The 108454-nt window shown below is 34.4% G+C and overlaps 3 protein-coding genes and 1 long non-coding RNA gene across 8 annotated transcripts; 2 read left to right on the forward strand and 2 right to left on the reverse strand.

Moving 5' to 3' along the window:
• The first annotated feature begins 18570 nt into the window (after positions 1–18570).
• On the forward strand, positions 18571–23610 carry LOC126832042 (uncharacterized). Its single transcript, XR_007684491.2, has 3 exons — positions 18571–19799; positions 22019–22216; positions 23472–23610. It is a non-coding gene; the product is annotated as an uncharacterized LOC126832042 (long non-coding RNA).
• A 13574-nt stretch (positions 23611–37184) lies between these two features.
• Positions 37185–83195, forward strand: LOC126832026 (formin-like protein). Of its 5 annotated transcripts, none has more exons than XM_050562709.2 (29): positions 37185–37466; positions 43867–43950; positions 48755–48841; positions 50496–50552; positions 61908–61984; positions 62506–62589; positions 63804–64011; positions 64547–64623; positions 65264–65357; positions 66110–66187; positions 66528–66638; positions 67230–67379; positions 67742–67843; positions 68196–68337; positions 69035–69175; positions 69875–69999; positions 70269–70419; positions 71297–71354; positions 71946–72015; positions 72562–72639; positions 72978–73064; positions 73415–73483; positions 73844–73924; positions 74254–74383; positions 75274–75449; positions 75685–75786; positions 76615–76713; positions 77337–77442; positions 78221–83195. In XM_050562709.2, exons 1-29 carry the CDS (start codon positions 37338–37340, stop codon positions 78322–78324), a joined length of 3057 nt encoding a protein of 1018 aa, XP_050418666.1. In that variant the 5' UTR covers positions 37185–37337; the 3' UTR covers positions 78325–83195. The 5 variants fall into 5 exon arrangements, with proteins under 5 accessions (XP_050418666.1, XP_050418667.1, XP_050418668.1 ...); XM_050562710.2 differs by lacking the exon at positions 50496–50552 and adding an exon at positions 52622–52654 and having other exon boundaries at positions 61905–61984; XM_050562711.2 differs by lacking the exon at positions 50496–50552 and adding an exon at positions 52622–52654.
• A 2316-nt stretch (positions 83196–85511) lies between these two features.
• On the reverse strand, positions 85512–87721 carry LOC126832028 (E3 ubiquitin-protein ligase TRIM33-like). The gene has a single exon (XM_050562716.2). The coding sequence runs from the start codon at positions 87614–87616 to the stop codon at positions 86126–86128; it is 1491 nt and encodes a 496-aa protein (XP_050418673.1). The 5' UTR covers positions 87617–87721; the 3' UTR covers positions 85512–86125.
• Positions 87722–90705: 2984 nt separating this feature from the next.
• On the reverse strand, positions 90706–104605 carry LOC126832027 (4-trimethylaminobutyraldehyde dehydrogenase A). Its single transcript, XM_050562715.1, has 10 exons — positions 104507–104605; positions 99731–99908; positions 99137–99282; positions 98386–98515; positions 97601–97845; positions 96763–96870; positions 96312–96431; positions 95441–95629; positions 94430–94659; positions 90706–91562 (listed from the first exon to the last, which is right to left on the reverse strand). The coding sequence occupies exons 2-10, from the start codon at positions 99894–99896 to the stop codon at positions 91355–91357; spliced, it is 1542 nt and encodes a 513-aa protein (XP_050418672.1). The 5' UTR covers positions 99897–99908; positions 104507–104605; the 3' UTR covers positions 90706–91354.
• Positions 104606–108454: the final 3849 nt, after the last annotated feature.

Consider the following 108454-nt stretch of genomic DNA (forward strand, 5'->3'; position numbering starts at 1 on the left):
TATTAGTGACGTTTTGGTTATAATTTTCATTTAGTTACTTATATTGTTAACTCCTGTGGATAAAACGGACACTAATCACATTTTCGTTTGCATACCTACGTGAATCCAGGGTCACATGCGTAACGTTTTTCACTTGCCGAACACTCATCACGGGTGACGACACACACGAATCGATGACGTTTTCGTACCGATGCGAAAGACCCCCAAAATGTTTCACTTACGTGGCAAGGAGTGGGTTTTCTCCGCCGCCCCCCCCCCCCGCCAACCGACTAAAGCCCCCTATGCGCAAGTGAATTATTGAAATAAACTTGAACTATATGTTTCTCCTGAAATAGCCCCCCCCCTCTCTCTCTCTCTCTTCTCTCTCTCTCTCTCTCTCTCTCTCTCTCTCTCTTACTTACTCCCCGAAATGTCACCAAAATAAATTTGAAAGCGTTCTTATAGTTTATTGGACATGGCAGTATTCTAGAAGTGGAGTCCGAACCTCTGATTTCCACCTCATGGATCCGTCCTTGACTAAATACTGCATGTATCTTTTTTTTTAATTTTTTTTTTCGTGTGTCGTTCTTAATTGTTCTATCCCTACTTGTGTTTGATCAAACAAATATGATGTTTATTTAGTCCTCCATATTTTGTTGTGTGTTTTTCTTCCGTGGCTTTTTAACAGTTGTACGAGTTAGATCTTAACTCTTGTGTCCACAGTTAAACAAATAGTATACCCTTTGTTACAAAATGGTCACAGCGGAAGATTCAATATTGATATTGTGCATAGCAAATTGTTTAGTACATGTACCGAACGTACGTGTCAACTTTTTTGTTCTATTGCGATACCAGGGGTAGGCGAGACGAGTTTTGTTGTTCAGGTCTATCTAAGGGCCCTTGTCCATAATCCCGGAGCAGTGGTGACCGGTATTAACAGCAGATTAACCTTTGCCACATTCACTATACGGTGGCTTAGTGGGTATGGCGTTAGCTAACTAACCAAGGAGTCCCGGATTCCATCCTCTGGATTTTCCAGCCTCCTCAGTGTTGGAGAGAAAAGCATTTAGTTGTTTGGATGGATCAAAACTTCCAGATCCATCCATCACATCACTGATAGCCCTACCTGTCTCCTTTTCAAATTTAAAGTTGGAGTACATTCTATTTCGAAATTGGAACACCAGGGAAAATTGTCTTAAAATTGTTAATAATACGATAAAGAGACCAAGTATTCAGACACATGTTCCCCATGTTGGCTTTCGCCTAATCAAATACGGTTATCGATTAGTGGAACGATGACAAGGAATCCGAGACAATCATACCAAACAAAACTAGGTCAATGTCTGGCATATAATACTGTTTAACGTCTCGGTGTGCTATGATGAACATTTTGCCCTGACAGCGACTTTTCTACCTACTCTTTACTGAATTCCAAATGTCAAGGTCATTTAGTCGAGTGGTGTAGTTTCGATTCCCAGCTTGTATGTGACAAGGAAAAGGATCACGTTCCAACCCCTTGGTCCTCTCTCTCTCTCTCTCTCCCTCTCTCTCTGGCTCCCTCTGGCTCCCTCTCTCTCTCTCTTCAGAAGTAAAGTACGGGAAAGATGGTTAGATTATAAAACTCAGACAAAATAAACGAAACGAAACCGTAATCTAATTTTGATTAAATTGGTATTCAAATTGTGTAAATTTGCACTCCTAGGATTTCTCAATAGAACTGTTTGAATAAAAATAACAACGACTGCACATTTTTTTATGAAGAAAACAATGTTAGGTTTACAATACACTCCGTGACTGAAGAGAGAGAGGTCAACGCCCACTCAACCCAAACTAGGCAATTTTGGTACTAACATTATAGTACAATTTTATTTTAATAATTCACTTGCAGTAGGGGTCTTTAGCAGTAGAAGTGACCGGAGGACCAGTTTTGCACGATATTTGGTTCATATTTCTTAACAGTTATATTTCTTGTGTGGATTTTGTATTTGACATAGAACAAACTGCAATAGTAGGTTTCTTGGTATCGTTGTGTTCATGGAATCATCCTCTACATCATATCCAAAGTTCTAGGCTAATTTGCATAAATTCAAAATGGCTGCCAAATATACCTTAGAGCCCCATAACTCCTTTAATGTTGAGTTTTCGCCTTATAAATGTATTACAAACAGATAGAAACATAAATCAATCCGATGCCGCCAAATTAATGACGTCATCACTATAACTAAAGACCGACTGGTTATGATGTATTATCGGTATGGTAGGGACAGTAACGTTTTCCCAACATATAAAGTTGGCATTATTTTTCACAATTTCAATTTCATAAAGAGTAAAAATATATAGATGTAGTCCTTTTCTTTACTTTCTAAATACATGTATAAAATGCTTCTATTATGCTGTTGGGAAAGGACGGTTCGTATTCTGTTTTGTATACCAACGATTGGTCGTTCGTTAGCAGCAGTAAACTTTAAAACGTGTATTCACTCGAATAAGGCCCAGTGGAAAGATTGCAAAATCATATTCTAAAACAGGAAGAAGCTTCGGCTCTCCAACGGTTTGTATGCGATGTCACTTCTGTGGAAGCAGACGTTAAAGCACCAGGTAGTAGTAGTAGTAGTAGTAGTAGTAGAACATGACAATCGGGTTCTACAGCGCGAGAAACTGTGAATGCAAAATCGCATCAAGGGAGAAAACTCTTTTTGAATTATTTTTATATCCTATATTTGAGTTTTGACAGACTTGAAAGTTTATATAATATTGAGTAAAACCTATAACATTATTCTTCAAAACAAAGAATTGTCATTTATTCAATCTCCTAAATAGTTAATATAATTAATTACATTACTATACCGGACACAGACGACAGCAGATTAATCGAAGCTGGCTCGGTGTGGTCCAAGAAAGTACACGGGGTTTTCCAGAATGGAAATCCCCTTTGAGTAGTGCAAGACAGAAAGCCTGGCATAAAATTCGAAATAAGGGTAGGCCGTAACACAATTGTCCGGACAAAACAAAACAGAAAGAATTATTGATTTCACATAATCCTCACCAAACAAAATTTAAGGAGGTCGGACTGATCACGCCATACTAAAAAATAACGGGCTTACGATAAAGAGTGCAGATTCATCAAGCCCAACACTGTTATAGGTATACATTCGACCAATACCCTTTTAAATTTCTATCATATTAACGGATTCCGAAAATAATATTTCATTCAGGGTTTAGAAAGCTGTGATAAATATTTAATAACTTTAATTGTATGAAGATGTATTTATGTATAAGATAGGAAGATGTCAATCAATTATTTCTGTTTATCCTGCTTATTTTTACATCTTAATTTAATATGATCATTAGATTATTGGTTAAATAATACGTAGTAATCACCAACAGTTACCCATTCTCCCGTTTCCCTCAAGCATCTAATTTAGCATTAATGGATTAGAAAATGATTTACAAAATATCACGTCCCATCTTATCGACCCCTTGGCGAAACGTTTAAATTTCATTTTTCAAATGTCAAATGTTGAGGCTTTTATTTATTTTATCATTTAATTGCGTGTTTGGCTTTCTTTTATTTTATTATTTTTTGCTGTTTTTAGTTTCATTGGGCCCTAACTGTACTTAAATTTGTTTTGATTCAACTTTAATTTGTTTTGATTCAATCAGAACTGATATTTAGGGTTGTTGTTTGGAAAAGCCAGCCCACGTGGAAGACGATTCTGTAATTATGAGCATCTGGCAATAAATCTAGGAATTGACTTAAATCAGTATCAAACTGTTGCCCTAATTTTAAACTTTGTTTTATAACAAATGCACACCTTCGATACCGTAATGACACGTTTCATCACGAAACAGAAATACACCACTTACTTGCTTGTGTTGTCAAAAGCATATTTAAGTTAAGAATTTACTCAACTTTCAATCACTGTTTATGACAATCTGGTTAAAACACAGATCCTATTTCGTTTCGTTTTTATAGTTCAAAATTTCGTTTTACTTGTCTTTACTACACTTGGATCTTGAAGAGTTGTTATTTAACTCGTCTTCTGAATGGTGTCAGGGATAAGCCAATGAAACGGTCTGTTACGGCGAGCTTTAGGCGTGTTTTTCACGGAACTGTAGGTAATCCACTAGTAACATCAATGCTGATTGGTTAATTAAATGTCTGACGTCATAGGGTCATAAGTCGGTCTTTTGAACCCTGACGTGACCTATCGCTATAACTTGTCTGATCTCCATGTAGTGTAGGCCATCGAAAGTATAAAAAAACGAAACGAAATATAGATCTGTATTTTAATCAGATTGTGTTTATGAGAAATATCCTTGACCCAGAAACAAAACAAAATTGCACTTAGTTTCTTATTGGTGTATGTGATACACTAAAACAACGAAAGTGTTACAACGATCTGTATGTTAGTTAAAATAAGGCGAACAATTTTGAGTAAATTCTTAACTGAAGTCTGAGACTGTTTTGTGAAACCCGGGCCAGATTTATTCGATGTTATAGTCTTAAAACGATTTCAAGACTACAAGATCGCATTAACGTGTAATCTACATGACCAGCGGTATCACAGAGAGATCTTGGACAGGGTTGCAGTGCCTCACTTTGACAATAATCCTCTTGTCAACATCAGAACCATTCAAATGTGTATGTACTCGAGAGAAACTTACTGCGTAAATAAATATATGCGAAAGTGAATTTTTTGACTATTCTTTCCTCCATATATGCCTGTGAAAGCTGTCAGTGCATCATCTAACAGAGCTAAGGCGCAAGAAAAGCATGAACCTCTAGCGTCACAAAAGGCAAGGTTTGGGAAATAGGCCATTACATTACATGGGATTTACCGTCCACTCGACACAAACTAGATCATTTCGGGACTAACATATGGTTTGTTTTTTTGGTTTTTTTATCTCTGGGAGGAAACCAGAGGACCCGGAGAAAACCCACGAGGTTGGACAGGTCACCCTACTCCTTGTCACGTACAAACGGGGATTCGAAACCACGCCAGTTGACTTAATGACAGACCTTATGATACAGCGCCCACGTGCTAACCACGCGGCTATCCAAACCCCCGTCTGCAAGAGAAGACGCAGCACTGTACTAAATTCCCTAAAATTAGAATCCTGCCGTATTTTAATATTTTCTTAAATTAGTATCTTGCCACATTTTAATAGATTCCTTAAACTTAAAACCCTACCATATTTTATTAGATTGCATAAAATCTAAATCCTATCGTATTTTATTAGATCCTCCAAAATAAAAATCCTTCCATATTTTACTAGATTCCATAAAATTAGAATCCGGCCGTATTTTATTAGATTCTTTAAATTTAGAAACTTACCATATTTAACTAGATTCCCTAAAATTAAAATCCTACTAGATTTCCTAAATTGGAATCCCACCATATTCTAATAGATTCTCTAAATTTAAAATCCTATTATAGATTCCATAAAATTAGAATCCGGCCGTATTTTACTAGATTCTTTAAATTTAGAAACTTACCATATTTAACTAGATTCCCTAAAATTAAAATCCTACTAGATGTTCTAAATTGGAATCCCACCATATTCTAATAGAATTCTCTAAACTTAAAATCCTATCATAGATTCCTTAAAATTAGAATCCGGCCGTATTTTATTAGATTCTTTAGATTTAGAAACTTACCATATTTAACTAGATTCCCTAAAAATTTTAAAATCCTACTAGATTTCCTAAATTTGAATCCCACCATATTCTAATAGATTCACTAAACTTAAAATCCTATCATAGATTCCTGAAAATTAGAATCCTGTCATTTTACTAGATTCCTTAAAATCAAAATCTTACCATATTATAATAAATTCCCTGAATTTAAAATTCTATCATATTTTACTAGATTCCCTAACATCAGAAACCTGCCATTTTACTAGATTCCCTAAAATTAAAATCCTACTAGATTTTCTAAAATTAGAATCCTGCCATGTTTTACTAGATTCCCTAAAATTAAAACCGTATTTTATTAGATTCTCCAAAATTAAAATTCTACCATACTTTAATAGATTCTATAAAATTAATAACCTAGCATATTTTACTAGATACACTACACTATTAGACTATGTAAAATTAAAGCACTATTTGATTTTTAAACTATCTAAAATCAAAATTTAAACATACTAGATTCCTTAAAATTCCCAAAATTAAAATACAATTGTATTTTCTAACGATATCAATGATTTGAGAAAACTAATCCTGCATTTTCCTACAGTTCCTGTTACATTTAATAGATACGGAACAAAACACTGGGTAAACCGACATTGCGTTTAATGGAATATAATGGTTATAGTTAGTGCACAAAGGTCACACTACGTATAATAAAACCAAAATAAATCTCAAAGAACACCACAAAAGTATGTATCGGATCTGGTGTGGGTGTGTGTGTGGGGGGGGGGTATGGTGTGGGTGTGTGTGTGTGGGTGGGTGTGGGTGAGTATGGATGGGGTCTTAAGACGTGTATTTGTGTATTTTCGTAAATCCTACAATTTATTATAAAATATTATCCCTTTAATCAGTGTTTTTATATTGCGATATGTTATTATCGTTATAACAGAAAATCAGAACTGTGTCTTTAAAATGTGTTTGCACTATAAAATGTCTGTACTCAAAGTTAATGTGACATCTATGTAACAATCAATCAATTATTTATTACTTTTTGGGGATAATATGAAAACAAAACTACACATCATCAGAGCTATAGGCATATAAGAAAACTTATTCTTTGAAGAGCATCTTCCATTTCAGTAAGTTAATTGTTTGTTTTTTTCCGATAACAGACAATCAATATCCTTTACATAAAAGAAGTTCAGATAGAAGAGCAATAAAGTTAGTAAATTTTTCAAAAACATCAAAGAATTGATTTTATATTCTCGAAATGAAGACGCTTTCTTTGACTCCAGTCGACCGTGTGAACTAATTGCATTTGACTTTCTATAGGTTATAATTGTTTGTTTAATGTGGAATGGTTTTCATTTTATTTGTAAATTTGTTAAAGAGGTTATTTTGGTAAAGAAGTGTAATTGTTATTACCTAGCAGTGAATAAATGATAACAATATCTTTTTGATGTTTCATGTTGTTAAAAGCACATTGAAAGGGGCCAGAATCACGACAAATGCAACTGCCTACAGCACCGCTTTCATTTAATTAACATCAGCAACATCAACATGGTATTGACGGCCGGCATTAGTAATACAAATATTAGTTTAATACCTTATTTCTCGTGATTTAATAAACATAATGTCGATGGAACTGGAATTAAAATTGATCTAATAATAATTAACTGAATATCGTTTGCTATGAGAATTAAATAAACTGAACATTATCAAGAAATAACGGTATGATTCACCCCACCCCCCCAAAAAAAAAACAAAAAACATCTTTTGTATGGAATATTAATCTTGACATCTCTGGTATAATGACTTCTTACATATGGGGTATAATAATGACTTCTTAATATAATTATGTTCGCTGTTATGTGTTTGAAAACAATACGAGCTAATATTGATACGACAGCGTATGTCCTAGAATTCTCCATTGCTAGATATTCCTAAACTGTATATACTTATTTGTCAAACCATCAACGGGAGAATGGTTGTGGTTGCAGTTTCCATATTAGGAGATTCCTTGTATTTTGAAAATCAAGTAATTAATATCTCTGACGTATTGATGTTTCTAGGGTGTAAAAGGGGGTGCGACCATGTTGAGGGTGATACATTATAATTAAGAGTTCCTAAAGCAACACAGTTTTCGTAAAATAATTTTAGTATTATAAAGGGACACAACGTAAAGTCCTTAGTGAAGTCCGTAATGAAGTACATATTGATCAAAACGTTAAGGATTTTAAGGGATGTGACTGGTTTTTTTGAAAATTGTTGGCATGCAATTTGTAAAAATGGATTTGCAGTAATCTAGTTATAAGATAATACACTTATAAGAGATTCGGTGGATTTAAGCTTGTAAGTACTATTTGTGTCTTTCCTCAACCTTCCGGTGATTTTAAAACAGTCATAGAGAAGTGACGGGGTCGTGCAATTCACTATTTGAACGTGTTTAGAATTATTTTAAGCAAAATATACCGACAAGATATATTTATACTGCATCTTCCCTTCAATGCGCAACACGGAATAAAATTGATGGATCTTTAAGGATTGAACATATTTCAACAGTCTTTTCGCCAGTGGCATTGGTGATTTTAATGTTGTATGAGATATTTTATATTCAAGTTATAAGTTCGTCAATTCCGAAGACTGGGTAGCCTATCTCGGCTCGGCACCATATTCTTTTAGTTACACAGAAAGCGACCGTAGTCATAGCATTTTTGCAAGTAAAAGGATAGGCATCTATAATATACAATATACTACAATAATATCCAACTACAATGTCAAACCGGGTACCAATTTAAACCGCGATAATGCCCCACCCCATCACTCCCTCCTATGGTGTTAATTAATTTTCAGGTAGTCTTGATATGTCAGTGTATTTGATCAGGTAGTGCATGAGGTAAGAAACAAATGTGGATGAGATAATGTTTTCCGGACCAGAACTATATGACAGGAAAGGGGATTGGTAACTGATTATTCTTATTACAATATTTACACTGGTTCCAGTCTATCACACATTCACATTAAATACAACATGACAAGATGTCGATAGATATCGTTAGATATTTTTTAAAAGTTTCATCTTTGGTCCAATGGCTGTTTTTATCTTTCAAAAAAGAAGACTTGCGTGTCGGGCTTTTTTATTTAGCGGGGGGGGGGGGTACATTACCTGTTCAATTTGAAGATTGATTTCATAATGACAGGTTTCTGTACGTATTGTGTAACTTCGACTTTAATTCCACCGTTACTAAAGTTCCGATGGGAATCAGTTTGTTCCAATGGGACTCGTGTTTCGATGTGATTAATGCATCTAATGTTTCGATGTGATTAATGCATCTAATGTTTCGATGTGATTAAAGCATTTAATGTTTCGATGTGTTGTTTCGTTGTCACATTTTTGTTGTTTTGTTGTGACAATGGTTTCACGCCGACGGTAAGTATGGGTTCGCCGTTTAGTTACTAATAAATGTTTGGCTGTTTGTATTGTTTTGCTGTGACTAGCCTTTGATTGTGATGAACTAATCCAATTAATTACCAGATGTATAAAACTAACCATTTTACAACTAGATCCCTTGTCTGCGATATCACCTCGATGGAAGTGGACGTTAAATAAAGCTATTTCACACAAACTAGATCCACTAACAACATTATATTCCTTCCAATGGAACGGCTCCATACTACAACATGCCTTTACCTTGGCCTACTTAGTCGGTGTTGTTATTTCAATACGTTCATTGTTATAGAAAGAAATTCATCTTCATTTTTGTCTGAAAAGACGTTTAATCTGTCAAGTTTACAAAAGCTAGTCATTGGATATCTACCCAGCACTTGTGAGGCTACATAGAAAGAATAATTGGTCATTTCCTCTAACCAGTATCTAGAAACCATTTCACGGGAAAATGGGTGATTCGAATAGCAGTGGGAATTAATAAGAACACTGTTTAGAGAGCTCTTTAAAAAAAAGAAAAAGAAAAAACGGGATAAATTGATGAGAATTTAAACCTATTAAGTTTGCTGATTTATTTTTTTTTTACTAGCCCCACCAAAATCTAGTTATAGATTTCTTATCATTATTCCAGTGTTTTGTTGAGTCAATTTTTATTTAAAGGGGTGCTGCCGAAGTTTGTTGTATTGCTAATGAGTTCAGAGACCAAGGAGCAATGAAAATAAAAATAAACCTGGTATCTCCTTACGGTATAAAACTGGTGGCAGAAGAATGAATAGGTACAAACTTGACTATAATTACGCATGCCACGTTTGAAAATAAATATTTCCTCGATAATTAATCGTGGGTCTAATGTACATTGTCAAAACGCTCTTTGGAATTGGCTTCGATCGGAATGATGGTGAACACCCTACAATTATCATGTTTCAACGTTGGGACACTGAAATTGTTTGGGTATTTCATTTCTGCCACTTTTGTGGGTACAGTTTATATTATTTTTTTTTTGTAACATCCATAATAACACAATAATCGTTTATTGTCAATATCATCAAATGCAAAATAAATAGCGCCATTAAATTTATGGTAAACATTGGTTAATATAAAGTTAATTTAAACTCGCTTTCTGTACGTCTCAAGGATGCAAACATGTTGTGCAAGGTGGTTAACTCCCATGACCCAATGTTACAAATGGAAGTGTTCTCCCTTGGACATCCTGTTATTTTGGTAGAGTTTACTTGAATTTCTATTAATGAGTTGATCAGTGAACAGGTTAAAAACAGGTAGTGACCCTTGTCAATCAGGTTACATTCTAAGTCGTACCACGAGCTTCTGATATTAATGTCCATTCTTCAAATTTCTTGAACACCTGATACCACTTCTTTTTTTATCTGAGAAGTCATATAACTAGGTATTAATCTTATACTTTTTGAATGACCAATGGTAGAGTTTATTTTTAATAGTTCCTGATACAGCTATGTAAATCATATAGCGAGGCTCATGTTGAAACCACCAGTAATAAAATCTTTGTTAGACATATTACAGCTTCGATAGATAATAAAGCGACAAATAGAACGTCATAAACATTTGCCTCAATGGTTTATTGCATGGTTAAACAATATAATCTACATTTTTTTTAATTAATAAAGGGAGACTATGGTTTGTTTGAGATGGCTTGATTGCTTACTTATGCATTAATTGGAACGTTCAATTATTAATTTCATTTAAAAAATCGATTGAAAGGTACAATGACAAGAAATCGATTGTTAATATTTCTAATATCAATAACCAACCCTTAGATTAAAAGATAATATATTGCGGTAACCTTTATTGCGTTTCTGATCGTTTATATGTTCCGGTGTATCACGGGGGTCTGATTCGGTTGAATTCTTAATAATGACTTCAAATACGACAGAGGAAAAGATACTTTCGTACAAATTTTAATTTTGAACACTGCTACGCTTTGCATACGTCACATTTGCATACGCGTCATTTTCGTCATTACTATTTAATAAAGATACAAGATTTATATCTTTAAAGTTAATTTCGCTTGGAATTAATAGATAATTTACGAGGGGTGTCCAAAAAGTTTCCGGTTTCGCCATGAACAAGTCGCTCAAACTCAACCAATCTGCTGATATTGCTAGAAGAGTATCTTAACATCTGCTTGGCATGCAAACATTAATTCCATGTGCTATAATATCCTACTATACAGCACCACCTTCGCAGTTCCCCTCAAAATGGACAATCCGATGATGCGCTGAATGAATTTACGCGGGGCGATCAGTACTGAAGTGAAGTGACGATCCAAGATAAAGTTGATACCGTTTTCGACACTATAATGCAGGAAAGGCGTAACTGGTATACGGTTAGCTACTGAACATGACATTAGCAAAACATCGGTGGAATGAATAGTCCTTGAAGTTGAACACGTGTGACACTACAGGATTACGTCGTTACTATCCCTCATCACAAACCTAAAAAAGCACTGTAACACTTGTCAATGAAGCGTCTCCAGAAAACGACCTGTGACACAATCATGTGTCTCGTTAGGACTTTCACACTGTGTATAAAACTTCAAGGAACAAATAACTATTTTTATATATGGAATACAAAGGTTATAAACTGCAGGAAACTACAATATCTATGATAGTAAATTATTAGTTTTACAGTCTCAATTTAAGGGCAAGGTAAAGTGACAAAAATTGTCACAACACCTGAAATGGGGGGACCTTTAGTGCCTTTATTTTGGTGTCTAAACGTGCTTGAGATGATACTGAACAATAAAAAATGGATGAAGATAAAAAATATAAAGACTTTGGAATTTGTAACTTTGGAAAATATGAAGCAAATATACCATTTAGTACTGCGCAGCTACACGGTAAACAACTCAACATGGGAAATCACAAAGTCTCACAGAGATACCTGAATATATACACTACAACCATCAAGACTTCAATTTTTTGAAAACTATCTTTGTTTTAGCACACCACGTCCAAATAATTAAACTTTTTTTTTTCAAATATCCTCCATTTTTTTCAAGGGACTACATTCAGACTTTTTGTATGGAGTACCATCATAAACATCATTTGGATTAAATGTTCCGGGTCTGAAACTGCTTTTGGTTTTCAACAATTTTTTTTATAATGAATACACATTGTTATCATTTGTATTACTTCTTAATTCATCCCTTAAAACTTCGTGCCAGGAAGCATAAAGATGCACTGACAATTAAACATTGAACATTTTTATTAAGTTTTACAGTATAATAATTGTTTAATCTTAGATTGTACACTAATAGTCCACTATTGAATGTGGAAACGTCCATCTGAATGATTGATTGGAAAATATGATGTTTCAAATGGTACTCCGTAGAAATGAATTTGCCCCACAAAAGTTATATCTAGGTAACAAATTCTATATCAGACCCTCAAAATGATTATTATTCTAACATAAATGAATAATAATCTATCCAAAATTTAGAAAAAAAGCCTTTTGCTAACATTTACCAACACTTGACAACGGCAGCCATGATAGCTTGGATTTGACAGTTCTGTTTTCATCAATTTACAGAACGGTCCATATGAATGATTTTGATATTAAAAGATGTGACAGTTCTTGCAAATGAAGCCTAGTAGTCTATAATATTAAGATTTACCACCTGATGTAAGGATAATTGTGATAGTATAAGTCAAAAAGTATTTATTGCATTTTTATTCACCTTTCTGTGTCGAATTACCACTCAAAGGAAGTGTTGCTCGCATCAATGAGTTCATGCATTACTTATTTTTTTAATATTATCAAATCCCGTAAATGACACCTCATTTGTATTTTGATATGAATTAATCGTATTCCGCAGTTGATATTAGCATAAGGTCAAGAACATACCAGATATTCGGACACGAAAGCTACAGTTAAGTGTGTTAATGAACTTAGTAAACTAGAAGGTAAATATGTTAAAACCTGTAACAACCTAACTTTTCTCATGCGGTGTAGGGACAGTGACATTGTGCCCAGTGGATTTCATCTTAAATCACCTGTGAACTCCAATGCTGCCAACAAAATACTACACAAAGCAAGTAAGCTCCTTGTTCGTGAACGCATTCAACATCATAGAAACACCAAACAACGACTATTTCCTCAAATTTACCAATTACACCAGAAGCTACAGAATCAACTCACTGGAAAAGTTTATGAGTCCCTTCACTCCATTATTAGCTCTACAAACCTTGCCAAACATGAGAAGACAAAAGAACGTCAACAAAAGAAATTTGGAAAACTGAATGAAAAAAACATGAACACCACCAAAAACCTGAAGAAGAACATACACTACCAAAATGACTTCCTAACCAAGACCATAGTGAACCTTAGTAGTAAACAACTTAGTGAAGACCAGATAAATATACTCTCCAAGGGTCTCAAGTTTGTACCGTCCATGCAGCCCAGAAACCATGACGACTTCATTGCTAATGTTGAGTCAGGCCTACGTCAACTTGCACCTGGAGGTAAAGTTGAATTTCTGCGCCATCAAATCGCCAATTTAATTATTAAATCAAAAACCAGCAAAAAACGGAACAACATTAATAAAGAACAACGAATAGCCATACAAGAACTTAAGAAAGACCGTTCCATAACCATAATTCCTGCTGACAAAGGGAAATCCACAGTGATCATGGATACCAAAGACTACCACTCCACCGTTAATAACCTGCTCCAAGATACTTCTACCTATAGACGAATAAGAAAAGACCCTACCACCAAACTAGAAAAACAACTAAACAGTAAACTTGAAGAATTGAGAGAACAAGAACAGATCACCAAAAACCAATTTTACCAATTCCGCTGCAATCACCCACAACCACCATACGCCCGTGCCACCATCAAGACCCATAAGAACCCTGTTAGAGCCAGATTACTTGTATGCTCAAGAGACTCCGTTTTCTACAATGTTGCTCAGCATCTCAGCAAACTACTCTCACCACTAGGCAAGGTTGCATCTTCTTTTATTCCAGATTCCACCATGTTTTGTGAAAAGATCAGAAATATAAAAGACCCAGGGAAAATTGTATCTTATGACGTGGTAGACTTATTCACCAATGTGCCCAGGGATAAAGCCATGGAAGCCCTAAGATCACAAATCAACAACCTAGAACAACCGTTGGGAACCAATTTGTCAACAGATAATATAGTTAGTTTAGTTAGCATGTGCATTAACTCCACCTACTTCACCTGGGGAGATGAAATTTTTGAACAGATCCATGGCCTACCAATGGGAAGCCCGTTATCTCCACTCATCTCAGAAATCTTTGTCACTAGATTTGAAGAACGTGCCCTCCAGTCAACTACGATAAACCCAACCTAGAACAACCGTTGGGAACCAATTTGTCAACAGATAATATAGTTAGTTTAGTTAGCATGTGCATTAACTCCACCTACTTCACCTGGGGAGATGAAATTTTTGAACAGATCCATGGCCTACCAATGGGAAGCCCGTTATCTCCACTCATCTCAGAAATCTTTGTCACTAGATTTGAAGAACGTGCCCTCCAGTCAACTACGATAAACCCAGTTTGTTATTTCCGCAAGGTTGATGATACTTTCGTTATACTAGAGAAAGAAGATGATCCAACAGCTCTCCTTGACCACCTCAACAACCAGCACCCGAGGATTAAATTTACCATGGAGACAGAAGTTGACCATTCACTCCCATTCCTAGACGTGCACGTCCATAGAGTAAACAACACCATAACAACCAACGTGTACCGGAAACCTACCCATACGGATCAATACATCAACTTCAACTCTACACATCCTACCAATGTTAAAAGATCTGTAGTTTCCTGTTTAACCCGAAGAGCCCGCAACATTTGTGATCCTGGTTACCTCCATGCAGAGCTTGACCATCTTCGACGCGCCTTCTGTACCCTAAACAGCTACCCGATTAAATTTGTCAACCATGTTATTGAATCCACCCTAAATCCCATCCACCAGAAAGATAAACCTGAAAAACCAGACATCAAAGTTATGTTGCCATTCTATGGGAAAATATCTTACCAAGTAAGCAGAATCCTGAAGAAAGTGAATATTGGAACAACATTCACCACCTCCACAACTTTAAAACAGATCCTAAATGCAAATGGGAAACAACTACCAACCAACCCAAGTCAACCAAAAGGAGTAGTATACAAAGTAGACTGCTTTTGCGGCAAGGCATACATAGGTGAAACGAAAAGACCACATGACAAACGTATATCAGAACATAAGTCTAGAGCCAAAACCAATGTATCCGCAATAGCAGAACATATAAGCAAGAACCAGGGTCACGAACCAGACTGGAAGAATGTCCAAACCCTAGCCATACATAAACACCAAAAGAAAAACAGGAAAATCATAGAAGCCATCCAAATCAAACGCCACAGCCCAGGGTTATATATACCAAAGGCCTATGATGAACTAATTAAGATGGAGAAATAATTGTCTATTGGCCCATAGTTTTCCTATTTGTTTCTTTTGGACATTTCTAGTTATTATATAACCTAATTTTAATCACATTGTTTTCTTCTTTTGTTGTTCTTTTTTGGCCATTTCTACATATTATAAAACCTAACTTCAATCATACTGCTCTCCCCCCCCCCCTCTCCCCCTTAATTAGCTTAGAGAAGTATAATACCTGTTATATAAACCATATTTTGTAATTAAGGGGTTATACTGTATACATCCATTATTATACATTACTTACTTATAGGGCTTCAAATTGTTTATTTTGTCTATATCAAATTTATGGCTTTGTTGCTCCCTGACTATTGTTAACTACTGATTATTGTTAACCCCTATCAATTAACTAATATTTAAGTTTTAATTATCCTTTGATCAATTTATACATTATTATAAATTTCTTATTAATAGGGCTTCAAATTGTGTTTATTTTGTCTATATCAAATATATGGCTTTGTTGCTCCCTGGTCACTGTTAACCCCCATCAATTAACTATATTTAAGTTTTAATTATCCTTTGATCAATTTAACTATTATCTTGTATTATAACAGCATTTATCTATGGCTTCTTTTTTGTTTTACTATAAATATCACCTTTTAGTTTAACTAAATATCATTTGTGCTTGATAACGATAAGGGAATACTTGTCGAAACGTCGTGCTATACTTATAAACCAGTGATTGTATTTCCATATAAACTGTGTTGTGTTTTTACCTACGAATCATTGTTTACATTTATACAACGGCAAAATGTGTTACTACTAAAGGGAATACGACATAATTGTATGTATGGTGATGTAAATGAAACCTTTGCATATCGATACAATGTTCCGCTAAGCGTTGTCAGTTTAACGATTATTCGCATCACTCGTCTAAAGATATGAAAGGTCATTTTCAAGATTGAAAAAGAAAATGGCGAAACCCAACCCCGTGGTAGCAAGGACGTGGAAATCTCACACTACAAGGAAATAGGAAAGCAACTCGAAAATCTAAGACTCCACTACTGTACTAAATAGATCAGAGTATAAATAGAGAGATAATAACTGTCCCAAAGTTTTATCGTTTTGTCTGTAGGTGTAACCGTGATTGGGCAAGAAAGTGATGAAACTGAAATTTTCGTTTACGTGATGTACGGATTAAAGGGGTGTTGACAGTGAAATAGTGTATTGTGAGTAATAGAGTTTATTTTGGACGTTTATATACAAGGGCCTCTTCAGTCTTGTTGGTGTTGAGACTATAATACTATGCAACAAGATGGTGTCACTTTACCTTGCCCTTAACAAGCCCAGAACTCAGACCTAACGGCTGAAACACTACATGCCGTTTCTATCCCAGCCCCTAAGCCGAGTCGACTAAACATCTGTCTAGGACCGCTCTACGGTGTCTCTCTACGAACTTCAAATGGTGTCTAAAGAAAATTAAACCCCGCTCTTTCTTGTAAGGAGGATAAGAGCGTGAGTCATAGACTGACCCCCGGGAAATTGGCCAGCCACATCCTTTATCTGACTAGTCAGCTGCCCAGAAGTTACTCTGGATTTAAACACAATCTTCTATAATGGGCACCAATAAGGAGGGGCGGATGACGGGTGTCTACTTTTCTAAAGCATGAGGTACCATATTTGGAGTACTAGGTAATGATGTCATTGCCCGATTTTAACCTACAAGGTATATCTAATCAGCCCCGTTCTCGTTGTCACTTTTACTAGTTAACGACTTAATACATTAAACAGAGCATCATTTAGAGAACTTAAATAACCTCTACAGTATATATAGTATTACACACGGTGCCAGCCAGTTAGGTTCCCAGAATGTTCACTAAGGAACAAAAACGTCAGAGCGTCATAATCAGTCAAAAGCTTCCCGAGACTATCGGAAAGATCCGTGTGCCTTCCTGGGTCATATAACTCAGGATTAAACCTGACCCATAGACCCATGATGCATATTACGCCGATGAATTATGCGGGTTGCGTGATCAAATCATAGACAAGCGTCTGGGTAAAAATCGCCGAAATGTCTGGCTGCTCCGGGGCAATGCTTCAGGGCCCTGTTTCACAAATTTTTAACTTAAGATAAAATCCAAATTTTAGTAGATACTTCAATTTTGATTGGCTTAGCACTAAAATCAATCTAATATTATCCAATCAAATTACTGAAATTTGAATTTTATCTTAGTAAAATTTTCGTGAAACAGGCCCCTGTTCACATAGCCCAAGTAGCAGAGAGCGGTCACGGGGCTGTGGCTTCAAGCAAATTCATCCAGATCTATCCGAATCTCACTTCTTCTTCCCGAACTTCAATTCATTCCCAAGGGCCGCAGATGTGGGGCGGATGATGATGTCATCACATGACAAACAACCCTTTTCTGAAATATACCGGATAATCGGTGAAGCAAGTGCATTGATACCAAGGGGAATTGTGTCGGAAAATAATTATAACAGGTTTGATATAGATTGCATATTACTGAGAGAGGGGCCAGAAACTTTTCGGATACCGCTCATATCTTAACCTTAATTTTTTATTTTAACTAAAAGTATAATAAAATTAATCAGTGAATATTAAACTCCCAATAAAAAAAATTGAAAAGGAAATCCTTGGATGTCAACCGCAAAGTCATGCCCACCGACCCATCCGTCCTTTAAAGTTTTGTATCTTTAAAGGGTGTTTAATCTTCCTTTAATTTAATAAGGGTTCCATTAATATTTCAATGAATAGTTCAGAAGAAATTACTCCATTACAGGTTTACAGATATCGTGCTGTGATAATACCGCTGTGGCGGATATTTTTCTGTTTCTGTAATTTTGAGTGGTGTTTAATTGCCGTAAACATTCTGATTTATGACAGATAATTGGATAAGTGACACGAATTTTCATTTTTTTTTTCTGATCCAGTGTATAAGCTATAATCGTTTGTGTTTTATCACAGAGAAATCAACATCGATCCTTGGAAACTACACATGCGTAGTTCAGACCTGTAAAATATAAAGCCCTGAAGCGCAGTCGCGGTTGCACGTTTTCTGAAACTAAAATCACCCAGGAGACAATTATTGGCTTAGATATCGGGCGAGGAGAGGCTCGATCACACGGAATGATACTATTTAAGTTAAAAATAATTGGCTGATCTGACAATGATACTTGTTTATGGTTGTTTGGCTGTTGAATGTAAGATAAATTTATCACCAAATAGATCGGAGATTTTGAAGCAATCTCAACTTAAGTTTACCCAGGAATATAGATTGATCGGAGTGTATGGTTTTAACCGGTATTTTACGAAAAGATCAACCACAAGATGCTAAACCTAGGATTAAAAAGATTTTAATAAACATAATATTGGTGGCATAAAGCAGTACAACAATTCAACGGATCGCTTTGGTTGCTCTGACGAAACAATATTTAATGATTACTGGGTTACATACTTTCAGTAGAACAGTAACCTTGATGGAACAATCCCAGGACGGTTTCAATTAGATTCTGTGGTCTGACATTTTAGGAAAAACTGTAAATTGAGGTTTTGATACATTGCTGTTGATTGAAGAGTACAACGTTCACATTTGAAAGAGGCTACCACGAAAAGAAAAGCTCTAATTAGGGTTTGTGTTCCGATAGTTTGTGAAAGATCATAAATTAAGGTTTAAGGGTGTTCTTCTTCATTGACTTGTGAATTGTTTAAAGAGAAATTATCAAGGATAGTTCCAAATTTTTAACCACTCAAAAGATTGTTGTCCGATATTTTGTCAAGGACGGTTAAAGTGGCTATTTTGTTCTTTATCAGAGTGTCTTGTTGATCTTTGAGAAATACATTCACGAATAGTTTGCATCCAGAATAAAATGTAACCACTTTTATGTTGACAAAAAAATCTGTGCATTAACCTGAATAGATGGTTATGAGGTGTTTAACATATTGATTATGAGGTGTTTAACATAAACCTAACGTTACTCTGATTACAATGCTGTCGCTGTATTTAATTGTAGCTGTTGCAGCTTCGCCGCTGGTGTCGTCTTCAGGCAATTACAGACAGGGAAGAGCATTGCGCAGGCATGTGTATGACGATAAGAACATAAACACCAATAACCTAGAGATAGCCGATAGCCCAAAAACCTTAACCGCCTGTCATCTACATTGTGTAGAAAATGAAAAATGCGTATCGTATTTTTATTTAAGTCATAATCAGACCTGTCGTCTGCACAGTATTGCATTTCAAAATACAACTCACGCTGTTGCTTTGGCTGGTTCGGCTTATTACCAGATTTACGAAGGTAAGAGCATGCAATTATTTATTTTCTGGAATTTTTTAAGTTAAATAATACGGTATGATTGCCACACATACCGCAAATAATTTATACAAATTCAGCAGTTTTTTTTAATAGTTTATTGTTATCAGAAACTGCATTTACCTTCATTATTCTAAAACTTCTTTCAAATTCTTCATTTTTCCTTATAAATTCTTTCAAATTCTATATTTTCCTCGAGAAATTGCTCCTTGAAATATGTCCCAATAACTTCTTTCAAATTCTATAATTTTCTCAAGATATTGCTCCTTGAAATGACAAATGAGTGTTTATATAAATATCCAACCTAAAGCCGTGGGTCGCCTTCTGCATGTTTCGTACAATATCTAATTTTTCAGGACCTATGAAAAGACTTATACTTGGCGCTGATTGCTTACATAGAGTAAAGACAAACGACAGCCCTTTAAATTAGTTAAAACGGCCTTAACTTTTAGTCAAACCAGCTATAGATTGATCATAGCGGCCAGAAAAATGACCAATAAAATAATTTTATTATTTAACCCTAATCCATTGATATCTTACACAAAGTTTGACCAAATTGTGGTCGATTTGGCCAAAATGAATTTTCGCCGTATTTGTTGTGTCCGTTTTAACCTTGTCCTGTTCATGGTGTCTGCAGAGCCCAGGAGATGCCGTGTGTCGCATTTGTTTTGGGTTTTTTTGGAGGGGGATGGATGGCCGAATGGTTAGCACGTGCGCGCTGTATCATAAGGCCTGTCATTAAGTCAACTGGGGTGGTTTCGAATCCTTGGTTGTACGTGACAAGGAGCAGGGCCGCCTGTCTAACCTCGTGGGTTTTCTCCGGGTCCTCCGGCTTCCTCCCACTGCTAAAGACCCTTACGAGCAAGCGAATTATTGAAATAAAATTAAACCATATTAAATATGTTAGTCCCGAAATGACCTTGTTTGTGTCGAGTGGACGGTAAACCCCATCTCTCTCTCTCTCTCTCTCGCAAAATTTTCAGTTTACCAAGCTTTGTAAATACTAAATGAAAGGAATGGAAGCATTTTTGTTATTGTATTCCTTTTAGAGATACGGGGGGTTGGAGGCTGAATGGTTAGCGTGCGCGCGCTGTATCATAAAGTCTGTCATTGAGTCGACTGGCGTGGTTTCGAATCCCCGGTTGTACGTGGCAAGGAGTAGGGTCGCCTGTCCAACCTCGTGGGTTTTCTCCGGGTCCTCCGGTTTCCTCCCACTGCTAAAGACCCCTACGCGCAAGCGAATTATGTAAATAAAATTAAACCATATGTTAGTCCTGAAATGACCTGGTTTGTGTCGAGTGGACGTTAAACCCCATTTCTCTCTCTCTCTCTCTCTCTCTCTCTCTCTCTCTCTCTTTTAGAGATACAATTTTCACATGCATCAGTTCGCAAGAAATTCACACTCCCTCAAATACCGATGAGTGTTATTATCATAGGGGCACGACTTGGATTCAACTTTCACAAAATATCATTTCACTGATATTGCTTTGCAATAGAAAAGCCAGCTACGTTAGTATGTTCCCTTGCTTGATGAAGTCCACATACATGAAGCATTACCATAATATTTTATCCATTATTTACATTTGCCGACTTTTGTTATCAATCGCACTAGACTTACTACGTTTTAGATTTCGGAAGCTAAAATTCGAACTTTTTTTGTTTTCTTTTCTTTTATTTCATATCTCTATTTTGAATTTAGATAAATAATTTCTATTTTGAATTTTGTAAATTAGTTTTGAATTTTGTAAATTCATTTTGAATTTTGTAAATTCATTTTGAATTTTGTAAATTCATTTTGAATTTTGTAAATTCATTTTGAATTTTGTAAATTCATTTTGAATTTTGTAAATTCATTTTGAATTTTGTAAATTCATTTTGAATTTTGTAAATTCATTTTGAATTTTGTAAATTAATCTAAATTAATCCTTAATTTACTTTTGTAAATTTCTCTAAATAAATCTTTAATTCTGTAAATCAATCGTTAATTTTGTAAATTAATCTTTAATTTTGTTTTATTAATCTTTAATTTTTGAAAATCCAAAATATGAAAATTGAAATTAATCTTTAAAATTGTTAAATCAAGTGTAAAATTGAAAATCAAAATAGAAGATCAAAACAAAAAGAAATAGTAAGTATTTGAGCATCCGTATATACGTGCTATTATCTGAAACCATTTATTTATTTAATTTGGTTCCACTATTTAGATTGGTGTTTACCGGATGATGGGCATATTTTGTACCGACCCCAAAGAGTCTGTTACAAGTTTTACACGAATCTAGAACATAATTACAACGATGCTATGGCATTTTGTCAAGGAAAATCAGAAGAACTGCTGACTGTACGAAATGCTGATAAACATGGCCAGATTACCGAATTCTTGAAAGATTATTTCAAAGGATACAGTAAGTATTGTTCTATTTATTTTATATCAATTATATATGATGACAACTACGGTTTTAAAACTAAATTTTCGAAGGGTCCTCGTTTAAGCCTTTGTGACGTCATAAAGTCTACCAAACTCTGTCAATGACATGATGTGTCTGAGCTTAACTACCGTCATGTTTTTTAAATCGGTCAAAGAATTCATTTTATATTATGTTTTGCATTAACTGTTTAAAATCGTATCCCTACAGTTCTGGTTCATGAACGCAATCTTTACTTTTGTGTGACGTTTGAACTCGGGCTTGTAGAAAGCTTAACAGAATTTGATTCTAGTAGCTCTTATCGCTATCTATTGCTTAAATACAGAAATAGGTCTACCATCTCCTTTAAACTTCCACCAAGTTCAGCTTTGAACGCAGCAGATTTAGGACTACACATGTATATGTCAATAATGCTTCTCTAATTTTAGAAAATAGAACCAGGGCCCTGTTTCTCGAACTCTTAACTAAAGATAAAATCCAAATTTTAGCAGATACTTCAAGTTTGATTGGTTAAGCATTAAAATCAATCTGATATTATCCAATCAAATTACTAAAATTTGGATTTAATCTTAGTTAAAATTTCGTGAAACAGGCACCTGGTCTGTGGCGTTGTTGTTTTGATTATTTTGAGGGAGTACTTAACATAAATATAATGTTTCCTACTACTTATAACACTATGTGATATATAACGAAGACAAATTTTTTGATTGCTTATCCTATTCACCACCAGCGTACTATCATAATAGTTCATTAATATTGTAATTCCAGATATCCATAACAAATAAAGCATTATACTTTAAAGTGTAGCACAATCAAAATCGTGTTCTGTATCTCAGCGCAAATGGTTTCGAACAGCACACAGGTTGGGCTACTCTAGATCCTTAGTGGGTATCATGACCTTCACCTCACTATGGCTGTATTGCACGGACATTCTGTGAAGAAATATGCATAAAAAGCATTTCGATTTGCATTTTGGTGTTCACTTTGAAAGTCCATAGTTGCTAATTGCGGCTACAGTATGGCGGAATGGTGTGGGGGGGGGGGGGGGGGTCTCTATTTTGAACGACCGCGTGATATAGTCCTGACATGCGCATGGTTGAATGGCGAGCTTGAGTAGCCTTTCTATAACTATACTATATGGGTAGGCCTAATTTTTTGTAATATAAATTTAGTTAATTTGTTTTTATTGGCCTTCTGTCTTGTTGCTATTTTAATACTTCTTTGTCTCTTTTAGGTGTACCTTGGTCTGAATTTTCTAAGTTTTTTATATCCGCCAACAATAACACTGGAACACTGCTCTGGCCCGATAACACGCCCGTCATCTATACTGATTTTGCCACTGGTGAACCCAGCAATGAAGCTGAAAACTGTATAACACTGTATCATTTATATTGGTTCAAATGGAATGACGCGCCTTGTGATTCTCTAAGCGACATTATCTGTGAGCATTACGAACCATGAGAAGCCCAACAACTTTAGATGGTAATAATGTTTTGTTTTTTGATGCTATACAATGTATTACAAAGCAATAATTTGAAAAAAAAATAAACGAAACGAAATTAAATTTTAATTTAAATTGAATCGGGATGGTTTGGTTATCTTGGGCTTTATTTATTATTAAACGTCGCTTTGCAGACTAATTCCTAATTGTTCTACAATTGCTTGACTTTATGGGGTTTTTTGGGGGGATTTTCTTTGCTCCGAAATAAGTCCTACATTAAATTGTTTTTACATTACAAATTTAATATCTCATGGTTTTTTTTATATCGAGTGATGGGTGTAATTACGGAAGCGTATAGGGGTCATGCAAAATTTTGTAGAAGACCTCGAGATCCTGCGATCCTGTGATACTTTCTCGAGATCTCAATTTAATTTTCTCGAAATCCCCTAATAAATTTCTCGAGAATCTCCCATCCTGCGTTAACGATCTCGAGAATTCGAGTTAATGTTCTCGGGATCTTGCCATCCTGTGTAAATTTTCTCGAGATCTCGGGTATTTTTATGTGTGCGCGTAGTTTTAACGTATTCTCAGCGCCCAACAACCTGTTGTTTCGGAGTTTACCCCCCCCCCCCCCGAACACACACACACTTTCCCGAAAACCTTAATAGCAGGATAGAGCCTACAGTTTTTAACGGTTTTGTTTCAAATTTTGTGTTTTAACAGATTTTCGATATTCAGTGTTCCGCGACAAGGATAACCCCTGTTAATTTTCAGCAATATAAGATTTCTGTCCCAGAGAGATAACAAGCACGCGAACACGATAGAGATTAGATTTCTTGATAAATGCTAGACCATTATACAATTTATTAATCAACCAAGTTTTCCTTTCGAATAATCTGCTGTTGATGCATAGATGCTGCGTGGGCGTATCTCCACACTTTGCGTGACTATCGTTAAAATTTCTTTTGAATCATTAGTGTCACAAGCAGAGGAACCCTATTTATTTTCGGCGAAACAATGAACCTTATTGATTTTCAGCGCTCCCTGAAGTTTTGTTATGGCGTTATTCCTATTTTCCGGTAAAACCTTGTGAACGCGTTAGAGCCCAGAGTTTTTCAAGATTTTTTATTTAAAAATCTGCTCCGAAGCATTTGTGCCACAAGACAATAAACTCTCTGTCTAGCTTTATTCTAAAACAAAATATGGTCCGAAAACCATGCAAAATATGACATTTTCAATTAAACGACCCTACACATTAAATTGAAATAATTTAACAAGCAAGTCTGTAATTCAAAGCTTTACACATTAAAGCTAACGTGGTAGGGTTTTGAATTTCATATTTGGTGTGAAGTATTGGGGCCATAAGACGAAGAACCCAATCGATTTTAATCATATGTCAAATTTAGTGTAAATCATGGGTACCCTATCGATTGTCCGTTTATTCTTTCATTAGTTAGCAGTTTTCCTTTGTAACAAATGTTAGAGTATTTTTTTTTATCAAATTTGGTGCGAAGTATTGGGACAATGGTTGCTTCACAACGTGGAGACACTATCATATAAGGTTTCATATTAACTCGGGATCTCGAGAAAATTTACATAGAATGTCAATATCTCGAGAAAATTTACATAGGATGTCAATATCTCAAGAAAATTAACTCGAATTCTCGAGAAAATTTACACAGGATGTCAATATCCCAGGAAAATTATCAGGGGATTTCGAGAACATTAAATTGAGATCTCGAGAAAATTACCAGGTGATCACGGGATTTCGAGAAAGTATCACAGGATCGCAGGATCTCGAGACCTTCTACACAATTTTGCATGACCCCTATACGCTTCCGTATGTAATAATATATGAAGTTATTTTAAGTTTAATTAAAATAATACCAACATTTCTTTTTAATTTTATTTTCGATTGTTTATTCTTTGCTCCGAAATAAGTCCTACATCAAATTGTTTTTACATTACAAATTTAATATCTCATGTGTGATGGGTGTAATAATATATACTCTTCAAAAAAGTAGGGGATATTGAAATGCAAATACCTATGCAGGTTGTGATATGATAAATAGTCATGGACATTTGACATGCTTTGAGCGTATGTTCACAGATGAAGAACTTATCGTCCCATCAGAACCACTGAGCTGCACATGCGACACGCAATAGCGCCATACACGTGGGAGGGGTTCATTGTCAAATTTGACACTTCAAAGAAGGGTTGATGAAAACTGCCGCGTGCTGGTTTATCCTATCCATGGTTGCTTTCCTTTCCTTTAGTGTGTTACGTTTAATTTGATCGGGAGACGTGTTCGTCGACGTCAACCGAAAACACTGCAAGAATCACCCCTGGTACTGCAAGATGAGTGGGTCAGATTGCAACAAATCGTGATTGGACGGTTGATTAGGAGCATGCCACGACGAATTGCTGAATATCTGAGGATTGGTGGAGCAATTACTCATTATTAGGACAAAAATCAAAAACGTCCATTTTCACTTATGACGGTGTATCTCTTTGCGAGTGAAATGGGGCCGTCAGATAAGCCGCCCATATGAACTGTTTATGTTTATGTGTAGGCAATTGGTCTGTTATTAACATACACTGGTTACCTCTAATAAAAACAGCAGTATTGTTTCTGAATATCCCCTACTTTTTTTGGAGAGTATATTAAGTTATTTTCAGTTTAATTAAAATGATTCCAACATTTCGTTTTAATTTTATTTTCGATTGTTTATTCTTCTTCCCAACCTCGTGGGTTTTCTCCTGGTCCTCCGGTTTCCTCCCACTGCTAAAGACCCCTACACGCAAGCGAATTATGGAAAAAAAATTGAACCATATGTTTGTCCCGAAATGACCTAATTTGTGTCGAGTGGACGTTAAAGTAGCTAAGTCCGTAACTCAATATCATCCAAAATCTTCGACATTGAAAACACGAATGAATTTTTTTGCAATTCAAATCAGCATTGGTGTTGTGATCTTACCTGGAAAAGATGGGCTTCTGATATCCAATATTTAAGACAAAATAAACATTTTACCATTGGTACACGAATCGTGTACCATAATGCGTTTCAGCGCCATTTGTAACAAGCAGGGCTGGGGTAATGGTAATGGGTAATGGTAATGGAATGCAATCATTACATTTTTTAAGTAATGGCCATGTAATGAGTAATGGAAGATTTCAAAAGTAATGAGTAATGGAAATGTAATTAATTACATTCCAAAAATCATGTAATGGTCAATTACATTTCAATTACTTTTCAATTACATTTTATGACATATATAAATATTTCCAATTAAAAATATGACAAGCCTCAAATTTTATAGCACCAAAGAAGTAATTAAGTGTATCTGACACAAATCCAATTCATTATAATTCTAAAAAAAAGATTTAAATCAGTTTTAAAAAATTATAAGAAAAATAAGAAGGCATTAAACATTTTCTTTATTACTTTTTATGTAGGAACCATTTTTAGACATGTAACCTAAGAAGTGGATTTCTGATAAGATGTATATTATAATCAAAGATTAGTACTAATTTGCAGCCAATCACTCAGTCAATCAATCAATCAATCAATCAATCAATCAATCAATCAATCAGTTAGATTAAAAACAAGTGACAAACCAAACAATGACCTTCAAGAATCTCATCATTTTATGGATACTTAAAACTAATATATATTTTGTTTTAGAGTCATGCAGAATAATTTACCATTTATTATACAATATATTATAGAAAAACTATTTGGACTGATTAAATTTTTTTAAAAATTACTTAAAAGAAAATACAGTTAATTAACTATAGTTTTGATTCATTTTTCAAGTCATACAGTGAAAATGTCAGTTTTTGTCACCACTGCCCGTCACTATAAAATTTGCCTTGATGTTATATTTGCTAGAAATAATAATTCATAAACAAATATCTATTAAGTGAATCAAGGATTATTTTGAGTTTGATTTTGTAGGTACTTCATGGCAGAAAAATAATGTTGTCTTTTTTATTTCTATGAAATTTTTTTTTATTTATATAGTCATAAAGTAATGGGTAATGGTAATTAATTACTTTCAATGTAATGAATAATGGTAATTAATTACATTGCTAAACATGAGAAAGTAATTGTAATGATTACATTTAAAAAGTAGTGGTAATGTAATTAATTACATTGGCAATGTAATGGCCCCAGCCCTGGTAACAAGGTGCTCAAAGAATGAGGCTAGACATATTCCACAAGTCATGTCAAACGGTGATTGACATTCTTATTTGGAAAGCATGCGCAATAAATAATATCGGTGTTGACTGGAATAACCAGACGCTAGAAACTGACTTGCGGTTGAGACTTCTGGCGTATTTCGCCGAACATAACTGATGACAATTCACAGTAAAACGGACACGATTGAATGTAAAACAGTTTATATAAATTCATATTACATTATTATATGTGTTGCGACTCATTTGTGCCAATTTCTAGGTCCAAAATATTAGCGATTTAGCTCCTTTAAACCCCATTTCTCTCTCTCTTATTCTTCTTCATCTTAAAGGACATTCTTGGGGAATTTAAAATAGACGGAAATGGGCCAAAGAAGCATATTAATGTATTATGGATGGATACAAACTGATTTACATTCAATTTAGTGTAATATCTAATCAATTACGGTCGGTGAAATACGTGGTCGCGATCGTCAAAAAGAACAATGTCACTGTATCCAATCAGGACTTCCACGCAGTGTACGTTTTTACTCAATGATGAATTAACTCACGTACACTGTATTATTATAAATATGTTTATATAATGTTATAATACCCATAATACAAAGTTTACATACAGGAACGTACATACACAGCTATGACATTAAATATAAGCTAAATATAAGTTCCCTATCCATTGACCTGTGTTTTGTGATTACGCTCTTCTTACTAAGTCTACATGATGATCTCCCTCAGAGTCTAAGCCGAGGCGGCTAAGAAGCCCGTATGATGTTTATCCCGGTCTCTAAGCTGGGGAGGCTGTGGGAACGTTCTTCTAAGAATACCAAATGATGTCTGAAGCAAATTTAATCGCGTTCTTTAATTAATATTTAGATACGTCATCTATTAGGATGGCCCGTTACCATATTAAGGTAAGTGTTTCATTCGGGCACGCATTTCCGTCAACCTTATTTTATTTAATTAGACTGATCTGTGCCCCAGATGACTGAACAACGGTAACCCACTTCCAGATATGGATGGTGGCAGAACTGTCAGTGAGATAGTCTAAAAGGTTGTAGAATAATGCAAGGTAGCTAATTAGCCTAAATCTACCCGTCACCCATTTGTTTAACAACTTGAATATATTAAGCAGAACACCTTTCATAGAACTAAAACAACCCCTATAGTATATATAGTATTACAGGTGTATTCCCGCGAAGGCGCCGTTACAGAGCGTGACCAAAATTAGTCCTTCCCACGAAGGCGCAGATATCGACTTGTCGGCTTTCGTATGAAGAGAGGCATGTTCTTAATAGGACCCAATAAACGGTGTTAAAGATTTTATGAATTTATATTCACTCTGAATTTTATTCACCAATTGGCAACTAGTGATGAATATCATCAAATCATCCAAGTAGTGTTCACGCTGGACTTATGGCATTCAATGGTCAACAAGCTAGTTGTTAAAGCGCATCCGAATGTTTTTGAAATGATCGAATTTTTACAACAAGAGCAAAATATTAATGAAATTAGAATTGCACGGTTTGCCGTGGGACAGGAACCACCAAGGAAGAGACATAAATATGCCCAAAGCCAGCTCCAGGAATTAAAAAGAAGACACGAAGAGGAATTAACTTTAGTCGAGTATTTAGACAGGGTATCTTATTTGGCAAAATTAAATTAATTTGTTTTTATTTCTTAAAGTCCTATGCCAAACATGTTAAAATGTTAGTTAATTAGTCATATTAGGGATTATGAAAGTGTAAATTCTTATCATAACAATTTATAACACCATTGTTACATTTTTAATCCAATTTAATCCCTAGGAGCTGGATTCCCACGAAGGCGTCGAAAACGACCTCCTTAATCCGTTCCGGTCAATAACTGCGCCTTCGTGGGAATAAACCGTATTACAACACGCCCCCGTGCACTCTTGCTTAATTAACGCCTACTATGTCACATGCAATAAATACTATACAATATCATTATGTCCATTGCAATTTCAAGTCCTAATTCTAAAATATCATAACTCTGATGTCACGCTACAATAATATAAACACACTGATTGACTGTCAAAAAATTAAATGTTTCTAACACTAAATGAATTCCATGTAATATTCAGAATTGTTTTAAATTTGGGGATCCGTTAACACTTCTTCAAATTCCCCACCAGAACGATTTGTTCTTGGAATTTCTCTGACTGGTTTTTCTTTGCTGTTCGTCAGGATAAAGTACATCCCATAACTGACCCGTCTCCTTGCTTAATTCAATTTCATTACCGTTAATTTAATATCTTTATTTTATTATTAATTGGATACATGTACTATTATATCTTAATACTTTTCGTACCCTTACGCTTATTTAAAATTAAAACTGTATTTCCTTCACCGTAAATACACATGTATTAATACTTAATTCTATTTACTTTTAACTAAATAAACTATTAACAGCAGATCACTTATTATATTCTGTTCCCTTAGTATAAATTAGCATTATTAATTTATTACTTTTCACCTACAGTCATTAAATAACGTATGAACCCTTAACATAACATAAAGTTCTTTACATATTAGTATTACCTATTAACAGTGAATAGCAAATAATCTGCAATGAATTAACTTGACCGTATCTGGTTATTGATAAGCGGGTGCCACAATGTCCCGAAATTGACACCATTTGGACACAAGATAGAGTAAATGTTCAAATTCGGCTCTGATCGTAAAAAACCTCGGGGCATTCGTGAGGGCATCTCAACCATCGTATGACCTCCCGTGAAGTTTCTCAGGTCCCGGCAGCAACTTTTTGACTGTTGGCAAACACTTGCGAAAGTTCATTTTCGTTTTGAATTCGTGTGTCCATTTTGTCCTTCATAAGGCCAGCATGAGGGCATCTTGTCAAATCGTGTCATTCTACTCGCGCTATAAACACACGATTAACATTAGGTCAATAATCTATAAGATAGAATTGGTATACCTTTCCAGCTCCATCCGTCAAAATTACACCCTTTAACATCGACTATACCATACCGTATGTTTCTACTTACACAGATACCACATCTTAATATTTTAAGGTTTTTGTAAATTCATTTCTTTTCTGAATTCAAACAAAACAGCATTTTCATTTAATTGTCTTGAAATAAATGAAATCAATATTCACTTCAAGACAAAATTGTATCATATGGAGCAGCGGAGTTACGATAACCGTCGAATGGACAAATTATTTGAATCGTGACAAACTATTGTTAAACGGAACTTACTTCACTTTGCAACTACACATAATCCATTATTTAAATGTTCTGCAATAGGAAGTACACTTGTGGACATTATATTAATCTTGCATAAATCTTTTATTCGTGTAGCGTCCTGCATGAATAAAGCGACTATGTATAAACGATTAAAATTTGTTGGATAATTTGGACTTTGAATTCGACAAATTTGATGGTGGATCGCTACATTGATCAATTACCTCTTTACCTAACCGAACCCCGTGGTTCAGACCAAATTGTATTATACCCATGGTTCTAATAATCAATATCCCTAACACAACCGTAAGTTATTATTATATTCCTTACTTCAACACATGTAACATATAACAACTAATAAGTTCTTGACTCTTTCGTTGACATTACGTGTGGTCATGCGTGTGGTTTACGTATACACTACGCATGGCATATCCGAGAATTCAAAATTGAGATCGGCAGCTAAACGCACATTCAGGGGCGGATTGGGGCCAAGAACCGGCCCGGGCTCCCGTGTCGGAACGGCCCCTTTTACTGACCGCCGAGCTCGGACGGGGCTTCCGGGGGCTCTCCCCCTGGAAAATTTTGAAAAATAAACCCCAAATATGCGATTTGGTGGCATATCTGATTATAATCTCTGTCAAATATTATATCTCATAAATCGATTAATTTAGGCCAAAACCCCCACCTGCAAGTAATTTACAACTATCAACCTGTGAAATTATCATATCGTCATATTATTATGCAGGATTCCGAATTCCGGCCCACACCCAGCACACCCGGCACACCCGGCACAGAAAGTCTATTATACCAGCCCATTCCAGACTCCAGTGATGGCGTGGCGGCCCGTTAAAGTCACCGGCCACATACAACATGATCATATAATCGCTCCATGGCCGGTCCAATACCCCCCACCCCATATAATGTTCAGCAGAAAAATGTTTTTTAGACGAATTGGAAAAAATTATTTTTTCATTTTTTTCCGACCAGCCCTTCTGGCGATCGCCCGATCGCCCAATCCGCCCCTGTGCACATTCAAATCCAAAAAGAGCAATGTGACACTGTCGTGTGTCACTGTATCCAAAATGAAAGCATGTCGTTTGCATCTGGTTACGCGTTTATCTTTTTGCCGCCTGTGGAACCTCCATTTGTAAAATTACTTATGCATTGACTTTTGGGATTTGTTTTGTCTTGTTCCAAAATTGGTGTTGGACACCATATGCAATCCGACGTCGGCAACTTATTTTAACATGTTCAATGTGTCTTAAATATCTTTAAGTATATTAAAGGGACAATAACACTCTTGCTGGCTTGACAGCTCCAGAAAATAAAAAATAGCCTTATTCTAAGTACTAGATGTGTTAGTGTCCTACCTGTTGTGTAAATTATCCATTAAATCCTATTTTACTTGTCCAGAGGGTTCAAAAATATTTTTAAATCCAAGTCACATTTGAAAAGCTTTACGTAAGGCTTTTCAAATCATTTAGTTGAATTTTTCCAATTTTTTAAAATTAGGTGTGTTAAGATGAAATTTGTATCATCAATTAATTGGAATATTGTAAAATAGTGCAATTTGTTGACCAGAATAAAGATTGGGACATATTATTCAGTTACAACAAGAGTGGTATTGAGCCTTTAAGGAGCCCTTATTTCCATGATAAAATAACATCACCAGTATGGATTGAAATGGACCCATATTAAATTCTAATTCGGGTCTTTAATATCGACGATTGAGTTATGGTTTAGCTCCTGTAATGTAGTAACCAACCGAATTAAGGGAACGAAAATGACATGTTATATAGTTTTAACAAATGGAAGACCAGACAGCTCTTTATTCAGTGTTCTTAATTCATGTCAATAATTTTTATTTCTCCATTTGTTGTAGTATTTCGACATTTCTATACCGGTACTAAAAATAACACTCTTATAATCAATATTTGTTTTACATTGTTTAATCAGATTTGTAAATTGTATCTTTGTTTATTGTAATGATTAAATTCTTTCAGAAAATCAAAAAAAATACATTTACATTTCATCCGAAAAACAAATCTCAAACAAACAATTTCCAAATACAAATTTTAAATACCAATCTTGCAAAACCAATGTCAAAAGACATTTCTCCAAATTTATCTAACCTGAACATCATAACGACATGGACTGTCAAACGGTTCTACCAACCTGTAGGCCTACTTACTAGACGGTTCTTTGATAATATCCATTCTTCCTTGTAATTTAAAAATTTATATAATAATTAGTGAACTTTTATATAGTTCTAATTTTAAACAATGTACTTATGATTTTGTAAATAATTTTGTAGGGGAGATGAATTATACTGAAATCCGTTTCAGATTGATAGAAAGACGTATATATCGACATTATTTTAATAAACGTTGCATTGATTATTTTATTAACCGCGCATGCTGTGTGTTTATTATTTTAATAAACTTTGCATTGGTTATTCTAATAATCGTACATGTGTAAATATTTTCTTTCGTGTTTTTAATAGGTTCATTTTAAATAAATGCATCAGCATATTATACTAAAATATTACAGATGGATAGAAAGACGTATATCGACATTATTTTAATAAACATTGCATTGGATAAAATCCACCTGAAGAAATATTGCCTACAGGTGGTTCCGTCTTTTTGTTTTAACTTATTCATTAAATGCTTACATATTAATATAAAAAGATATAGTAGTCAATTACAGAATCTGAGAATAAGCCGGGGGTTATACAAATTCATCTCCCCTAAGAAATTATTACAAAATTATAAAATGAAAAATGAAATGAAATGGGATTTAAGATCCTATTGTTCTGCTCTGACTGGGCTTATGAAGACGGACACACGCCTGTGTGCAGTGGGGGAAATTATGCCCGAACAGCGGTGCGACGACCAACTCTTACATCGAATTCCAGCTGCTAAATTATCTTTTACGTGCACGCCAATGTGTACACGGGGCCTCGGTTTTTCGTTCAATCATAACAACTATACGATAGTTGTCCCTTGCCAGGCTGATGAATTTCTTTGAAAATAACCTAAAAACACAAAAGAAAATATTTACACGGCGTTCGCGGTTAATAAAATAATCAATGCAGCGTTTATTAAAACAATGTCGGTATACGACTTTCTAAGAATCTGAAACGATTTTAGTATAATTCGTCTTCCCTAAGAAATTATTTACAAAATTATAAGTAAATTGTTTAAAATTAGAACTATATAAAGAGTGCAATAAGTATTAAACATTTGAGGTAAATTATTTCAATTTACTGGTTAGATCTGTTTACTACGGTCACGATATGTAAACAGGGCTAGCGCTAATCCGAACCCTAACCCTGGACCTAGGCCCAATGCTTACCCTAACCCTAACCTACAATCTCGCCAACAATCACGTGCCCTAACTTTATTTATACAGCGACCTTGACGAAAATTGAACTGGCCTTAACAAATAAATATAGCCCAATTTACTCGATGTGTGTGTATGTGTGTGTGTGTGTGTGGGGGGGGCTATATGTACGTCGAAAATTAAAATGGTACCCCAATCCCCCACAAAAAAAAAAATAAAAAAAAATAATAATAATTTGCCTTTGGCTCACGAACAATGGTGTATCAATTCTCAGAACAAGTCCACGAAATCTGTCACGTTCCAAACTATCGATCCATTTAGCGGATGTTGCATACGGGGCCAATCGATACCACCTTTAGTTATCATTTCTAGAAGCAGACTGGGGTATGACGGACAGATGGACGGACGAATCATTTTAATAGTCCCCTGCTTTTTCCGAATGGCCTGGGTGACAATAGCACGTGAACTTGGTGTTTTCACAATCGTGTAAACGTACCGCAGAAAATTTTTCCCGATCCCAAATTAAAAAAAAAGCAAAAATGAATTCGAAAGAATGGAATGTTGAAAATTGAGATTTTATAGTGCAGACATAGGGCATCAAATTTGGCTTTAACAAAGGTAGGATCAGTGCAACCCCTACAGTTCTGTGGGAGACGTGACGATACGCCAAGGTTGACACCAGAAGACAGAGAACGCGTCATTGCGGAAATTGAAGAGGACGTGGGTACCAGGCCGAGTCCGCGCTGCCGAGGCCTACGTTTCATTACAAAGAAAGGTAGTTTATGCCTCCGTTAGTTGCTGTTGATTTTCTTGTGTCCCTAAATCATTTACTAATGGTCCAATCTAAAATCGTACCACCAGAAATCTAAAATCGTGCCAACAGAAATCACAATTTCAGCTGAATTTGTATCTCGATCGCCAATATGCACAGTGATATCTGTGGTGCGTTTTCACTGCGCCTCAAAATATCCATAAAACCGGGTGACAGGCAGAAATAATATGAGAGAGAGAGAGAGAGAGAGAGATGGGGTAACGGCCACTCGACACAAACTAGGGCATTTCTGGAGAGAGATAGAGAGAAATGGGGTTTAACGTCCACTCGACACAAACTAGGTCATTTCGGGACGATTAACACATGGTTTTTTAATTTTATTTCAACAATTCGCTTGCGCGTAGGGGTCTTTAGCAGTGGGAGGAAACCGGAGGACCCGGAGAAAACCCACGAGGTTGGACAGGCGACCCTACTCCTTGTCACGTACAACCGGGGATTCGAAACCACGCCTGTCGACTCAATGACAGACTTTATGATACAGCGCGATCGCACGCTAACCATTCAGCCATCCAACCCCCCGGGCATTTCTGGACTAACATGGTTCAATTTTATTTCAATAATGTGCTTGCGCTTAGGGGACTTTAGCAGAGGGAGGAATCCGGAGAACCCGGAGAAAACGCTCGAGGTTGGACAGGCGACTCTACTCCTTGTCACGTACAACCGGGGATTTGAAACCACGCCAGCTGACTAAATGGAAGACCTAATGATACAATGCGCACGCGCTAACCATACGGCCACCCCCCCCCCCCCCCCCCGGAAATAATATGAAATGGTGGTTAACGTCTTACTTTTCTGCACCAACTTCGTGCTACGGCCTATTCTCATATCGAAGTCCCACTGTCAATGGTTCTTTTACGTGCACAGTAACGTGTAGGCCCTACACGGGACCTCGGTTTTCCGTCCCATCCGGGCGCTGCCCTGCATCACCGGTATCGATCCCGGCGTTGGCCGAAAACATATTCCTTGGGATTTCCTGTCGGGTCTTCCTTGTCAGTGGTGCAGGACGATGGGTCTCCGTCTGACACAGTAAAGGCGTCAGATCGTTCTAATGGGACGAAAAACCGACAATTCTTGTTATTGTTACCGTCTGACTGTTCGTATCAATATTTTGCAATGTCCACCCGAGGTGCGTTAAAAAAAACCCAACAAAACAAAACAAGGCCTATGATCACAGTTGGTGTGACAAACTCCATACTCGAAAAGCTAGATAGGCATACACACTTTAAAAATCAGAATGGCCCGGAATGAATTGTAGACTGTGACTCAGTGAGTAAGCCGCTGGCCTACTAACCAGGAGATTCATGGTTCGCTCCCAGTGTTAATCGAGACAGCTGCTCGTCTTTATTAACCCGGTTGGTACAGAAAAGTAGAATGTTAACCCCCATTTCATGTTTTTGTCAAAAACAGTTTATTATCTTCTGGCTAGCGAAATTAACTAAATATTTCATTTGACACCTATCTCACATCTTATAGTCTGTTGGTTCCACTGTAGTCTCGGTAGTACTACTGTGGCTAGTCGAATACGTTGAGCAGGGCAAGGAAGGGGAATTCAATGCCGGAGTCAGTGGGAATTTCCTTTGTTGTCGGTGTCAGTCACCACCGTTAAATCGCACCTTTTAACGTCACAAAAGTGTAGTTGTCTCCCTTATACCGTAGACAAAAAAAATATATGAATTCCATTGTATTTTAATTTCCCTCTTAAAAGTGGTGACTTATGAAATGTTCGTCCTTCTTAGGTGCTTTTCACAATCTGTTGATATGATAATTTAGAAAATTGTTACATTAGAAAAGTCCGAAATTTAGTTTACATCATATTCATAGTCAAAGCGTCTTAAATTCTTCTACTGTGCATTACGATAGTGAAACTCTCGCGAGAATGAACGATGAGTCACTCGCAGCGCACCCTACATGACAATTTCCGCCCTGTTATTGAAGTACTGAAATAATGAACTGTTATGGGTAGAAAACGTAAAAATCGCTTTCTTCCGAGCTGATAATGTGTGTATATCATTCATATATCGAAAAGGGATATAGTACTGTGACCTAACAAAGCGACACCAATGAAAAGAATGGGGAATTCCGAAAGCAGCCATGAATTGCATCGGCCAGAACAACGAAAGGCCTCGATGCCAATCAGATTACCGATGCCAGATACATCCGAATTGGAACGGCGCTTTACCAAAGTTTTGGTAAGATATGGTCAACATGATATAACTATCATTAATATATCATTGCCATTATTATTTGTGTTTTATATATATAAAAAAAATTCTTCAACACTGGACTCGAGCTGTGGAGCAATTCCACTGAGAGCACCGCAGATTGTAATTAATTGTAAAGCAAAAGTTGTAGACTACTTAGTACTTCTGTGTTACGGTAACCTATTTTAGTGTATTTACATGTTATAGTTAAGTATAACGGCAGATTTCACTGACAAGTGACAGTTGGTTACAAACTGAGAAGTGTAACTAGTTTTTAAAGTATAACAAAGTGATTGACAGATGTTGTAATTTGATACAAAACACACACTCTTCCACAGAAGCTGTTAATACATAGATGTATAATGTTTATAACTGTAACATGAAATTAGAAGACCATTTTATGATTTCCTTCACAGTTAAACCTTGATTTAGTTCTTTTTAGCTCGGCGGACATGCGATAATATCTAGGGTTCCTTTCTAGACCATCTATAACCTATAAATTACATGACATGTACAGTGTATGTACTATGTAGTAGTACCGTATACAGCATATGTTTAACAATAATTAAAAAAATTTGTGTAATTCATGACTCATGCTAGTTTTGCAATTTTTTTTTTTTTTGTGAATGAAAATGTGAAAAACAAAATTAGTTTCAGCATGGTGACGGCACAGATTTCTCATACCTTTTCAACAATTAATGTTTTTTTTCAATGTAAATTCTAATGTGACTGTAGTCATATACCTTGGAATTTCTACATTTATTGATTCAGTGACTATGAATGAAAATATGTTGATTGACCTATTTTACATGACATTGTTTGTAATAGCAGTTAGTGTTACGGTTGGCAGTGACACATGTGACACAAACTGATTAATAATTGAATACAAGATGACAGGTAGATGACTACATGTATATATGTAAACAATATTCACAGCCTGTCTCTTCATTATAAAACCCACCTTAAGAATGGCATTTCGAGATTTACATGTACATGTAATGCTACAATTAATTATACTGTAGATTTAAGAGTATTTTGATCATTTTCAGTTTGGTTTAAATGTTAGAAAAGTCCTATACCTGTAATAGTTGTCAATAAGAACAAATAGTATATAACATTTTATTTACCTACACCAATTAATTAGTTTATTAATATCCTTAATCATTGACCTGTCAAAATGTTTTAGTTTTGAAATTTCAAGAAATTTGTTGAATCTTTGTGAATCTCTTACATATACATGTATTTCCGGTTAACTATGTACTCTCAGCAACAAACAAACAGTGTAATACATGTACGTCGACTGCCATCTGGTATGTGAAATATAGACAATGTAACGTACATGTACATATATACATGTACCATTCTTTGGATGTACATATACATGTACATGTACATGTATGTACACCTTGTGATTGGATATTCTAGTGTAAGCCTTGACAGATACATGTGTTCAGCACTCGAGTAAACAAGACTGTTTTATGACATAATTGTTTATCGATCATTTATGAATAGTCTATGTTTACAAATTGAAAAAAAAATGAGAAACCTCCTGTTTTTATAACATACATGTACAGATTAATGATTATTTGCTAATCCCTATAGAAATTGATGAATTTTATAATTACAACATGCAAAAAATACCTGACTACAGATATTAAATATTATCAAACCATATGAATTGATGTCACATCTTCAGTCGGCTTAAAGCATTGTGTGTGTATTGAATATCTGAAATGACAATTTTCAGATCCAATTCCTAAGCAGTGGGATGAAAAGAAACACGATTTTACACAGCTTACTGTACATGTAATGTATTATTTGTGAGTACATGTAAATTACCTTTTAAGGTCAGTGAGTAAGCTGCACACACTTGACTGAACATTTATATGATACATTATAATATAAACCAACATTTTTGTCATTAAAATTCTATACATGCCTAATACTTTTTCTTAGCCAAGGGATAGTCAAAAATCTACTGAATGATGATGATGATGCCCAGTTTTTTTTTAAAATAACACGTAACCTCTCCCATCTGATGGTCTAGAGAGTTGATTATGGGCTTGTCATTTGAATAAATGTCTAAATACATACATACATAATTTATATAACATTTGAAGCCAGAAAATAGTCCTGCAATAATAGGCAGATTTATATGTTCATGTAGACATTGCATAATGCATCTTTAAACTTTAATTTCTTCTCCCTGGGTCCATTCCATCTGTACGACTATAACTCAACATACACTTTTGCCAAAGATCATTAAACCTATTTATGACATACTTGTAGGTCATAAATATTAATGTCATAAACTTTATATTGATTCTAGCGACTACAGACTCTGTTCTGAGTAGCTGCACACAAACGTTGCTTTATTAAGACATCATTGTACATGTACGTACAGGGAATGCACAAGATTGTCAAATTTGTATACATTTTGTACATGTGGACGTATGTGGCAATGTTTGTAAAAGTACAATGGCAGTGCTGAGGGGTCATAAATTGTTTATCATTGTCTATAAGCTTACTTAATGAAATATAGATGTCACTCTGGTTCGATCTCAGGTTCGATCCCAGCATTATGGAGGACCTGGCAAAGACAAGAATCAAGTCGTTTGGATTGTCCAAAAGACAGAGTTCAATTGCCAGGGTGGTAAAGATCTCCTGAAAGTTGGAAAAGGGTGTCGGTAGGCACTAGCGCCACTGTCCGATCAAAATATTCCCCATACATGCTACATGGAGTTTGTCCATCTTAGGCATGTTTTATACAGAAAAGTACATGTGTAAGATATTAAACAAGACATCATTTATTTATTCAGGTACATACATACTGTACAATTGTTTTGAATGAAGTGTAAATCCTCCATGATACAGCACGTTTGTGGCTAAAATACCAAGCATCTGTTGTTACATTTCAACACGGTTTTACTCCCAAGATAATCTCAAGTGGACTAAGCTGAGTAAGGCCAGTAAAAAACCAGTCTATTTTTGATAAAATGTTTGGTGGTTTAGCATTTATCAACCGATCTTATCCAGCTTGATCCCATGTCAAAACATATTAACCACTCAGACCAACTGCATTCTTTCTTTTAAAGTAGAAGTTGGCCTTAGGACAATATTTACCTTGTCTTTATTTATCAGTCATTTTATTAATTGACCAAAACATACATGTATTAATGATGTAATAAACATTTTCCTTGTTAAATTTAATAAGGTATTATCATTCTCAGACACACCATGAGAATAAATGTATGAACTTCAGATAGACATAAGTTAAGATTGATAGATTTTAATAATTGGGCCATTACATGTACATGTAGGACATGTCACATGTGCCGGGTATCTTTTTGGTACTGGTAATCTTCTTGATCTCAGCGCTACACTTTTACAGAAAAAAAAAACCCTTTGGATCTGTCAATTAGAGTATGATCGCCAAGTAACTAGGCATGCTTGTTCTTTGGACAATTGTGCATCGATTGACAGGCTATGATTTTTTAAATGATGTCACACTCTGTACATGTACGCAGTATGTTTGTACAGAACTCAGTTTTATTACTGATGTATTGGATGATAGTGTATATTTGGCTTTTATTCTGGAATAGTGGACCTTTGATACAAATTATGTATGTAATTAAGTAGTTTGAACTAATTAACTGATTAATTAACAAAGAAAGGAAAGAATTTAGGTTTAACGTTTATTGTACATTCTAGATTTAGTGTATTGGGAATTTTATGTTCATGTCAAAGTAGAAACTCACATTTCATGTGCAGTTTGCAGACATTTAATTCCAATATGTACAGGTATGCATTACCAGCAGGTTTCAAAATTACAAGTAGTCACTTAGTCTAGGTAATATGTTTTCACATGGATGAACAGAAATCCCCTGGTCCCATTCAATCACGAACATTTGTACATGTAGCATCAAACTGACAGCCTAATTATATTTCTTAAAAAAGTGTTATTATGTAAGCTTACCGGTACTTATTTTTTTCCTTATTAATTCCATTAACAGTGTAACAATCAAATACAATAGCAAAGTCTTTTTCTGACTTTGTATAGTTTTGAGTACAGGTGCTACATAAATTAAAAATGTCAGACAAATTATTTCTACTGTGGACTAATAAAAATATTACCTATTTAATCAAGTGGATTACATGTACATATACATTGCATGCCGACACATACATGTAGCTCTGAGCTCTGAAACATGTTGGGGTTTTTTAAACCTTGGATCAGTATATAAATCAGATATCGTACATTATACCTGATCACACTTTCATTGTTTCTCGGCTTTTCACCTGATAAGGTGCTCTCCAGATTGAAACCAGGTTCATTCTAAAAGTAGAATTAATTAATACTTAACATACATATGTAGTCAATTAGTTGTCAAGTATGCGTGGGATAGGACTCTTGAAGTTGATATAATTTCTGTAGTACCTGGGATATGCCATATGGTTCTGTATGATGATATTACTGTACAAACAAAAATATCATGAATTTTGTACTGTTATCCCAGTGTTTTATCAAACTGTATACATTGGAATCAAAGAACACATACAGTGTACATATACATTAATACATAAATGCTAATCAAAATTCATTAGGCAATTAGAGTTATAGATATTGATTCAATAAGTTGAATTAGTATACATGTATAATACATTGTATACCGGTATACATGTACATATTAATGAGTTTTGAGTGAGGTGGGTGAAGCTGAGGGTAGACAGGAAAGGCACTGTTGTTTTATTTTACAAAATTAAAACCAGTATCACTACTTTATGATAACATGAAATGTTATGAAATGGGGTTTAACGTTTGACGGGTGTGATAAAAGGCTGCCGGATTTATGTTTTAGTCATTTCTTAAAGATGCATTATGTAAGAGCTAAATCTGTCTATTGTAGATCTTTTTTTTTTGGCCTCAAATTTTAATGCATATAAATTATTAGTCATTTGTTCACATGACAAGCCCATGATTAATTCTCTGGATCATTGGATGATTGTGATTTTGAATGGATTGGAAACCCCATCATTTAATAAATTAGTTTGAAAATGGATAATCAAGACTTTGTTGATTATTGTAACAGTGGTACCAATGAAAATCAAGACTACATGTGTACACGTACATGTACACTATTCTTCAAACAGTCATAACTTCGCTCAGAATGAAGTAGTTTGACTGAAATTTTTGATATAGTCCTTTTTTGTGACAATGTATCTATTTTTAAACTATTATAAGGAGAACTGTCAAGTCTTTATCTAAATCAAACATATTGCATTGTTAAGTCAAGTTTCAAATCCCCAATAGCGAATACGAAAGAGTATGTGTAACAATCACATTAGATAATACTACATGTAGACGTCTAAAATGTTGTAAATTTCTTCCTTGTTTAACACCACACAAATATCAAATGACAGTTAAAAGTTAAATATAGAAAGTGCACATGTTGTTTTCAGCTGTTACAAGATGTGTAAAATGTATAGAGAACTGTTCAAGCTGTTTAAATCTCCACACACAAGAAGGGATTTTTAACACTAGCACAGATTTCCTTTGCTCTTAATTTCTTACTTGTACTTGACTTTTCTATCTTTGTGTCTTGAATCGAGCATCATCAAAGTACATGTGTACACTGAAAATTGAATGAAATGTAGTTTTGTGTCCTACATGTACATTTCCTCTTCGATCAAGCTAATGAAGATAGACATACACCATGCAGTGTGCTGGTAGGGAAATTTGGGCCTAGATACATATAATAACTGTCAAGGGTTCATGTATATGCATGCCAAAGTGTACACACAGGATCTTGGTTGTTCTTCCCATCCAAACAACTAGGTGCTGTTCCTTGCCAGATCCTCCATCACTGACAAGGGGAAACAATGCTGGAAAATCTTGGTGAAACTTTCTCGGCCAACACCAGGATTGAACCAGGACCTCCTTGTTAGTGGACCATCACCATACACACTGAGCCACTGTGGCTCCTATCAAAGTACAAACATATGTATACATGTATGGTCTGTAATAGTAAGTGCAAGAGAAGCACACTGCATGCATACAAAACCGATAAGACAAATCTACGGACAAGAAAAACTACACAAAAATTGCAAATTACGGACAATAATGCCTATGTACATCCTGTGTCGCAGTAGAATATTGTTCTGCGAGATACAATGTAAGAATTTAATAATACAAAACATTGTAGTGTAGCAAGGAATTCGAAACCACTCAGATGACAATCAGCTACTTTTAAACTTGATACCAAAATTTGTTTATCAGCTAAATGAAAGTTCCGATATATTTAGCGAGCCTTCTTTATCAATGATTGATGTAGTATTAATATAATGGAGCATGTTATAATAGTAAATGGGTATATGTTTGTTTTTATAGGCATCAATGGATCTACCACCAGATAAAGCAAGAGTACTTAAAAACTATGATGATGAAAAGAAATGGGATCTGATCTGTGACCAGGTAAGTAGCTGATAATATACATGTACAGATAGCCATTTGCTTTCTACTGAGTAAGTCAATGTATAAATTGATGTGAGATCTCTAGTAGTAGGCTATGATTTGGTTACATGTACTTACAGTAAAGCCGTAAGGTACACGTTTAGTATCAAACTATTAATTAATAGATAAGTATTGGGGTAGAGATATACTAGAGATAAGATATAATGGTAACTTGGATACAAAAAACTAGAAGACTGACTGACTAGTTGGTTGATGTTTAAGTCTGCTTCTACTGCAGTATTTGAAATTAGCATTAGTCACAGACCAAAAACTATTCTGTAGACTAACAGGAATCCCCTTATGATCAGCGCAACAAACTACATGTACTTCATTTAACGTTTTCTCAGATTACATAATATTGATTTACATGTACATGTATGCCGCACTATATGAAAATATTGCATAATTAGTGACCACCGGACTAATGAAAATATGGACTAGTTAGTGATCATTGAACTAAAGACAATACGGACTAATGTACTACATGTATAAATACAATCCCTCAATAGAATTGTATTGTCTAATTAGTGAAAAGAAATGAAATGGAGTTTAATGTCCTACTGTTCTGCTCCTAAACTGGGCTAATGAAGACCGGCATACGCCATACAGTGTGCTATGAGGGAAATTTTGCCCCGAACGACTAAACAGCTGTCCTTGTCAGGCCCTCCGTCCTGCATCACTGTCAAGGAGAAACCACGCCGGAAAATCTGGATGAACTTTATCGGGCAATGCAGGGATCGAACACCCAACCACCAGGCTAGCGAGCCAGCGTCTTACCCACTTAACCACCGTGATCCCTGTCTAATTAGTGTTCATTGCATACATGTAAATGAAAATATTTGCTAACAACTTAATGAAAATATCTCTTTAACAAGTGGCCACTGGATGAGTGTTAATGTACATGTACATGTAACTTTCTAAAACATTAGTTTCAGCCCTGCCATGGTATTGGTAGGCTATCTGGTTGTTCCATGTAAATTTATGCATCACAAACGCAGAGAGTTTGTGTTTTATTTTTTCTGTTCAACATGAAATAGTCACATCAAACTAATTTAACTAAAGTCACATTGATATAGCCAGGTTGTCAAATTTTTACTCTAAATATAGGTTTTTCTTTGGTTAAGTATTCAAATATTAGGTATGTGGCTTATACATGTACATGTAGCTGCACTTATTGTGTACATATTTTGATTCATGTTGATTATTACAACACATTTATTGATAAACGTACAGTATCGGTCAACAAGACCCAACATTCCCTGGAGGTACAAGCTCGGTAGCAACATTTCTACAGTCTACACTCGGGATAAGATTTCTATAAAAACAAAAAGTTTGATAACAAAGAAGTTTCTGTTTATCCTGTCTGAAATTCTTACTCCTGAAACATGTTTTTCATTGTTATCAAAAATTCATGGGTTTGTCTGAAAAATTGGGTTTGTCTGCATGATCAAATATATTGCTTCATGTATGGTCTAGGTTTGGGTTTCGAATTCAATTTGTAGGTCATATTTTGGTCTTGATTGACAACTTGAATAGAATAAGTGTGAGGTAAAAAAGGTTAATGTTGAAATTGTATTCCCATTCATGAAATGATATGCTATTGTTCTAGATCTAGAAAATTTAATGTATGCAATGCGTGAACTGAGACATTAACGCCCTCAGAGGTAAGATGTCAGTCACTTTATACCCTTCACATGTACATGTATGAGTGAAATTATGCCACATTCTGCACACAGAGATCCATCTACATGTACTTGATACTCCAAGAATAGATCTCTGCTCTAAATGGTCGCCATATCCAAACATTGGTATACTGTTTTGTAATGCAGTTCTACTCCATTTCACATCCATTATACACACAAAGATTTAATAAACTTTTTCAATTTTATAAAATGTAAGCAGAATAAATAGCCTACAACAAAATTCTTGAAGTATACTTAGTGTTTTCAACTAAAATCATTGATTTAGGACTTAAAATATCAGTCAACTAGCTTTGTGTCTTTTCTCAACTGTAGACTAGACAGGCAGCCTAAGTTTAGTATGATTATACCATAACAGTAGTGATTTTGTGTATTCTTCTTCAAATTACTACTGTCGATTGTTTTTGATGTACATGCCAATGTTTTCTTTTGAACACTAGGTCCTCTGTCCTGCACTAATGACAAGTAGAAACTAGGCTGGAAATTCCAGAATAACTTTGTCGGTCTGCACTAGGAATAATCACAGGACCACATGTACATGTACCTGTCCTACGTTTGTGTTTGACAAAAAGTAGGATCGATAATTACCCATACCTATTTAACGTAATGGGTTTTCTCCAGGCTCTCTTTTATCATGTGATTTATTGAAATAAAGATCATGTACCATATATTAATATTTTTAGCGTAATGCTAGTAGACCATAAAATATCTTGAGCTACACATGTACAGTACATCTATATTCGACACCAAGCGTATGTTACATGTAGTAACTTTTTGCTCCTTTATCAAATATACATGGATATGTACATGTGCGTGTAATATACATATAATTTTGTAGACATTGCATTAGTAAGGTTCTATTATTAACTTTGGCATTAATATTTAACGACAGGGTTGAAAAATCATGTACATCAAATAATTGTTGGCCTTCACCAATTTTCTGACTGAAATCAGTTGATAGAATTAAAAAAAATCTGAACTAAGAGGCTGGCTGTAAGTGTCTAGATGATATTATTATGAGGTCAGCTTGTTGAAAGGTCAAGCCACAAGTAAATTTAGAGGATTGATCTAAGCTAGCTTACCAACTAATAATAATCACAAAGTCTTTGAACTGAAACGAGAGAATGTAAAATATGCTATCAAAGTTATAATATTAAAGTAAACATTACTTAAGCTATGCGAAATGATTTATATTAGTGAAGTTTTTACGCCTCCCAGCTGCTTTACGTCCTTCATAATAAATTTATCCTTTGGTCTCTTTTAAGAAATGAGGTTTAACTTGATTCTGTGTAGTGTAGTGTATTACAGCACTGCTGTCTGTTAAAACGTTTTACATTGAACAGTCGTTCAAACATAAAACTTGACATTGTTATCTTGACTTGTTCACACTAGTCACTTATCTAACATTTATGATATTACACTAGTTGAGAAACTGGGCGGGGCTGCTTTTAACAGCATAAAGATTTCTTGTTAGTTTTAAGTTAAAGTCAACATTATGTCTAGAAGTAATTATATTAAATCCATGTACACTTTAAGACTTGTACTGCAGAGCTCATAAAATAATGCCAGTTGCCCAATGCATGATGTAGATAAAATTTTACAAGTTTGTAATAAGTTTTTTAATGTACGGTATACATGTATGACGATATCGAGATGTTGGCAGAGAAAAATTATCTGGATTTTCCGGCGTGGTTTCCCCTCATCAGTGGTGCAGGACAGAGGGTCTGGCAAGGAACAGTGTCCAATCATTTGGATTGGACAAAAAACCCAGATCCTGTTTACACCTTAGCATGCATGTAAAAGGAACCCTTGACAGTTGTAATTTGATATCAGATTATATTAGTGTTACATGTAATTTGATATCAGATTATATTAGTGTTACATGTAATTTGATATCAGATTATATTAGTGTTACATGTAATTTGATATCAGATTATATTAGTGTTACATGTATTTGGATAAAATTTCACTTGAAGCTCACTGCATTACATACATGAGTATGCCCATCTTCATTAGCCCTTATATGGAGCAGAAAAGTAGGATGTTAAACCTGTTTCGTTTTATCAAATCATTGAAATCAGCTACATATACATGTATATGTAGTATGTGTACAGGTATTAGTGATTATAATAAAATGCATTTATAGAATGCCTTGAAGCCAATACAATGTACTGTTCATTGGGACTTTTACATTTTGTTTAACATGCATGTGTAATCAATGAATAATGATGCATACTGCTGACATTGACAAAAACAGAAATAAGACATTTTTAGATTAACCTACATGTATTCTGAAAATGACTAGATTTCAATGATTCACTATTTCTAGAAATCTGAAAATACACGAAAAATGAACCAATGAATGATTTCTGAATTAAATGAAATATTAAAGGCACACTCTGATTAAAACACAGATCCTATTTCGTTTTGTTTTTTATAGTTCAAAATTTTGTTTTACTTGTCTTTATTACACTAGGATCTGGAAGAGTTGTTATATAACCGACATTCTGGATGATGGCATGAGGTGCAAGGAACTGTGGGTAAACCACTAGAAATGTCAACGCTGATCGATTAATCACTTTCTGACGTCATAAGGTCAAAAGACGCATGTATGAAACCTGACGCGATCTTCCACTAAAACCGGTCAGATCTTCTTGTAGTGTAGGCCATCGAAAATATAAAAAAAACGAAAAGAAATATAGATCTGTATTTTAATCAGATTGGCTATGCATTGAACTGGGCGAACCACTTAAAACGTTAACGCTGGTTGATTAATTACTGTATGACGTCATAGGGTCAAAAACCGCTCGTATGACTCAGACACAACCTTCCACTGTCTACAACTGGTCAGATCTTCATGTAGTGTACATGTAGGTCATCGAAAGTATAAAAAAAAAAACGAAACGAAATATAGATCTGTAGTTTAATCAGATTGGATCATGCTTGACAATGCCTGAATTTGTGCATGACATTGTCTGTTACAAGTGCCTTATTGCCAGGCCTGTTGACACAAGTTTCTTTATTAAATTGTTATTGACTTTCATAAGGTTTTATTTTTATTTCAGGAACGTGTGCATGCTAAGGATCCTCCTCATGTATATTTAGATAAATTACGGACATACCTTGATCCGAAGGCTACTAGAAGTTCTAGAGTAAGTATACCTGCTTAAATGCTCTGTTTTTATATATACATGTAATTATATACACCATAGGTCTTAAATGTAATATTTGTAATAGAGAATGCTGTAAAATATCAAAAAACCTGCATTATGATTCATGATCATAATTAATTACCTAAAATCCTTTCCAACTTTAGTTCTAAGAGGTTCCAAATCTGTTATTTTCTATCTTAAGGAATATAACTTAATGGTTCTACAAATGTAGTTTGATGGGTTTTATGTGCTCAACATTAGAACATAGCATTAATGCACATGTTTTGGTGAATGTAAAGTTTACATGTAATGCACAATCCAGTTACTGTTAATGGTTATAAAGCATTCGTCATCCCAGAAATACATGTAGAGTTAGGAAATACATAATCATTTTTAATTATAATTTTATGATTTCAAGACATTTTGGATAGATTTGGATATACATGTAATTGATTATTACCTTTCTTCCAATTAACAACAATTTAGAATAGGATTACATAGCAAAATTATATTATTCAAGTCTTGATAAATGCAGAATTTTTTTAAAACAAGAATGAAATTCAGTTAAAGTAAGAGATGTTATCAAAGTTTCAAATATCCATATTTACTAAAGACTTTGAAATAAGAATAACTTTAAAAATTAGAATCGGAATTTGGTAGTCATAATATTAATTTGATATACTGAGATTTGATATAGACTCCTCTAAATTTGAAGTCTCTGATCATCATTTTAGGGATGTTAATCTCTTGCACACTAGCGTTTTATTAACGTTGGACCTCTAAATAGTCTTAATAGATTCTAAAAGGAATACATGTACATATATCAGTCCAAATATTGTTCAATTCCATTTGGTGTTTACAAAGACATGATGAATTTAAAATTTGTCTACATTCATCATCTTCTGCAGATGATATAAAAACAAGTTATGTTCCAATAGCAAGCCAGGACCACCTAATATCTTTTATTAACCTCTTTTTAATTCGATGGAATCCAGGCTGAGGACATTGATATTTTTATTTTGTTTTCTTAATTAAAATGTTCAATAATCAATTTGAGTACATTTTAACATGGATATTATCCAAAAATGATGATCAGCACTTTGAATTTCAGAATTTGCGTTCGTTAAACAACATATGTTTTTATTATTCTGTTATTGCATGCATGAATCTGATCAAAAATGTATCTGCAATAAGAAGGATTAGCAAATTCAGTGGTTCTAGAACACTTAAAACACATTACATGTACATGTAGATGAAAGACAATTAAAAGTTATAACTTTTCATTTAGAGTTTAAAAGGCTGTTTCTTTAAAAAAAAATAACAACCAGTATTTATCTAGTTAATGGAGCAACTACTGGGAAGATGGTAATGAAACAGCTTAACATTGTAAGACCATGACATGTAACAGACATACTACGAATGATTCATTTGTTCTGATTGTAAAATTAAATTAGGTTAAAACAGGAAATGTAATCAAATATTTCAACACTAAATTAAAGTTTCTTGATATTTGATAAGCAACCTACTGTACATATGTAGGAAGTGATAAACGCCTCAATTCACAGAATTATTATTGGTCTAAATGAATTCTACAATGAAACTAACAGGAGCTGTCATTCAACAAGTTATTGACGGCTTTTCTTGTCCATTTCAGCAGATAATGTGTATGACATTACAAAATGTGGTAACATTTCCCCAATGCACCAACAGTGTATGTTAATAATTCAGATATATATATATATATGAGTCCATTGATTTTAAAGTTCCAACTCGCTTTCAACATATTAATCTCTCTATGAATAGATGTCACAATTGTTTAAGGTCCATTTAGTTAGTATGTGCATAAGTAAAGGCCACTGATCAAAGAGAATTGAAAGACCTGTTGTCTTTTTGAAAAATATCAAATATAATTTGCTCTCTTGATTATCATATCAATGAATTGTCGACTTTTCTTTGAAGTGCAACATATGTTTATGGCATACATGTAGGTTAAATTAAAGAAACTGAATGTATATTTACATTTACAAATATATTGGGTATATTTAGGTTATGTGATATGATATAAACAATTTTTTTCTTAATCTTTTGGGACCTACATAATTAAGTACATGCTTGGATGTACATGTAACAGTTCAAAAAATTTGCAGAAAAGAAAAAAAAAATTTAAAATTAAATAATTGTGACTCATTCAGCATGATCTTTGAGCATGATGGACAACTTAAGAAAAATACCCATTCTCTTTTGTTGAAGGAAAGACTCTAGATGTTCAGTGCTTTTAACTCCTTTCCATAAATATCTCATTTGAACCGTGAAATACAGTTGTACACATTGATTATGTGAATAATTAACTGCTTATTAAGTTTTTAGTTGCTTTGGAATGTTAAACCACTTGACTGTGATCTACTGTAGACAACACATGTTTCATTTTTAAATTGTCCTAAAGTATAATTTTAAATTGATTACTTAGGGCTTAAGGGGTGAAATTAGTTTAACAGACCAATGGTGGAAGTAAAAATGAATCCAGAATTGCTTGTTAATAATGTTAAAAAGCTGAAATGTAGGTTCAAAATTAATTCACCTAGAGTGATCAACAGTCTTTGTTAACGTGATAATAAAATACGTGTACGTCTTTAATATAAGTATCAATTTCGAAGTTTCAAGAATTTGTCTACAATCAACTTTTGACTTGTAGTTTAAAAGGCACACAATGTACAAATATCTTTCTTGATGCCATATATTTAAACTGCAAAACAAATATGTTTATGTAAGGGAAATGATATCGACTGTTGTTTGCTGGTAAACGTGTAAAAATTTGTTCATGTGGCGTCGCTTTGATAATAAAAAAAAAAGAGAAAAAATTGGCATCTGGCTTATCCAGAAAAAACACTGAAAGTGTACATATAAAGGGTGCAGACATTGCGTGCTATAAACTGGTGGAGAATAGTTAATGGAATACTTATTGCAGTCGTAAAAGATATTGTAACATGTCTAGGTGTGAAATCTGCTGTGCTAAAAAATACCTGTATACACAGATTGAATTGATGTTAAATTCACCTCATTTGAAATAAATAGAGTTGCCGTTTGCGGGTTAAGTGAAGATAAGTAGAGTAACATAAAAATTGCATGCCAGATCCTGCCAAAAAAGGGTGTGTGGCCAGCCAGTAGTAACTTGATGGATAGAAAAGGGTGTTATGCACCACAGCACCTCCTACCATCACAGCTCGATTTTCTATTTGCCCTGTGCATTAACCAAGTTCCGTGTAATGTAACAATAACACTTGACTTGTAACATATAACATCAAATTTTTTTACCTGGTAATTTACAATTTGTCTATTTCATAATTTTAAATAGAGAGGACCTCTTTGATTTGGGTGAAAATGTAAGTTTCAATAAATTCTTTTGATGTGGCTATCTTTCTTCGTTAAAGATTGTACACACAGGTTATTAACATGTTGAAATGTAACCATTCTTTATTCAACATTAGAAAGTATATATAGATGTTCATGTAAAAAAAATTAGAAAATATAACCAACACACCATCTTCCACTTGCTCTAACAAAATTAAAGTAGAGATTATTTTCCCATCATTTATCAACAGACCTTAACACATCCGAATACTCCATTTGAACAATTTAATTACATGTATCCTGAATCAAAGATGTCTTCTTCAACTGCCACATTGTTTTGGTTGCTTTGTGACGTTTAATTTTAATTTTGTTTTATTTTATATAAAATAATTTGAAAAAAGTTTAATTTTGTGTTTATTTTGGCTTCTCTAGCTCTTTGTTAATATACCTGTACCTACTGTGATTGTAAGTAACATGACACCTGTCAATCAATCTTAATTAATTAGTGATCAAATATATGACGTACATGTACAATGTACGCCTCTAGTCCATATATATATTCAGTATGTTATTCTCTATGAGTTATACTGGAACGTCACTATAGTGTGGTTCACGGTAAGACAGGGTTTAGTCTGAGACCACTCAAAGGATCCTCATTAGCATCAGTGGACCCCAAAACACCAGCATATAGTGAAGCTCCAGTGTACATGTTTTCATGTTAATTATTGTGCTTTGTTGTTCTAACAAACATGCTGTTGATTTGTTATATTTATTTATTAAGCTTATTAATATACAAATTATGCAAATCAGTTTGCTTCTTGTTCTGAAACTCTCTTGATATAAAATTTGCAGATATACATGTAGCAGGCCTGGAAATACATGTAATACAGAATGTCAGGCCTGTAAATAATACAAAATGTCAGGCACTAATGAACTAAACCTGACATTTTGTGTCGGATATGTATTAAAAATTTAGAAAAAAATGGCAGGCACTACAGGAAACATGTCCGACAAAGCCTGAATTTTTGCCTGACAATGTTTGTGACGGGCAATTTATTTCCATGCTTGATTTTGCATATATAGATAAGCTACATTTATCTTGAAATAGATGCTTTATCCTTTTCTTAATACAAATCAGCTTGTATTAAAGACGATATCTCTTGTAGGCTATCATATTCAAAGCTTTCTTTCTTTTCAAAACAAAATATGTACAAAATGTACTACGTGTACAATTTGTATAGAATTTTGTTGCCCAGAAAATATTTTGTGTTTGTGTGTTAATTAAAGAAAATTATAGCCTTCTATTTTAAACTTAAGTACATTGTATGTCGACGCATGTATATAAAAGAATTCTTTGTGATAGAAATCAGACTACGTTAAATGTTAGAGGAACAGAATATTATATTACATACATGTAGTATAGATTATGATTTTAAATAAATAGGTGTAAGATTACATCATCATAATTATAGTACTCCAGTTAGTCATACAGTAAGGTTTAACTTTAGTCTACTTCTATTACTGTTCCTGGTATCCACACATCTAAAATGACTGTTTGCACATTTGTACATGGTGCTTAATGCCAGCTTCCATCGTACCGTCTTCATAAGCCCAGTTTGAGCAGAACAGTAGGACAAACCTATTTAATTTCACGCTTCCATGGAGAGGATGTCACAGGTTATCATAATCTGGCTGGTTTCTTATTCTCTTCATTTATCCCACTCCAAGCTACATGAAGTCTGAAATATCGGACCCCTTGGGGCCTCTGATAGCTTTTTTGCCAGATGTTAGCCAGCAGGGGGTTAAAAACTGTAGGCCCTTTTTATTGGGAATGTTTGTGGATAACAGACAAAAAATTATACATACATGTACATGTATCTGTAAAAAAAATCTCAATCATTTAACATTATTACCACACTTGATTTGCTACTTGTATTATGTATGTTAACATTTACATGCTCAGTGACTGGTTTCATTAAACTAGTAAAACAATGCAGATATTGTTAAACAGCATTGAATCCTGTGATGTTATCCCTCGTGCTTTATAACCGTTAAAAATATAAATTCTAAAGATTATGCAGAAGAGTTGACTTCTCAGGTTTACATGTACATCATGAGAAGATTTACTTGAATCCCAAAATTGGGTATTTGGTGGCCGAATGGTTTAATGCGTGCATTTTAGATCATAAGGTCTGTCATTGAGTCAAGTGGTATGGTTTTGATTCCCCACTCGTACGTGACAAAGATTATGGTCGCCTTTCCAACCTCGTGGAATGACTCCAGCAGACTTGGAAACATGCTTACTGTCAAGGACAAACTGGAGGAATTCTGCAAAATATACATCTTGTTGCATTTTCAATGAAATATTCTTGTTCCTGAACCATAAAAATGTACAAGTTTTACTATTATCTTTATTGCAAATTTGAAGGAAAACACTGAATAGATATTTAACTGTTTAAGCTGCTAAGAGCTTTTCTTTGTTTAGATTTCTTTGCTGAGGTCTGGGAGTACTTTATTTTAGCTTAAATCTTGAGTTAAATATATACTCTTTTTATATTGAAGCTGTGCTGCAAAACTCTTTGCTTGTAATTCACATTTTTCTATAAATACAAACATAAAGACAACTACATGTATTCATACATCATTTTATGTATAAGGTAAGCCTCTTATTATAGAACAATAAACATGTCCCATTATATTAATTCATCACTCATCATGTCTATTATCAAAACATTACTTCATGTAATGCATGTCCTACAGCTTTTAAACTTTTCTTTAAAAACAAGAAACCATCTTTTATTACTGTACATTAGCCAACTACATGTATTAGCGTTTAAGGGCTATAGTATATATCCATAGGGCTGGTGGACAGTGCTAAGTTTCCCCTTGAGCATCATAGATACAAATCATTCATTAATTCTCACTGAAAGATGGGTTCCCAGAAAAGTATTTATCGGGTGGTTATTTCCAATAAAAGTATGGTAATTTTGGTATATACATGTATATGGAAAGAAGAGATATCCAATCTTACTAGAAAAATACTGGAATCCCCGAAGAACACTCATGGAGCATATACAGGACAAAAATGTAAGGGTTTCCCTAATCAGCAGCCCGACGATTAGGAATTTCTGCATGCGTAATGTCAAAGGTCTCATGCGAACATTGAGCGCTTGATGTACAAGTTGATAAACTTTATGAAGAGTTAGACATACAACACTTTCTGAGATAAAAATGACGGAAAAAGACACGGGTAGTGGATAATCCGAGAATTTAATTAGGATTCGATATTTGTAATAAATAGTAAGCGATAAAAGACAACATTGTCTTATGTATGAAATGAATTCTCCTCTGGCTTCCAAGAGAGGTAAGTCACGTGGCGCAAACATGACCTGGTTTGATCAAATTTTTATAGCAGGACATTCCTTTGCAATTACAATGTTTGAGAAAGATTTAAAGCAAAGTTATAACAAATTAATAAGTTTGAATATGTTTTTAGTCCATATATACCATTAAATCACCCAGTTTGTACACGGGAACCCATCTTTAAGCTGTTACATGTGTATAAACAATTTCATAATTTAAAAAAACCTCCTGTTTGTATCTTCAGAGAGCTTTTGACATCATAGTTATTGGCAAGATTATGATAAACTTTGGACTGAGAATAACCTCTGATCCACCTCATATTATCATATACTATACATGGATATAGTAGATTAGTACATCTTTATCTAGGCGTACATGTAGTTTGGTTCCAAAATCCTAGTAGATCAGCTGTGGTAAAACTGACATACATACATACATACATACATACATTTACTACAATCTACAGTACATACATTTGTACATATGTACATGTACTTGACCATTTAGGACAGCTTTAATGTTTATGTTAAATATTCATATTAATATGGTGTTGCCGTTGTCATGTCTGATTTCAGTGAGGGTCCAGTTTGATGGGATTCAACTCGCACCGAAAAGTGTACATTAGAAATAAAATGTACATACATGGCAATAAAAATTTAGTTCTTTTGCCAGAATTTTCTCTGATTATTACCGCCGCCCCCACCCCATCACCGCTAAACATCTATTTGGGTATATTTCAGGTGGATAAAGTCTCCTGGACCCTACACCTAATATAACCCCCTTGAACCTCTGCCTCGTACACCTATAAATATCCATCAAGTAGTATGTTGTTCTTACAACAACTGTGTAGTCTTTGACAGAGATATAACTTGATACTTTAAGATTCTCTAGATTTAAGGAGTCTCTATTTGTGTAAATTATTCAATTACCAACTGTTTATTTATACAACTGTTTTACCTCCGGCTAAAGGTTAAAACTTATTAACATATCTTTACAAATTAAAGATTCATGAACAAGAACTCATTATATGTACCAGTACAGGTATAAACATTTCTTAATAAATTAAAGATTCATTAACAACAGTTTGATAAATTAATTAGTCTACTTTTTTTTTTGTCCACTAATCTGACAATAGAATGTGAGAAAATGCTGGTGAGAATCTTAAAAACCATTTAAGTTTAGAGCATAAGGGCAATTTAGTTTGCAGTAAGCAAACTTGACAAATACAAAGTGGACTATCCTTTTATGGTAGCCTACTGACTTGTTACCATACTCTAATATAATTCCATTGATGATCAGTGGGGATTATCATTAATTGAATATCTACCTAACAGAAGGTATAACACAGAAATATATCTAAAGGGCGCCATGCCCCCCACCCCCATTTGGATTATAAAATAATTCTTTATTTTAAAACAGGTTCTTGTCCCAGATCACTGAAAATGGCATTTCCAGGCTTTTAGTTTTCATAATCTCTGGATCCGCCCTTGTATCTAGTAGTTTGTATGAGACAAAATACTGAGATCCTGTGTATAGCATTGACAGCACATTTAAGGTCCTGGAAATCGAATTAAAGCACATTTACAATGTAGACTGTAGCCCCATAGTGCACACAAATAGTGTATGCCCACCTTTAGTAGCCTAGTTGGTGCAAATCACTAGGATGTTAAACCGTGTTTTCTTTAATTGAATATTATATAAAGAACCTTTCCTTAGTTCAGTACATGTAGGTATGAGTAATAATGATCTAATATAATTAAACATACAAAAAAGGAAAAGATTAAACTATACATTTACAGTATTTGCCTAAATACATGTAAAGTGCTCATGCTTTCCAGAATGTCGCCATTCGCGAAAGTGTCTTGTTAAACTTTAAAGTGAGTGTCTTGTTAAAGTTTATTTCGTCAATTATTGTTCTCATCGGTTACACAGGTTATTCGGCTTAAATGAGATAACTCTGATGGCAACATGGATGGAGTAAAAAAATTTGCTGATTTTTTTTCTGATTGTTAAAGGATGCTCGCTCACTTATTTGATCAAATATGGTATTACGGGTATATTATTTCTATGTACACCAGTTACAGTGTTTTTCCGGGTGTGACAAGAAGCTATTCTTCCTGTACATGCTTAAAGGAAATGGAACAGACAACAAAAAGTAATACTCTACTTAGTCTACTATATTGGTTTGATTGTCAATTCCCACAGTTGATAAAATGCAATGGGTATGTCTCTTAACCACAAAAATGTCTAACAGTAACTTGGAAACCTTCCTTATTGCTCTTTGTGGTTTTAACAGAAACCTTCCTTATTTACAAAGGAACATACAAATGTGTAACAATAATGTATTATAAGAAGGGCTAATTTAGGGTAGACTTGTATTAACAGAGCTTTTCAATGTGTTTATTACAACTATTATAAATGTGAATGTCTAGATTTGTATTAATTTGAACCAGTACACTTACAATACAAATATATGTAATGTTTTATGACTTGCTATTAAACACAGGATACAATTCTTCAGAATACTATTACCGTTTATTACATTTCAACTGTTATTCTCAAGTTTTTATTACGCAATCGACTTCGCCATTTTCGTCTATTGATATTTAGACTAATGGCTAGGAGTTACATGTAGGAAAACTTTGTTTAAAATTTTTACGCCCACATTGGATTTAGGTCGTACAGTGTCATCATCCATCTTTGTCTGTTGCTGCATCCAACACTCAAGATAGTAAAGTGATCATCCAAATGTCTAGACTTGAAATTCATACACAGTATGAGATGACGTAGCCAACTTATTTTTAGCTAAATGCACAGTTATTGACCTTAAAAAGCTTGTGCTCTAGCTAAAAGTCTGGGATCTTAAGTGATTGACTTGAACGTGCTTATGTTCATAAGATGAAGAACCCTATTGATTTTCTATTAGTTCAGATATATACTTCTGAGGTTTTTACCTTTGGTCGTCCACCTACAACAACCCTAGGGATTGTTTGGACGAATTTTTCATTGTCTGGCAACCAGACTTATTCAAGGATGGCTATCTTTGATGGACTTCTGAAAAGAAAACTAGTACTAATTGTTTTTGTGAGAATTCAAGGTAAAAGATCTTTGATTGCAATGACATAGAAGGTTAATATCTGAGCTGGGTCCTTTTACACGACTAAAATTTAAAGTGTTAGTATGTTGGCATTTAGGTAGTGAAATGTACCGTAGTTTACTGCCTTACATGATGTGAAGGTACATGTATTTACGAAAGTATTTACAAAATCTCTTTATTCAGACAGACAGTAGCCTTAGTACACATAAGTTAAGTGTAATTGTTAGGTCATTCAGGAATTTTACACTCAGAGTGTAATTTCCATGCTATAAGCCTTTAAACAGCCTTAAAACACTCCATAAACACTAAACAAGATTATATCATGACATGTACTGCACAACAAAGACTGAAGACTTGAACATCATGTTACACAAGTAATTATTTTAGGTCTAACTCAACCCACAGGATGTGTATCATCTCTGTCAGTGACATTAACTTGATTAACATTTAAAATTACAATAACATAACACTAATATTATAACCTGCCATAACATGATATATGGTAGCAATAACGCATCCCTCTATAATGGAATCTGTAAGCTTAATATGCCTTTCAGACAGCAATAAACTAGTTCCAAACTTTCTAACCCTGGAGATTTAGCAATCACATGGAGAATATGAATTATGAGCGAAAGCAATGGCTTGAGGTTATAGTTAAATTATAAACTATAGGAATCCCCTGCAAACTACAATATTGTGAAAGTTTAATCTTTAACAGGAATATCTGTCCAGTATTTACAAAGTTATGATAACTTGAAATTTCATCAATCTATGCTACTCGAGAGTAACAAGCCGCTGCCATTTTCCATTGGTAGCGAAGAAACCAGATGGGCCTAGTTTAAATTCAACTGAATCCAAGCCGTGAGATTATGTAGCTTTGGTATTCTGATTTCGTTTTATGATAAATAATCAATCTGAGTAGGTACATATTTACCGTATATTAAGCTGTGAGAAATTTGATAATTTAGTCAAAACGCAAATTACACATTTAAAGTAGCTAAGTCTCTAACTCAATTTCATCCAAAATCTTTGACATTGAAAACACGATTTATTTGTCGGTTTAAATCAACATTGATGTTGTGATCTTACCGGGAAAAGATGGCCTTCTGATATCCAATATTTAAGACAAAATAAACATTTTACAATTGGTACACGAATCATGTACCATAATGCGTTTCAGCGCTATTTGTAATAAGGGACTCGAAAAACGAGGCTAGGCATATTCCACAAGTCATGTCAAACAGTGACGCTATATTCTTATCTGGAGAGCATGTCCAATAATCAGAAGCTAGGGATTGAAATTCAATTGAAAATACTGGCGTATTTCACCGAACCTAACTGATTAAAAATTACAGTAAAAACGGAAATGATTGAATGTAAATCAATTTATATACATTCATATTACATTATTGTATGCGTTGTGACCCATTTGTGTCAATTTCTAGGACACAAATATTTAAGTTTTATTTCTACTTGAAACTAGTAATTTCCTTAAAAGCTGAAGAAATGTGCATACACCAAGCTATAAGTACATGTACATGTACAGTCAGTAAATTTTAATCCGACTCGTTCAGAAAGCAAAGATAATCTGTTTTGGGAGACAACACCTCTGGCATACAGGTAGCAAAATATATATAATAGTTTAGCATCACCAGGTTTCTTACACTACATGTAGCTTAGCCTTTCGGATGTAAACGATGTATTAGGCATTAAAACTAGCTGATCTACATGCCTTTCTCTCCTGTTTATTTGAATTGGTGCAGCCCTTTGCTGCCCTTGGGGTCAAAAGATATGTATCAAAGGTTAGAAAGATAAATTTTCGTGATCAGATGGATTTGATGGGATGGACGGCATTTTACACTGGAATCAACTCTCACACTCTCTCTTACTTTTACTGTCTATTGAGCAGGCCTGGAAATATGGATTTCAGTTACAGTTGACAAAATGTCAGGCACTTAAATTTTGCGTCGTACAAGAAAATAGACAAATCTCTGCCAGACAAAATGACAGGAACCGGAGAAATAGTAACTGACAGAGTCTGGATTTGTGCCTGACTTTGTGACAGTTGACTTATTTCAAAGCTTTAAGATGGGGTTTATACTGCAGTCTATTTTTCATATTGAATCAGTGTAACTGTGTTGTTGGTTGGACTTGAATCATTCAAAATAACACATTTGATAAATCTCCTCATAGTGCTTTTAATAAATAATTTTAGATACTTTAATCCTAAGTGCTAGAAAAAAAAAATCTCCAAAGTGTGGATAAAATATGGCATGATCGATAATATGAATTTGTTGTAGATACGCATTTTGTGTTATTAACTTTAGATTTTTTTATCAACGTTTTATTTTTTAGTAATTTTATTTTAATTATGATTATATGAATGTATATGTAGTTGAATAATTTATTTGATTATTGCAAGGCATGGGTTAGATTCCATATAGCCATTTACAAAAATTGAACAGTTGATGCTGTAATGGAATTGAATTTTCTATCAATCATGTTTTAATGCATAATTTTTTTTATCATTTTATGTACTTTACAACATGAAATTGTGGTTGCAAGAAATTATTGCAAAATTGCTTTTAATTGGGTTTTATAGCGAAATTAGTCCCGCATAGACAGTCTTAGCTTGCCAAGATGTAAAAAATCAGAGCTTTCACTTGAAAATTTTGGCCAGCTGGTCAATTTTTGATATGTTTTCATTATTTCGGATTAGCAAGATGTTTTTTCCTAAGACAATCTTAAGCATTCTCTCAATTATAAATGTATAAAAACTATAAATTTAACTGTTTTTATTGAGTTTTACGGTTTAACTCAGCACTTAAAATTGAAATTTGAATTTAATTGCAAGTTCCACTGTATTTTATTGCCCCTCTCCTTTCATGAACAGCAATAAATTTATGCAGGCAATAATTTCATGTTTGGAAAGTGTACAGTGTCACAATATTTGTAAATGTAATCTTCCAGTATCTAATTTCAGTCTCATAGAATCGTAATTCATTTATCATACAACCATTTGCTGGTAATCGAATATCAAGCATTTATCATTATAATAAATACTACACAATATCAAGGATATATTTTATAAATTTAGACTGAGATATGGTATCTTTTTCCCTGATAAAAATGTCATTTAGATTTATATCATGTTTATTTATAATAAAAGTAAACAGAGTGATTTAAATATAGTTTTATGTACATGATGTATATATGTTGCAAACACTTGATAATTCTCTTTACAATTTCTTCAAGAAGCGCAAGATTTTGGGCGATTCAACCTCAACTCAAGTGCTGCGAGATCTGGAGATCTCATTACGAACCAATCATATTGAGTGAGTATTTCTCTAATTTTATTTTTGAACATTTGTTTTATTTTATTTTTATCAGGACTAAAATAGTGATTTTTTTGGTACTATAACAAAATGTCATGCAAAATAATATATTAGCTGTTACCTGAGAATCTGATATTTTGAAGTTGTACAAGACCTAACAATATCTATTAAACATTGAAAAAATACAAATTGACAGGCCTGACACAACTGGATTTGCCTGATACTGTCTAGGACTGGTGCCACTTATTGTTCTAAAATATAATTTGAACCCATCAGTCCTACAGATGAGATAAAACATCTTCTTTGACAGTACTCATAGAAATCATAATTGTAAGCATAAAAGAAGATTGGATAAAATAATGCTTCATACTATAGTGCATACATGTATAACTCAAATTTCTCTTCTTCCCAAATGCACATGACTAGAGAAAAAACATTTGGGTACTTGCAGATTCTTTGATAAATGTGTAAAAAGACTGTCTATTTTTTATAAATGAGTAAAAAGACTGTCTATTTTTCAGATGGGTTCGTGAATTTTTAAGTGAAGATAATCAGGGGTTGGATGTTTTAGTGGATTATTTGTCTTTTACACAAGTAGTTATGAGGTAAGTTTTAATTCATCAATCTAATCAAGGTGTATCATTGATCAATGATCATGCTTAATTTGATATGAGCCATGGTGTCCATGTGAATAGGACACTGGCTCATTAATCAGCAGGTCCTTGGTTTGATCCTGTGTGTTGGCCTGTTTTGCCTCCCTTGTCAGCAGTGCTGGATGGAGGGCCTGGCAAGGAACAATGTCTAGTTGTTTGGATGGGACAAAAAGATGAGATCCCATCTGACCCTGACAGTTGAAATTGAAATAAGAGTAGGCCATAGCACCACTGCCTGGTAAAAATATCCTTCATTGCACTCTGCATATCTTCAGTAGCCCGGTTGGTTCAGAAAATTCAAACATTGTCCCATTTCATTCATTTGTTTGAAAATTTCAAATGCCCTAACCGTTTCTCTTTTACCATACATGTATGATAAATCACTATCAGTCTAAACTATGAAAAGATCTTTTAATTCGATAGTTCACTGATGTTTACTTTATTATCACCTTAGGCTTGTCATCACTCATAATTAGATTGTGGTTACTCCCACAAATAGTTTATTAAATAAGTTATTAGCTTCCAAGTTTCTGTGGTTGTTAGGAAAGTAACCTCCCCTTGATTAGCTATCCCAATCCCCAGTTGACAACTAGCTTTCTTTTTTTTTTAGAAGTGGGAGCCATGGCGGCTCAGTGAGTAAGACATTGACTCACTAACTCGGAAGCCCTTTGTTCGACCCCATTTCGTTGGCCGAGAAAGTTCATCGTGATTTTCCGGCGTGGTTCCTCCTTGTCAATGGTGCAGAACCGAAGTCTGGCAAGGGACAACGTATAGTTGCTCCAATGAGACGAAACAGCGAGGTCCCGTGTCCATATTGTTTTGCATGTAAAATATCCCTTGGCAGTTGGAATTTGGTATAAGTGTAGGCCGTAGCACACTGCATGGCATATGCTCACCTTCATTAACCCAGTTGGAGTAGGACGTAAACACCCATTTAATTTTTGGAAAAGCAGACTCTTTTTTTTTTCTTTATTCAGCAGATAGTGTTTGTAATTTTTTTTTACTAATTTTTGAAGTCAAGATAAGATTTTGGGTACAAAATGATACTAATCTCTTCTTTTGATGAATTGCCGTACTTTTGAATGCTTGATCATGCCAAACCAGGCAAAGATATGTATTTTTCAATAATATACTTTAATTACATTTATTTTGTTGTTATTTTCCAGGAAAGAACAACTGTTAAACAAAGATAAAAGTGCTAGTTTGGACTCGGGGCTTACTATTAGTCCTAAGAGTCCAATTTCCCGTCTAAGACGTTCTAATACTTTAGGATCAGCCCGTGGGATTAAATACTCAAGTAAATTAAATATGGGTGAAGCCCGGGATGACGTCCATGTTTGCATAATGTGTCTACGAGCCATTATGAATCATCAGGTAAATCATTAATTTAGAAACCGTGGTTGCCATACATTATATTACTTGCATTTTAGTAGGGGAGGGTGGGTGGTCGAGTGATCTAACGGTGGGTGCACGTTAAATCTGTCATTCAGTGGTGTAGCTTCGATCCTAAGCTTGTACGTGACAATCGTAACTGACTTCAATGAATTACCTCTCCCCAATCTGATGAAAACTAGATGTCAGTTTACTATTACTGATGCACTATATTGCCATTTCAATGTTTCCTGAATGTCAGCATACATATCAGGAGGTAATACATTAGGTAAAAGATTGTTCAGAGTCACATAGTCAACCAATTTAAAATACTCTCAATGTTTTGTATTTAGCGATAAATTGTGCAAAAGTCTCGAGCAAAATTTCCTCATAGCACACAGTCAGTGCAGAAGGGTAGAACTTGAAACTCAATTTCATCTATTTCATTTCCCAGTCCCACCATTAACTGTTCAGGTTTAGTGCATGTACATTCTATGTGTATTTATTATGTAACATAATTTTCTATTCTGTATTTCAGTATGGCTTTAATCTTGTGATAGCTCACAAACATGCAATAAACTGTATAGCGTTAAGTTTAAACCATAGAAGTTTAAGGTATGTCAATTTGTCTTGGGTTGGTAGTTTGGGTGGCTGAATTGTGATAGATCATATGGTCTGTCATTGAGTCAAGTGGCATGGTTTCGATTGTAGAGTTGTCAACCTTTTGAGTTTTCTGCTGATCTTTCGGTTTCCTGCCACTTTTTAAGAAAATAAGCATTCACGATTTTAAAATTAAACCATCTTAGTTTCAAAATGACTTAGTTCGTGCTGACCCAATTTCTTTGTCATTCTTTCCATTATGGGTTGTGGAATGGTAGGTGGCCAGGTCTTTGAATCTTGTTCTTTTCATCTATATGCAGAGAGGAACGTCAATCGTCCATTCTCTTGTCACTCATGTCATTTGTTTGATTTGGTTAAGGAGATTGGTTGGTCAAATGGTCTTAAACATGCGCAGTAAATCAGAAGGTCAGTTATATCTGCAAATCAAGGGTTTGATCCCATATATGTGACAAATACTGGGGGATGTGGGGGGGAGGGGAGGACACAGTACTAAATTTAAAAATGGCACTTTGTTGTCAGTAATTTATTAAGACTGTTTTGTTTTTAATCTGAGTGTTAAAAAAACGACAAATGAATTTTATTTTTCCTGTTATAATGAATGTATTTAATAATAGAATATATTACAATATTACAGAACTAAAGCGTTAGTACTAGAGTTATTAGCAGCTGTATGTCTAGTTAGTGGTGGACATGAAATTATTCTCTCAGCTTTTGATAACTTTAAAGAGGTAGGGCATGTTTAAAATATATTTTAATTCTCAATTATAGTTTCCATTACATTAGTCCAGTCGCCAAACCCAATATTTCGAGTGAACCAGGAAATTGTATACAAAGTGTTTTTTTTATGATTGATTTTAGTAGCCTATGATGTCCTCTTTCAGAATCTGACGGGTGAATTAGTCTGTGCATGTAAAACAGACTAAAACCGTATAGCAAATAGTACACTTTTTTCCACTTTGGTGGCCATCCAGGACAGAGATCTTATTCTCAAAGTAGATAGTTCTCTGTGCGCAGAATGTTTCTATATATGATATGATTACCTGATAGTGTATTACACAAGTGATATACATGATATCTTCATGATTATTGATCATCCTGATGTGTACTTGGTCTCATCTCTTTCTTAACCCTGTGACATGACTGGACCATTGTTAAATGATCCACGTGTGTCACCACAAAGTGGGGATAATGGAGATAAGCCAAAAGGCGACACTTGTGATGTCTAGGCAACAATTGTCCAAGGAACCCAGTATTTATGCTACAAAACGTTCAAGGATTCTTCTATGGATTAAACGATTGATAAAATCAAACTCTGATCTTCTTATATCAAATATACAGTATCAATACTCATAAATAAAGTAAAATTCTATGTGATTCTCTGTATATCAGATCTGTTATCGTTTTAACTTAAAAAAATATTACAGCGTTTCTCACGGCACCAGTGGATGATGAATTGTTTCTATTTAAAATTGTTTTTTAGGTTTGTGGTGAAAGACATAGGTTTGAAACATTAATGGAATATTTTAGAAATTATGAAGAATTTCATATAGATTTTATGGTAAGTATATACTTTACATACCTTACTAAAATATTCCACTGATTAATCATTTCAAGGTTTATTGTCTTGGTGGATGCTCGATTGATTCCATTAATCCTATAAATAGTGACAATTGAGTAAACATGAGAATTCCACCAACTATATAATGAGCTATATCCTTCAATCATGTTGGCCAAGACATGTCTCTCGGTTCCATGCTAATCAATTGTCATTGTATCAATTTCTTCTTGCCGGGTGAAAAATTGAGCACAAACCCCAAAGAGAATTAAAGGGAAGTAACTATACTTATTCATTTTTATTTTACCTCAAACAAATACCTTATGTTTTTTCCTCTTTTCAGGTGGCCTGTATGCAGTTTGTTAATATTGTGGTCCATTCTGTTGAAAATATGAATTTCCGTGTTCATCTACAGTATGAGTTTACTCAGATAGGATTAGATGATTATTTAGAAGTAAGTTTATGGTGTAACTTGTTGAATTGAATAGATAAAGAGAGAGAATTCTTTATTACAGTGTGCGCTTTAAAAATTGAAGCTGATAATTCGATTCATAAAATATTCTGTCCACATGCACAGACATGAGAGATAAAGAACATGGGCCTCATTCATAACCCCCACTTTTATTTCGATTCCATTTCTAATGGGTTATTCAACCTTCACCACTGACTTGGGAATACCCAGAGGAACTTTGTCGGCCCAAACTTGGATTGAATATGTGACCTCCAGCTAGAGAGCATTTGCCTTACTCACTGATCCGCCAAGGTTCCTTCCAAGATTAGGAAGAACATGATAATCAAATGTTATATTGATTTTCCAATATTATTTTTAATTTTTGTTATTGAAACACTTATATTGTGCATCATTCATAGAAGTATTCAGATACATTATAACTTTACAATATACAATTATCCACATTTATAAGCTACATAAAAATTGTGTACATTAAGATAGACAATGATAAATAATATAAAGATAAAATATACTGGAAAATAAAGCCATTATAACCTGATCAAATTTATTAACCTGTTATTTTTTATTTTTCAGAAATTACGTCAAACAGAAAGTGATAGATTAGCGGTACAGGTACATGCATATCTAGATAATATGATAGATGTGGCAAACTTATTAGAAGATTCAGAAACAAAAACAGAAGCTTTAGAGAAAGTAGCTGAATTAGAAGATGAAATCTCTCATGTAAGTTTTTCTAACAATTGATGAAAATCATTAATGAATATTGGTTGTTTTCCTTTCAACTACCTTGTCCTGGGTTCTGATCCCTGCATGGACTATGGTTCTTCAGGATATTTCAAACCCAGTCTCTGCTTGACAGGTGTGACACATGCGAGGATGTCCATGAAATTGTGTCTAGTTGTTTGGATGGGATGGAAAACATGTCTTGTGTGCAAAGATCACTTCAAAGATGAGTAGGTTTCATCCATTGTATTTGACGCATGATCCCAGAAAAAGTTACCATGTGTTAGTCAATTGTAACATGAGGTCTTGTGTTGAAGAGACTTTTAATCCATTTCATAAACTTTCTTTGTTTTATAATTCAGATAAGTGAAAAGTTACAAGAAGTTGAAGAAGAAGCAATGACTAAAACAGTTGAATTAGAGAAACAATTATCAGAAGCTAATAGAGAATTGGAAGAATTACAGGTAGATTAAATATTACATGGTGTATCTATTAGGAGTTTAAAATGCCAAATGGAGAATATAGCTCAAGTCCTTTTGAATAAAATGTATGGCATATACTGCACATCTTATAGCAATTTTTAAAATTAGACAGTAGTTTGGATGAAGGATTCTATTGGCCTTACTGTGTTATAGATGGAAACAAACATTGCATACCAAAGATATCTTACAAGGCAATTTTCTCTATTTTGGAAGGATTTTTAAGCTCTGTATAGATAATTGCCTTGTAATAAGAGATATTTTGAATTTTATTTTAAAACAATTTAATGTAATTTTGATATTATTGTTAATAATCCATTCATACTTCTATTTTCAGCAATTAACTAGCCATCAAGAATCAGAAATGAATACTTTACGCAAAACTTTGAGTGAAAAGGATGAGGAGAATTTAAAACGTCAAAGTTTATTGGATTCTAAACTTGTTGAATTAGAACAGATTAGACAAGGTGTTATACCAGGTAAATATAATAAGTAGATATAGCACAGCTCAAACAGTAGAAACAACAAACAAATAGACCCGAGTATATGTTTAATATCAAACATCCTACTTTTATGCTCAATCCATGGCTAATAAAGATGGACATACACTATGCCCAAAACAGAGTCACTATAGATTTTCATTCCATCGGAACAGCTACAGCCTACTTTTATTTCGGATTTCAACTGTCAAGGGTTCGGTCATGTGTACCTCAATTTTTACAAAAGACCTTGGTTTTCTGTTCCCTCTGAATGAGAAGGCCGTCCTTCCTGCACCATTAACTAGGGGAAATCACATTAGAAAATCCTGAAGACCAAACCCAGGACTTCCAGATTAGCTAGCCACAGCTATCCTTGATATATCTTGTTTCTTGGAAAAGAATGTCTTAACTTATTATCTTCATTGAGTCAAGTGCCGGGGTTTCGTTCAGGGTTTTGGGTTTATTTCAGAAGCTAGCTAATAATTTGTCTTGCCCCCCCCCCTCCATTCTGCAACCTCACCAACAAATTGGCAGTTAAAGTATACATTCAAAAAAATTTTAAAAATCTCGGGCCACCACTTTAAGAACTGTTAAATATTTTTAGTTCTAGTCTGTGTTAACACTTCTGACAAATAAAAAATTGAATAATTGGTGATTTATATACTATCAACAAAGTAATGTTTTGTTCTGTTTACAGGTCCACCAGAGGGATCAACAGCACCCCCACCTCCACCACCTGTAATGGCTCCACCCCCTCCTCCCCCACCACCACCACCAGGTCCTTCATCTGCCCCACCTCCACCACCTCCACCAAATCCAGCCATTCCAAATATGTCAGGTAAGAAAAATTAAACATCTCGTTGCTATATTATTTGATCTGGGATAATTGTAGACGATACAATTGTCATGGATACACTGCTCTGAATAAAATCAGTTGTTAATTATTGTACCTTGAAGGCAAATCAATCCATATCTCAAAGTCAAAAATATGAACATTTTTATTGATGTTTATTATTATGTAAAAGACCTTGTGTCTGAGATATAAAGTTGGTGGTGTTAAATCACAAAGAACCAATATTCAGTTTAATTGGGCATATAATTAATTAGAATTGATCAGTTTAAATAATATTTTTAGCAAAATATAATTGAATATTGGAAGGTCCTAATCTCTATATTTTAAACTTTATTTTGGCATGCTTGGTCTTTGAAGAGTAATCATTTCTTACATCTGAATAATTGTAACAAATGACCAATATGGTTAAATCTTCTGACACAGAACCTAAAAATCAGAAAAAATAATCATTTACCTATGCTGTCTTGAGCCAGATAATCATCTGTGTATGCTAGCCTTGAGCCAGATGATCATCTGTATATGCTAGCCTTGAGCCAGATGATCATCTGTATATGCTAGCCTTGAGCCAGATGGTGTATTTATTAATATGTTGTCATCTAAGAGTTTCACTATGTACATATGAAATCATTCCTACTAATGACAGTATATTTTTTGAGATATTGATTTCAACATTTTATTTTTCAGCAATGACAATAAAACGTAAAATACAGACCAAATATCGATTACCAATATTAAACTGGACTCCATTAAAACCCCAACAAGTTAAAGGCACCATCTTCTCAGAACTAGATGATGAAAAATTATATTCTGTAAGTTCTACACCCACATTAAATTTATACACATTGTTTGTGTTTATCAGATTAAAGCCTGTTTTCCAAAGCTAAAACAGATTGACTACCAATAGGCTTGCATGTTTTTGTTTTTTTGGCGCTATGCTCCCACTACCTAAAAAAAAAAATGAAACAACTTCCATGAACTGCTTAGGCAACTAAATTGATGTATTTTTAGTTGACTGTAATATTTACTTAAAACCGAAGAACATGCATGTTTAATAAACTCTAATGTTTTCTCTTTTTAGGTAATTGATTTTCTGGAATTTGAAGAAATTTTCCGACTAGGACCTGCTGGACCAATGAGAACATCCGAAAATGGAACACCTAAATTACTCAAAAAGAACAGAGTACCTCAAACTATATCTTTATTAGAACCAAACAGATTACGTAATATTGGTTAGTACAAAAATCTTTTGACAACTCTATATCGGGCATTGGACCCTGAGTAAGTCATTGCACCAAAGGTTGAATTTAAAACTTGGAACTTCTTTTAAAACATTCATTGGATATTTCACTGTTCAATTATCTGGGGGGTGGGGGGAATATTATTTCACTGTTCAATTATCAGGGGGGGGGGGGGGTGATGAACGAACGGTTAGCATGTGTGCGCGCTGTTCATAAGCCGTGTCATTGAGTCAACTGGCGTGGTTTCGAATCCCCGGTTGTACGTGACAAACAGTAGGGTCGCCTGTCCAACCTCGTGGGTTTTCTCCGGGTCCTCCGGTTTCCTCCAACTGCTTAAGACCCCTATGTGCAAGCGAATTATTGAAATAAAATTAAACCATATGTTAGTCCCGAAATGACCTAGTCTGTGTCGAGTGGATGTTAAACCCCATTTCTCTCTCTCTCTCACTCAATTATCTGTATAGTGTTGTTATTGGTTCCTTACATGTCGTTGACTGAAATTTATTATGTTGCATTATGATTAAGAAAAAAAAAAATATCAAAGGTAAATAATCTCCATGACTTGGTTCAGTTGAATAAAAAAGAGGACCATCAAATAGTTTTTACCCAACGCTTATATATAGGTGATGCAAACTTGTTTATATCATAGGTCGGATATTGAGAAATTTTCAGTTATCATATCTTTGTAAATACTGCACGGAATTTAACCAGTTTTTGACTGATTTCCCTTTTAAAGATTTTTCTTTCACAATATTTCGTTTGCAAGGGATTCAAAATCTCGGAAATGGCAATCAGATGATGCAAATAATTTATGTTTCTAAAATTGCTCTATATACAAGTAAAACTATTAATAATGTTTGTTTTACAGCAATAACCAGAAGAAAAATGGATATGGGTAATGATGAAATTGTTAAAGCCATTCATGGGTAAATATTAATAAAGAATCAGAACTTTAAAAGATAGTGTGACATATTTAAAGCTGTTTTTAGTATAATCATTAACTTATCTGTGATATCACAGTGGTGGCAGGGAGTGCACAGTGTCTTAATTTGTGAGGTGCTGGCTTACTAAACAGAAGGTCCCGGGTTCAATCACGCTGTTGATTGATAAAGTTTGTGGGGATTTTCCATTGTGGTTTCCCCTTGTCAATGGTAAAGGACAGAGGGCCTGGCAAGGACAGTATTTAGTTGTTCGGATGGGATAAACCAACAAGGTCTCCTTGAAATTCAATATGAGAATTGGCTGTAGTGCCGTCCAAATTTCACTCATACAACACTGGTCTATGTCTGTCTTCATTCACCCAGTTGGTGAAGGAAATAGAAGGTTCATTTCATTTCACTGTGACGTTAACAACCAGCTATTTCTACATAATTTGGCTGCAACTATTTTATTAAGTATGATGTCATTTCTCTAAATAATCACAGGTTATGCTTTTCTTTCTGTCCTGAGTTGTTGTTATCCTGAGTTCTTATTAATGAAAGAGATAACTTTGAAAATTAATTTTGGTTTGGTTTCAGGTTAGATTTAAAGAGAATATCTCTAGATATGGTGGATATTTTATTAACTATTCTACCAAATGATCAAGAAGTAAGTTGCATTATTCACTGGAAGTGTATTTTGATAGGGGTGAATTGATTGTTTCGAATGTCCTATAGTTGGACAACTTTCACAGTGTCATTAATGTATTTTAGTGCATTTGAACACAACTTATTTATACACCACGCTTCATTGAGAATTGTCTTATTATAGAGCTATCATTATATGTCATTGTTTTTGAATAATTGATATCAAATCTACTAGATTACTTTGACACAATACTAGTTAAATTTATATTATATATATCTCAAAAATATTTATTCAATTTATAATAATATGACAAGCAAATATATCATGAGAATTACCTCTCTTGATGTAAAGTTCAGTAGCGGTCATCTGTTTGCAGATCATTTACTGGTGTGTGTATTTGTACCACTGGTATGTGTATTTGTACCACTGGTATGTGTATTTATACCACTGGTGTGTGTATTTGTACCACTGGTGCATGTGTGTATTTGTACCACTATATCAGCATGTTATGTCATGTTTCATTCAGTTTAGTTTCTTATCTTAATGTAATTGATATTTGTATTATAGATGAAAGCTTATCGTGAATATGAGAAAGCCAGGAAACAGATAGATTTATTATCTGATGAAGATAAGTTTATGTTACAGGTAAATACTACTGTTTATCACTGTATATATATATATATCTCTTTTACTTGTCTATATAATAAAATATACACAACCAATGAACACGAAATCAGTTATATCTCAACTACAGCTGTATTTGCTGACAAAATAAATTAACATATTAATTTTAATTAAATTTACTTCTTTACTCTTAAAGGAAATTGGTTTCAAATGCTCTGTAGTCAAGCATATCCTCGACGTATGCTGTAGAATAATTTGTCTTTCAACATGACATACAAATGCACAATAGAAGATTGACTCTTGTTGCTAACTTAAGAAAATATATGTAAAAATTTGTGTTTCTTTTTAATTTTTTTCAGTTAGCTAAAGTAGAGAGATTATCACAGAAACTAACTATAATGAGTTTTGTTGGTAATTTTTATGACAGTTTGCATCATTTACAACCAGTAAGTTCAGTCTTTCTAGATACAATCTTTATAGACATAAAAGTCCAGTCTTTCTAGATATAAGCCCTGTCTTACTAGATATAAAAGTTCAGTCTTACTACATTTAGATGTAAAAAAGGCATTATGGCTACTCTACATGCAATATTCTCTTTCCTAGCATTGCAAATATATGACTTGAATCAGTACACGAAATAAAGAGACCTAATACAAGCCATTTAACATAACAAGTCATTCGTGGTCTCTACAGAAATTCCAACACAAAACATTTAAGATTTACTAATTAATACCAGCTATGTTTTATTGTCTTGTCATGTGGTTAAAGAATGTTTTGATGTATTTGTGTATTTCAGCAAGTTAATGCCATCATCGCAGCTTCCATGTCTTTACGAAATTCACAGAAGTTACGGAAAATGATGGAGGTAATTGTTATTTATAATTCTTTCAATACCGGTATAATGTTCTTTTTGCTTTTAATTATTATATAATTGAAGTCAAGACATGATATATTATCTCCAAATTTTTGGTTCATAATTTAAACATTAAATTTACATTATTTCAATGGCATTGATGATAAGAACTAAACTTATTTGACCTTCATCTTTTATCATCTGTTTAAGTCTAGTAACATCATTTAAGGCACAGAAATTTTGATAGTTTTCCAAAAATGCAAATGGTGGACATTGACTTAAAATTTGTTCAGAAAAATAATAGTTTATTTCATCTTTATTTCTAAAACCATCAGTTCGAAATATTTATTAAATATTTAATTTACATTTCAGATTATTTTAGCGTTTGGTAATTATATGAATAGTTCTAAGAGAGGAGCTGCGTATGGTTTTAAATTACAGAGTTTAGATATGGTATGTATTTAGTCCACTGAGATTTAAAAATACATTCTCTCAACAATTGCTGTTTAAAAATACATTTGTCTTCTCAACAATCTATGTTTCATCATACATTTTCTCAACAATCTATATTCAAACAATACATTTTCTCAACAACAGAGGTTTACAAATATAATTTCTCAACAATGGAGCTCTGTTCAGAATAAATGGTTTATGTGGCATCCGTTAAGAATACTTATTGATTTGACTGCATAAATGTTGCCTGGTGTTTTGGCACTTTGTTGACCAATCTTAGAAATGGTCAAGCATTTACGAGCCGCCTAAAATATTATTTTATTTTTCAGTTGATAGATACTAAATCTGGTGATAAGAAAGTTACTTTGATGCATTTCCTTGTACAGACGATACAAGATAAATTCCCTGATGTTATTAATTTCGACAGTGAATTACGCTTTATTGATAAAGCTGCTCTTGGTAAGATATATAATCTTCTTCTGTTAAGGTGGAGTTAAAAATGTTTTGTTGTATACAAACACAACCTTAATGAGCCCCTAGAAAAATGCATCAGACAATGAATCACATGAGCTATTGTTGCTCTGTATTTCTTTTTTAAAAAGTTCTGATCATTGGCCTGTCCTCTAGTACGTCTGTGGATTTAGCCAAATGAATCCATGAGCAGAATGAATAAATGGAATGGGGTTTTATGTCCTGCTTTTCTGCACCCATCAAGTGACTCTATGATGTAAATACTCTCCCAGATGCTGCAGCAACAGCCTACACTTATTTCTGACTGTTAGTGGGTCTTTAACATGCAGCCAGTAATATAGGCAGGACCTTAGTTTTCCATCCCATCCAGACTACAGAACACTTTACCGTGCCAGACCCACAAGGGAATCATGCTGGAAAATTCAAAGGAACTTTCTCAGCCAACACTGGGATCGAGCTGATGACCTCCTAGTTTGTAGGCCAGAGCCATACTAACAAAGACATGCAACTATTAGTAGATGTTTATTATAGGAGGCTGGTTGGATGGTCGAATGGTAAGCATGTGCACACTGTATCATACTGACTACCATTGAGTCAACTGGCAGGGTTTCAATTTCTGGTTGTACGTGACAAGGAGTAGAGTCGCTTGTCGAACCTCATAGATTTTCTCTGGGTCCTCCGGTTTCCTCCCACTGCTAAAGACCCCTACGCGCAAGCGAATTATTGAAATAAAATTGAACCATGAGATGACCTAGTTTGTGTCAGTGGAGTTAAACCCTCCCTCTCTCTCTCTCTCTCTCTCTCTCTCTCTATTATAGGTCTGCACTGATATATGGGACTGTTCATTTTATATTCATTATGATGTGTGTTATTTTCAGTATCAATGGAGAATATTACAACTGATATACACGAGTTAGAGAAAGGTTTCACTTTAACCAAGAAAGAATTCCAGGCTCGTAAAGATTCAAGAGATGCTCCAACGCTACTCAAAGACTTTCTTGCCAACTCGGAAGAAAAATTCCATAAATTAGAAACCGATGTTAAAACAGCACAGGTAAGAGGAAATTCTGTTTATATCAGATAAGCAAGTTATTTTTTTCCAATGAATATGACAATTTTAAGCATTATCTCAAATTTTAAATATTTTTGAAAGTATTTTTACACAATTAAAAACTATAAATGAAACTATTATATAGTGAAATTACCTGAGAGACAGGTATGGGCCTTGATGCATCAAAGTGTTTTTAGATTTATTTAATATTTACCATGGTCATATCTTTTTACTTTAGGATGCATATAAAAGAGTTGTTGAATATTATGGAGAAAATTGTAGAACTATGTCACCTACCACTTTCTTCTCTCAGTTTGTTCGATTTGTAAATGGTTTTAAAGTAAGACCTTATACTATTTATCCAAATTTTTTTTTATTTATGATAATAAACCACTCTCTGTATGTGATTAGGATATTGGTCTTACAACCAGTTTATCCAGGTTTGAATCACATTCCTCTCATAATCATAAAAGTCTAAGCTTAGATATAACTAATTAGAATTAGAACTATTCCATTAAAAAATACTGTTGCATTGATGAGGAACAAACCACTTTAAAATGATTTTTAAAATAGAGATATCATGTCATTCTCTGATCTTCTGATCTTGGAGTATGAAAATTTCGAATAATGGTATGAGCACTGTTTCGTTATTTATATGAGATGGCAAAAAATATTGGATTCGTCTTGTGTCTTCATATGTGATAAAGTATTCTGTATTTTAAGATACTGCATAATATATTGATATCATACTTTGGTAAAATAAATGTCCTTGTGCTTCGTCAATATATTACTTAATATCTCACTCTAAACCACACAGTGGGGTTGGATGGCCGAATGGTTAGTATGTGCGCCCTGTATGATAAGGCCTGTCATTGAGTCATCTGGCGTGGTTTTGAATCCACGGTTGTACGTGACAAGGAGTAGGGTCGCCTGTCCAACCTCGTGGGTTTTCTCCCACTGCTAAAGACCCCTACGCGCAAGCGAATTATTAAAATAAAATTAAACCATATGTTAGTCCCGAAATGACCTACTTTGTGTTGAGTGAAGGTTAAACCCTCCCTCTCTCTCTCTCTCTCTCTCTCTCTCTCTCTAAACCACACATAAATTAGATAATGAAATTTTACCAAACTTTTTGAATACTAAATGCTGTATTTTGATATTATTGTAGCAAGCTGTTTTAGATAATGAGAGAAGGAAGAAATTAGAATTTGGTATTCCAGAAGCAATCAACAAGGTGAATAAACCAAAAGCGAAAAAGATAACACAGGTACGTCTTTATCATTATAAACTATAAACGGCAGATTAATATATAAAAAAACTGGACTCGGATTAATATAGAGACGTTATAACAGTCAGATTAATATACAGAAGTTATAACAGGTAGATTAATATACAGACGTTATAACAATCAGATTAATATACAGACTTTATAACAATCAGATTAATATACAGACGTTATAACAATCAGATTAATATTCAGAAGTTGTAACGGTCAGATTGATATACAAAAGTTATAACTGTCAGATTAAAAGCAAATCAGAATAATATACAGAAGTTATAACAGTCACATATACAGAAGTTATAACAGTCAGATTAATATACAGAAGCTATAACAGTCCGATTATAATAATCTATATCATTGATTAGTGCTGTATTACTTGAATGATATGATGATAATCTTTAAGTATTCATTGGTTATTTTAATTTATTATGGTAATAAAAACAACATAACAAATGCAAAAAAAACCCACAATAATCTAGCCATCAGTTGTATATGCAGGCAGTTGTCCTGCTTCTGTTTTTATACATAGTCTGAAATCTAGCACGATGTGATGCTCAGGAACGGTATTATAGCTTTTTATAATTTTGTTTTGTGACATATGTTTACAGGAGGCTATGGTATCAGAGTTAAAGAACAGAAATAGACAAATAAAAGAAAAGAAATTATTAAATAAAGATGAAGTGTATCATGGTGCTTTAGAAGACATTCTTTTAGGTAAGTACAGTTGTCTTTAATAGTGGGGGTTGGATGGCTGAATAGTTAGCGTGTGCGTGCTGTATCATTTGGTCTGTCATTGAGTCAACTGGGGTGGTTTCAATTCCCCAGTTGTGCGTGACAAGGAGTACGGTCACCTGTCCAACTTCGTTGGTTTTCTCCGGGTCTTCTGGTTTCCTCCCACTACTAAAGACCCCTATGCGCAAGCAAATTATTGAAATATAATTGAACCATATGTTAGTCCTTAAATGACGTAGTTTGTGTCGAGTGGACATTAAACCCTCTCTCTCTCTCTCTCTCTCTCTCTCTCTCTTTTTGTCTTTAATAGCAGAACTAGAAGATGTGAACCTGATGGGGAAGGTTTGACACAAGATACAATATAAACTTTATAATATATCAAACTTGTATACAAGAATTGAGATCATTAGTTCCATGCATTAATCTATCAATGTCCCACAATATGCAAATTCCTCAGTTTGTAGACCAAGTTGTAGATAATTACTATCCAACAGATCTTATACAAATTGAATCTTATGTGTCCAAATAGTTAAAAGCTTTGGGGGGAAACTAGTCTCACCAAATTGTATATAATACATACTGTCACATATCAAACTTTTCAAGCCTGAAAAAAGTTGTCTCTAATCTTACTTAAAGACTTTTGTAAAGATACAATTTTGCTGTTGAACTTTATAATAATTTACAATACCTAAAACAATTATTTGCTAGAAAAGTTACCATTTAGATAAATATTCTCAAATGAACATTTTGTGTATTACAGATTTAAAGAATGAACCTTACAGAAGAGCTGATGCTGTGAGACGGAGTCAGAGAAGAAGAGTAGAAAATTTAGTACAAGTTCCAACGCGTAGTGAAGCTTTTTAGTTCTAACTTGTAGACTTTTACAGATAAACCAACCAATTCAGTTTATTCATGATCAACACACGGGGGACGTAAACTATTATCGGTTCTCTTCATCAAGTCAGAGTTTATAGTACGAACTAGAAATATATCCATTGTGAAAGATAAACTGAAGTGCCAATATATCTTTGGAAAGTGTTTCAATTCTGGATATAAAAGTAAGAAGCTTGACTGGTGAACAGTTCTTATCAGACAATATTAGTTATAAGATGAACAGATAACCAGTGTAACAGTGCTATTTGCTCAGTAACAATGTGTCAGTTGTCTTTGCTTCATTAGAACAAAAATCAATATACCCCAATCAGAACTGAAGTGTAGCGACAAAAAAGTGCTATGCAAATGAAAAAAGAAATGTCTACCAATGATTATTACAAAAATGTTGGATGTTTTAATTGAATATTTGCGTGATCATGACATTTGGGAGCTTTATTCAGCACATAGAAAGCTTTGCAAACTTAACATTGTTTTCTAATCTAACAATATGTCCCCCGTTACATTTATGTACTACTATAATATTATTAGGATTGAAAAGGTTGGCCTAGTAAATTGTATGTGCTTTTGGTTTGTGTCTTCCATATATATCATATTCTATATTATTACTAATGTGAACATATTATAATATCATTAATTACACACATGAACTCATTATTAGCTTTTTAACAATTCATCAATTCATAATTTAATTTTATTTTTAAAATATTTTATATTATTGATAAGATTTTTTGTCGCAAAGAATATGCTCCATGTTTTAAAATAATTTTACTTGTATGTAAGACAGTTCTATGTACATGTACCAGAATTTATTTTATTTAACAAATTATTTTGTGGATTAAAAATAAAAATGGGGAAATATGAATATTAGGTAAACTAGGTAATTTTAATTTTTTTTTAAAAGAAATCTGAATTTTCTCTACATTTATTAATTTAGTTGCTCAACAATCTTCCTACTAGCACAATTGCTCAAAATTCAATGCATAATATTTAAAGTAGCGAATGTCATACGTTTATTTAATTTATTATTCTTTTAGTCCCAGTGAAATACATGTAACATTTCAATGATTCATCATTCTATGTTTTTAAGTAAATAAATGCATTCCTAGATTTTATTAGATACTGCTCACAAACTATTCATGGGGTTACCAAATTTTACAACCAATTATTATGTGGTCCAAATTTTAGTATGTCATACTTTTTGAAAACATTTTCTTCTTCATTTCAATTTAGATTTTAGTAGATGTATGTTAGAGATTGATAAGAAATTTTAATTTTATTAGTACATGCTCATGAAGTCTGAATGCTCAGCCTTTCTCAAGCACTGCTGTAGTGCTGCTCATTGCAGTGATTGAACCACTGTACATGTAAATGATGGGGGTACACATTGAACCATTGTAATTGATGGGATATTACCCGGTAATTACATGTAACTGTAACTCTGGAAATGATGAGGGGGTAAAAATTGCTGTCATCACCATGCTGTAAATTATCTGTTAGACATTGCACCACTGTAAATGATGCAGTACAGACATTTCAGTTATTGGACCACTCTACAAATTGCGCCACTTGATGAGGTAAAAATTGCTGTCATGGCACCACTGCAAATGATGTTTTAGACATTGCACCGTAGTAGAAGATGTGCTACACATATAGTGTCACTGTAAATGATGATTGCACGCTAGCTAGTAGTAGAATAGAACACATACCAAAAGCACATAGACCTGATTATAAAGATAGATTATTTAATTTGTAAATACTAGAAATAACTGTAGATATGTGTTATAGATAAGGTATTCTCTGTACATGTCTAGCTTTTAATATGCCTTATTCTTATTTTACTGAAATTCATATTTCAACAATCCAAAACATGTCCGTGGTTCATTTGTTCTTAAATCTAAATCATCATCTTGTACTTGCAGTGACGTGGGGCTTTATCTTGAAATTGTTTTTATGAAATTCTTCATTTATTTTTTTGATTCAGTTTAATTGAATTAAAATAGAAGTGGATTTCATGTTTTCAGTTTATTCAATATTTCCACAAATATAAGGTTTAAGCACAAAATTTGCTTTCCAGTCGATTTATGCATTTTTTTTTTATTTATTAATTTTAGATATGAATATGGCCTTAACCCTTAACATTTTTCAGAAAACTTAAAACGTGGGTTATATTTTTTTTTTCTAGAACGTGACAGCCTATTTCTTTCTTAATCGTCATTTTAAATTTGTAATTCGTTAAATTGACAGCATGAAATCTGCTGAAAATGTTTGGATTGACTGAAATAATTATACGAGATGTTAACTCACCGTCACTGGTATGGAGTATTTTTATTCGGTTGTACATTATTATATGTTAATGTACATAACATAAATATAAACCATGTCATATTGATGTGAACATGATATATCTTTTATTACTTATATCTCATCCGATCATCGCCTAATAAAGACATACATGTATAATCTCATTGTCTATTGTTGGAACTCTTTGTTAATATAGTATGCTAATGTTTCATCATTAAGATTTGTCAGCTGATATCGTCCATCTACATTTAAGAGAAAAAAGGTACAAAAAGAATTTGTAAATTATAATTATAAAAAGGGGGTCATCTTAAATCCCCAATAAAAGTAATGCAATCAGAAACGAGATCAGCTTAAATTGATCCTGGAATTAATGTGATCCAAAAGAAAGTCAACTTTAATTCTTATTGAAAGGAATTCAATGTACAATTCTTTTGAACAAAATTCATTTTTTAACTTGCATTACTTTCTTGTTCTACAGTAGATATTAAACCTAAGAAATCATTATAAATTATAATAAGACCATATTTAATATGGTAGGTGGGGTTTGAACTTGAACACAGCTTTTCTTTTAAAAAATAAATATTTTAAGGCCGAAAAAAACAAAAACAACATATCTTGGCAGTAATCAGAGATTTTTTAGCCAGTTTTCGGTCAATTTTTGTTAAAATTTGGGCAATTTTACACTTACAGCCCCGCTATGTTCTAGTACACCTATGTGATATATTCCTAGACGGAATACACAAAAATGAGTAACATTGTATTTTATATTAGTACCATGATTTGACCATTCTATATTATTCTCTAGTAAAAGTTATGGGCTGAGCAGTACATGTACCATTGTTGAACTGACAAAAAGTTCTTGAAATATTTCCCTATTAATTCTTAATATAATAAAAATCAGTTGAGATATTAACTTAGTTGGTCTGTTTCAAGTTTATCATCCGGGTATATAAAGATAGATTATATTTTTTAGGAAGAAATGTAATTAAAAAGTTATTTTATCACAGTTTTAATTGTAAATTTGATCAATTACTGTTTAATTAGTTTTACTTAATTAATCATTGGTGAATATATATTGAATGACACCTATATAAACATATTCTATCCTTTTATTTTGACAATTTGTTAAATAACTTATTTCTTATTGTTTTATTGTAATCATATGTTATTAAATTATCTATATGTATCTTTTTTTTTACGACAAATAAAACATCAATATTTCAATGATGTAATGTTTTAACTTTTGCATTTATTGCTCTACTTATTATTTTATTTTGAAAAAATCCATGCATATGGAGAACAAATATTAATGAATTTATATTTAATACAAAATTTCTTTTGTTACTTAAAGCAAAAGTGATATAAATTTTAACACAGATTTAAAAGATATATTCCAATGAATAATTAAGTTCTACAATAATTGTAGATGTAGTGTATTACTATTAATTTTTTTCTGTTAATTAGCGGTTGCTCATTTTAATAATTAAAAACTAATTACGCTATGCATCAAAATAATTCCGAACATTTTACAGATTATTTTATGGATTTCGGGGTTTTCTTGTTTTCAAATTTATATTTTTAAGGATCTTTGGGGACTATTTACAATTCTTTTCATGCTTTTTGCCAATCATTATAATGTTAGATTTTTTTTTTCCTTCTCTCCATATTTTGCTAGTCCTGGCCCCAAGATCATGAGATCAGGTCTGTGGAGGGCTCAAGGTAAATAAATAATTCAAAACAATAGAAAATTTTCCTTTTCAAATCTTTTGCCAACACAGTCCAATAAATGTGTGTATGCTGTTGTATATTTTAAGGCATAGGAGAGAGTTTTAAATTGGGAGTTTTATGATCTTGGGGACCCGATTATATTTTAAGCTATATTGTAGAAAGAAATAGAGTCAATTATTATTCATAGTTCATTTGTTTTTATCATTTTGTTTTTATTGTGTTAATTTGTGGTTTCTATTTAATAATATATGTATCATTTTTTTGGAATGACCTGTCTTTTGGTACTGTGTTATGTTTTATGTAAATAGAATTAGTCTTTAATTAAGAGACACTGGTTTATTTTTACTTTATATTATTTTGATTTATTTAACCAAATGTTGGTTTTAATAAGAATATGATGCATTTTGTCATAACAGAATGTTCAGTTTAAAAGTTCATGCCTTGATATTCACCAAATATGATCACTCACTTTTATTTGTAATTTACCAAGAAATAGACAAAAAAATTAAATTTACATTGTGTTAAATTATTTATACTATTTTAAAATTGTACAGATTAATTGCAAGACAATTGTTATCAAACCAACATTTTTTTTAAATTTACAAATGAATAATATAGGTATAAAACAAGCCATGTTCTTTAATAATGGTATATGATAGCAACTGTTTATTATTGTACAATGATTCTATACATATACCTGTACTGACCATCATCAACAACTTGTATAACCAAGCCAACCTATTTTTATTCTGTATTATGTACGTAATGTCAGTTGATGTTTTCATCACATCAACAATAAAATATAGGATTTATTTAGTTGTTGTATTTCTTAAAGATACATTATGTTAGATTTAGATAAAGAGCTAGCCATTTTTGCTATAATAGTTCGAAAATAGATAATGTAACAAGACGTGTGCAATAATTTCAACCACCGCCCTGTTTGTTCGAAGCTAAGTCTCGCTCCTCCATTTTTAGCTTCAATCAAAATATGGCTGAACTGTTCTAATCTATTTATTATCGGAGAAATCCGATGCAATCAAGAGTTGGTTATGGCCTGGATAAGTTAATTAATGTCTAATTAATAATTTAGAAAACATTTCAGACCTAAAGAAAGACATGCAATAGGCAGATTTAGCTCTTGCATAATGTATGTTTAATTTAGCCTCACTATATATTACTGTATCCCCTTCATGAATCGAATGGGGTTTTTTCTTAACCTGTAATACTGTCTTTACCTTTGAGTTTGTCATGAATGGATTTACATTTAACCCCATTTCATTTCATTTCCTCATGAATGAAAGTTTAAAACATTGCCTGAATTTTTGGGGGGGTCCCCCATTGAGGCTGAGCAGGGATAAGCAATTTAGTTTGCTGATACTTTGAACAAATATCTCCCATTCTACCTTGACTAAGTTTGATAATTAGCATTTTCTACCCAGGTTCAACAGAATGATAAGCAATTTGATGCTTTACAAAAAGATAATGAGCAAGTAATTAATGAATGCCATCTGTATATTTGGGAATTGAGGCAGGGGGACATCAGCTTCACTGAAAACTTGATTCTTCTGAAGAATATCGAATTATGGTACAGTAAAATGCCAAATGGAGTGAAACAGGAGAATTTCTTAGTTGACTTTCTTGACTATACTTTGTCTTTGCTCAATCCAATATTAAAACATAATATATAACAATTTTGGCTTTTTAAAATTAACACAAGATATGCCCATATTTTACAATAGATGGACAGAGAACAGGGAAAGTCAATAGGGTTCATTCTCTCCTAGTCCCAATGCCTCATATCAAATTAGATAAAACTGTACCCACTATCACTTTTACAAGGTTTTGATAAAGGGGGAAAACTTCCGAACGGAATGTGACAGATCGCTGAATATGTCCTCTCATGACAACAATGTTGCACACCAAATTTAAAAACTGTAGCCTTTATCACATTCATACGGTTTTCAGCAAAAAGGGACAACTCGGGTAAGGAAAGTTGATGAATGCTCAATATCAATACGGTTCATTCTCTCATGAACCCAATGCTTCACACAAAATTTGAAAAAAAAAGATGTTAAAAACTGAGGCCTATATCACATTCACAAAGCCTTGCGGGTATGGGGTCATAACTCTTGAACAACGGGTCGTGAAACGCTGATTATCTATGGGGTTTCGTTTCGTCCTCTCATGACCCCAATGCTTCGGACAAATTTGAAATAAATCTGTTTAAAAATTGAGACAAGCTTAAAACGTGATTTTCCATACAATCAGGGGGCATAATCCAGGAACTTCTTTAAGTAGCATTTAGTAACTGAACAGTAACACACTAACACTATTTATGGAATAACAATCACTGGTTTATTAACATGCAACGTTTCGACGATGATACTCTCGTCTTTATCAAGCAAATGATAACATATATGTAAAACATCAAGTATTTATATACAGTAAAAAAGAAGCCATAAACGTCGAAACGTTGCATGTTAATAAACCAGTGATTGTTATTCCATAAATAGTGTTAGTGTGATAATCCAGGAAGTTACGGTCCGATATGCGTGCTTAATATAAAAAGGAACCGAGGTCTTTGGGTCAAAGAGTTTAAGTTTCATCAAAATCGGATTATCGTTTTCATGTGGACGTATATTGTCATCGCCCCTGTCCGTCAGTCTGTTCGTCCACAATTTGTTTGTGGACACTCTACTGGTCACAATTTTTATCCGATTTTGACAAAATTTGAAATATACATGTAGGTTTATATCCCAAAGATCAGTTCCTTTATTTTCTGTACAATCAGGGGCCATAATACAGAAAAATACGACCCCATGTCAAAGGGAACCAAGAACTTTCTAATATAAACATATGTTTTAAGTTTCATCAAATTCAGACAAAAAATGGGGGGCCTTGAGGGATCCCAAGCTATAAACGCGATTTTGTGTACAGTGAGGGCAATAGTCCAGGAAGTTACGGCCCGATACATTTCAGGATATAAACACCTGATTAAGTTTCGTCAAAATTGGTTAAAATTGTGAGGAATGCCACTTAAGCGCTCACAAAACATGCCCCCCCCCCACCCTCAACCGCAACCTGGCACTGGTCAAAGCTAAAGTAAAACCATGCCTGTTTGTTGTTAGTACAACAAAAAAGTGACAATTAATTTATTTAACTATATCTTTTATTGTTGATATAATGACTTCCTGATATAATGTTACTACCAGGTTCAATATTTGGCATAATTATAATTATAGTATACTAGTGATAAAACCTCAGTGAAGAGTTTCGTGTCAGAAACCTGTTAAATATTTACTATCTAAAAACTACCAAAAATAATTGTAATTTGCCAAGTTTTTGTTTGCGGTGTTTAAGGTCCACTTCCACCGAGGGTGATATTGCAGTTGTCTTATTTCTATTATCTTCGCACACGCGCATGGGTCTTTCCTGCGTGTGTGGGTGGTGGACCAGTGTACAAGTAGTAAACTCACGAGGATGAGTAGGCGCCCCATCTCCAAGCCACACACACCAGGGAACGAAACCAAACAGAGATGACTGGCTAGCTAGGGCTCGAAGCACGACACCCTAGACCCCCCCCCCCCCCACACACACACACATCTCTTAGCTGTTTCTCTTAGTTGCTTTTCTTAACAAGTCACACACTGTTTCTCTTAAACTTGTATACACCCCAATTTGAATTACCGATACGATAATCAATCATTAGAAATGGTTTTATTTGGCTTGATTTATTGTAAAGTTATTGTTTATATTGTTTACGTGACAGTTTTCTTTCCATCTCGAATATTTTTAAGGTGACTTTCACCTCAAAGTTGTTGTTTTTGTCAATGAATCCATTCTGTTGATTAATAAATGTGTCCCATGTAATGAAAGATGGCCAACCATATCCTCGATTCAGTTCAGTGAAAGTATAAACTAGTTGTCCGGTTTCTGATCTATAATTATCTATGAAGTTGATCACTTCCATAACGTATTTAGCTGTACATGATTTAAAAGATTTATCCCTATATCCATCGTCGCAAACCTTTAGATAAACCCCCAATGTTTCACTTATACCTGGATTATCAGCAGAAGTTTTCCTTACCCCAACACACCATTGTAAATCTTGAAATGTTGTAACACAACTGTAGGACATCTTGTTCAGTTTTATTTGATTTAAGTTAAATGTTTCTGCGAAGTTAATTTCATGATGTATATTAACATCACCAAGATGTTCCTTAAGAATTATTTCTTCGATCTCAGTTTCCTCAAATGATGGAAACTGAACAGACGTATTCAATGTTCGTTTTTGACATTGTCCACATTCCAGTCGAACTTTTGGTAACGTATCTAAGACTTGAACAATGGACGAGTCTTTCAAAATATCATCAGAACATTTAACACCGGTCCTCAGATTTTCAGTTAGAGATTTCATACTTTTCATTAGTTGTGTAATTGTATCCGTTTGTTGGTCGCAGATTTTCTGTATTTCGTCCTTGTTGTTTTCACCAAATTGGCGAATTTTATCAGTAAGGTTAGTAACGTGAACATCGACATTTAAACGCGCTTGAATGGCTGCTTCTTTTACTTCTAGTAATTTACTTCCCAAAGACGTAGAATAGTTTTCAAGTTTGTTTATATGTGTTTCTATTTCTTCTTTTATTGTTTTCAATTCGTCCCTGATGTTTTGCTGGACGCCGTCCTCTTGTAGGTCTAAATATTTATGTCCATTGTGATTATTGACGAAACATTTCAGGCAGGTTGCTTTCAAACACTTCTTACAATAAATATCTACTTTCTTTTCTGTATGGTTTGGGCAGAAATCTTTAGAATGTACAGGCGCCTCTTTGTCTTCGTCAGGGTTATCTTCCTTTAGATCTGATCCAATTTCATCCAATGTAATTACAGTATGATCTTTACTGACACTTAACTTGTCATGCATTGATTTACACGAGTTACATAAATATTGTCGACAATCGCGACATCGAAATATTGATGGAGTACTGGGACAAATATCACATTGTGGAATGTTTGATGTAGAATGATCCGCAGTTTGTTGTTTGAACAAAAATTCCATCACTTTAGTATCCTGACGGCACAATGGACAGGGGAATATATCATCTTTGGATGTCTTCTGAATGTAATCTTCTAGACATGTGAGACAAAATGAGTGCCCACAGTCAATTATTATAGGTTGTTGAAAATCATTTAAACATAGACTACATACCTCTTTGTCCGTTACTTCAGCCATTTGGTTCTCACCCAGTGAATAATGGTTATTTAATTATTGGCAATTGAAATGTTTAAATCAAATCATGTAACGCCAACCACCACCGTAACAAATTTGTTTTCTGGTCAATCCGTTATACATATAAAATTAAGTACTTGTAACTACGGCACAACCAATTTAAAAGACACGTCTATTCAAGTACGTTTTCCTAGCGCGAATCGTGATAGCGGGAACCTATATATTTCTATCGTAACACTTCACTGCTTTTGCACGAATAAAATGAATAGTCAGAACATACCTTAACGCTGTTACTGGTGTAAAAATAAAATGGATATTTGAGTAACTTCCTTGTTGAATACATATGCCAATAATAATACATGTATATAATATAAAGAAGATTGCGTGCGAAATTGTATAGGTGTATGTATAACATCCTATATGGCTATGGAAGGGTATCGCTGCCAATATTAAATGCTCTGCGACGATGCTGTTTCCATTGATTATATGTAAAACGTATAATGTACAAAGTCCTAGTACTGATAATGATCAAGTCAAAATACCTTTAAGGCAAGAGTTAAATGTAAAACGTCATTAATGTTAAGTGTCAAATGACAAATGTTTTGTGGGAAAATGCTTTTTGTGGCGTGTCTACACTTTACATTTCTCTCATTACATTTTACATTTGCGTTCTGCGCATCTTATTTGTCCTTTACGCTTTCTACATAACATCTTTCGTACAGCATCAACTTTCATTATGGAAATGTAGGTTATCACGCGACTTATTTACATATACGGAAACCTGGCACACTATAAACCAGAACAAGGATATTCACGACACTATAACAGGAAATCAGCCTAGCACAATAAGAAATTTACTTATACCTTGACACTTTGGATGGTACTTTACCATGATAAGGGGGGGGGGGGCTGTGCAATGTCCAAATACGAAAATCCAGGTATTATGTTACATACTAGTGAAAAGCACGTTCATTTCTGTTTGTAAATATGTAAATAGTTTTTTTCTGGTACAATCGTATTTTCATATTTCAAATCCAATAAATATCACACTATTAAAGGGGTATTCAAGTAAAAATACTGGTCTAAATACGAAATTGCAGATAACATGATATATATCACTGATTGCGGTGGGGGTGTTTAAAATATCAAAATACGGGTATTAATACGAAATTCCAGTTATTGTGTTATAAATTACTGGAAAGTATGTTTCTTGGGCTCTTTGAATCTATCAAATGTAATGAGAGAAATGTAAAGTGTAGACATGTCAAAAAAAGCATTTTCCCACAAAACATTTGTCATTTGACACTTAACATTTGACGTTTTACATTTAACTCTTGCTTTAGATGTATTTTGACGTTATCATTATCGATATAAGGACTTTGTACTTTTTACATATAATCAATGGAAACGACATTGTAGCAGAGCATTTAATATTGGAAGCGATACCCTTACATATATGGCTGGTGTAATTTAATATTTATACGTTTAAATTTTATAATAAGCACAAGTCTTTTATAGAGGGTTTTTCACCGATGTCCTCTTATTAAGATTAATCTCGAGATAAATGATAGCTTTATACATAAAATGACCCCGTAATGCATAGGCGTACGGGCTCGATGAATGTTAGGGGGGGGGGGGGGACCTGAAATGCCCGAAATGGATTTCATTGATACAAAGCATTAATTATGATGTCATATATGTCTATATCATTATCTCGCGCATTCACTGCCCATTTTATCCCACCACCTGATGATAAAGGCTAAAGCACACGATAGTGACACTTGTCTCATAAAAAAGTGTCCCCCCCCCCCCGCCTCTCTGGATACGCCCCTGCTTAGGTGGCTGACTCTAATTCCCACACTGATCAATCGTTTACAGTCCACAGAGATGGGACCGTCGGGAGATATTTTTGAAAATGTAACTGTCGCAAACGCGTTTCCTGCTTTCCAGTCCGTGAAAACAGCAAGTTCAATGTGGTTCAGCGCAGTGGACGCTTACGGCTATCCCACAGATCCATTCACTTGTTTGTGATTTCTGCGTATTGTGTTATGTCCATAGATTTATTTTGTGTAAATTATGTGTGGTGCAGTCCCCCTACACTTACTATTAGGTGACCAACCTGAATCCCAAACAACCAATAAATTTTGAAAATTTATACTGTCGCAAATGCGTTTTGTGCTATTCTAGCCGTGAATTAATCTACATCAAAGTTCTAGGTTCTATTATGCAAAATGCTGAATGGAGAAGTGTAATGTGCAAAATAACTATTATACCGTATTTTGTATTATTGAAAAGTGTATTCTGTATTTTAACAGAGTGACATTGGTATTGTGGAGCAATGGAAATTGCAAATTCTAAAACTCAAGTGGTGGAAAAATTCTCCAAATCATTTTGTACACAACACCCTTCCATGGGGTAATGTCAGATCATGCTGAGACGTAAAAACGAACATTTGTGATTTGCCAAGTGTACCAGTGCTATGGAAGGTAATAAAAACTTTTAAAGATACTAATGAATAATGTATGCAGAACAGTTACTAGGTAAAGGTTAACAAAATAAGTTCAAACACTGATTATTGGCTTTTACTCAAGTTTAAGTGAAAGCTTCTGATGTCCTGATATTTGTCAATGGGGACGTTTCTTTTATTGGAAATCTTCAGGAGAATTTAAAGAAAAAATATTTCATGTGCAAAGAAAGGTTAACACAATAATTTTGCAATGGCAAAGCAAAATAAATGGTGGTTGGAGTTTTCAAGCAATTAAAGTAACAAACATGTTTGCCTACAAATTTGTTACTGTCCTTGGAAACGATAAGAGTACTCTTCGAAATATGGCCTAAATAAATCAGTAATTGTTCTTTCATAAGTATTTCAGAACCACAGATCCCAAGAAATGTACCTGGAGGTTTTACATCAGGTTCTATGAAGTAGTCCTGCAGTTAATCAATACAATACTTTGTAATTAAACACAACATAAAATATCATAATAGATTTTGTTATGTTCAATTTCATCCTAGTAGACATAACATCTTCTAACAATTTTTAAAGTCAAAAGACAATCCAACTGAACAGCACAAAAAAAAGTACATATCACAAGAATGTCAACATTTTATTTACATATTTGGATTTCACAAATCTTAAAAACGAGACATATAAGTATAGCACTATAGTAGTGTAGATCCTTTATAAAAACGAGACATATACGTATAGCATTATAGTAGTGTAGATCCTGTATAAAAACGAGACATATACGTATAGCATTATATATAGAAGTGTAGATCCTTTATAAAAAAAACATGCTTAAAATATAATTTGATATGTTTATCAGACTTATTGTGACTATAAGGAAGAAATAAATTTTAATAACTTGTCACAACTAACTGGTGAGTATAACTGAGAATGGAGTTTAATGACTCATTTATGTCACCCCTAACTGGGTAAACAGTATCTAGAAATGTGAGTTACCACTGACCACTGAATTGGTCAGAAAAATTTACATAGCGAGTTAAGGAATGACAAATTGCACATCATTTACAAATCCTGTGTATAATAATTTTTATATTTAATCTCTTTTGAGACACCCATATCCAATTAATACAGACAATCCACATTGTTCATTGACAAACCCTGTGAATAATAATGTTTATATTTAATCTTTTCAACCCATCAATATGGACATTCCACATCATTCATTCACAAACCCTGTGTATAATAATGTTAATCTTTTGACCCATCATTACCTATCAATACGGACAGTCCACATCGTTCATTTCAACATACACAGATTTAATCTGAGAATAATAGTCTAACGTATCTGCTCCGTTTTCACGTCCCAGACCAGATTTTTTATATCCACCAAACGGTACACCAACAGGATAAACATTATAATTATTGATATATAATGATCCTACTTCCATATTACTAGCTACTCTATGTGCCCGTGTCAGATCTCTGAAATAACAAGAGCATCGCTAACGCTGCAATATACGTCCACATTCCAGCTTTGATTGATATGGTACTTTTTAAAATGAAGAGAATGAAATATGAAATGGCTGTAATATGATCAGAGGCAAAGAAGGCTAGGCGTCTGGTTTGTTTTGCCAAATTTACAGAAATGAAATGAAATGGGGTTTAACGTCCTACTGTTCTGCTCCTATACTGGGCTAATGAAGACGGGCATACGCCATACAGTGTGCTATGAGGGAAATTTTGCCCGGGCAGCGGCACTATCGCCTACTCTTATATCGAATTCCAACTGCCAAGGGATCTTTTACGTGCATTCTAATGTATACACGGGACCTCGGTTTTTCGTCTCATCCGAAGGACTGGACAGCTGTCCTTGTCAGGCCCTCCGTTCTGCACCACTGACAAGGGGAAACCACGTCGGAAAATCCAGATGAACTTTCTCGGCCAATGCAGGGATCGAACACCCGACCTCCAGGCTAGCGAGCCAGCGTCTTAACCACCCAGCCACCCCAAATTTACAGACAAAATACTAACAATAAAGTGGGTGTGACACTGCCCCAAGAGGTCGGGGCAAGTATCAAAATAAATAGTTGCTGTCTTTATGGTATAAGGAATAAATATGCAAAGTTCCAAGATGATCCATTCAGAATTGCAGCCTGTAGACGATAAATACAAAAATTGGGCATGGCTCTGCCCATGGGGGTTGGATATGGAAACAATATAAATAGTTGCCGTCCTTAGGGTATAAGGAATAAGTACTCCAAGTTCCAAGATAATCCATTCAGAATTGTGGCCTTTGGGCGTTAAAGGGAAAATTGGGCGTTGCTCTGCCCCTGGGCATTGGGGCATTCACCAAAATCAATAGTTGATGCCCTTAGGCTATAAGGAATACATATGCCAAATACCAAGTTGATCCATCCAGAATTTGGGCCTGTAAACGATAAACATAAAAATTGGGCATGGCTCTGCCCCTGGGGGTCGTGACATGCAGTTGTCGTCCTTAGGCTATAAGGAAAACATATCCCAAGTTCAAAGAAATCCATTAAGAATCGTGGCCTGTAGGCAACTCACAGAGACACAAAGAAAAAATGGGTGTGGCTCTGCCCCTGGGGGTTGGGCAATCACCAAAAAAATAGAGGTCAGCCTTAGGGTATAACGTATAAGTATAAAAAAGTTTTCAAGATGATCGATTAAGCATTGCAGGCTGTAAGTGACATACAGACACACAAAAAGAAAATGGGTGTGGCTCTGTCCCTGGGCATTCACCACAAACAATAGGGATGTTCCTTAGGATAGAAGGAGTATGCATGCAAAGTTTCAAGGTGATACGTTATGAAATGTGGTCTGTAGATAACAAACAATGAATACAAGAAATGGGCGTGGCTCTGCCACTGGGGGTCGGGCATGCACCAAAAACAATAGGATCATCCTTAGGGTATAAGGAATTCATATGAAATTTTTTCAAGACGATCGATTAAGAATTGTGGCCTGTAGGCGACAGACACACAAAAAGAAAATGGGCTTGGCTCTGCCCCTGGGGGTTGGGCATGCACCCCAAACGATAGGGGTGTTCCTTAGGGTACAAAGAATAAGTATGCAAAGTTTCAATATGATGCGTTAAGAAATGCGGCCTGTAGACGACAAACAAACAAATACAAGAAATGGGCGTGGCTCTGCCCCTGGGGATCGGGCATGCACCAAAAACAATAGGGATCATCCTTAGGGTATAAGGAATAAGTATGTAAAGATTCAAGATGATAACTTAAGAATTGTGGCCTGTAGGCGACACACAGACACACAAAAAGAAAATGGGCGTGGCTCTGCCCCTGGGGGTTGGGCATGTACCCCAAACGATAGGGATGTTCCTTAGGGTACAAAGAATGTGTATGCAAGATTATAAGTTAAGAAATGTGGCCTGTAGACGACAAACAAACAAATACTAGAAATGGGCGTGGCTCTGCCCCTGGGGGTCGGGCATGCACCAAAAACAATAGGGATCTTCCTTGGGGTATAAGGAATAAGTATACCAAGTTTGAAGAAAATCCAGTAAGAATTGCGCCCTGTAGGCGACACAAAGACACACGAAAAGAAAATGGGCGTGGCTCTGCCCCTGGGGGTTGGGCATGCACCCCAAACGATAGGGATGTTCCTTAGGGTACAAAGAATGTGTATGCAAAGTTTCAAGATTATTAGTTAAGAAATGTGGCCTGTAGACGACAAACAAACAAATACTAGAAATGGGCGTGGCTCTGCCCCGGGGGGTCGGGCATGCACCAAAAACAATAGGGATCTTCCTTGGGGTATAAGGAATAAGTATACCAAGTTTGAAGAAAATCCATGAAGAATTGCGCCCTGTAGGCGAACCACAGACACACACACACACATACATACATACACACACACACACACACACACAGACAGGGGCGACGGCATAATACGTTCACATTATGAATGTGGACGTATAAAAATAGAAAAGTGAAAGTAAATAATATTCAACTTTGAAGCATGTCAATAGTTCCCAACTTTTGTCCCCTATTTCTGAGGACCTTAACAACTATGTTCAATCAGATATCCCAAGGGATCTTTTAAGTGCATGTTAATGTGTACACAGGACCTCTGTTTTTCGTCCCATCCAATACCGTAATCGAACCCACGACCTCCAAGCAACTCACTTAGCCACTGTGGCTTCCTTCTAACTATGAATTTCCAGACTAAACAACACGATACAAACAACCTATGATGTTCTTAAACTGCAGCATAAATCTCAAGCTTTACAAAGATACAGCTATTTGCTATTTCCCTTTCCTTTGCAATACACTTTGGTTATACACTTTCCTTATAACATTACTTACCTGGTAAATACTCCACCAGCTAATCCAAACTCAGAATTATTGGCTCTCTTTACAGCTTCTTCTTCTGTGTCAAAGGTCAACACAGACATGACAGCCCCAAAAACTTCTTCCTTAACAACAGTCATGTCATCACGGCAATCACTTAGTATACATGGAGATAAATAATAACCATTTTTTAGACTAGCATCTTGAGGAATGATTCTCTCGCCTCCATAAACAATGTTAGCTCCCTTTAAATAAAATGTTCAATTATATACAACACGATCAATGTTTAAATTCACATCAACATTTTACTAACTCTAATTTTCAATTAGGTTTTATTTTTGTCTAACTGGGTATGCTCATTGGTCTCCCATGTGCACTTCACATCATTCAGTCAAGTTGCATGGTTTCGATTCAAGGCTTATAAAATTGTGGGTTTGCTCCCACTGCTATAAAGACCCCTTTGTGCCTGATAATTATTGAAATAATATGTACAATATTTTAGTTCGCAAAGAATGGATTTTAAACCCCATTTCTCTCCAATTTACGATAAATGAGACAAAGGACAACTTCTTGTAACTTCTTAAAGATTTCGCCTTAACCAAATATAGAAGCAAAGTAGTCTACAGTGGTTTCAAAAGCATGGAAAAATAGAATTTGACTATCTGTGCCAACTGAAAATGTAATCCTCTGATAAAACTATGACATGCCAACCGTGAGGCTAATTCAGCATGCCTCAATCCCAAAATAAATAGATTACTTGCAAACCCATCTTTTTATAAAGCATCAATGAAACTAAATAGCATTCAATTAAAATCAAAGTCTAATGAACATCTACACAAAGTTTGAACATTTTGTTTCAATTAGAAGCAGGAGTTACTGTGTTGTAAAAATGTGATGTATTGAAAAGCAACATCTAAACACTTTTGTGAATGATGCACTGTAAGGTATAATAATAAATGTATTTGAGTTTTATTATGAATATATAATCTCTTTCTAAAACATAAAAGTAAAGTAACTAATTTTTACCTCTTGTTTAGCACCTTTAATATAGCTTAAAACTTTTTCAGCTTGTTGTTGATTAATACTGGCACCAACCGTTGTATTCTCATCATTAGGATTACCTATAACCATTGCTTTTGTTCTAGCTTTAAGTTTCTCTAGAAACACATCAACTATCTTCCTCTCTACAAATACTCTAGTACCATTAGAACATACCTACACATGATTAAAATGCAATATTTAGTACTTTTGTATATCTATATCCAGGGCTGTCTTAACGTATGGCCACGCTGGGCAGTTGCGTGGGGTCTCCACGGTCATAGGGGTCCCATGCTTATCTGCATATTTTGTGACTTGTTGTTTAATTAAACACTGATTTTGTTTGAAGTACCAATACAATAAATATTTGTTCAATTTTATCGACTATTTACATTTCTATTACTGTGAGTGGTTGTGTACATGTAGGTATGGGCCTCAAAGCACTGCTTTGCCCGGGGGCCTTTAATCACTGTAATGCTGTTAAGACGGCCCTGTCTATATGGCAACTGTTCCATCCACAAATACATGCTCAAGAGTCGAGAGGCTTACACTGTACACTTATACTCAAAATTAAATAAAAGAGTTTTCAAAATTTCTTTTAAACGATTCGAGTGAACTTGAAGTTATAGCACTATGTGGTAAGCCATTTCATAAAATTGATGCTATTAACCCTTCATCACTCATTTATCAAAATCCTTAGCTCTGGTTAAATTTTAACAGAAGCAATATCAATTGTAATATTTTAGCCATAAATTATCAAGAAATGAGAACTGACAATAAAGACCAATACAGCAAGCTGGTTTATGTTTCCAGAGAAACAGAAATATTAAAAAGATTACAGAATATTACTTAAACTTACCTGTCCTTGGTTACTAAAGTTAGCCAACATGGCACCTTTAACAGCATTATCTATCTGACAGTCAGAAAATATTATTAATGGTGATTTACCTCCTAATTCTAATGTTACATGTTTTATATCCTGAAATTAAACCACCAAACAAAGTCAATAAAGCTTCATGTTTTCTCATCTGGTGAAAATGTTATCAAAGTACAGAATAGAACAACATCAAACATGGCAAATTTTAATTAAACTCTTTAGGATGTCTGTTTCTAGTGCAAAGCCAAGACAGAGGTTTTACAAAGAATGATACACACAAATAAATGACTGCATGGTTTTTAAAGTTATTATCAGGCTTGCTTGACCCCTTGGTTGTCTAAAAAAAAGATATAAAATAAGTACTGATCATCTAAATGGTTTGTTTTTTCTTGACAGAAACATAGATAACTAGACTCTTGATGTTAAAACTTACTTTAGCACAAGCTTCCATGATTTTACTACCAGTTGGTACGCTACCAGTAAATGTCATTTTATCAATACCAGAATGTGATGACAACACTTGACCTGTTATAGTTTCTCCCTGAAATCAAAACATAATATTGTCTTACAAACACTCCAAAACAAAGAATGGTGAAATACTGGTACTGTAATATTCAATTGTTCATTACATAAAAGAGAGATAGAGAAACATAGGGCTTAACATCCACTCAACAAAAACTAGGTCATTTCGTTACTAACATAATGATGCCCTTCTATTTCAATAATTTTCTTGTACATACAAGTCTTTAGCAGTGGGAGGGAAACCAGAGGTACTGGGGATAAAAACTTGCTATGTATAAGCCTAGGATGAAATCCACGCAACATGACTCAATGACAGATCTTATGATCCAAGTACATGCATTAGACCACTGACATCAGGCACCCAATCCACAAAACTACATTACTGTTTATGGAATATAGTAACTGTAGATTAGGGCCAGTTTCTGTAACTGAACTGCTGAGAATTTCTGTGTCAATCTTCAATAGACAGGTTGGCATAGAAAAGTCCAGGGCGTCATGCGGTGTGCTATGAGAGAAATTTCGCCTGGTCAATGGCACTACGGCCTACTCTTATGTCAAGGGTTCATTTACGTGCACCCCAATGTGTACATGAGGTTTTAGTTTTTCGTCCCTTCTAAACAACTAGACAATTGTTTCTTGTCGGCCCCTCTGTCCACGAAACATTGACAAGTGTTAACTAGACTGGAAAATCTAGAGGAGTTTTCTTGGCGAAAACCAGGATCAAACTCATATTCTCCTGATGACATTACCTGAATAACATTAAAACAACCATCTGGTAAACCAGCTTCTTTATAAATCTCTGCTAACATAACAGCTGTTAATGGTGTTAGTGGTGATGGTTTAAATACCATTGTATTACCACATGCTAGTGCTGGTGAAGACTTCCAGGATGCCATCTGGAATGGATAGTTCCAAGCACCAATACCACCAACTACACCGATAGGTTCTCGTACTGTATATGCAAAACATCCACTATCTAATTTCATAAAATCACCTAAAAAAAGATATAATTATATTTATCTTGCATTGTTCATTATCATGTTTATTTATATTTCAAAATAGGACATTATCTCATCATAAGATTTACTGGATTCACTTACATAATTACTATTTCTTGAATTACATATCTTAAATTGACCGTTAAGTTTATTTACAAGTAGTAACTAATTGTAGTCTTGGACTATGAACTAAACTCATATTTTGTAATTCTAATTATGTGCATCATGTATGTCTTAACATCTGTCATCTCAGTGCAGTATAACTTCGGTCATTTCTTTCTCATTGTTCATTAGGTCTTATCTATGTTTAATACAATATATATAATTGTCATTAACACTTCAATTTAGCTATTCAAGCAAGAAAGACATTTTAACAATTTGATTGATGACATAGAAGAGGGTTTTGTCTAAGACTCATAGTTTGGATGTTGTTAAAATGCACTAATTATCTCTTGGCTCCTGTAGATGACTGGACAGACCTTTACGATAAATCAGACATGATGGTGTCGGTGTACAAATAAATTAAGAACATTTACCATTGTGATTGACAGCTAATCCACCGTAATATTCTATTGTATCAGCACAGCCTTGTATATCATATCTAGCTTCCCATATTGGTTTACCTGTATCTAATACTTCTGTACGAGCTAATTCTTCACTTCTACCCTACAGTAAGAACATTAGACTTCACATTTAGAATGATCAACGGTATTCTGGAATGGTTAAGCAATGAATCTTATTTAAAAAATTTCAAAGGGGAAAAGAATCTTATTTACCGCCTTGTATACAATACTTTGGTTATTCTGAAACTATTATGTACCAATTTTGATTTCTATAGCTTTGTGTGCAATGTAACGGGTTTGAATTATCCAAAACTGTGGTCTTTCTATATACTTTAGTTCATATTCCAACTGTCCTGTCTAAGATTGTATTTTGTGCATGTCAATGTTAAGACAGATGGACCTTGATTTTTCCATCTTATCCCAAAAAACACACCTAACATCTGAAAAACAGTTTTGAATATGATTATTTTCTAACTCTGCATCAGGATTTAACCTGTCAAAGTCCAGTACACTCTCCTCGACTATCATGGTCCGCTATTATAACATTCGTCCGATACCCAAGAGCTACATGTAGCTGACATTGATGTTTTGCAGAGTTAGGGGATATTTTTATATGCAATTTCCAAACTACTGCAGTCCTTTTTTGTCTGTGTTATATTGTAGAATTTTAAGTACTTGCTTTTGGGCAACTTAGTTTCATGTTAAATTTATATTGACCTATTACCCTGATTATTTCAGCAGCTTTCCGTAAAACTTTCCCTCTTTCAAACGCAGATATCTGCGACCATGATTTGAAAGCTTTTCTAGATACATCTACAGCTTGGTCTATATCATTACCTCCTGAAGACTGAATTTCTCGAATTACTTCACCTGATTACAAACAAAAAGATAGGTTGACAGGCTATGAAACATACATACACAGCAGCTAAGTTGTCTGAGCAGTCCATAAAAGTTTTCTCACTCGACTTTTAATGTTAGAGATTTCAACTTGAAAAAAAGGGAAATCAATATCCAATCAATCCTCAAAATTCTATGCATATGGTTTCATGAACCTGGTCATTACTTATAATTTTCAAGCCAAACAGAGGATTACTTTAGCAGTTGGGCAGCTAGAAACACCACAAGGGCAATAATACTGAAATAATTCTGAAATAATTATCAAAATATCACATAATACATAACCACACTTGGGCACATAAGAGTTAAGATAAACTACTCAAATATTTTTTTGCTCTCTTATTAAAGTCAATATCTCAGAAACTGCAGTTTCATACATCAACAGTCATTTATATATCAGAAACTCATAAAATCATATTACCTGTAGCAGGTGAAATTAAACTGAATCTTTGATTTTTGTCTGTATTTGAAGGATCCACTCTATGACCTCTAACATAGTTCAAAGGTTGTTGAACCTGTGTAGCACTTGGTGAAACTGATGACATCATTCTTTTAGATAAAAATGTACAAACATATTTGGTCTTCATCTTGAAAAATATCTAAAAAATAAAAATCATCCTTATATATTGTTTTCTGATCAGGCAATTTTATTTCAGTATTTCAACTGTTAAAACTACTGTTTTTTTTCTCCGACTGGGCTAATGAAGACTGGCATATGCCATACAGTGTGCTATGAGGGAAATTTTGCCCTGACAGCGGCGCTAAAGCCTACTCTTATATTGAATTCTAACTGCCAATGAATCTTTTACGTGAATGCCAATGTGTACATAGGACCTCGGTTTTCTGTCACATTACAAGTAGGTGATAAGTGCAGGATAACAAGGAAAATCTGTCAAAGATCTTCAAAAAAAACCCCAGAGCTATCCAGATTATGAGAACATAATCATGAGATACCTATATATTCATAGACTGAGGACCGGGGTACATCCTTAACACTACTTTCCCCAAACATCCATTTAACAGGCTACTGTTACTAATATTAAGTGTTGAATGATGGTTTTTAAATTACAATAAAATAAAAACAGTGGAGTCAAATTAAAATGGTAAACTATGACCTGATAATGCATGTTGTGGCTCTGGGGTTGAAAGTGCAATCAAAATATGTATTTCAAGTTTTATGAAAAAACACCCAGTTTATATATCAAAATTGTGTGCTGACACATCAATTGTCTAACTGCATACTGATAATGATTGTGATTTTAACCTTATATAAAAGAAGTAGGACACAATTTATAAACTAGGCCTACAGTCATACAATGTAATCTATCAGTCTCTCCTTTTTAAAAGAGTGAGACGAGAAATGGGGTTTAAAGTAGCTAAGTCTCTAACTCAATATCATCCAAAGTCTTACACGTTGAAAACACGAATTATTTGTCAATTCCAATCAACATTGATGTTGTTATTTTACCGGGAAAAGGTAGGCTTCTGATATCCAATATTTAAGACAAAATAAACATCTTACCATTGGTACACGAATCGTGTACCATAGTGCATTTTGTCGTCATTTGTAACAAGTGACCAGAAAGAGTGAGGCTAGACATATTCCACAACTCATGTCATTCGGCGATGCCATAACTTATCTGAAGAGCATGCGCAATAGGCTGGAATAACCAGACGCTAGAAATTTCTATTTGGTAGGCTGCTGAGACTCATGCCGTATTTCGCTGGACCTAACTGATTTGAAATTAGAGTCAAAATGGAAATAGTTGAATGTAAATCAGTTCATATACAATCAGATTATATACTATTCAAAAAAAGTAGGGGATATTTGATTTTGGGGGCATAATACTAAAATATGCAAATGACTACGAAAAAAGTCACTATAGAACCTAACAGAAGAAACATTTCCAGTTACATGTGACGCCCAAACGCACCAATAGCTACCGCATGGAATGCAGGTGATGCTTGGGATCATCATGGGGGTCCAACCCAAGATTTGCACGACTCTGACTTTGAATGTTACAGTCATTGTGGCATTGAATTCCAGGGTGGAAACATCAGTTTAATTGTTTTAGTGACCAGAAAACAAATTTTGATATGCGTCGGCTTACCCAAAATGAAAGGTTACGTGCCCTTGGCATGCTACAGATCGGCACAACACAGGCGGTTGTGGCGCGGACGATGAATGTTTCTCAGTCTGTCATAAGCAGGCTATGGTCCAGATACCGTGATACACAATCTGTACAGGACAGACCACGATCAGGTCGACCAAGGGCGACAACTCAAGCCCAGGATCGATTTATCCGTACCTTGGCCTTGAGAAATCGTGTCATCACAGCAAATCATAGGGGTCTGCATAGGGGTCACCTTCGCGCCCGACGTCCTCGCGTGATCCCTTGTTTGAGAGATCATCACATTCAGGCAAGACGTTGTTGGTGTAGGGATCGTCAACACTGGGATAATCGACGCTGGAGCAATGTGATGTTTTCAGATGAGTCAAGGTTCACTGTTGATTTTTTGGACAGACGTAGGAGGGTGTGGCGTCGTGGAAACAAACGCTTCCAAGACGTTAACGTCATCAGACATGATCGATTTGGTGGTTCTGTTATGGTGTGGGGAGGCATCACTGTTGTTGGAAGAACGGCTTTACATGTTGTTGCAGGGCGTGTTACAGGCCAGTACTACCGGGACAACATCTTGGCAGTCCATGTTGTGCCGTTAGCACGACGTCATGGCCGCCGTTTCATCTTCCAGGATGACAACGCAAGATGTCACAGGGCCAGGATCGTTACAGGTTACCTCCAACAACAGAACATCACCACATTACCTTGGCCAACACTGAGTCCCGACCTCTCCCCCATCGAGCATGTCTGGGACATGCTTGGACAGAGGTTACGTCAACGTCAACAACGTCCTGCCAATGTCCAAGAACTTGCTGCTGCGTTGCAACAGCAATGGGACAATCTGGACCAAAATGACCTTAGACGTCTCATTAGGAGTATGCCACGTCGGATCAATGCTTGTTTGGCAAACAGAGGAGGATTTACCCGTTACTGACTTGGTTGTGATGCTGTGGTAACTTTGCTGTTTGACCCCGGGTATCATTTTACCCTTATAATGGTCAGTCTGTGCCTTACTTAGTCTAATGATCATTTGGAATAAATCGATGAATGTGAACTTCATTTCATTTTGTCATTTGTTTCTTCGTCAGTTTCATTAGGTGACTTTAATAACACTTAAAAATCAAATATCCCCTACTTTTTTTGAATAGTATATTATTATATGCGTTGCAACCCATTTGGGTCAATTTCTAGGTCCCAAATATTAGCAATTTAGCTCCTTTAATGTCCTACTTTATCTGCACCAACCAGGCAACTGAAGACAGGCATACACCATGCAGGGAAATTTGGCCTTGGCAACGGCGATACCGCTTACTCTTCGTCGAATTGCAAGTGCCATGCCAAGGTGTACACAGGACCTCAGTTTTCCATGCCATCCGAATAACCAGACGCTGTTCCTTACCATGCCCTCCTTCCTTAGTTCCTACACCACTGACAAGAGGAAACCAAGCTGGAAAATCATGAGGAACACTGTGATCGAACCTGGGACCTGGCTTGTACTGGTAAGCCAGTGTTATAACCTACCCACTGAACCACTGGAATTCCCCTGTGACATTAACTAAAACCTTATTCTTGCACCATCTACATGTATAAAATAAGGTTATAGTTTAACATAGACCTTATTACAGCTACCACAGAACATGGCCGGTTTAAGAAAAAAAATATGTCATATAAAATTGTCACAACTGACAAATCTGATCAATCTGTTTTCTATCTCATATCTTTCTTCCCAACTTACTATGCATGGTGACCTACCTTGTGCATAAATTTCTCAATTAAATGATGAAATGTAGAGGATAATAATTGGTCAATACTCGATATCGACAAATATTCAATTGTGTGTTAAAAAGAAACATCTGAAGGTCTATTACACTGTTACAGGAATGGCTAACATATCTCTGCTGCATGTAAGATTAGAAGTGGTGTTTTGCATCCTTGTGATAATAATACTGTATGGTAGTAAGCATAAACCTACTAATTACTTTCAAAAATTTTATTATTTTGTGCACATCCTTTTTAGCGCCTGTTATAGGCCTATCATCTTTCACATTGTTTTGCATGTTTGGGTAATAATAAGGAATACAGCACAATTTTCCAAGGAATAATTAATATGCCAAGTTTCATGTCGATTGTTTTTGTATGCCCACATGAATTGGAATAGCCTTAGGCATTTTTCGAAGAGCGTCGCCCTCAAAAACAACAACAAAGTATTGGTTGGGGCCGAGTTTCTGGTACAAAAATATAATTAAAGGAGCTAAATCACTAATATTTGAGACCTAGAAATGGATACAAATGGGTCGCAACGCATATAAAAATGTAATATGAATGTATATAAACTGATTTACGTTCAATCGTTTCTGTTTTTAGTGTAATTTCTAATCAGTTATGTTCGGCAAAATACGTCAGAAATCTCAATCAAATGGCAATCTCTATCGTCTGGGTATTCCAGTCTACACAGGTAGTATTATTGGGCATTCTCTACAGATAAGAATATGGCTTCACCGTTTGTGGAATATGTCTAACCTCGTTCTTCCAGTCCCCTGTTACAAATTGCACTGAAACACATTATGGTGCACGATTCGTGTACCAATGGTAAAATGTTTATTTTATCTTAAATATAGGATATCAGAAGCCCATCTTTTTCCGGTAAGATCACAACATCAATGTTGATTTAAATTGACAAATAATTTGTGTTTTTAAAGTCAAAGACTTTGGATGATATTGATAGAGTCAGAGACTTAGCTACTTTAAATTAATGAATTAAGATATTGGGACAGGGGTAGGCTACATGAGTTGCGTGGCTCATCTCAATTCGTCTGTTAACAAATTGACGCGCATGGTATGTAAAAGGACGGCCGCCCCTTATCTATTACATGTATATATATATATAACCTACTTTCCCATTCTGCACCTGTGTAATTGCAAGACGTGTATTTATTTGTATTTGTCAATGTTCATAAGACGTACGTGGCCCATAATGAAAATTGTTTCATTAAATACAACAAGATAAGAAATGACAATTGCAAGGCGCTATTGCATGACAATTGGTGTAGTATGCGCATAATCGGTATACTCACAAGATAAATTTATACTACAGTACAAAAACGGCTAAACGTTTACAAATTTCATCGTACTTTAATCATGATAAAAAATTTTTTTTGGCAACACTGATTCAGGGGAAATAACTCTCAATGAAAGTGGCAGGGTAAAGACCACATAACAAATTCTTTATAATCGATCAAGGAAGCTGTTAAATTTCTACTCGATTGAACAAGTATAACAAACTTTCCACCCCCCCCCCCTGAAAATCACACTACTCTCAGTGTTTCGTTTGATTAGACCTAGAGAGGGATTTCTTAGGCCATTGCTTCAGAATGCTGAAAATACGAATTTATAATTCCCATTGGACAATAATTGCAATATCCTATTGTGGCAAAAAAGAAAAGAAAAAAAAAATCACAATAAGTATGTACATGTAGGTGCAGAGTCAGAAACACAATTCAACATCGTTATTGATGATGAAAAATCTCATTTTGAGTCCACAAATCATCAACAGCGGGTAAATCCGCCACGAAAGATCGATTATGAAATATACAGCTAGGGTTCCAGTTTAACCCTTTTCTTTGTCTATACATGTATATCTTTTTATTCCATAATTATTTTTTCCCGGCGTTGCACAGGTTCGTATCTCAAGTTAGACCACTTCGATTTCAGCTGTAACCATGCAACGCGGATGCCGGGTAAACTGTTAGTTTTATTTTGAACATATTTAGATCTCAACACATTTAATTCTAATGAGCAACTGCTTCTTATAAATCTATATGGGAAATATACAGCGTGATTTCCCCTTGTCAGTGATGCAGGACGGAGGGCCTGACAAGGGCAGCTGTCTAGTCGTTCGGATGGGACGAAAAACCGAGGTCCCGTGTACACATTAGCGTGCACGTAAAAGATCCCTTGGCAGTTGGAATTCGATATAAGAGTATATAGGCCGTAGCGCCGCTGCCCGGGCAAAATTTTCCCTCATAGCACACTGTATGGCGCATGCTCGTCTTTGTTAGCCCAGTTTAGGAGCAGAACAGTAAGACGTTAAACCCCATTTTATTTCATTTCATATACATTAACGGTTGTCATGGAAGAATGGATTAATATTTAATACAATACAAGGTCAGCCACAATAGATACGGGAACAATAGTTCCGCATTAATGATTGATTAACTTGTTACATAATTAATTATATGGTGTACACAGTAGTGATACATAACTTTCAACGCCTTTAACTTTTTATCGTCCGTAATATTTATAAGTGACCATACTGCACTATAGTACATGTCATACTACAGTAGTAGTAGAATAATACAAAATGGCTTCTATATGGAATAGACTCGTGTGTCTTTTATACTTATATATTAATATACCGGTAAGAAAATTAAACTTTGATTCTCAATTACTGACATTATATCTTTAAAAACCCAAGTGTTCTAATATTTTGGGATAAATATACAGTTAAGTTTATTATTATAGGAGATCAACTTTTGGGAAAAAAAGATTATTGGTTATTTGCCAGGGTGTAGAAAATAACACTGTGTTCTTTACTTGGATGTAGAAATAAAATTATGTTCTTTGCTAGGAAATACAAATCAAATGGTGTTATATGGATTGATATAGAAATGGTGTTATTTGCCAGGAATGAAATTGTTTGGATTTGTTTTTAGACTTGGCATAGAAATAAAAAATCTTGTATGCATTGGTAAAAGTAGAAGAATTGAAACACTGGCGATTTTATCATAATAATAATAATATGTATTACAGCAAAAATATATTTATCATAATAACATATAATATTCTATCACAATATTATTTTATCGCAATAATATATTTTATCATAATTATACATTTATAAAAATAATATATTTTAATACAATAGTATATTTTATCACAATAATGTATTTAATAATATATTCTATCACAATGGTATATTTTATTACAATAATATATTTAATAATTATTTATATTCAATCTAATAATATTTTCTATCACAATGGTATATTTTACTACAATAATATATAATAATTATTTATATTTTATTTTATAATATATTCTATCCCATTGGTATATTATATTTAATAATATTATATTCTATCACAATTGTATGTTTTATGGCAAAAATATATTTAATAATATATTCTATCACAGTTGTATATTGTATGGCAATAATATATTCTATGTTAGCTTTGATAAAGAGGTGAGTGGGGATATAACTATAAAGAATTAATGTGTTGCAGTTACCATGAATTCTGATTAATATAATTTCAGACGGCATTGTCGTGTACTTTATACAAAGTAGATTGTGGAATTATTAATTATTGGTGGTTCTGGTAAGCTGATTTTTAAATCTTAAATTGAATACTAAATTATATACGTTTGAATGAATACAATAATCAATTATCCAGTAAGAAATAGTTACTCAAACATTTCTGGTTCTCGCGACAAAAAATTATTATGGATTTAATTTGCGGGCAAAAAAACAAACTATCTAGTTGTTGGGATGGGACCCTTGATAGTTGGAACTGGATGAGGAGCAACATTTCGCTCATACACAGAGTACAGAGCGTCTTCATTAACCCGGTTAGTGTGGGGTGGGGATGGCCGAATGGTTAGTACGTGCGCGCTGTATCATAAGGCCTGTCATTGAGTCAACTGGCGTGGTTTCGAATCCCCGGTTGTACGTGACAAGGAGTAGGGTCGCCTGTCCAACCTCGTGGGTTTTCTCCCGGTCCTGTTTCCTCCCACTGCTAAAGACCCCTACGCGCAAGCCAATTATGTAAATAAAATTAAACCATATGTTGGTCTTGAAATGACCTAGTTTGTGTCGAGTGGACGTTAAAACCCATCTCTCTCTCTCTCTCTCTCTCCCTCTCTCGCTCTTTAACCCGGTTAGTGTTGAAAAGTAGGACAATAAACCACATTTTTTTCATATCATTCATATCGGTATTTCATTTTCTGTTTGCAGGGTTTTGGTAGTTGGCTTTTGTGTTATTTTCGTATTAGTTGCATTTTTTGGATATCGACACACGCATAGAAGCAAAACAACACCACTTGTTGTTCAACCAGCCGTCGTCACACAGGGACCAGGTAAGATTATTAATCCAATGAATCCACTGTTATTGAACGTTATTGAACGTCCGCTTTAACCGAGAATGATGTCGCAGACAAACGTGGGGTCCTGGGTTCGACCCCGGTATTAACCGAGAAAGTTCCTCGGATATTCCAGCGGGGCTTCCCTTTTTCAGTGATGCAGGGCACCAATGGTTTTCACATTGAGCACCTTTCACAGTTGGAATTCGAAATTAAAGTTAGCCCGCTGTCAGGGTAAAATATTAGAGCGTAAATGTTCGTCTTCACAGGGAGCACCATCCACACACCTCCCCTCGCAATTTCGTTAACAAGGGAAATTACAGATACGATTGGAACCCCACTGGAAATTTAACTATGAATACTATAACCCCCACCATGCTCGGAGTTATGCCCCTTGATTATGAAACCACTAAAGACCACTTTTGTTATTGAATTTTGACGTTTGATTTTGTTGTCTTTAGTGATGTTATATATATATATATATATATATTTATATATATTGTTTTATTTATGTTTTTCAATTTTTGATATATAGGTGCCGTTGTTGTCACACAGCCAGCTGTCATACACACTCAGGAAGAATCAGGATTCCAAAAATTCATAAACTCATTTCTAAAATAAGGCGATTTATATCTTATGGAAGTGTCTCAAACCAATCTGCTGTTGTACTTTTTTAGATTTATAACGCCTACATGAAACAGTCCCACTAAATTACTGTTCGAAATCTCAAGAGGAGCTAAATCATTTCTACTGCTGTGATGTTTTATGTTAACACTTATAACACCTAGACCAAAAAGGTCCACTTTAATTACTTTTCAGGAAGAATTCTTTTCTAATCGAAAATTAACATCCCAAAACTACTGGAAAGTGTTTACATCTATTTCATA

This window comes from Patella vulgata, chromosome 9, assembly GCF_932274485.2.
Source record: "Patella vulgata chromosome 9, xgPatVulg1.2, whole genome shotgun sequence".
In the NCBI taxonomy this organism is placed as follows: Eukaryota; Metazoa; Mollusca; class Gastropoda; family Patellidae; genus Patella; species Patella vulgata.

Excerpts from the sequence above, each read along its gene's own strand:
- LOC126832026 (XM_050562709.2), top strand. The coding sequence starts at position 37,338 with ATGAAAAGAATGGGGAATTCCGAAAGCAGCCATGAATTGCATCGGCCA. Across the intron at positions 48,842-50,495 it reads AGGCTACTAGAAGTTCTAGA|CAGATAATGTGTATGACATT; the intron begins GTAAGTATACCT and ends TGTCCATTTCAG. Across the intron at positions 75,787-76,614 it reads GATTTGTAAATGGTTTTAAA|CAAGCTGTTTTAGATAATGA; the intron begins GTAAGACCTTAT and ends ATATTATTGTAG.
- LOC126832028 (XM_050562716.2), bottom strand. The coding sequence starts at position 87,616 with ATGGCTGAAGTAACGGACAAAGAGGTATGTAGTCTATGTTTAAATGAT.
- LOC126832027 (XM_050562715.1), bottom strand. The coding sequence starts at position 99,896 with ATGAAGACCAAATATGTTTGTACATTTTTATCTAAAAGAATGATGTCA. Across the intron at positions 96,871-97,600 it reads GTTGTTTTAATGTTATTCAG|GGAGAAACTATAACAGGTCA; the intron begins GTAATGTCATCA and ends TTTTGATTTCAG. Across the intron at positions 95,630-96,311 it reads ACTTTAGTAACCAAGGACAG|GTATGTTCTAATGGTACTAG; the intron begins GTAAGTTTAAGT and ends AATCATGTGTAG.